General features: G+C 45.4%; 8 protein-coding genes and 1 long non-coding RNA gene across 16 annotated transcripts in view; 6 read left to right on the top strand and 3 right to left on the bottom strand.

The window, feature by feature from the left end:
* Positions 1–18,760: 18,760 nt before the first annotated feature.
* Positions 18,761–26,249, bottom strand: LOC114140597 (inhibin beta B chain). Its single transcript, XM_028010687.1, has 2 exons — positions 25,503–26,249; positions 18,761–22,009 (listed from the first exon to the last, which is right to left on the bottom strand). Exons 1-2 carry the CDS (start codon positions 25,900–25,902, stop codon positions 21,225–21,227), a joined length of 1,185 nt encoding a protein of 394 aa, XP_027866488.1. The 5' UTR covers positions 25,903–26,249; the 3' UTR covers positions 18,761–21,224.
* A 1,715-nt stretch (positions 26,250–27,964) lies between these two features.
* On the top strand, positions 27,965–31,252 carry LOC114140641 (ras-related protein ralB-B-like). Of its 2 annotated transcripts, none has more exons than XM_028010761.1 (5): positions 27,965–28,109; positions 28,971–29,191; positions 29,260–29,468; positions 30,621–30,795; positions 30,870–31,252. In XM_028010761.1, exons 2-5 carry the CDS (start codon positions 29,078–29,080, stop codon positions 30,972–30,974), a joined length of 603 nt encoding a protein of 200 aa, XP_027866562.1. In that variant the 5' UTR covers positions 27,965–28,109; positions 28,971–29,077; the 3' UTR covers positions 30,975–31,252. The 2 variants fall into 2 exon arrangements, with proteins under 2 accessions (XP_027866562.1, XP_027866563.1); XM_028010762.1 differs by lacking the exon at positions 27,965–28,109 and adding an exon at positions 28,148–28,721.
* A 375-nt stretch (positions 31,253–31,627) lies between these two features.
* On the top strand, positions 31,628–34,526 carry LOC114140647 (fas apoptotic inhibitory molecule 1-like). The gene is made up of 4 exons (XM_028010769.1): positions 31,628–32,088; positions 33,239–33,467; positions 33,537–33,586; positions 34,216–34,526. The coding sequence occupies exons 1-4, from the start codon at positions 31,972–31,974 to the stop codon at positions 34,363–34,365; spliced, it is 546 nt and encodes a 181-aa protein (XP_027866570.1). The 5' UTR covers positions 31,628–31,971; the 3' UTR covers positions 34,366–34,526.
* A 909-nt stretch (positions 34,527–35,435) lies between these two features.
* On the top strand, positions 35,436–99,023 carry agap1 (ArfGAP with GTPase domain, ankyrin repeat and PH domain 1). 6 transcript variants are annotated; one of them, XM_028010497.1, is made up of 19 exons: positions 35,436–36,462; positions 55,353–55,411; positions 55,499–55,586; positions 56,271–56,285; positions 57,543–57,628; positions 58,493–58,634; positions 59,487–59,621; positions 64,639–64,766; positions 64,855–65,016; positions 65,590–65,682; positions 73,896–74,000; positions 77,369–77,537; positions 78,974–79,138; positions 81,302–81,463; positions 85,463–85,617; positions 85,922–86,012; positions 86,566–86,788; positions 95,304–95,553; positions 95,633–99,023. In XM_028010497.1, the coding sequence occupies exons 1-19, from the start codon at positions 36,300–36,302 to the stop codon at positions 95,840–95,842; spliced, it is 2,601 nt and encodes an 866-aa protein (XP_027866298.1). In that variant the 5' UTR covers positions 35,436–36,299; the 3' UTR covers positions 95,843–99,023. The 6 variants fall into 6 exon arrangements, with proteins under 6 accessions (XP_027866298.1, XP_027866299.1, XP_027866296.1 ...); XM_028010495.1 differs by lacking the exon at positions 35,436–36,462 and adding an exon at positions 47,812–49,140 and having other exon boundaries at positions 81,302–81,451; XM_028010492.1 differs by lacking the exon at positions 35,436–36,462 and adding an exon at positions 47,816–49,140.
* Positions 99,024–100,365: 1,342 nt separating this feature from the next.
* Positions 100,366–103,412, bottom strand: gbx2 (gastrulation brain homeobox 2). The gene is made up of 2 exons (XM_028010697.1): positions 102,114–103,412; positions 100,366–101,247 (listed from the first exon to the last, which is right to left on the bottom strand). The coding sequence occupies exons 1-2, from the start codon at positions 102,595–102,597 to the stop codon at positions 100,700–100,702; spliced, it is 1,032 nt and encodes a 343-aa protein (XP_027866498.1). The 5' UTR covers positions 102,598–103,412; the 3' UTR covers positions 100,366–100,699.
* A 14,894-nt stretch (positions 103,413–118,306) lies between these two features.
* On the top strand, positions 118,307–120,122 carry LOC114140646 (pro-opiomelanocortin-like). Its single transcript, XM_028010767.1, has 3 exons — positions 118,307–118,428; positions 118,678–118,798; positions 119,565–120,122. Exons 2-3 carry the CDS (start codon positions 118,682–118,684, stop codon positions 120,000–120,002), a joined length of 555 nt encoding a protein of 184 aa, XP_027866568.1. The 5' UTR covers positions 118,307–118,428; positions 118,678–118,681; the 3' UTR covers positions 120,003–120,122.
* Positions 120,123–120,611: 489 nt separating this feature from the next.
* dph3 (diphthamide biosynthesis 3) lies at positions 120,612–122,786 on the bottom strand. Its single transcript, XM_028010790.1, has 3 exons — positions 122,237–122,786; positions 121,485–121,559; positions 120,612–121,259 (listed from the first exon to the last, which is right to left on the bottom strand). The coding sequence occupies exons 1-3, from the start codon at positions 122,342–122,344 to the stop codon at positions 121,191–121,193; spliced, it is 252 nt and encodes an 83-aa protein (XP_027866591.1). The 5' UTR covers positions 122,345–122,786; the 3' UTR covers positions 120,612–121,190.
* Positions 122,787–134,858: 12,072 nt separating this feature from the next.
* LOC114140644 (protein DEK-like) lies at positions 134,859–139,399 on the top strand. Of its 2 annotated transcripts, XM_028010764.1 has the most exons (9): positions 134,859–136,019; positions 136,130–136,197; positions 136,289–136,649; positions 136,895–136,976; positions 137,067–137,171; positions 137,252–137,361; positions 138,358–138,452; positions 138,561–138,690; positions 138,779–139,399. In XM_028010764.1, exons 3-9 carry the CDS (start codon positions 136,620–136,622, stop codon positions 138,806–138,808), a joined length of 582 nt encoding a protein of 193 aa, XP_027866565.1. In that variant the 5' UTR covers positions 134,859–136,019; positions 136,130–136,197; positions 136,289–136,619; the 3' UTR covers positions 138,809–139,399. The 2 variants fall into 2 exon arrangements, with proteins under 2 accessions (XP_027866565.1, XP_027866566.1); XM_028010765.1 differs by having other exon boundaries at positions 134,859–136,197.
* A 354-nt stretch (positions 139,400–139,753) lies between these two features.
* LOC114140686 (uncharacterized) overlaps positions 139,754–140,012 on the top strand; it is a 4,176-nt gene continuing 3,917 nt past the window's right edge. The window contains exon 1 of the long non-coding RNA XR_003594643.1: positions 139,754–139,890. This is a non-coding gene — a long non-coding RNA (uncharacterized LOC114140686). The remainder of the gene's footprint in view (positions 139,891–140,012) is intronic.

Consider the following 140,012-nt stretch of genomic DNA (forward strand, 5'->3'; position numbering starts at 1 on the left):
CCGGACCTATTATGAGGTTAGAGCAGCGCTGCGAACAAAGCTGCCTTTCAGCAGCAGAGCCTCCCTAACGACTGAAGAGCCGTCACTTTATTTCACTTCAAACGCTTTCATATTTCAAAGACAAACATCAATAATCCACAGGAGAACAGGCTGAGAACGGGCCGGGACCGGGCCGGACAGGTGTGTTCACACAGGACCGGAACCACAGAACCACAGAGTCCGGTTCAGCCCGACCGGATCTCGGCTCGGCTCAGACCAAAACTAAATCCTGTGGTTGCAACAAAGTGAAATTAATCAGATAATTTAGTTAGAAAAACATTTTTAATATTTGAAACTAAAAACAATAAAATAACAAATGGAAAGTAAATAACAAGTCAGTTTTTAAATTAATATTTTTGTTTGTTGGAGTGATTTATATTTGGTTTTATATTTTAATTTAAACTTTAAAAAGTACATTTAATTTAAATGAGTCAATAAATTCAATTATAAAAACAACATGGAAGGATTTTTAGACTTAAGATATAAAATATTGTTTTTTGAAGTGTTTTAAATTTGGTTTTAAATTAAAATTAGTTTCAGGTGGAAATTAATTAAAATTTAAATTAATCAATAAATTCAGTTATAAAATTCTTTGCAGTGTAAAAAACAAATTAAACACAATTAAAATATAAAATAAAAAGGAAAACAAATTACAAGAAGTCAGTTTTTAATTCATATTTTTGTTTCTTGGTGTTTTTAAATTAAAACCAGTTTCAGTTTTTATTTCCTATAAAATAAACGTTGGAATATAATTTGTTAGCTTTTTATTTTAAACTGGTCTGTTTCCTGAAACCTGTTTTTATCCAGAGGATTAACTGGTCTGGTTTTTACAGGCTTTTCATTTCACACCTGTATTTTTCTCTCCCGTCTCTCTGTGGGTCGGGTCCGGATCCTCGGCGGTACCAAACCCAGCAGACCTCTCGTCGCACCGAGTCGCCTTCCAGGCGCCGTCGGGCCTGAAACCTGAGGAACATCCGTCCGTCTGCCGAGGTCAGGCTGCGAGACGCAGCGCTAAAATATTTACTTTAATAAACTAATTTAGTTTTGCGTTGAGTTTCCAGGCAGCAGAGGAGCAGCTAAAGTTTATATTTATTAAATGAGACTCATAACTCTATTCTAATAATCATAAATCTGGCCATTGGCCCGTTTAATCTGCTTTAATTTAAAATGTTCTCACATTTTCCAGACTGAGTTGGTTTAATGGTCCTCAGAAGCTTTAGTGCAGGTCAGTATAATGTTTATTTCAATAAACATCAGAGATGAATCCTCAAAGGTTCAGGACCGAACACACAGCCTGGAGGTTCGCCTCAAATTCAGGTGAATCTAAACACAAATGAGACGTTTCCTGACCTGATTGTCAAACTGTCCTGCTCTGGTTTCTACTGACTTGAAGGAAAAACTTCTTATTATGCTGCCAGCAGATCTATTTACTCTACATCTATAACTGAGGACTACTGCTGCATCTACATGTTTGTCACCATTTCTCTCCAGGTTTTGCTGTAAAGCCACAGCTGTGCGTTAGGGTGGAAACATGCAGGTGAATTCCCATGAAGAGGTGGATGAACTGGACGTGTAACGGGCAGCGTGGAGTTTGAAATGCGTGTCAAAGGTCAAACCTGGTCAAAGCCAGTGGAGCCAGTCGATGTTTCCATTTTAAATGGATTCATCTGCAGATTGAGCAGATTTAAATATAACCAGGCCTGGATAAATATGCTGCAGTCTGTTGTTCTCCCTTCAGAGGTATTTAACTTTATTATTGTATTTTCCATTCTCATGTTGGTGAAAACAGTTTTTCCAGAAGTCTGAGTTTATATCTTAATTTGTTGAAGTATTTCCGTCTGTCCCTTTAAATCAGGCCCAGTAGTTATGGTTAAATGAAAACCAGACAACAACATGTTCTGACTGGGCCTCAACAACAACAACTCTGGAATAGCTGCAGCCGGTCGGTGTTAGCATCCGTGCTAATGATTGTTAGCGTTAGCCTAGCCTGCAGTGAGTCTGCTGATGAAAGCTACGAGGCGTTGCTGTGTTGACTTTAATTTTGTCCTCGTTAGCGCTCTGATTCAGGCGACTTCGGTTAAACCCCAACATGAATCATTTATTGCTCAGACGGTATAAGAACGTGAAGCCGTGGGAACGAGGCTTGGACTATTAATGGAGCATGAAAGTGCTGGGAGTGAAAGCTGAGCCTTAAAGTCTCACATCTGGTCTGTTTTTAGCCAGCGGTACGAAGCGCCTGGAAAACACCTGGAATCCTGCTGGTGGAGGTGTTGACTTGGATTAAGCTGAGATTATCCAGAACGTAGGACTTTACGTTTGTTTTCCTTCGTTACAGTGTGGGGCTAAAGGAGCCTCGTCCTTCTCAGGTTCACCAGGATCAGCAGAATGACAGAGTTATGTGGAGGTTCATGGAGTCGGCAGCAGCTCAGACCGGCGGACCGCTGGTACCACTGAGGTCTGGACCCTCCAGGCTGATGTTTCTCCACAGATTGGTCGTCACCTGCTAGCCGTCGTTGGACCTTAGCTCCATAACCTTTGGTGTTGTCTCCATCTCTGACTCGTCACAGACGTTCTCTCTGCTTCTACCTCATGTTTGTGCCATTCCAGGTCTGATGTAACTGCTGCCATCTTGTTATACAGAACGACTGGAGGCCATCTTGCCCCGGCTCCATGTTGTCCGTTAGAAGACCTTGGTCTCTGCTGATAGTGAGTCTTCTCCTTGGTTGGACTTGACTTGAGCCACGTCTTCAGTCCTTCTGTAGTTTGTCGGCTCTTTCTTCCCAGTTTGATCCTGGATGTTGGTTCTGATACTCACCAGTCCGCCCAGTCTACAGTCTAAGGGTTCAGCTCTCCTCCGTTGTTACTGTTCCTCTTGGTTGTGGATGATCTCTTTGCTCACTGAGAAGCACAGATCCTTATTTCTGTCTTCAACATCTCCAGAGAGATTGTCAACCCTTTGGTAGAAACCACCTTTGCCCTTTTCTCCAGTCTGAGTGTCATTCAGTGTCCTGGTGTCTCTCTCTCTTTCTGTTCGACCTGCCAATGTTTGGTCCACCTGATGACCTCCATCCAGCAGCAGTCCTCCTCTCCCTGCCTCCCGTCGGCTGAGTTTGATCCAGATTGACGTAATGTGGCCGGATCCCCCAACACCCCTCTGTTGCTCTAATTCAAGGCCCAGTGTTGGGGGGGTTAAGCTGCAGGCTGCGTGGAGGAGAAGGAGAAAAACCCCGAGGGGCTCTGCTCCCTCTCAGCTCCTCCCCTATTAATCCGCCTCCTTCCCTCCAACAACAAACCCCCTCCTGCATTTAGAGCAGGCTGAGGACAGCATCCTCCACACACATCGTTCCTCCTCCTAATTTATGAAAATCTCCTTTACACTGAAGTAATTCAGACATGCAGAACATCCGTCCTGCTGTGCGGGTCGTGGAGGCCGTATGAACGCAGCGCTGACCTCCGGTCGTAGAGAAGTTTGACCCTGGAGAAACCAGGCGATGTTGACAGAAGGACCAATAATCTGTTGCTTTGTCCAGAAACTGCAGATTTCAGGGAACAGCAGCTTTTCTTCCAAATTAAACACAAATATCTCCATCAACAAAAATGTAACCCCAAACCATGATGCAGCCTCCACCGTGCTTTAAAGGTGATAACTTTTACTGAAGATTAGCTCTAAAATGAACAATGTGGGGATTACCATCTGGTTCCACTGCCCAGGAGGATCCAATCCCACAGTCTGATGCCGGAACCAGTGAGGGAGAACCAGTGGTCCATCTCCTTGACTACATGACTGGATCACACCCAAACTGGTTTACAACTGGACCAGTCTGCCTCTGAGGCATGAACTTTAACTTACTGGTCAATGAACTTTGAATAAAGCTAACTCTGGTCCTCCAAACGTCGGACTGGGTCCGGTAGAAGTGAGCTCTGGTTTGGTTTGAATGCATATGTGAACACCAAGCGGACCGGAGACCGCTCCAAAAGCAGGAAGTGGACTACAGCGCAGGGCATTCTGGGTAAATATAACCAAAACAAACATGCTAGGCCAGAGCTAGCCACAGACAAGAGAAATCCTCCAACCGCTAAAATCTGACGCCTCCATCTTGTTTCCATCTGGTGAAGAAGGAAGTTGCTCTCAGTGTCTCCAGAGGTTTTTGTGTGGTTTCCTTCAGTGGTTGTTGGTGCAGCGCCCCCTACAGGCTCTGATCCCCAATCAGACCGAGTCTGCAGGAAGATTAGGTGTGAAAACTCACTAGTCCTCAAGTTTACTCTCAAGTTTACGTTTTCAGGAAAACAGGTGATGTTTTCCTGAAAGGTAAGAAGATTTGATGTGACAGACCAACAGGAAGTTGTTTGGTAGAAGGAAGTTTGAGTTGCATTTGTGTTTAGTCTCTTTTACTTTGAAGCCTCCAAATAAAACCAAAGCTGGTCAGAGTTGATGGGAAGATGGAGCTCAATCAGGGAACTGTTACAGATGTAGACTACATCCATTTCTGACCAAATTCAGTTTCAAAATGAAGCAACATTTACACCTCGGCTGGTTTAACTGTTTGCTAAATTCATGTTGTGAAGAAAAGCAGCTGATGATCCGGTAAAACCGTTCCCAGCAGAGATCCTCGTCTCCCATCCCAGAGCTCCGGCTCCCAGCCCGCAGAGCTGAATTGACTCGCTCCATCTGCCCCGGGTCGCCACCGTCATGGAAGAGCCCTCCTAGCGCGGGGGGCGGAGCTCCGGGGCGAGCGGCACTTCATTCATCTGGCTTCAGGCCTGCCTTTGTCTGGATGGCAGGTGCTTCTAATCCCGCTGTCAGAATGAGCCTGGACAAGATGTTTGGACAAGCCTGAGTGCAGAAGCCCCGATTCCACGTCATGCAACCCAACCCCCCAGGCTTAGACGTGAGATATAATCCATACGGCATGGTGGACGACACCAGGAAGCAGACGGATCACAACCACGAGTTTCACCCAGAAAACCCACACATGACTAGTAGAAATGGTAAAATCCCCAAACACAGTCTGAACTGGGTCAAAGTTCCTCCGTTTACAGCCAAAGGTAAAACGAGTCAGTGGGTTTTGTTCATCTGCTGCTGAAAACAGATTTCATCGTGTTTTTCTGTCTGTCATTTAGTCAGAACCGTAAAGGACTTTGTAACGTTGGGTTTGAAGGAGCAGTGATCCCTCCGTCCATCTTGACCTTCCCTCAGGCTCCACCGTCCCGTTGATGACTGGCGACAGCTGGAGCCAAAAGGCACTTTTACCTCCACTTTCTCTGAAATCTCCACTGATTGGATGTAATCTCGTTGTTCTTGGCCATGATAATGCCATTGATTTTGCCCCCGGGGGTCAGGCGCCGGCCTCTAAACCGTCCCCTTTGTTGGGCCGGTGCGGTCGGACGGCTCACCCCTTAATCTGCGGCCTGATGGGATCCCGGAGGTCGGGAGGAGACGGAGAGGACGCGCGCCACGAAAATCCTTGTGAAGTTTTTCCTCGGCATTAACCTGGTTTCCGCCTGCCGATGCTGATCTATTTTTGGTGGGGGCGGGAGAAGGAGATGGCTGCTTCAGTTTGGATTCCTGGTGGCCCGGCTGCGCCGCCCCAGGTCTGCCGTAACCCAATTTGAGTTGACTTTACCCGTTCAGGGAGAGCCGTGGCCCGGGGCTGTGCGCTGTCATAATTCAAGCAACATAATGAAGGCCAACCTTTCTGCTGTCGGTGCACGCACATATGCACCCCTCCACACATCATCACACTCCGTTAGCTCAGCTCGTCCTGCCACACACTCGGGTTCAAGCTTTTTAACACGTTTCCTCTTTATTCAGACGAATTTACAGGATAAAAACCAAACAGCAGAGAAACTGACAGAGATCATCTTTCATTTCATCGAAGCCCAAACGGTTTTATTCAGAGACTAAAGTGATGAGCTGCTGCCAAACGTAAAGTTTAGATGCTTAAACTGATGATTTATTAGAGTTAATATAAAATAAATCATCAGAATGTGGAAAACTTTTTTAAAAACTCAGAAACAAGAACAGAAATTAGATTATTTCTCTACCAGAGCCTTTATTATTATCTGAATCATAAGAAAATAGTTTCATTTTAATAATAATGAACCCTAAAAATGTTTATTAATGAGTAAATACAGTAAACTGTTGTTAAACATCAAACTGTGACCTGAATATTAATAACATTGTTGAAAACTGTTAGTATGGATTTTACCATTTATTAAAGTCAAACATCAAATCACAATAAATTTATTACACAACATATTAATGTACTAAAGTCGTTAATTTGTCATATTTTCCTTCAGAAATATGAAATTAATCCAGGAGGTTTTCAAAGGGTTTGTGTTCTGCTGTGGATTTTAGCCGCCATTTTAACTCCGTAGCCATGGAAACGATGACGAACTCGGCTCAGTTTTTGGCTTTTGGAAGAAAAGAACAGAAAAGTTAAAAAATAATTTTTCAAAATATTTTTGTATCTAATCATTTTTAAGTTTAAAAATCTTTAATATCAACAATTTTTTTAGTTAAATTTTTATTGTTTCAAAAATTTCTTTCTGGTAAAAAAATATTTGTCAGCTTTAAATCTTTTTTTACCTCAAATTTTTTTGTTTCAAAATATTGTTTAGGGCGTGCCGTGGTGGCGTAGCGGTTAGCGTGACCCGTATTTGGAGGCCTTGAGTCCTCGGCGCGGCCGTCGCTGGTTCGACTCCCGGACCCGGCGACATTTGCCGCATGTCTTCTCCGTTTCCTGTCAGCCTGCTGTCATATCAGGGGCACTAGAGCCACAAAATACCCCTGGAGGGGTAAAACAATATATATATATATATATATATATATATATATATATATATATATTGCTTTAGTTGCAAATATTTTTCTTAGTTTCAAAGTTATTTTTTATTATTGAAGCAATTTTCTGTTTAAATTTTTTTTGTTTCAAAATATTTTTTATTTTCAAATAAATTCTTTTTTCAGTTTATTTGATTATTTATTTTAGTTTCAAAGTCAAACACTGAAACTGAAATTATTTTTTCAGTTTCAAAGTAATTTTTTGGTTTCAAAAACATTTTGTGAACAAAGTTTATGGCTCTAATGTAGCTCCATAGTTTCTAACCATATTTGTGATTTCTAGAGGTTTGGTGAAACTGGAAACGTTTATTTATTTTTAAACTATTAAGCCCAAGACATTAGCGACTCTGTAGTAATGAGCCCATACTGCAGACGGCTGCTGGTGGATTCTGGGTAACGGCTGCAGCCATCGGTGTGTTTGTGAGACTAAAGTCAGAGCAGGATCTCAGCTGGTTTCATGGTGATCAGGTCCGTTCCGTTTCGCTGTCCATCAGCGCTGAAGCTGGCGCTGCCCGGGCCGGTCCATACTGTATGTGGGGTGTTTGGGATTCGGGACGCGGCGCTGCGCCGCCCGGGTCCCTCCATGCGATCTGCGGCCCAGTAAACCATTGTTTGACTTGGCTCGGCTCGGGGCTCCCCGGGGTCTGTGCCATGAAAAGCTTTCTGTTGGACGCCCGGTGCTTATTGTCGGAAAATTGTCCCCCCCAAAATTAGCATAGAAGCATCCAAAATGCATAATGTTGTGCAAATGACAGCTGCTTAGCTGAAACAAAGGGAGCAAAATGGCTTTTGGTTGCGCTGGCCTTGTTATGCTAATAGCCCCCTGCCTGCCATTACAGCCCGGTCCAAACAAATCAGGAATTCCTGCTTCATTTGGCATTGCCGCCCCACGTCCTCCATCAGAGCAGCAGTGTGGTCCGGTTCGCCCCCCGCCGAGGCGCGACGTGAGCGTTACCTGATATCTGAGCTTCTGACGGGTCCATGTTTCTTTACTGGAGCCTCCAGAGCAGGACGGGTTCCCAGTACTTAGTATGCTAATGTATTCTAGCGGCTAATTCAGCAGCAGAAACAAAACGCAGTGAAAGGGTTTGGGTTCCAGCGCAGACTAATGACCAGCAGATTAATCACTGGACACGTGGACGGGGACGGCGTCAACTTGAAGCTTTCTGCAGCACTGGAACCAGGATCAGAACCGGACTGGACCAGGAGTCACCCAGCAGAGGACAGAGCACTCCTGCTTCTGGGGCAGGTCATGAATAAAAGGCCAGAACACTGACATGGTCCTTCCTGACCCTCCAGAACCTCTGCAGATCCTCTGGGTCATGGATTCCTGGTGAACAGAGCTTGGGAGGTTCTGGTTGACGATGTTGGACCTACAGCTGAAGGAATGGTGCGGTACCGGTCAGTTTCACAGTGGAAACAGAGTGACCCGGTCCGGCATCAGTAGCTTAAATCAACAGTAATAAAGTGGATGGTTTGGTAAACTGACCAGTCTGACTGAACTGGGTTGAACTGGAGAACATTTGGTGTTAATCATGATGAGGTGAACCGGACCGGATCGGCCTCACGGATCGGGTCGTGTTGGTGAAAACGGAGGCGAGATCATTTCTCCTTGCTTCCTGCTCGTCATCGCGCGCCTCCAGCCGGTTGGAGCCAAGCGTTTCCTGGCTGGAGGTGAGACTCTGTCCTCTCTCAGGCCATCAGGCCCGTTGCTGAGCGCTGAAAGAGACGGACAGCGCTCGCCTCTCGCTCAGTGGAAATTAAGCTGCCGCGGCACGCCCGCTGCCCCATTGTTGGCCGCCCGGGGAACCGGCCGCTTGGTATTCCAGGCACAGATTGGCTCTGAACTTTGCTGTGTGCAGTAGGAACCCGGCCCACTGCCATTGCAATTCTCCCCTTTGCCTTTCCAACTCAATCTCGCACTGTGCCCTCATCACCCGCTCCCTTCCTTCATGTCTTTGCCTTTCCGCTGGCTCTCACCCCAGAGAACATCTTGTTCTTGTTACTCTGAGATACAGGAACGATCCGGTTTCATGAAACATGTCAACTACTGTGCATGTGAGCCAGAACAACCAGAAAATCTGTCATCTGGAGGCAGCGCTGCTGCTGACGCACGCTGCAGCCCCTGGTGGCAGCTCCTTCATGCCACTAGCGGACTGTATATTTGTTTAGTTCCTCTAATCATCAAAGGCAGCCCAGAGCCGTCTCACCTGTTTCCTCATGAAACGCTGCCTTTCATAGGAGCGCTGCAGCTGCTTTCTGTCCCGGCGCTCAGGCCTGATTATACGGCTGCAGAAAGGAGGCCCCGCTCCTGCCACGTGATTGGGAGAGTCACCTCTGATGGTGATTTATTCCCCCGACAGGACGTCCACGCTGCTGCGCGCAGGAAGGTCTTGGCCTTCTTTCCTCCTCCGCCAGGTGGAGAGACACGTCAGCTGTCAGGAGATAAACCAAACTCTGCCATAAAAACAGCGAGTTTTCAGTTAAATGAGAAATAGCATCATTAATGTTCGGACATAAACATGACTTACATCCCTTATCCATTCCATGACCTCAATCATCTTGGGAGAGATTGGAGACGATGCCTTGGTGCCAGCGGTGACCCAAAGTCAATATCTTGAAGAAATGATCCTTAATGGTTAAAATATGATCTGAAGCTTCTCGTGTTTCATTAGATGTCCTGATTTAAAGCATACATGAAGAAGAAAGGATCGCATTCAGGGACTCGGCCTCTTTGTACAGATGTTGGGACTCTAACAGGGTCACACGTATGTCTGAATCTACGGTTTTAGAAAAAAGAGACAGTTTAGTCTCCATGCGCTGTGAAGTTGAACAGAAAGTTCTTTGGGACCGATGTTCTCTTCTGTAGTGGTTCTCAAACCGTGGTACATGTTGTACCCCTGACTCCCTTCTGGGGCTCACAAGAAATATTGATGTCAGCTGTTAACAAGTTGCACACAAAGCCAAGTAACCATGGGCAGGGTGTGGAGAACAAACTGGACGAGGAACATGTGCAACACCGGCCGTCTCTCTGCAGAGCCGTGCTGGACGGCTGATTGCTGCTTTCATTTGTGTAGCATCAGGTTTACAATCATGACTTTGTGCTGCCAAACCAGTAAAACAACACTTAGAAACGCTAACGTCAGGTCGCAATAAACCAAGAAACCTTTGGTTCTTATAGGAAGAACCTGAGCAAAATCCCATTAAAGTCGTCCAGAAAGATTGGGCCCGACACCGCGGAGTCTCCACGGATTGGGCCGAGCCAGAACGGAGTTTATCCAGGACTGTAGAAAAATAAAAAGCTGCTCTAATTTCTGGAGCAGCAGCGGTAGCCAGTAAAAGTACCAGGTAGGAACAGGACCTACATGGCCCAGAGTCCTGGTGATCCTCCGGTCCAGTTTTCTCAGATCTGAAATGTTTGTGGGATCAGGTCCATTTACCGTCTGCTGAATCGTTTCAGTCCTCAGCCTGTTGAAAGACTTCCCACATACTCAGCTCTACGGGTTGGACTCAACGCCGCTGCCAGCAGGCGGACATTTCATCGTCAACATCTCGTTACAAACTCCTTCATTTCCCTCAGCCTGATGAGGAGCTAGCTGAGCGGCTAGCCCGTTTCTCCTGACAGCGGTAATCACGTCCTTACCACTGGTTGTCCTGATTCCCAACCGGATCGGCTCAGGGCGGCGTACAACATAGTTTGATGTGAACGCTGTTTCACCGAAAACAAAAAGCTTCACCTCCGGCAGACATCAGTCTTGAGTCTTCTCAGAGGGAAATATGTCGACCCGCTCTCGTTTTTCTGGAAGAAGACGCCTCGTTTTATTGAAACCTTCTGCAGTTTCTGAGCGGCCATGGTGGACAAACAAGCGAACCACGATGGAGGATCTTTATGTCTTTTTAACCTGATGCTACGTAAAGCAGCGACCAGCGAAACGGCGTTTAGGATGCTTTAGTGTAACTGCTGTTCTCTGCAGAGTTCTGGGTTTTTCCAATCATTTTGATCCCATTGAATCAAGAGAATCTTTCATCACGTCTGCAGGAGGCGAAGTGACCAAAGCGTCCTGGTTTTTGGTTGGACTCTGCTTCACGGCGGCGCTGCTGAACTCCAGGATGAATCCGCCTCTCTTCGCCTCCCGGCCGCCTCCCATTCATTCAGCCGGACTCGGATCGACGGCCTGAGTGATGGACGCGGCCCGAGGCGGAGACACTGCCCCAGTGTTCAGAGCACAGCCGCTCTGTTCAGGCCCCGCGGGGGGCCGCCGCGGCCCCCAGAGCCCCGCAACAAATCTCCCAATTGTGTTCCCAACGCTCTCCAGAAACATGCCACATGATCCTTATCAGGCTGCCTGTAAAGTAAATATACACCCCACCATATATTACCATAAATTACTGCTGCAGCGGCCTGATGGTGATTGCTGCTAAACGCTTTCTCTGGAGAAACACTCGCTCTGTGTGTGTGTGTGTGTGTGTGTGTGTGTGTGTGTGTGAGAGAGAGTGAGGAGCTAAAGGGCCGCTGCCAGTGTTTGTTCAACTTGCCTCCAATGAGATCTCAGGGTCCGGGTGGGATTTGTATGAACACAAGCTGTGAGTGATGTCATTCATTCAGCGCCGACTTGGACCTTTAATAGCTGCCGTCTTGAATCGCTGCCATCCCTCCTGGAGAATACTGTGACACTGTGTGTGTGTGTGTGTGTGTGTGTGTGTGTGTGTGTGTGTAAGGTCCTCTTTATTTTCACTGATGTTAGCACGTGCTATTACCAGGTCAGCTAGTAATTAAAAAATGCCCAGAAACAAGAGCGCTTCAATTAGTCTGCTGGGTTCTGGCTCAGCTGGTGTTGGCCGGGACTCGAGTAGAGAGCTGAGGCGGCGTCGCACTCGGCGGCGTCGCACTCGTTGGCGTGTTTAACGGCCGGCTTCATCAGCACGCCGTTTTACAAGCAGACAACATTCGCTCTGCTGGATGCGTCTCCAAATGGAAGATGGTGAAACGTTGAAAGCCAAATGTTGACACATTCAGTTACAGGAGGAAAAGTTTGACTGGCTTCAGTAACTGAATAATGCATATTTTAAAGTTTCACATCAGGAAACGTTGCTAGAAATAGTGAAAACTATTTTCTTTACTCAAGTTGGTTTTTGGCTTTTCAAAATGGGAGATCAAAACTCATTTACTGAATATGCTTTCAGTGAACTTTCCCATCCACTGGAGGGTCTGTGCCTTACCAGAGGCACAAAAAGACTAAATTTTCTTGAGATCCACTCTGGTGTGTAGTTTCTACTTCCATTTTATTACGGCGCTGCGTAGCGTCAACGTTATATGAAATTACGTTTTGTGAGACTTGGATCATTCACTCCAAAAAATCAGCATTTTCATTTCAAAAGGGAACATTTTACATTTTTGAGTCCAAATTTTCACAACAGATGGAAGGAAACAGGTGATGGAAACTTGCTGTCATGGAGGAAAACAGTGGATCATCTCTCCAGTGGCGTACCGCAGGGCTGAGTGTTCGGTCTCATTTATTTGTTTCTGTTGAATCGATGCTTCGTGTCTGCAGCGTTTTAAGGTTTATGTCTGCTAGAGATAAACCTGGAATAAAGTTCGTCCAGATTTATCTGGACCCGGGAGCAGAGGTCATGTACGGGAAGCAGGAAGGGTCATGGATTAGGAAACAGCAGGTCCTGTGTGTGACCTCCTCTGCACGCCACCCACAGCCACACATCACTTACTCACGTCAGGTGTGTGGTAGAAGAAACTGGAGTTGAGAAACACTGGTCTAGTCAAAGCCCAGGTCTCAAGTTGAGCAGCGATCTGGTAGCTAGTTGAACGTTTCCCTCATTTTCTACATTCTCAATGTTTGTGGATTGTTAAATCTCTTTATTTCCAGACTTTGATGTTCATTTCCCAGTAAATATTAAATGTTTTCCAGGTATTTAAACCCTCCAGCAGCAGCTCAGGTCCCGTCTGATGACCTCTGACCTGCGACCTCAGAGTGAAGCTCCTCTGCTGGAGTCAGGTCGGTGTTTTCAGTGACTGAACCTCCTGGTGAGTTTCTGATGATCATGACTGTGTTATTCCTGAGAAAACAGCCTCACTCATTCATCCTTCAACAGTTGGGAGCAGTGAGCCATGCGCCGCGCCTCCTCGCCGCTCTCAGCCCATAATGGGCCGAGTGTGCGGTTATAAGGAAATGATTCAGCTCCAAATCCCCGTTAAGACCATAATGAGGCTTTTTACTCCTGCACAAATTCAGCTAAGCCTCTTAATTATACCAGCGCCGCATTCTTGGGCCAACCGGCTTCTTTACCGATGAAATAACTCAAACCAGGAGATTACCACACCGGCGGGCCTTGACCTCCCGCAGGACGCTTCGCTGGTGACCTCCGGCTGCAGGCAGGACTGACGGCGGCGAGCACCGCGCTCCCCTGACGGCGGCGAGCACCGCGCTCTCTGACGGCGGCGAGCATCGCGCTCTCTGACGGCGGCGAGCATCGCGCTCTCTGACGGCGGCGGTGTAATGAGGAACCTGCGGCGCGTTGACAGGCTGACAGGAAGCCGTCGCTCTGCTGGGATCTCATCTCTGATTATTTAGCAATGGGTCAGAGCTTTTATTTTGGCAATCAACGCAGAATGGGCCTGACTTCCTCTGATGGTCCACAAAGCGAAGTCAAAGTCCAGTCCAGGTGTGAACACAAATCGACCTCTGACCTCCAAACCTCGGTCTCAGTTTGAAGTTTAAAAAAATATATGAGCATCAAGTGTCTTCAAAAGCAGGAAGTGGAATACAGCGCAGGGCATTCTGGGTAAATACAACCAAAGCTAACGTGTTAGCCTAGCGCTAGCAGCAGAAATGTTTCCTGGTCTTCAGCCAAAGACTAAAGAGAAATCCTCCCACACTAAAACCTGACGCCTCCATCTTGTTTCCATCTGGTGAAACAGGAAGTTGCTCTCAGTGTCTTCAGAGGTTTTGTGTCGTTTCCTTCAGTGGTTCTTGGTGCAGCGCCCCCACAGGCCAGGAGGGGAACAGGTTGCTCAAATTTACAACTTTATTCTGAGATTTTCATCCTGTTATTTTGGCTTTATTCTGGTAAATCTCTGTTTCTTCATGATGTCTTTACGTGACTCTGTTTTTGTTTACTCTCCATGAAGAAGGAAACTCCCTGAATGTGTTCCAGGATATTTTTGGCTCTTCTTGATGAGGGAAAGTTGTAGACAGTTTCAGTGGCTGATTTTGACGAGCCTGTGATGAGGAGCCCTTCGTCTCTCTGGGAGCCGACCCCCTGCCTCCTCTTCATCAGACCCGGCCCGACTCGGAGCAATCAGGGGCTCAATCGGCTCCCCGAGGGGCCAAGGAGAGAACCGGAGTCAGCACCTAAAGCAGGTGAAAAGCCACTCATGTAACAAAGCTATCAGCCTTTATTCAGAGAGCTTAGCCTGGAAACAAGACCCAACCTGCAGCCCTCGCTCACAGGCATGACGGCGCTGCGAACTCCTCATGTGAGCCTGAAGAGACACGTGGCCTGATTTAGATAATAGATCTGCTTCCCCCTTAAATTCTGCTCAATTATTCAAACATTTGGAGGGAGAACAATGCCTAATTGGGAGTTACCAAGAAAAGCAAACTGCGGCCCATTGTGCCTTTTGCAACTTACTCTGTCCTACTTTTCTGAGGCTCCACAGCGAACAAAAAGGCAGAGATAATGGAGCCATGAATGCAGGACAAACAGGTGTGAAAACCTGAGCGGCTGCAGGTCACGCTGCGTTTCTCCTCCAAACCTCCGACCCAGAAACACGGATCAGCACCAGAGTCGGCCGCCTGCTCTCTGGAAACCTGTGAAAACATGAATAATCATGAGGTGGGACCATCCTAATGAGGCTGCTGAATATTCATGAGTTCTGCCGGGTCGGCCGGACCCGCATCGGCTCGGCCAGCCGTCTGGAGCGTTCAGGGAGCGCCGCACCGCACCGCCGGCTGAGAAACGACCAGGAACAGGAAACGCCGCGATGCAAAACGACTACAAGACGTCTGCAAAACACGCGGCGATTTATCCTGTTTATATTTATAATTCTTATTTTCATTTTACCAGCATAAAACACCTTTTCAGAGGAATCAGGCCAAAAACAGAATTAAAAACACAGAAAAATAAACATTTAAAAGTAAAAAATCTAAACTAGATCCAGAAAACGTGTAGATATCAGAAAATCGCCTCAAGAACTTTTAGATTTAAAAAACCAAATGAATTAATTCAGTAAAAGTTTCTGGCAACAAACTCCAATAAGAGGAGGAATAAATAAGTTATATTTTACTGTACAGTTTTTATTTTATGAGTCTGTAGGCAGGAACTGTTTGTATTCTTTCTGTACTTTATGAACTAATCAGTGAAACGTTTTGTTTTCTTCATATTTAGTTTGAATCCAGACGAAGTAAACCTGCAGGTTGAATCTGTTTTCTGGTTTATTTATTCTGGGTCTTTATTCCTGGTTCTCCGACTGAACACTTTCAGAACCAGCTGCTGGTGCTGCAGGTGTTCGCCGCGCCGCCTCATCCTGACGGGAAACGTCCCAGTGAGTCACAAGCTGGCCTGTTATGAAACTTTGTTTGGATCGCCGCGGCTGTTTGGACTAATCCGGGAGGAGCTGTTGTGACTGCGGCTTCCTCTGGAAACATTCCCGCCGTGACTCACCTTCCAAACTTAGCTCGGCCGTGAACCGCCGGTCTGGAGGCGGGACGCCACCGCCGGCCCAGGAAGGGCTGAGGGATGAGTCAGGAGGCAGCAACGACCAATCAGGAGGCAGCAGGACACTGAGGCATCGACCAATCAGGAGGCAGCAGGACGCTGAGGCATCGACCAATCAGGAGGTTTGGACCTGACTCTTCAGTGCGTTACTTTCTGCTACAACCTCAGACGTCCGACGTCTTTACAGCCGTTCAGAATTCCCAGAATTCCAAGCTGCATGACCCGATTGAGACCCAGAAGCCTCTGGTTTCTACAGCATGGCCCAGTTCATCCCAGTTCCTCCCAGTTTAATCTGGTCCAGTTCAGTCCAATCATTCTGTCTCATTTCTTTGCTCTAATTTAATCCAGTTGATTTTGATAGGCATCGTTGATCTGATAGTTGCTGGTTAATCCCAACATTTCTTTATAATCCAGTTTAATCCAGTTCATCCAGTAGCAGAACACTCAAACCAGCCCAGTTTAATTCTCCAGTTTAATCTGATTTATATCAGATTGGTAAAAATGTTATTAAAATTAAAACGGTTTAATTCATTAGAGTTACAGTGAATTCATTTTAACGTTTCATTTCTGGGTTTTATGATTCCTTGACAAATTTAAATAAAACATGAAAATAAGTTTACAGCAAATAAAACGACTGAAGAGATTTTATGTGAATGTTTTGGAAAACTTCACAGAAAATGAAAAACATCTTGAGAAAAAAATGTTTAAATCTGCAAAACTTTAACTAGATTCAAACTTTTCAGTTATTTTCCTGATTTACTAGTTTGAATTTTAAACTCGCTAATAAACATTTATCTGGATTAAGGTCATAAAAATCTGATTTAATAACCAAACCTGATCAGTTTGCTCTGTAAAAACACTAAATCCTACCAAGTGTTTCTGTCGCTTTTACAGTGCAAATATATCAGCACTTAAATAAAGTTTTCATTTAGATATATCAGCTTATTTAAAGTCAATAATTGATGAAATAATCTGCCAGCAGGTTTTAATTAATCCATATTTTCATTAGAAACAAAAACGTGTTTAGTGTTTCTGCACTGATGGAGCGTTGAACTGTGGAGGTTTAATAAAAAACGTTTTTATTCTCCAGAAACTCATCCGTGGCCTCAAAATGTTTTGACTAGGCCAGAAATCTTTCTTCAGCCATAAAAACTCTCTACAATATTCCTGCTTGAACTGGAACCAGCTGGCAGAAATGAAACTGTTTGATTCTCTGAAAATGCAGAAATGTGGTTTTGTGAAATTTCCAGAAACTCTTCAGTTTGTTGTCCAACATGGCTGCAGTGAGCAGAGCAGCGCCACCGGCTGGTTCTGACACGAGGCGGCCCTTCAGGGCCACCGTAGGCACAAACATGGCGCCAATTACCACACAGAACGTTTTCTGTAGAAAACCTTGGGAACTTTTTGAAAAGTTGAAAATTGGGAAGGTTTGAGATTAATCTTTAACTTTTTCAAGAAAAAACTTAGAAATTTCTGAGATTGAAAAGTCAAAAATTAGCAGGAAAAACTCAAATTTTGAAATTAAACTCAGTAGTTGGACTTTTCTGAGTTTAAAAGTTTAGAATTTGAAAGGCAAATCAAAAAGTTTAAGATTAATCTGATGATTTATAAAAGGAAAAGAAATTTTCTGAGCTTTTAAAGTAAAAAGATTTTCTAGAAAAACTTTGAAATTTCTGATTTTGATAAGTTTAAAATTTGTGAGAAATGTTTAAAATAATCTCTGAATTTTTCTAAAACATGCTGGAAGTTTCTGTGCTTCAGAAATGAGCAAGAGCGTCTCAGAAGTTTCTAGAAAAAAACCTGAAGTTTTGTGAGTTTCAAAAGTGGAAGATTAATGTGAACATTTCTGATTTTTTTGCAGGATTTGGCTCTTTCTTTCCGCTCTGATCCTCCGTCAGATGGAGGGTTCCTCCGGTTCCCGCGCCTCCTGTGCAGCTTGTAGTTTTCCTCCTCCGTTTCTCCTGTCCAGGCGTCAGGTACCACCTCGTTAGACGCGCGGCTCGTGATTCACTGCCTCTCCCTGCAGCGCTGCGCCTGGGCTGCCGCCGGTCGTAAATCAGCAGAGAGCACATCGAGTCCCGCTCAGAGCGGCGCGCCAGGCCCCGCGGCGGCCATCATTAACATTCCTGCGCTCTGCCGTGTACCTGCCGCCGTCGAGCAGCAGGACCAAACAGCTCGCGTGTCGCCTGACGTCACCACACAGCTGCACTTCCAGCAGCAACCAGCAGGTGGTGCAACCAAGAAAACACACCAGGTCAAACGGAGCAGAAGAAACATGGAGGAAGGAGCAGATCATCGGTTCTTCTGCCTCGGCGTGGTTTTCATTTCTGATCTCATGTTCTGGTTGTGAATCGATGCAGCGTGTTAGCATGGCTAACGTTTAAATTAGCAGTGCTAACCACAGAACATTAGCATAAATAACTTCAGTTAAACAATTAAGACTTTAATGTCTTCTTCCTCGCTGAGCGGCCGTCCAGCTCATGTTCTCACACTGCCATCGTGTTTTTACTGAAGACTCGGTTTAAAAACACCTGCCTGAATGTTTATACCCGATTATATCTGAATAAAACAGATTATATCTGATTAAAACTGATTATATCTGAATAAAACAGATTATATCCGATTATATCTGATTATATCTGATTAAAACCGATTATATCTGATTATATCTGAATAAAACCGATTATATCTGATTAAAACCGATTATATCTGATTATATCTGAATAAAACCGATTATATCTGATTATATCTGATTAAAACCGATTATATCTGATTAAAACCGATTATATCTGATTAAAACCAATTAAAACTGATTATATCTGAATAAAACTGATTATATCTGATTAAAACCGATTATATCTGATTAAAACCGATTAAAACTGATTATATCTGAATAAAACCGATTATATCTGATTAAAACCGATTATATCTGATTAAAACCGATTATATCTGATTATATCTGAATAAAACCGATTATATCTGATTATATCTGAATAAAACCGATTATATCTGAATAAAACCGATTAAAACTGACTATATCTGACTCCACATAGTTTAAAAACACAAAACATTCTTTAATATTTGACCAGCAGCAATAATAATTATACTTCCAGTACAAAATGAGTTTCTGAAACACGACAACGCTTCGTTACAAGTAATAAGAAATTTATTTTCCAACAATTACAAAGAACCAGATATCTGAATGCTGATATGTTACATGATCTGTACAGAAGTCGATGGCGTGCGCTTCAGGCTAAACAGTTCAAGCTAACAAAAAGCAAACTAGGAATATTTAAGTACTCTGATGAAAAAATAGGACATATTTAATGTCTAAGTAAAAAATAGAAAAGAGTTTGATCTATGGACTGATTGAACCCTGAACAGTGTTTAGGCCTCTTAACAAAAACATGACAGCCTCTTTGGTTCCACAGTTACATCTGAACACTTTGCTCCTATAAAAATAGCTTTTTCATCGAACCCCGGCAGCGTCTGTCTGCTCAGTGCAAATACTAACAACAGGTGGCTCTGAGGGCGAGGCGGGCGAGGCCGGACGGCCGCACCGTGAGCAGGAAGTGGAGCTCAGGTGTTCGCGGCGCTCAAACTGTGTCGTAAAGTGTGTTAGTGTGCTGCGACGGCGCTCCGCCGGGACGCAGCTTTAAAAGCCTCTCCGTCACATCTGGGTCGACGTTAGCCCCAGGTTTCATCTTCAGATGCTGCCAGTAAAACCGTATTTATAGCTGGGTCAGTGTTTGAAACGCCTCCATGTGTCGCTGCTGTGATGGCGGTCCAGTAGAACCGAAACACGAGCTGGCAGGCCGGAGGACAACCTGGTTTCACCCCACAATAAACCCTGGAAATCCCTGTGGAGTTCCTCAGGGCCTGATTTTAACCCCCTTTTGATTTGATCATATCAGATCTTCTTCTACTAAAATAGCACAAAAATCCCAACGACAGCAAAATGTTATTTTAAGACTTCTCCAGTGACTGAATCACAACGTTTAATGTCAGAAAATAACTTTTTCACATGTTTTACGTCTTTTATTCTCTTCCTGAACTGGTTAGCTTCCAGTTTAGCAGAGTTTGAATAAACTGGTGAAACTTTATAAGCATAAACTCATTTGTACGTCGCAGATAAATTAATCTGCTGGTTAAAGGTTTGATTCGTGTCTGCTAGCTAGAAAGTTAGCGGCACTAACCATAAACAGTAGTTAAGCTAATGCTAAAGCGCTACAGCAACATGGTGTTGACCTGAAGCTAACACTGATGTGCTAACGTCCGTTATATCTGCCTTTAAAGGACGACAACCTTTCAGCACCAAGTTAATTTAATCAACATGTTGAATTTCTGCTCTAGATATAAATGTTTAATCTAGTTTTGAATTCAGTTATTGGAAGAAAGAGAAAGTGAGGACAGGAAATGTTGATTTCTGGGTAAACGGTAAATCAGAGCATCAATATAAACGTCTCAATCCTTGAAGAATGATCAAATATTAAATTATATATTTAAAATTTATCCAGAAATAATAACTTAGAGGAAGGTAAGTGCACTAAGGGTTTTCAAAGCTAGCAGAAGGCTAAGCTACCAGTTAGCTGCACCGTTAGCAGCCACCGCTGCGACCCGATGACCTCCGGCCTGAAGCGCCTGCGTTTCGAGTTCCAGTGGGACGTTTGGAGCTGTTGGGCTATCGGTACCTTCTACATCTTGCATAACTAATGTGGCACTTTCCAAGGGCTGGCCGGTGATGAAGCGCCACTCCGGGATCATTAAAGGCAAATCGATCTGCAGGAGTTTTGAAACGTGTACGTTGGGGCGTGCAGAGCTGCATTGAACTGAATATGGCAACGTCTAACGAGGCTCAGCGTTCCCTCGGCTCTAAGTGCTGGAGATGAAGCGTGAAACGGCAAAGTTTGGCCTCAGCCGTCTGCTCTGTGTTGCTAAGTGCAAAGAAAAGATGATTTTTACAGGTTCTGAGTGTCTTTAACTTCCACAGAGTCGGTTCCTCCAACAACACCTGACTCAAAGCCAGCAGGAAGGAACTGGAGCTGTTCAGTCACATATCAACGCCAACACGTCAGTTGACGCCAATGTTGATACGACTTCAAGGCTTCAGGCAACTTTTAGCTGCTTACAAGCCTCTGGATTGTCAAATATTAGCAAATAATGGTTGAAGCATAGGTTGGGTGTATCGTCGGACTCCTGTTGGTCTTTGGAGGATGATTCTGTGGGTCGGCGCCAGACGTCCAGTTCCTAGTGGAATAAGTTAAGGCCAGAAGTGCTGTCGGTTGGCAGTCGTACCTTCGGTGCTTTCGTGTAAAAATAAGGCTCAATAACTGGGTTATACTGCTGAAAGAGAGAAACGGGGGCATCCTCACAGTCTTGGACGTTTCTACTGAGGAGCTGATTGTTTGCCGAGTCGATCAGATTTGGAAGATTGGACAGAATATATAGCAACAGACATAAATATATGTACAAGGTTTTGTGCAGGCATACATGCGAGTTTGTGGATTTGTGTGGATGAGGACGTTCATAAATATTTTGCTTTATATTTATTTTTGCGGTAAAGTCGTCAGTCTGCCGCATTGTGGCGTTAAATAAACAGGAAGCAGAGTCAGGCGCAGCCGCATTCGTCCACGATCATGTTGGGAACGTCCCGCTTCACGATGTTGTACTCGTCGTCGAAGTAGAGCATGGACATGGTGCTGAGCTTGGTGGGGATGCAGCAGGAGTTCATGGAGCCGGGGCTCATGCCCCTCATGCGGTACTGGTTCACCACGGCCGTGTGGAAGGACGAGGCCGAGCCGGGGACGCCCGCCATGTAGGCGGGGCAGTTCCCCTCGCAGTAGTTCCCAAAGTACCCCGAGGGCGCGATGATCCAGTCGTTCCAGCCGATGAGCCGGAAGTCGATGTAGAACTGCTGGCGGCAGCACAGGCTGCTGCTGCCGTCGCACTCCAGGCCGCGCTTCCGGATGCGGTGTTTCCCGTCGGCCTGCCGCGCCCGCACCACCAGGAAGGGCCGGTGGGCCTCGTCCTTCGGGTTCATCAGCGCCGGCGCCACGCCCTCCGCCTCGCAGCCTTCGCAGCGGACGTCCAGGTTCTGCCGCCGGTCGCCGCTCCGCTCGAACACCAGCCGCACGGCGTCCGTCAGCGAGAAGGTGTGCCAGCCGCTGCGCCTCAGCTCCACCCGCTTCTCCACCAGGTCCCACCGGCTGCCCAGGCCCGGCTCCTGGTAGTACACCTTCACCGTCACCTTCCGCTTCCCGCGCAGCTCGGCGCCGGCGGCCGGCGGCAGCAGCTTGAAGTACAGCCAGAGGGTGGCCTGGGTCACATGGAGGTTCTGGTTCCCCTCGTTGGAGATCAGGAAGAACAGGCTGGACTTGGAGGTGACCAGGTCGTCTGGGGAGAGAAACAGGAACAATACGGATCAGAACCGAACCGAGGAGAGAAACAAGAACAACACGGATCAGAACCGAGGAGAGAAACAAGAACAACACGGATCAGAACCAAGGAGAGTAAGAAGAACATGGAACCGGTGACAGATTAAACATGGCGATTACTGACGGCTGCACTGATGCATGATGGGAAGCTAAAGGCTTTACTGGATCCCAGCAGCAGACAAATGATGGCTACAAAGCTAGCTGCACTGTGAAGCAGGAGTTAGAAATATTACGCTAAAGCGCTATAGCTATAGCAACATGTTATTTAGCTGAAGCTAAAGCGACATGTTATTTAGGTGAAGCTAAAGCGCTATAGGGCTGCACAGTGGCGCAGTTGGTAGCACTGTTGCCTTGCAGCAAGAAGGTCCTGGGTTCGATTCCCGGCCGGGGTCTTTCTGCATGGAGTTTGCATGTTCTCCCTGTGCATGCATGGGTTCTCTCCGGGTACTCCGGCTTCCTCCCACAGTCCAAAAACATGACTGTCAGGTCAATTGGTTTCTCTAAATTCTCCCTAGGTGTGAGTGTGTGTGTGAATGGTTGTTTGTCCTGTATGTCTCTGTGTTGCCCTGCGACAGACTGGCGACCTGTCCAGGGTGTACCCCGCCTCTCGCCCGGAATGTAGCTGGAGATGGGCACCAGCAACCCTCCCGACCCCATTAGGGACAAGGGTGAACAGAAAATGGATGGATGGATGGATGAAGCGCTATAGCAACATGTTATTTAGCTGAAGCTAAAGCGCTAACTACGATTCAGATTAAATCTGCCCCTAGCAGACAGCAGCCTGAGCAGCAGTTTAATATTTTATTTCTGTTTTATTTTGTTCCTTTATGTTTCTTGGATATAAAATACGATAAACGGCTTTAATACTAAAGTATTCAGTATTCAGTATACTTCAGTATACTTCAGTATACTTGAAGAATACTGAATGTCAAAAAGTAAAACTTCAAAAGTGAAGTTTACAAAACAGATTATTTGCTTTACAGATTATTTAGGGGAAGCTAAGTGCGCTAATTCTTTCAAAGTTAGCTAAACTGGTAAACGCTAAATTAAAACTAGACAACAGTTTAGTTTTCTCTGGTAAACTTCAGGTTTAGTTTGGATTCAACTGAGACAGCCTGAACAGGGTGGCACATGGTGGTGGCAGCATCATGCTGTGGGGACAGGGAACCTTCCAACAGAACAACCCTACAGATACAGAACCCCAGTAAGATCAACTGGTTTACACTGTAAAAACACTAAATCTGACCAAGTGTTGTCTAGTTTCTACTGCAACTTTTACAGCAAAATACAGAAACTTGATTTAACTCTAATGACTTAATAACTATAAAAAGTTTTATTTCCACTGGAAGATTATTTCACAAAATGTTAGGAAAAATATGTATAATAATAATAATAACCTGTCAGTGGAACTAAAACTTTAAATCCAGGATTAAGAAATTATTTATTTATCTTGCTGAAAAGTTCCTTATTTAAAGTGCACTGAGATATTTTCAGTAGAAATCAAAAGACTTAATATTTTGTTTTTACAGTGCATGTCTCTGCCTGAGGAGGTCAAAGGTCATGTAGGGTCGACGTTTCACAGTGAAACTTCATAAAGACTCAGAAAACTTCATCTGATCCTCCCTGCCAAACACTCATTCATTCATTATTTCATTCATTCATTCTTTCATTCACTCTTTCATTCACTCTTTCATTCATTCTTTCATTCTTTCATTCTTTCATTCACTCTTTCATTCACTCTTTCATTCATTCTTTCATTCTTTCATTCATTCACTCATTCATTCTTTCATTCTTTCATTCATTCACTCATTCATTCTTTCATTCACTCTTTCATTCATTCTTTCATTCATTCATTCTTTCATTCTTTCCCTAACTTTGACCAGAACCGCTCCATCTGCAGCAGAACCGGGCCGATCCTCCTCAGGTTGACAACCTGCCAGAAACGTTCCTCTGTCTCGGCAACGTGTTGCTGCAACCTGCCTTCGGCAACGTGTTGCTGCAACCTGCCTGCAGCAACAGCAGCACAGTTTGTCCAACAGGGGCCGCGGGGGCCCAAAGTGGCACGGTGAAGAGCCTCTGGGGCCACAACGTTGATATTTGTCTCTTTGATTATAAAAAACTTTTATTTTTACCTGATGAATAAATAACTCAACTAAAAACACAATAAAAAATAATTTTGTTTATAACTGCAACCCTGATTTTATTATTTTTATTGGCTGAGTAAACAAATAACCTCTGAGCTGAAAAACTGTTTTCTGCTCAAACTTTTATATTTTTTATAATTGTAAACTTTTATTCTTTCCAATCAGAAATGATTTACTCTCCACTAAAAACTATTTTTTTGAATTTTTCATTTTTATTGCAACAAAAACTTTTATTTTTACACAATTAACTCAAAACTCAATTATAAAGTATTTTTCTGTTTAAATAAATTGCAAAATAATTTTTTTACTTTTAAATAAAGAAATCAACTAAAAACATCTTTTTAGTATATAATTATTTTTCCTGCCAAATAAGCAACAAACTCAACTCAAAGTTTTAATTATATATTAATCAGGTTTCTGTAAATGTTTCAATTAGTTTAAATGAAGGATTTTACAGTTTTAGCTAAAACAAAAATCATATTGTACATTTTTCAGATTGTCTAGATTTTATTTTTCTCAGCTTGTGGCTGAATTTTAAAAAAGTGAGTTTTAGTAAAAACTTCTGGATGTTTTTGGTTTTTATTTCTATTAAATTACATTTAAATTTGTTTTGCATTTTCCATGTTCAGATTTTAATTTTATATTTTTAACAGGTTAGCATCAGTCAAAACCTCAAATTTAGTCTTTTCTTGTACTGTAATAATGGGCCGCTCCAAATCATTCTGAGGGTCACAAATGGCCCCTGAGCCTCAGTTTGGACCCCTGCAGGAAAATAGAGAAGTTTCCTCTGTTTCATTAACAGATTTATGACTTTTTAACAGCTTTATACTTTAAAATAATCAGGTTAAATCCAGTCATTAACATCTAAAACTGGCATTTAAAAGGTCAAAGGTCAGAAAATGATGTCCAGAAGTTCAGTGTGTCGTTTATTTTTGTTATAAAAATGTAATTTCTGTAACTTTCAAACCTGAATCTGCTGAATATGAAATGAGAGGAAATTTCTGACAAACCCAGAAGTTTCTCCAATTGACGGGTCTCCATGGCAACGGACTGGAAGTAATGTTTTCCCGCCAACGTCATTCAGTAAATCAGGAAGTTGATAAAAACTTATGGAAGCAGCGACCCCTCAGCATGACGCTGCCGCTCTGACCCTCAGCATGACGCTCTGACCCTCAGCATGACACTCTGACCCTCAGCATGACACTCTGTCCCTCAGCATGACACTCTGACCCTCAGCATGACACTCTGTCCCTCAGCATGACACTCTGACCCTCAGCATGATGCCGCCTCCGCCTCGGTCCTGCTGACCTTTCTCTGCGAAGCTGATGATCTCGGAGCTCTCCTCCAGCACCTCGTTGCTCATCGGGTGCCCGTCCAGACTCGGGATCTCCACCCGGCCGTCCTCGCGCAGCTTGCCCGCGTGCAGCTTGCGCAGCGCCGTCACCATGGCAGCCCGCGGCACCGGGTGCGTGATGTTGGGCCGCTCCCGCAGCTGCAGCCGGCTCAGGATGTGCCTCTTCACCGCCTCCAGGAAGTCCCCGTCCACGCGGCCGGGCTCCGGCTCCTCCAGCCGGGCGGAGGCGGCGCAGGACGCGCAGGACTCGGGGTGCGCCCCGGCCACCGCCTCGGCGTCGGGCGCGGCGGCTCCGCGGGCGGAGAGAAGGACGCACGCCGCGAGCAGAGCCAGTCGGAGGAGACAGCGCGTCATTTTGTGAGTGAGTGGAACCGGAAAGAGTCCTCAGCTTCAGTTACATCCTCTGCGATCCTCCGGAGCCGGACGGAAACTGGAGCCGCTCTGCGTCTGGTTCTGGACTCAGCCCGAACCCGCCTCCAGCTGGTTCCTGTCAGGGAGCGGAGCCGCGTCCCGCCGCAGCATCCTTCCAGTCCACAACCAGAACCAGAACCGGGGAGCCGCCTCTAGCGGGGGAGCTGCGGTCTGCCGCTGCGGAGAGGAGCACCAACGGGAGCAGCTGGAACAGCGGGGAGCAGCGCGCACAGGAGCGTTTCCATCCTGGCGTGCGTAAAACTGGAGAGTCCAGGAGCCGCCAAGTTTTATATAGAGGAGAGGAGGAGGAGGAGGAAGAGGAGGAGGGCCGGGGGGGGGGGCGGGGCCCATCAGGAGGAGAGAGAGAGAGAGAGAAAAAGCCCCGCTGGTTTCAAAGCGGCGGATCAAAGTTTTCAGGTTTGAACCACAAACTGCCCGGATGTTGGTGGTGGCAGCATCATGCTGGGAGTTACAGTAGAAACCACGTGGTTTAACAAATAATTACAGAAATACAATCTGAAAGTGCGGAGTGCATTTTTTCTTTTCTGCACCCCCTGGACTTTGACTAGGCCCCTCTAGGATGGGGTCCAGATGGTTAGTCTGAACCATCCCACTGCATGATGCTGCCACCACCGTGTCTCATGGTCGTTAACCTTCAGCTTCAGACTAAAGTGACTAAAATCATTCAAATGGTTTTAATTCTTTAATTCTCCGTTAAAATGAGACGGGTGCTCTGATTGGCTGCTGACCAGCAGAACCAGTCCAGGCCCGGTTCTACTGCTGGTTCTGCAGTAGAAGCAGAAACGCAGCCTGGTTCTGCTGGGCCCAAATATCCAAACGAGCCAGCAGCTTCAGCCAATGGGGGCGCAGGACTCAGCCTGATATTTGGTAGTAAAATCTGTCAACCAAATGAAGCCGCGTTGACCTCTGACCTCCCACATGCTGCTGTTACAACCCAGAGCCGCATGCAAACACCTCTGGGGTTGTCGGAGCCACTGGGCATGCGCAGCAGCCGCTGATCGAGGGGACCGCGGAGGAAAGTGAGTTCATTGAAGCTGCGCTCAGAATCCACAGGGAAGGAAATGGCGCCATCTTCGGTCCGTCACCCGGAACTGCAGACCGGAAGCTGGAAATATCAGCTTAATCTATTTCTAAGTTTTGGTTCAATAATAAGAAAAACCTTTTTAAAAACATCTGAATGTATTTTATTAGAGATTCCTAGTTTAATTGTGCTTACTAAAATCTAACAGTTACAGGGATTATTGTGTTAGATAACAGATTAATATTCCAGTTTACCTTAACATTAATATTTAGAAAATACAACAAAGAGTTTTAGGAATGTATGTATCTTAATATATCTCATTTCATTTCATTTGACCAAGTAATTCAATTTATTTTTTTCTGGAATTTTTTTTATTTTCCTCCAAATTTTGCATTACATTCTTTTTATTGTTCTTGTTTTTAAGATAGGTTTTTTAATTTTTTTTAACATAATCATATTAATTTAACTTGATTTTACATTCAAATTTATTTTATTTCACATGTGGGTTTTGTATTTCCTTTCTTTTTTCTTTGAAAATTCATTCATGCTTCTTAAAATAGAAACAGAATAAAATTTGAAGTTCATATTTGATTGATCTGAATTAATGCGGGTTTTTTATTAAATACGTTTTTGCTTTTATTGCATTTTAATTGACTTTTCGTAGATTTATTATATTTTATTAGGATTTTTTTCGTGGTTGTAAGTGGTTTAACTATTTTAGAAAAGGGAACTCTGTGACATCACTTCCTGTTAATGATATCTGTGCCTATCAGAGAAAGAACAGAAAGTAAGATGTCTCACTACACTTTTAATTCTGTTGTATTATAACTAAGCTGCCTTTGCGTTCTTTCGTGTCTCTGTGGTTTAAGCAACAATAAGAACAATATTTGCTTAACTAGGGTCTATTAGACTTGTTGTTTGTTCCTGTAGTAACCAGAGGCGGTCAGAATCCACGTCTCACACAGGTTCTTGGTCAGAGGACTCATCTTCACGTATATAAACGATCTGTATAGGTCCGGGTAAAGGTGGGGCGCTCAGTCTGATGATCAACTTGTAAAAGTTTTCTGAGACGGATTTCTGGGAGGACGGCAGGGAAACACGGCAGCGGGTGAGTCACCGGAGTTTCTCCAGGCTGTTTCGGTCACTGTCGGGCTCTCCATGCCGCAGAAAGAAGCTTTTATCGGTCTATTTTAACTCAAGTACCCTGAGCAGAGAAGCGTTATCTGTTGCTGCCTAACTGGCTAGCAAACACAGGGCTCACACTGACGGGGGAAGCAGCCAATAGGATCCTTCGGAGGGGAGTTCCGCTGGCAGCCTGAGCCAATCAGAGGCGCCGCTGCCCCTGAAGGCGGGAATGTGCAGCAGAATGTTTAGAAACTGGTTTCCAGCTGCTGGTTCAGAGGAAGCTGAGTGACGACGCCGACAGTTCCTGATTCTGATCACTGGACCGTTCCGGGTCACAGCTGAGCCGGTTCTAGCTGGACTGGTTCTGGTCTGGCTGCTCATGCTGGTTTGGGTCGCCCCTCACTGAGCCCCACTGACACCACTGATAAGGTCAAGTGGGTCATTCCACAGCAGCCCTGAGGCCCAGACTGAGACTGGATCAGAACCACGGCTCCAGAACCTCGACTGGGAAACACGTTTCTACTGCAGGAAGTCCAGCCAGGACCAGGCAACTGTTGACCAGGTTCTGTCAGGACCCGGTTCTGATGACACCAGGGTAAAGTAAAGTGGGATGATCCACTGTGGCTGTTTTCAGTGATTATTCAGAGTCAGTTTGGATCAGAACCACGGCTCCAGAACTAGTGGAATCGGTTCTGATGACATCAGAACAGAAACGTGTCGCCCGGTGAACTTTGACCTGGGAAGTTCTGACGGACCTCTTCCTGTTCCCTCTTCCAGGCTCCAGTAGAACCTCCTTGACCCGGCCCGGTGCTGTTGGTGTCTGACTGCTTGTGTTTCTGTGCAGGAAGTGTCGTTTGGTTTGAGCCAATCAGCTTCCAGAGGAGCTGAGTCCTGGTTTGGTGTCAGGACCGGTTCTGATTCCGTCCCAGCTGGACCGACCGGACCGGAACCATGTCCTCCGGTAAGAATAAGGGCCAGAACTCGCTGACCCTCCACAAGGTCATCATGGTGGGCAGCGGCGGCGTGGGGAAGTCGGCGCTGACGCTGCAGTTCATGTACGACGAGGTGAGCCTCCCACTACGTTTCCCATAATGCCCCTGGCTTCTGTGAGCTGTCTGTTCGCTCTGTCGCAGTTCGTGGAGGACTACGAGCCCACCAAGGCAGACAGCTACAGGAAGAAGGTGGTTCTGGACGGGGAGGAGGTCCAGATCGACATCCTGGACACGGCGGGGCAGGAGGACTACGCCGCCATCAGGGACAACTACTTCCGCTGCGGCGAGGGCTTCCTGCTCGTCTTCTCCATCACCGAGCAGGAGTCCTTCACCGCCATAACCGAGTTCAGGTCTGACCCGTCACCGTGGCAACGCAGGGGTCTGGGTCTGGTACCAGAACCAGAGCGGATAGGAGCGTCTCGCTCGGCTCCGTTTAACCCGACGGATCGATTCAAATCGTTTGTCTAAAAGTTTCTGGCTAAATGAAGTTTGAGGTGAATTTACTGTAAAACGACATTTTAATCATTTCAGCCTTAAACTGAACCTGAAAGTCCAGTTTTCATATCCAGGAAGGAACCGTGTGAACTCTGACACGTTGCCATGTCTGTCATCCCTCTACTGGTTCTACGGAACACTCACCCTGCCGAGATTCTCAGCTGATTTACTGTTAATGATTTAATCAGCTAACCGTTAAAAAGCGACAGTTGCTGTTCTCTGTTTGGTTCATAACTTCCTCGTTGTTGCGCATCGTCATCATGACTTTAAAAATTGATTTTAAATGTATAAACAGACAAATTTACACCACAGTTCTTCTTTTGATGAGAAAATATCTAATATTTCATATTAATCTTCTCTTTCTGATCAAACTTTTTCATTTACAGATTAACAAACAAATCAGATTCATAAACTTAACTGGCAGCCAATCAGAAACATGAATATGCAAAAAACATTTTCCTGAATTTCCCGACTGAACAATAAAGGATATTTTTATTTCCATCTTCAGGAAGTTATTATTATAAAATCTAAGTTAAAATGATTGAAAACCTTCAGTTGTGTCTTCGAGGGAAAAAGTCAATCTTCACCAAAAACGAAACATTTTTTACATTAATCTCAGAAATTTTCTACAAACATTTTAGAATTTCAAGACATTTTTTTTCTCAAAATTTGTGATTTTTTTTTCTATACATTTTTTGACTTGAAACTCTTAAATTGACTATTTTTTCTATCTAGTCTGGTCCTGTAAAAAAAGGTTACATTTAAAAAAAATTAAATCTATTAGTTAAAAATATCTTTAAAAAATTCTCTAATCTTCAAGTTAATCTGCCATGAAAATGGACGGCGGCCATGTTTTATGATGTTTTATGATGCTTTATGATGTTTTGGGGAGGAGCCATCAGGGGAGCTGAGTAGCCAATCAGAAGCAGCGCTGTGCTCTGATAGAAACCAGATTCTTCTCCCTGTTTGCGGGCTTTAACTAGGCCGTGTGTCCGCTCTGGCTGCAGGGAGCAGATCGTCCGGGTGAAGGAGGAGGAGGCGATCCCGCTGCTGGTGGTCGGGAACAAGTCGGACCTGGAGGACCGGCGCCAGGTGAACGTGGACGACGCCACCGCCAAGGCGTCCGGCTGGGGCGTCCCGTACGTCGAGACGTCGGCCAAGACCAGAGCCAACGTGGACAAGGTGAGCGCCGTGGCGGAGGACGACCTCTGACCTCTGCTCCTCCACATGCCTGACCTTTGCCCTCCCCTCTGTAGGTGTTCTTTGACCTCATGAGGGAAGTCCGTAAGAAGAAAATGGCGGAGAGCAAAGAGAACGGGCCGAGCGGCGGCAGGAAGAAGCGGCGCTGCTGCGTGCTGTAGGCGGAACTGAGCGCGCTCAGACCGCGGCGCTCGGCTCCCGTTTAGCTCTGCTCACATTCCGGAGGCTCTGAAACACTCGTCTGCACCCTGAGTGACCTCTGACCCCGTCTCCAATCAAGCTTCGTGTTAAACTAATCATGCCACAGAATCGGACTCTAAGGGAACTCGGCTTCAAGCTTCTCTGGGAAATAGGAATATTATTATTATTATTGTTATTATTCTGCACCAACACTCATTATTGTTTATATCTGATTAAATCAAGTTCTGTTAGAAAAACACTTTTCTCTTGAATTTAACTTCCAAACCAGTCCAAATATTTACTGTAAAATACTAACAATAAACTTTAATAATCAGCAAGAAGCAGGAATACAAAATATAAAAATAGATTTTATGTAGAAAGGATAAAAACAATTTCAAATATTTATATTAAATTATGTAAAATAAAAGACTAATTATTAAAAATTACTAACCTTAAAAACAGTTTAACGACTTTTTATAAATAATCAGAAATGTGAAAATAATTATAAAAGGTAAGAAATTGAAAAAGAAAATGTTTATTTTTGGTAGAAGAAAAATATTTAATAAATCCTTGATTATTTTCAAATGAGAAATTTATTAAACTTTTTTAAAATAGTCAGAATATTAATCCATGTTGAATTAATAAAATTTACAGTATTTAGTTTTAAATCTTTTCTAACTTTGTAGCAGGTTTCGCTCTGGCCACCAGGTGGCGCTGTGTCCTCGGTGTTGAGGGCTGAATGGGGCAGAAAAGCTCAGCTCCGGTTTGGCTGCTGGTTTCGGGTTCTGGTTCTGCTCCAGGCCGCCACTGAGGCTTTCAGCCGGCGGTTTGGAGCAGAACCGTCCGGTATTCGGTGACGCATCCCGGCTCGTCCTCTAAGCCTCTTACTGTAATCACGCTCCTGCTGAGGCGGTAGGACACGGTTCCTCCGCCTCACAGCTGCTCAGAACCGGTCCGGGCTCGGACCAGGAGTCCAGGATGCCGTGTGGAGACGCGGTGGCCGTGTGGGACGTGGCTCTGAGCGACGGCGTCTATCGGGTCGAGTTCGCTCATGGAACCACCACTGGAAAACGGGTCGTCTACGTCAACGGGACGGTGAGGTCTGAGAGCTGGTTCTGATTTCACTGGAAGGACGGTCAGCACCAGAACTAGGACCAGTTAGGGCTCAGTGTGATGTCAGGGTCAGGTCACTTCCTGGGTTTTAAACTGCCTAGTGGGGTCAACCAGTCCAAACTGAAGCCATCAGAACTGGGTTTCTGGGTGTTCAATGAGGTTCTGGTGACGGTTTAATGATGGAAACATCCAAACCCAACAGGACTGGGTTATTACCAACCACTGAGGTTCTGGTTTCTGAATCAGTTTGTGTTGGTTCAGACAAGAGAACGAAACCTTTCGGTCTTAGAGTAGGAAACCAGTAAACAGGTACTGGAGCGGTAGAAGTCCTAGAAAACTCGACAGGTGAAATGGGGAACATGAAGATCTGGTCTCAGGGTAATGCTGGATGGTTGAAGGAGCCTTTGAGGATCTGTTTCATCTAGTTCTATGTGGAGGAACCAGAGCTAAAGTAGCTGGAAAACCTAGCAGGCGGGACTGAGGTAGGACCCAAGGAGCTAAAGGTTCTGGACGTTGTTGGACTGTTCGGTTGGCGTGTCTCCTGAATGGAGGACTAGGGCTGGTCCTCTGGCAGGTCATGGTGGTCCGTGTCTTTGAGGGTCTATGGAGGATCCTCAGGTGAGTTCAGTCCAGGACGATCCTCAGGTGAGTTCAGTCCAGGACGTTGGAGTTTAGACTCCCTGGTGAACCTCCAGGTCAGAGGAGCAGTGTGGGACACTAACCCTTCCTGGTGTGGGACAGCGGACACTTCGGTTGTCTGGTCTGCGTTTGTCGTGGCTTGTGAGGTTTTTTACCCCTCCAGGGGGTATTTTGTGGGCTCTAGTGCCCCTTATATGACAGTGGGCTGACAGGAAGCGGGGAAGGAGAGAGGGGAAGACATGCGGCAAATGTCGCCGGGTCCGGGAGTCGAACCCGCGACGGCTGGGTCGAGGACTCAAGGCCTCCAAATACGGGTCACGCTAACCGCTACGCCACCACGGCACGCCCCAGAGGTTCTGTCCCTTTAACTGTACCTTTAACTGTACCGTCCCTTTAACCGTACCGTCCCTTTAAGCAGACTGCAGTCAGGTTGACTCCAGCGTTTCCTTGGTTGCGGTGAGTGAGTGGATGAATGAAGCGGTTTGCTGTGCAGGAGGTGATGAGGAAGGACTGGATGTTCAAGCTGGTTGGGAAGGAGTCGTTCTCGCTGGGCGGCGCCGACACCAAGGCCACCGTCAGCATCGAGGCTGTCGGCGGCTTCGCCTACCAATACTCGCTGACCGTCGGCGGCAAGAGCCTGCAGAAGTTCATCGACCACAGAGCCAAGACCACCAAGACCTGGGTGGTCCGGGTGGACGGGACGGACTGCAGGGTCGTCCTGGGTGAGTCAGAGAGGTCAGAGGTCAACCTGAACACTGACCGGTCCTGACTGACTGTGTTGTGTCCCACAGAGAAGGACACCATGGACGTCTGGTGCAACGGGCAGAAAGTGGAGACAAGGGTGAGAATCAACCAACCAGAACCAGAACCAGAACCAGAGCGCCACCAAGAGGCCACAGCAGAAACTACCACTTGTTTACTTTTGTTATTCATTTAACGAGGCTTTTTAAAATAATTTAATTAAAGTGTTTATTTAGTTATTTAATTAAAGTTGAGAAACATTTCAGAGGGAAATTAAATGTTGTGACTCATTAAATCTAAAGTTATTGTAGAGACTGTAAAGAGTCATATTAATATTTAATTTATTTATTTAATGTGGGTTTTGATTTTCTGAAGTTAAACTTATTTAACTCATTTATTTTAAGTTTCTCTATTTTTTATTATTTTGCTTTTTCATTTTTCTGTACATACATGTTTAATATTCCTATTTAATTTCACTTGTACTTTTTTATTTAGTTGTTTTAAATTTAATGTTATTTTAGTGGAATATTTTTCATATTATGATTTTTTTATTTGAGGGTTATTTATTTTATTAAAATGTTTTAATTTAAGCAATTTTCCTTTGGGGATCAATAAAGTATATTCTATTTTAGATGTCATTTTGTCCTATTAAATTATAAGGATTTGTCCTCCTGTCCTCTTGTCCTCCTGTCTTTCTGTCCTCCTGTCCACCTGTCCTCCTGTCCTCAGGGAGAGTTTGTGGACGACGGCACAGAGACCCACTTCACCCTGGCAGAACATTCCTGCTGCATCAAGGCCACAAGTGGAGGCAAGAAGAAGAACGGCATCGACCACAACCTGCTGCTGGACGGACTCAAGGTTTCTGCTTCCTCCCAGTAGAGCCGGACCAGAACCAGTAGAGCTGGACCAGAACCAATAGAGCCGGACCAGAGGTTCAGACAGACCCAGCAGGGGGCGCTGTGGGATGGCCTCACAGATGTGGGACTTCTTGTTTTTCTTTTCTGACTCTAACAAATAAAGCTGTATCTCCTGTGCTGGTATTTTATTCTGAAAGGTCGTTAATGGCTGGTTGTTATGGCAGAGGTCATCTTTGCGCAGTCTCCATCTGTCTGAATGCAGCTGTTCAGCAGAACGGCGGGAAAACCGGAACACGACTAGTCGGGCCTTCAAAATAAAAGCTCGATACCGATTTAGGTTTTTTTATTTATATATTTTTTATTTATTATTTATTTATTTATATTTATAAGTAAAAACAGATGTTGCTTCACTCTTTGTGTGTTGGGTGAAAATAATAACTCATCAATAAAGTAAGTAACATTAATTTTAGTTTATATGGAGTAAAGGTGGATTACAGAATATAAAGTTTGACTTCAATAAACCAAAATTAAACAAACTGAACAAATGAATGGAAGTCAAAGGAAACAAACGAGTCAGAACATTTTGGTTTGAAACTGACCCGAAATAAACTGAAAATAAAATGTGTTAAATGTTAAGGCAATGCAACACAAACTGGTTTAACTGGAACTAATTCAAACAAACTGAGTTGATTTCAGCTGAACAGAAAAATTAATAATTTAATCTGAGTTAAACTGAAGGGATTAAACAGTTTGTGTTGAGTTAAACTGTCTGGTCTGTTTGAAAGCCAGCTCAACTAAAAACTGAATTTAATGACCTAAAATGATTTTTTTTTTAAAATTTTTATTAAATACATAATTTCAGTTGGATTAAACTGAGATAAAGTTGATTAAATTTATTTGGCACAAAGTAAAGCTTGTAGCTGAAAGAATCTGTGTTGATTCAAGTTTAGTGGAACTGAAATGAAATTTAATTTCAATGTATTGATTTAATTAGAATAAACTAAATTAAGAAAACAGAAACAAACACAGTTGATTTTCGCTGAAATTACCAGAAATTAATTAAGGATAAACAAGTTAGTGAAGCTTTAAGTTAAATGAGCTGTTTTATTTTGAAAGGTTAAACCGGATGTCTGTATTTGTTGGCGTGTGGTTGACGGTCCTGGAGGAAATCCCGGCTGGGATCTTCGGTGTATCCAGGACTGAGCTCACCGCGCTGAAGGAGCGGGACAAGAGCGGTGTTTGGGTTCTGGTTGCGGGACATACCTGACGCTTTGACCCGGTTCGGTCGTCCTGGATCACCCGGTACCTCCTGTTGGCTCCTCCCGCTAAGTTTCCAGCCGAACCGGGAAGGTTATCCGGAGCTTTTTAACAGCAGGGAGACAAAACAAGGAGCAGGGATCCAAACTAGCCCCGCAGACTGATTTCCGAGCCCCGACCCGCGGCTCTTTTCCCGCATGCTGTCTGCGGTTAAACCCCGCTCTCTGGCCTGATGTGAGGCCGACTCTCACCCCTGGAATTCGGCGACTTTTCCCAGTTTTCCTCCCAGCTGCTGGGAGCTACAGCTAGTTAGCTTTAGCCAGCTAGCATCCAGCAGGCCGTTTGTCATCCTCCTCCGGTCAGTTATGACTCAAAGTTCCGCTGGAAGCTCCGTTTAATCCGGCTGCAGGACTCCCAGCGGCCCGGTAATCCAGCCCGGCCTGGAAGGATATGGGGCAGCGGAGCTCCGCCGCCTCCCGCACATCTGTCACCGCAGCGGAGCAGGGAAGCGGGGAGCCCCGGGGACAAGCAGCCTTCCCCGGACTGTAGCTGCCATCTGGCCGCCGCCGCCGCTGGAGGGATCCCGGATCTCCTCCCCGGGATGTAGAGCAGAGTCCGGGATTATTTCTCCGGGATTATTGTTACAGTTGTTCCCAGAAAGCCTGAAGCCGTTCCTGGAGCCGCGTCTCCCCCGTCAGGATGAACTACCAGCTGCATCTGGCCAACTCGGCCGCCATCCGATCCGAGATCCAGAGGTTCGAGTCTGTGCACCCGAACATCTACTCCATCTACGAGCTGCTGGAGCGGGTGGAGGAGCCGCTGCTGCAGAACCAGATCCGGGAGCACGTCATCGCCATCGAAGGTAGGACCGAGGGAGAGATGCAGGTTCTGCAGGCCCGCTGGGCTGCTGCACATCCTGCTGCTGAGAGCCGCGCAGGTGTGTGTGTGTGTGTGTGTGTGTGTGTGTGGGTGGGTGTGTTACTGCTCTGGGTTGGTTCTGAACATGCTTGACCCGGCCCAGGTCACTGAGGCTCTCCGTTCTGGTCTGAACAGTTTATCGCGATACATTTCGTGATTTATCGTTATTTTAAAACCTCCAGTATTGTTGGAATTGTTAGTTTTGTTATTGTTTTCCATTGATTTTTTACATTTTATTTTAATGTATTGATACAAATCAATAAGTTTGAAAATCTGACTGAATGCAGTTCTTAGACTTAGACTGACTTTATTGTCATTTTGCATGCACAGGGTGTATACAGAACAACATTTCGTTGCATACGGCTCAGGACAATGTTTTGAGGTTCCAATGTTGTGAGGTTACTCCAGAATAAAATAAAATACAGTATAAAATATAAATATAAATATAAAATATAAAGTGCAGGACTGACAGTAAAATAGAAGTTACTTAGCTCTGTACATGTGCAAGGTATAAAGTGGAGACCAGATTTTAAGTGCAGTGCAGTTAAGAGTTCAACAGTCTGATGGCAAGTGGGAAAAAGCTGTTTCAGAACCTGGTGGACCTGCACCGGATGCTGCAGAACCTCTTTCCAGAGGGCAGCAGGGAGAACAGTCCATGGTGGGGGTGTGAGGGGTCACTGACGATGTTTCGGCCTCGGCCTTCAGTTATGTAACTGCTGTCCTACATGATCAGGTTGTGTCGCCATGGTTACTGTGTCTTTCACCTGGAGAGAAATGATTCATGTTTTATCGTTATCACAATAGTTCCATAAAATATCGTGATATTTTGCTTTGACTCGCCGTCTGGCAGACTGTGATGCTGCGGGCCAGAACATAATGACCAGTTTAATTTGAGCTGAGGCCCGGTTGGTTCTGCAGGCCCGGTTGGTTCTGCAGGCCCGGTTGGTTCTGCAGGCCTGGTTGGTTCTGCAGGCCTGGTTGGTTCTGCAGGCCTGGTTGGTTCTGCAGGCCCGGTTGGTTCTGCAGGTCCAGGCAGAAGCCCGGCTGCAGCTGTGGTTTCCTCCAGAACCTCACAGGAGCCTTCATTGTTGTTTGCTGGTCCATCCATCCTGAAGCGGGCCCTTCCTGTTCAGTACCGGGTCCAGAGAGGACGCGGCAGCTGAGCGGACCTTTGTTCTGCCGGGCCGTGTGACCCAGTTGGCCCGGCTGCTGTTTGTTCACCGTCAGCCTTTGTTTCCTGTCAGCCTGGATCTCAGGTTTCTGTTTCTGAAGCAACATAAAGAACCAGAACCCGGCTGAGGTTCTGCTTAAACACACACTGCGGTGCTGCCTGGTTCTGCTGGAAACAACCAGAACCGGTTCCTTATGTAACCATGACGACTAAATTCAGTCCTAACATAAATGCAGCTTCAGGTTTAAACCCAGAATGTTGGTGTTAAACCAACAGTGCTTAGCATTAGCATAGCATGTATTATTAGCAGAACGTTTGACTTTAGCATTGTCAGAGTGTTTAGCATTAGCATTAGACGGACCTGAACCCATCAGATGAGCAGTTCTCTAGCAACTGGACCTGAAGGTTCTGTTCAGAACTCTCTCTGGACCCAGATAAATGTCTGTGAGTTTGACCTTCGGCCCCGGAAAAGGAGGGAATCACCATGGCAACCAGGGGCTCCAGAGCAAAGCTGCCTAAATCTTTGTGATGGTTTTAAGTTTTTTCATTTCATTTCCAGTTCTGCAGTCTGATCCAGTTCCGGTTCTGGTTCCGGTTCTGGTTCCGGTCCCGGTGCGGTCCGGTCCGGTTGTGTAACCTGAGCTGCTGTAAAGCTGCTTCAGGCTGTTATGTAACGTCAGAGCGTCTGTCCTCCAGAGGAAGATGATGATGATGATGATGAGTCACCGCCAGGCCGGAGCGTACTGAGCGCGCTCAGTGGATCCTGATGGGATTATGGCGGCAGATGTTGGATCCAGTAGAACATCTGGACTGGTGAGCAGGCAGCAGCCACAGCTGGATCCCAGTTCAACCAGTCAGAGCTGAACTGGGATTAGTTTGTGTTAATCTGCAGCAGCCCAGATTATCGGCCGTGTTGATGTTCCAGATGTTTCATCCTGGAAAGCATCAGAGCAGCACGGAGCCGCCTGATTGGTCGACTCAGGCGGCGCTTTGAGGCCGGTTGCCGTTGGAAACCTGATGAACCTGAGAGGAAACAGCTGCAGATGACTCATTATTTAATCCCACTTCAGGTTATTTAAACTGGCCCGTCTCCATGGCAACGGCAGTTTGATCTGAACAAAAGCTGCTGCTATGAGGCTGGAAAATCCCACCGTTTCTCCGGTCCTTAAACGCATCAGCCAGCAGGAAGTAGTTTGTGTCAGAGTTCTGGTTCTGGATGTTTGGATGTTAAAGGCTCACCGGACCGGTTCTTCAGCCCAAACAGAGGTCAGAGGTCACAGAGAATAAACTGCAGAAAGTCGTGTGAGAAGAGAAAGAAAACAACATAAAAATCAAACAATTTGGTGGAAAAAATTCATCCATATGAATAAAATCCAAGAAAAATAAAAAAATGATCAGAAAAAGAAATAGAGAAAAATTAAGAGGTAAAAAAACAAAGAAAAAAATTATAAGAAAATATTGAAATATGAAACAGAAGATGTAGAAAGATTTATAAAAAATATTCAAAAAGTTAAATGTTGAAAATATTAGTACATTTAAAATTAAGTAAAAATCCTAACTATGTAAAAGTAAGAAAGTTAATTATAGTAAAATTATTAGTATTAGTATTAAAAATAGAAAAAAATAATACAAAATTGAAATGTAAAAGGAGAAAAATAAATTAAAATGTTAAACTGCAGATTAACAATAATAATAATTGTAATAGTTGTAAAAATAAATTCTTTAGATGTAGAAAATTAAGGAAATAGATTAAAATAAATAAACTTAAAGTAAAACAAACTTGTACAGAAAATATTTTTGTATTAAAAATTAGATGAAAATATAAAGTATGATAAAACATTGGTAGATTTAAACTGTAAATAAAATGTTAAAATAAGCAGAAGTTTTTATAAAAGTGAAAATAAATAAAAGATTAAAGAAGTTTGAAGTGAAACCAGGAAGAATGAGAAGAGAAAATAGTACAGATAATATTACTACTATTAACGCTACTACTGATACTACTAACGCTACTACTGATACTACTAACGCTACTACTGGCACTATTAACGCTACTACTGGTACTATTAACGCTACTACTGGCACTATTAACGCTACTACTGGCACTATTAACGCTACTACTGGTACTATTAACGCTACTACTGGTACTATTAACACTACTACTGATACTACTAACGCTACTACTGATACTACTAACGCTACTACTGGCACTATTAACGCTACTACTGGTACTATTAACGCTACTACTGGTACTATTAACGCTACTACTGATACTACTAACGCTACTACTGGTACTATTAACGCTACTACTGGCACTATTGACGCTACTACTGGTACTATTAACGCTACTACTGGCACTATTAACGCTACTACTGGTACTATTAACGCTACTACTGGTACTATTAACGCTACTACTGGCACTATTGACGCTACTACTGGTACTATTAACGCTACTACTGGCACTATTAACGCTACTACTGGCACTATTAACGCTACTACTGGTACTATTAACGCTACTACTGATACTACTAACGCTACTACTGGCACTATTAACACTACTACTGGTACTATTAACGCTACTACTGGTACTATTAACACTACTACTGGTACTATTAACGCTACTACTGGTACTACTAACGCTACTACTGGTACTATTAGCGCTACTACTGGTACTATTAACGCTACTACTGATACTACTAACGCTACTACTGGCACTATTAACACTACTACTGGTACTATTAACGCTACTACTGGCACTATTAACGCTACTACTGATACTACTAACGCTACTACTGGCACTATTAACACTACTACTGGTACTATTAACGCTACTACTGGTACTATTAACACTACTACTGGTACTATTAACGCTACTACTGGTACTACTAACGCTACTACTGGTACTATTAGCGCTACTACTGGTACTATTAACGCTACTACTGATACTACTAACGCTACTACTGGCACTATTAACACTACTACTGGTACTATTAACGCTACTACTGGTACTATTAACACTACTACTGGTACTATTAACGCTACTACTGGTACTATTAACGCTACTACTGGTACTATTAACGCTACTACTGGTACTATTAACGCTACTACTGGTACTATTAACGCTACTACTGGTACTATTAACGCTACTACTGGCACTATTAACGCTACTACTGGTACTGTTAACGCTACTACTGGTACTGTTAACGCTACTACTGGTACTGTTAACGCTACTACTGGTACTGTTAACGCTACTACTGGTACTATTAACGCTACTACTGGTACTATTAACGCTACTACTGGTACTATTAACGCTACTACTGGTACTATTAACGCTACTACTGGTACTATTAACGCTACTACTGGCACTATTAACGCTACTACTGGTACTGTTAACGCTACTACTGGTACTATTAACACTACTACTGGTACTATTAACGCTACTACTGGTACTATTAACGCTACTACTGGTACTATTAACGCTACTACTGGTACTGTTAACGCTACTACTGGCACTATTAACGCTACTACTGGTACTGTTAACGCTACTACTGGTACTATTAACGCTACTACTGGTACTATTAACGCTACTACTGGTACTATTAACGCTACTACTGGCACTGTTAACGCTACTACTGGTACTATTAACACTACTACTGGTACTATTAACGCTACTACTGGTACTATTAACGCTACTACTGGTACTATTAACGCTACTACTGGTACTACTACTGATACTACTGGCACTATTAACGCTACTACTGGTACTATTAACACTACTACTGGTACTATTAACGCTACTACTGGTACTACTACTGATACTATTAACGCTACTACTGGTACTACTACTGATACTATTAACGCTACTACTGGTACTATTAACGCTACTACTGGTACTGTTAGCGCTACTACTCGTACTATTAACGCTACTACTGGTACTGTTAACGCTACTACTGGTACTATTAACGCTACTACTGGCACTATTAACGCTACTACTGGCACTGTTAGCGCTACTACTGGTACTATTAACGCTACTACTGGTACTATTAACGCTACTACTGGTACTATTAACGCTACTACTGGCACTATTAACGCTACTACTGGCACTATTAACGCTACTACTGGCACTATTAACGCTACTACTGGTACTATTAACGCTACTACTGGTACTATTAACGCTACTACTGGCACTATTAACGCTACTACTGGAACTATTAACACTACTACTGGTACTATTAACGCTACTACTGGTACTATTAACGCTACTACTGGTACTATTAACGCTACTACTGGCACTATTAACGCTACTACTGGTACTATTAACGCTACTACTGGTACTATTAACGCTACTACTGGTACTATTAACGCTACTACTGGCGCTATTAACACTACTACTGGTACTATTAGCGCTACTACTGGTACTATTAACGCTACTACTGGTACTGTTAACGCTACTACTGGCACTATTAACGCTACTACTGGCACTGTTAACGCTACTACTGGTACTATTAACGCTACTACTGGTACTATTAACGCTACTACTGGTACTACTACTGATACTATTAACGCTACTACTGGCACTATTAACGCTACTACTGGTACTATTAACGCTACTACTGGTACTACTACTGATACTATTAACGCTACTACTGGCACTATTAACGCTACTACTGGTACTGTTAACGCTACTACTGGTACTATTAACGCTACTACTGGCACTATTAACGCTACTACTGGTACTGTTAACGCTACTACTGGTACTATTAACGCTACTACTGGCACTATTAACGCTACTACTGGTACTGTTAACGCTACTACTGGTACTGTTAACGCTACTACTGGCGCTATTAACGCTACTACTGGTACTATTAGCGCTACTACTGGTACTATTAACGCTACTACTGGTACTGTTAGCGCTACTACTGGTACTGTTAACGCTACTACTGGCACTATTAACGCTACTACTGGCACTATTAACGCTACTACTGGTACTATTAACGCTACTACTGGTACTGTTAACGCTACTACTGGTACTATTAACGCTACTACTGGCACTATTAACGCTACTACTGGTACTATTAACGCTACTACTGGTACTATTAGCGCTACTACTGGCACTATTAACGCTACTACTGGTACTATTAACGCTACTACTGGCACTATTAACGCTACTACTGGTACTATTAACGCTACTACTGGTACTGTTAACGCTACTACTGGTACTATTAACGCTACTACTGGCACTATTAACGCTACTACTGGTACTATTAACGCTACTACTGGTACTATTAGCGCTACTACTGGCACTATTAACGCTACTACTGGTACTACTATTACTATTAATACTACTGCTGCTAATAATAATAATAATAATAACAACAGAGAAGAGTAAAACATGTCTGGTCTGCTGGTCCAGTCGGATCCCTAGTTCTGGTTCTGGTTTCTACCAGCCAGAGGAGGAAGTGTCACTTCTCTATCAGACGGTGAACTGCTGGCCCGTTACCATGGAAACTGGACCCGGGTCAGGCCTCCGTCTGGAAACCTGCAGTAAACGTTTCTGTTCCCGGTTCGGTTCTGCTCCTGAGCCCGGTGGGGACGGGCCGGCGCGTGGCAGGAAGTGACATCATCAGTCTCTCCTGGGAGCCGCTGTAAGCTAACGAGCCGCATTGTGTTAGCGGGACAGGAAGTTTATTTATACTGCTGGACGCAGCGGAGCTGTTGTTGATACTTCCTGTCGAGGAGACGCAGCCGAGACACGTCCAGGTGCTTGGTCCATCTACCTGTTGGGATACCTGGATGTGCGTTTGCGCCTCCTGCTGGCTGCTAACGCTGTTGCCGCTCCAGGTGTAAAAGCAGCTGCTGCTCCAGTTGGCAGCAGAGAAAACCTGAGGCTGCTGCAGAATACGGAGGACTGGTGCTGCCAAAACTTTATTCATAGTTGCTTTAAACCATGACTAACTATATTATTTAGTTTTCCATTTCATTTCATTTCCCATCAAATTTTTTTAATAATTACTTTTCTTTGCCTAATTATTTTTTTAAGATTCTGTATTTATTGAATATTTTTTTCAATTTCATTTTTAGACTTTTGAATGTAATATTTTAAACATTAATCATTTTATCAAGCCATTTACTTATTTCAGTATTTGCGGTTGTTTATTGGCAGTAGCAGTCCTCCATAGAACGAAGCAGCTACTGATTCATAGTAGAAACTACAAAGTCCATAAGCTTTAGTTTAAAAAAATATATAGTCATTTAAAAAAACGAAAATGTTTATTTGTAATTATTTTAAATTTTTGTCTTGTAGTTTTTATTTTTTTTAAATATTGTAATTCATATTTAAAATATTTTGCTGTTGATGTAAAATCTGGTCAGAGTTTCTTCCTGCTTGTATTAAAGCAGTTTTTCTGCATTAATTATCAAATAAATATGAATTAAAGATGAAAACTGGCTGAAGCTCAGAAGTGGATCTGGACGCTGTAGAAACAGGAAGTGATGTCGCATCATTTCCTGCAGGACTCAGAGTCATCTCCACAGGAAACCAGCCAGAAATAAACCTGGCTGGCTTTGTTTGAGGAAGTGATGCTCGTTACCGTGGCAACGTGTTCCACAGGCAGGCCTGCAGCCGCGTTGCCGTGGCAACCAGCGGAGCAGCGAGACAGCAGAGTGTCATGGTGGCTGTGGAGCGCAGCGCCTAGTGGTGAGCAGCAGGGGGCAGCAGAGAGCTAATGTTCATGAAGGTTCAGTCGGCCGCACTAAGGCTCTGATATGAACAGAGAGGTCAAAGGTCAGCAGTCAGACACCAAACAAACAGCCCTTCATGTTGCTACTGATCGCTGGTGGAGATTAAATCCACTTCCTGTTGGGATTCAGCTGAAACTGGCCAATCAGAGCTGATGTTGACTGAATGTATGGAAAGCAGGTTTATCCGATAATCAGATAGGAAAAGTTCATCTGAGCTGGACGAGTTTCTTCTTTCTTTCTGTTTATATTCTTTCTTTCGTTTTTTCCTCCTTGTTTCCTCTCTTTCTTGTTGTCTTTATGTCTTTAATTCTTTGCCTCTGGTCTCTTATTAAAACAGGCTGGTGCCTTGATGGCTGTTAATTTGAGGTAAATTGTCCCCAGCAGGCCTCCATCCTCATGTTTAGTGTTTGATCAAGTGAAGGTCGTTTGAAATGTTTGGAGGTGAAGTGGATGAGAGCTGCAGGTTGAATTCCCTGCTGGGTTTGTATTGTTAGTCTCTCCTGGGAGTTGAACCGTCGGCCTGTCCCTCCTCCTCTCCTCCAGGATTAAAGATTTGGATTATAACTTCATGAATGTGTGATGAGCTGCTCTCCATCTGTGCTGCAGCTGCCTCTCTTTGTCAGCTCCTGCTGCAGGTTTGGGCTTCAGACGGATCTACGGTGTCCCTGAAGGCCCAGAAAGTCAAAGCCCAGCCATCAGAGCAGACCTGACTAAAAGGTGGAGCAGGAGAACATCTCAGGTCTGGATCCTGGTTTGCACAGAGCGGCCCCTCCCCCGCCCTGTGGTCTCCATGGCAACAGAGCAGCGTCTGCTCAGTGGAGCGGGAGCTTGCTGTCCGGGTTCACATGGATCGGATCCTGACCCAACAGAACCTTCATGCTGTCTGCTGCCCCTGCTGGTCACTGCTGGTCACTGCTGGTCACTTCTGCCTGCTTCGCTTCGCTTTGCCATTTTTGAGAGTTTTTTGTGCTGGAAACTGAAACCTGTGTGTGCACAGTGATGATGCTGTCAGCAGGGGGCCTGCTGCTGCCCCTCCCCCACCCGCTGCTGGTTGACCCAGTTTCCAGGCTGCAGGGTGAGGCAGAGCGTGGGAGGAAGATGCTGCAGCTGCTCAGGTTGTTGGTTTGGTTCCACCTGCAGTCACACCTGGATTTACCGCCTGCATCTGAATAAATCCGACCTTTAGTTTCTGGATCAACGGGGATAAAATCGGCTGCCAACACCTGGTTCTGTTTGGGCCGGGTCAGCGCCGTTCTCCTCACAGTGAACACTCTGGCAGCCGCTGCAGCGCCGCATGCATATTTCATAGCATGGAGAGATACAGCAGCAACACGCAGCCGGTCCGGCGACCCGCAGCCGGTCCGGCGACCCGCAGCCGGTCCAGTCCCACGCCAGCAGTTTGCTTTACCGCTCTGAGGTCATGATGCTGATAACTTTGCTGACCCGGTTCAGGTTCTGCCAGCCGCTCTGACCTCAGCTGGTTTTACATCCTTCATGGTTCCGTCTGTCCTTCCATGGACCAGAATCAGGAGGTTCTGTGAATCAGAAGGAGACAAGAGTAGAGCCCAGAGGAACCCCAACCAGACTCACTGTTTTCATTTTCTCTAAATCAGCTGCAGACATCTTCATCTGTTTCCCAGTAATCCCACTTCAGTCTGTCTACTGGTTTCAAACAGCTGCTTCCTGGTTCGTCTGACGGTTCTGATCCGGTTCCACTGGGTTCCGTTCAAACTGCTGGAGGTTTTTATGTTTAATGAGGATGAATGAACCGTTACTGTCCAGTTAAAGCTGATTAATGATGACCATGAAACGTCAGAGCAAAGAAAACCCAAACTATTTTATATTAAATCAATTTAATATAAAATAATGAATTTTTTCTTCTGTTTCATTCTGTGTGAAAGATGCAGAACCAGTTGCCTCTCACCTTTAATGAACTACTAAGACTAAAGGTCAGTCCTGTGGAGGTCAGAGGTCAGCAGATAAACCTGAGGGGAGAATCTGCCGAGGTTCTGACCCGTTTTACCTCCAACAGATGGAAAGATGGAAGGAGGAATAGAAAGATGAAGGAGGGAATGTTTTCAGTGTGACGCATGAAAATCACAGAGGAAGAAGAGGACAGCCCCGCACAGGCCCCGCCCCCCAGGACCTGGGAGAAGGTCTGAGGTGAGGAAGAGGAGGATGAAGGATGAAGCAAACGCTCCACTAACTCCTGCTTAGCTCCTCTCACTTCTCCAGATGACCTCTGACCCCTACAACTGGTTCAAGGGATCCAGACCATAAAGGGTCAAAGTTCAGCTCCGTTTTTCTGCCAACAGTCTGGGATGATTTTGGTTTCTCTTTGTTTCGCATCACGAGTCACATGACCAGAGCCAGCAAGTTACTACTGCAGGAAACACAGAAGAAGAAAACAGGAAGTGGAACCAGAGCTCCCAGGTAGGCGGAGCTTATCGCTCCAAGGCCTGAATGAGACGCTGACGTCTGCTCTGATTGGCTGACAGCTGAGCGCTAGCGCCACCATGGCTGAGTTCTGAATAAACTGTTTCATCCGCCATCATTATTATCGACTCATGTGAACACATTAATTCACATTTGATGGAAACAAGTTTTTGTTACATCAGAATAAAAACAAACATCTGGGATGTGACCAGCTGGACAGGTTGGACGTCTGAGAACCGGGTCAGAACCCAGACTGGAGGGGAGACCCGGAGAGATGAGGGATTTTTCCACAGCTTCACTTGAACCACAGCATCGTCTGCAAACAGCTGGACCAACATGGCAGCTGCAGCAGCTCTGCTGGGCTCTATGGAGGGAACATGTTGGGTTCTGCTCTGGTTCTGGTTCTGGTCGGAGGAACCGGCCCAAACTGGGAGACGGGACCAGCTGGGACTGGGAGTCTGCTGTTGGAGCTGCAGATCTGCCTGAGCCTGCATGGCTGCAGGGAGGAAGAGGAGGAGGAAGAGCCAGCGCAGTGGGGAGAGAGCAGGCTGGAAAACCTGGACTGGAGTTCCTGTTTTCCTGCTGGAGACCAGAATAAACCCAGAGGAGAATGTTTAGCTGAGACCGCTCTGCTTTACTGGAACCTGATCCGTTTGGTTTATGAAACTTTTCAAAAGTTTCATAAACTTTTCAAAAGAAAAGTTTCAGTTTTAGTTTAGAGTAAAAATGATCCTGGTCTTCTCTAAACAAACCTTCAGTTCATCCACAGGGTGTCCAAACTTTTTACTCAAAATTCATTCATTATTTTAGCTTTACCTGTTTAATAATAAACCCGTTTTTATGAAATCTATGTATGAAAACATAAACATGTTTGGACCGTTGCCTTATTTAAAAAAAATTATTTCTACGTTTGTTGGTTATTAATTATTTTCTATTTCTATTTTTTCTTGACTTGTAGCCAAACAAACTCATTTGAAGGGCCACAAATGGCCCCGGGCCACGATTTGGACACCCAGGAGATTCAGTCATGTTATTATTTGGTTTATTAATCGTTACATTTCAACAAACTGCAGCTCAGAGTTCAGATTAGAGGCAGTTTTTCCCTCCGTCAAACTTTCTCAGGAATGTTGGTCAGATGGATCTGATGTGAGTGTTGCTCCACCCCAGTCCGCCTCTGGCGCTCCGCTCCAGGTTTCCTCCCCTCCCTGGCGCTCCGCTCCAGGTTTCCTCCCCTCCCCGGCGCTCCGCTCCAGGTTTCCTCCCCTCCCGGCTCTGTGTGGGTGTCAGTGAGCAGTGGAGCGGCTCAGACAGCAGCAGCACTCCGGAGCTCCTCGTTGCTCGGCGGCAGCTGGAAACATTGAGGCGGCGGCGCTCTGGTCCCAGGTGAAGCAGGGGGGAGGAGGAGCAGCAGCCCGGAGGGGGGGGGACGCCATGGCGGTTGGAGTGGAGCCGGGTCAGTGAGAAACATCTGGAACATCAGGATGCTGATGGAGAGGGGAGCGCCTCAGAGGAAGACCGTGTACCGGATCTCCCTGACTCTGGTGAAGAGGGAGGACCTGGGGGGGTCGGCGGCGGGGCGGGGGGGTGGCGTGCTGGAGGAGGAAGAGCCAGAGCCGGCGGCGGCTCAGGGCAGCATCATGAGGAGGGTCAGGACGTTCAGCATGGGTCAGCTGGAGCTGGGCCGGCTCAGGGCGTCCCGCAGGGCACAGCGCGATGAACCGCGGCCCGAAACCGCCGCCGCCAAGGTGAGGAGGCTCCTGAAGGCCCACAGCATGGAGGACCGGGGCCCCACCCACCCCAGGGCCCCCCCGAAGCCCGGCCTGCTGCAGCGCAGCTTCAGCTTCAGCGTCCGGACCCGGATGAGCGGAGAACTGCTGCGTCTCCGGCAAGCGTCCAGAGACGGGTCGCCACAGACCCCGCCCCCTGTACAGGCCACGCCCCCCGCACAGGCCCCGCCCCTCAGGACCCGGGAGAAGAGCCGCACCCTGGAGGTGGGGGCCGTCCTCAGCAGGGCCGACTCGCTGACCGAGCTGAGCCGCCAGAGGGCCGGCGCCGCCAAGAACCGCACGCTGGACAACAGTGACCTGCAGCGGCGGGACGCTCAGGGCGACGGCGCCACGCCGCGGGGGGGCGACCGGCGGCTGGGACGCTTCTTCAGCGGGTTCTTCTCCAGACCCGGCCCGGCCCGGAACCCCGGGGTCGGCAGGTCGCTGCGGCGCGGTGCGGCGCCGTCCAGCACGGAGAGCGTGGACGGGGGCGGAGCCAACGGTAACCATGGTAACCACACACCTGGCTACCTGCTGGAGGCAGCAGCACACCCGGTCCAAACGGTCCAGAACCGGCAGGTTCATCTGTGAAACACAGATTATCAGATAATCCTCAATTCAGATTATTTTAATCTAAACCGTCGAGATTTTGACACAAATACCAGAGAAGATGTAAACTATAATATATTACTATATATTACTATATAATATATTACTATATATTATATATTACTATATATTATATATTACTATTATTATATTATATATTACTGAGATAATATAGAGTTTATATTATCTAAATGTTTCATTAATTTAGCCAGAATCATAATCTAGAAAATGAATCTAGATTGACTTCTGTACCAAACGTTTCTTATCGTCTCCAGACAGAAGCTGGACCGACGGCTCAGAGGGAGGAAACATTTCTGGGATTCTTCACACACCTGAGTGTGTGTGTGTGTGTGAGTGTGTGTGTGTGTGTGTGTGTGTGACCTACATCCTCGGCCAAGCAGAAGTAATGTCCTCCTGAGAGGAGAACTGAGCGCGCTCAGTAGCAGCTTTAGTGACAGGAAATGAGGTCAGCAGGGCTGCTCTCTCGGCCCTCAGGGTTTATTGAACTGGTTCTGGTTCTGGTCCCGCAGCATCACACATCCTCCACTGTGCTCTGTGGTTCACTTCTTGAGGTTCAGCCAATCAGGCGGGTCGTCCTCACAGGCCCCGCCCCCAGCTGCTGACCCGCTGACCCGACCCGCTCTGGAACCCGCGTCTGACCCGGCCAGACTGGGACGCCGGGCTGATCCAGTTATCCTGAAGCTCAGCCAGCTGGAGGCTCCTTCACAATAAGAGCCCAGAACCAGGAAGTAAAACTTCTGACAAACATCTAAAAATAAAGAGTCTGAGGCTGAGTCAGGACCGGGCCAGACAGCCGGCCCGGTCCAGCAGGAGCCGGGTCTGAGGACTGGTTCTGGTTCTGGTTCTTATTGAGCTGAATCAGTTTAAAAAACCAAACACAGAATATAGAATTAAAATAAAAGATGTAACTCTGGTCACATTTCACACTGAATTAAATTAAAATAATTATTACCTAAAATAAAGTCATAATATTTAATATTTCACTAAATATTTTCAAAGTATTTGTTGTCTAAAATGATTTTTGCTGCAGCCTGCTGCAGCAGTTAGCTTTGCTGGCTGTGATTGGTTGCTTATCCAGTATTTATAAGGAGAGCTCTGATTGGACGAGAAAATCCCGGCCTGTGATTGGCTGCTGGTCCAGACGGTACTGAGCGTGTGCAGATCTGTTTGTTGCTCAAACAGCAGCAGCCAATCGTCTGACGTTTTGTGATGAAGCTGTTAGCATGACGGTAGAAACAGGACAATTAGCTAAAGCTAACGCTAACGCTAAAGGAGGAAAACTGAAACAAATAAAAATGTAACTAATGGAAAAAGTATAACTGAAACTATATTGTGCTTTTATCAAACTAAAACATTAAAACTATAAATAATATCTTTATTTATAGATATGATGCTGTTTTATTTATTAGCATTTCAGTTTGATGTGAAACAATCTGCTCAGATCAGCTGATGGAAAAATACGGAGCTACAAACATGTGAAAACTGAAAAAGTTTAGAAACTCCAGGCAGCTGGTTAATCAACAATAAATGAACATATTTTCTGTTGAGTATTTATTATGTAAACATGATCACCTACCCTAACCCCTAACCTCTGACCTTTTGACTGAAGCATCTAAACAGTGGTGGAGAAAGTACTCATACAATGTACTTAAGTAAAAGTACAAATACACAGACAAAAATTTACTCAAGTAAAAGTCAAAGTACCACATTATTATTTTACTTAAGTAAAAGTAAGAAAGTACAAGCTTTTAAAACTACTTAAGTATTAAAAGTAAAAGTACTTGCCGACCATAATACCTAACGGCTTATATAATGTCATTCAGTGTACCTATCGTATTTAGTTTTAATAAATCAGTAATGTACCATTTTAATGAGCAATGCTGCAGATAAAGCATGTTTTTATTGTGTTTACCCCCTGTGACAGTTTAGATTTAGATATTTTATTCTATGCATCAGAATTCCAGGGATGACCTGCAGGGTTACATGTAATTAGGCAAAATGAGAGAAATTATTATACCTTTGAAATGTTTTATTTAATTCAAAATAAACACGTTCAAAAGAAAATTGTTTCCCTGAAAAAAGGGACTTTAAACTGACCTAACAAACATCAAGCGATTTGGAAACATCTAGTCTTTCGTCCTAACAAAACATGAACTTAACTTTTCTGCCAGCTATTTTGAGAGAACTCTTAACAGAAAGGGGCTGACAATGAACACCTTCCAGGCAGGGGGGGTACGGCTGACTCTGTGGGCGGGCATGTCCGCCAATGTCGCCGGACTCTCATTGGAACCCATATTCTAATTTATTGAATATGACTGTAACTGTTACATGGAGATTATTTTAATGGCGCTAACATTTATTCAATAACCAGGACGTGAAGGAGTTTAGCGTCAACTTATATGTAACATTCATGGCGGGAGACGTGATCACGACCGCAGTAATCACTGTTACTTGCAAGTTCATGCTAGCTTATAACAATATACAGTAATCGTATTTATTTACTGCAGTCGAGTTCAACAAAAAGCTTGCTAAGATTACATAAAACTTCACTAACACAAATTAATTTAACATCGATAGCGTTTAGCAACTTAACTTACCTCAATATGTTTTTTCAAATGTGATGGTGAATTTTTGAAAGATAGAATTTCATGCAAAGGCGGCATTGGAATCTCCAGGAAGCGTTTTTTGACCCCGTTATTTCAAAGAAATGTTTTAAATAAGACCATGGGTGGGGCAGGTCTTCTGGAGGATGACTATCCTTGGACTCCATTCTGGGAGTTAATGATTCTGCAGGTCCTGCGTACTGTGCTGCTCTTCTTGAGGGAGGGCCTAATGGTTATTTCCCGCTTTGGATTGGTTCAGCGGACTGATTCTGCTCTCGCCATTGGATACTTTCAAACTAACGAACAAATCAAAAAACTGAAATGCGTCTTGGATGTAACGAGTAACGAAACGCTATATAGAAATGTAGTGAAGTAGAAAGTACAGATACTTACTGTTAAATGTAGTGGAGTAAAAGTAGAAAGTATCCATTATTAAATCTACTTAAGTAAAGTACAGATACACGAAAATTGTACTTAAGTACACTAACGAAGTACTTGTACTTCGTTACTTCCCACCACTGCATCTAAAAATATTAAAAAACTAAAACTAATGAAAACTAAAGTCATCAGATTGAAAGTCCAGGAGGAATAAAACTGAAGAGTAATGGACCAGAACCTCTCTGACCCGGCTCGGCCCCATCAGGACCCGTTGCTCCTGTTTCCTGGAGGAGTCGGAACCTGCTGGTACTGCTGCCTGCAGGTTGCTGGTCCAAAGTCCAACAGAACCGGACACGAGGCCGGCCGGCTGGCCCGGCTCATCTCAGCCGGACGCCCCCGGGCCGCCCTGAGAGGAGGGCCAGAACCGGGCTGGAGTGGAGCGTTTGATCAGGAGGAGGAAGAGGAGGAAGAGGAGTAGCCAGGCGGGGGAGGGGGGATGGTCGGCTGATTACAGGCTCAGATATAGGTCACAACGTGTGTGTGTGTGTGTGTGTGTGTGTGTGTGGGTGTGTGTGGGTGTTAGCCTATCAGTGTTTCCTGCTCTTCACACTGATCGTTTGTTCTGGTCTGAATCTGATGGGATCATGGCTCCACTGCTGGTTCTGTTTGGACCTGTTCTGGTTCTGCTGCTCAGACACCAGAGCGGGCTGGTCTGGTTCTGATACTCTGTTCTGGTTCTGGATCCCCAGTCCTCCAGTTTGGTGTCCAAACCTTTAAATCTTTGTTTGCGGCAGAACTTCATTCTCTGGGTTTTCCATGTAAATGATGGCGTTGCCATGGAGATCTGAGTTTAGGAAGTGAATCTGCTTCAGGGCCTCAGGGCCACGGTTCCTCAGCTGCAGTCAGGGGCCACACATGGCCCCCGGGCCGCATGTTGGACCCCCTACATGTAGTATCAGGAGGACGAATCGCAGACAGAGCAGCTGATGATGAAGAGCCGCTCCTCTTCCTCCAGGTGTGTTACCTGTCGGACAGGTTGACCTGCAAACAGACGGCCTTTGTTCTGCAGAAGCAACCGGGTCCAGAGGGGAACCCCAGCAGAACTCGTCTACCAGAACGGATCAGAACCAGTAAGAACCCGACATCAGGAGGTTCTGGTTCCGTTTGTCCCTCTGCTGCTGGGATGGGACAGGGGGCGTGGCCTACTGGACTGAAGGCGTGGCTTGTTGTCTAGTGGGCGTGGCCTGCTCCTTGTTTACTCTGCCAGCTGTTAGTGAGGCGTTCGGATTCCTGTCGTTCTTTAAGCTGCTGACTGACGTCATCCAGATATTCATCAGTTTCTCCAGGCAGATTTTAGTGATATTGTAGAAAACTAGCCAGTGTAGCGTTAGCATGCTAATCATGAACAACAACTGAAGACGGGCAGAAACTTTTCATCAAGGTGATAAAATGATAAATAACAAACATTTAATAAATAAGAATGTTAATAATACACTTATACAAAAATACACTTTTCATCAAAACAATAAACAGATTCAACAGAACTAATAAAAATGTAAAGAATGAAATCATAAATAGGTTAATTATTGTTAAAAGAAACAAAATAACCATAAAACATTTAAGAAAGTAAAGTAGCAATTTAAAAAATATGATGAAGGATTTGTAATAAAGCATATGTTTTAAAATGACATTATAAACGTTAAATATATGAATACATGATTAATATATTATAATGATATATGTTTAATATCTAAATTCAAATAAAATAAATAATTAGAAGAATTATTTCATGATTATTCATTTAGAAAGTAATGAAGCCTTTGGAATATCTTGTCCATGTTCAGTTGTTTTATTTATGAATTATTGGTAATAATCTGCTGAAGTTCAGACAGGTTCAGGTTCTGACGTGTTCTGGATGATCTTCATACCATGAATACCTGCAGCCTGATCAGCAGAACCGACCCGACCCGACCCCGCGGCTCAGATCTTATCTGATATGATCCGCCTGCCACTAGCCACGCCCTCTTCTGACTCCGCCCACCTTTTAGCCCAGAAACCAGCAATTTCCTTCCAGTTGAAGCTGCTGGTCCATCACCTGGTGCAGCAGAGGAAAACAGGAAGCAGCTGGATCAACATCCTGCCTGGCATTATGTGACGTATCAGCCTTCCATACATGCCAAACAATGCATGTCCCTCTGCTGCTGCTGGGATGCTCTGTGACACCGCCGGCCAATCAGGACGCTCCGCTCTGGATTCTTTCCATGCGGACGAAGTTTGGACCTCAGAACCGGGTCAGGATCATCCTGACCACATTCTGTGGACAAACCTCTGGAAAAGTCCAAACTAAAATAAACTTTGTCCCAAAGTCCAGGGCTGGTTTAAACCGGTTTAAACCAGTTTATCAAAATAAACAAAACATTGATCACTTTAAACCGGTTTAAATGATCAAAAGCAACAAAAAAAACCTACTGAGCTTAAACTACTGTAAACCGGTTTAAGCTGCTTTTCATGACTGCAGATGGAAACGGGTTGATTTGTGACCCGGTTCTGGTGTTTCATCCAAATAAAATACATTTTCCTCATTTAAGGATATTTTAGCTGGGATTTGTTTTTACAGTGTAAGCTATCAGATTTACAATAAAAAGTTGTTTGTTTTTTAAGAATTTGCCAATTTTTCCTGCTTCTATTGAATCATCTGAATAAATTCAGGGAAAAGATAATTTCATTTTGAACCTTTACTGTAAAAATATAATATATATATTTATCTATTCAGGATATCCGTTTTTGTCTCGTAATAAGTAAGAAAATATAAAAAATATTTTAATGTAAGAAGACTCTACAGATTTTGAATTTGTTAAATTACAGAATAAATGTTTTAATTGTTGAAATGAATCATTTCATTCTAACCAAATGTTTGGTTCCAGTTTTACAGTGAATGTTTTGATTTTAAGGATAAATTCTGACGTTTTCTGGTTTCCGGGCCTTTGCAGAATCAGAACCAACTTAGGGTCAAGTTTTGGGTTTTGTGGCGCTGAAGTATGAATAACTGTGAGTCATGGTTCTGGACCGACCCGGCCTGGCTCAACCCGACTAACTGCTGCTTTCTCCTCAGACGCCTTCGTCAACAGCCAGGAGTGGACCCTCAGCCGGACCGTACCAGAACTCAAAGTGGTGAGTCCCGGTATCGTGTCACAGTCGACCCGGTCCGGTCCAGTCTGGTCCAATCAGAACTAACCGCCCGGTTCTGTCTCCTCGCAGGGCATTGTGGGTAATCTGGCCAGCGGGAAGTCGGCGCTGGTCCACCGGTACCTGACAGGAACCTACGTCCAGGAAGAGTCTCCTGAAGGTGAGGGGTTCTGGTGTCGGTCCGACCTGATTCCTCTGAGTTCTGATCAGAAATTAACCAGAATAATGAGCAGAACCGGGTCAGAAGGTCTCCTCTAACCGGACCCGACCAGAACATCCACAGACCCAGCTTCACTGCAGGAAGGTTCTGCTGAACAGAACCGGACAGAACCGACTCTTATCCCATTATTTATACTTATTTTTTACTGATTTATTTCTATATTTTTATTTACATTAGTACATAAGTTGTTCTTCTTTTACTCCATGTTTGGGGTTTGGTTCTGGTCCGGTTCTGGTCCGGTTCAGCAGCAGCTGGAGGCTCCAGCAGGAAGCGCATTCCTCCGCTCTAAAAATACGCAAGGCCCGGGTTACCGTGGCAACGCAGCCGGACCACAGACCAGAACTATTCTGGTTCTGGAGCAGGCCGGCCCGGTGGGTCGTCCCGCTCTGCGGTGCGTTCAGGGCCGCTCAGACAGACCAGCGCAGCCGTTAGCGGCGGAAACCTGCCTGACCTCCGACCTCTGACCCACAAACCAGGAGGAAACGGATCCAGAACAGGAGCCAGATGACTTAGGCTGCTGTCCTCTGTGACCTCTCCGTGACCTCTGCATGTCCTTCAGCCTCTGACCTTGCTCTGCTTTGTGTTTCCTCTCTTGCTGCTTTCTGGGACGCTCTGATAATCTAGCTGACGTGGATGCAGGTAAATACTCACTCTGGTAGTCCGTCCGTCTGTCCATCCATCTCCCTGTCCGTCTGCCCATCTATCCATCCGTCCATCCATCTCCCTATCCCTCCATCCCTCCATGTCAGACCGCTGTAGGTTCTAGCAGCAGCTCTTGGCAGCAGCAACTCGGTTCTTGTCTCTTATTGACAAAACACAACAATAAAGTTTCTCTAAACCTTCAGCTGATCAGCCAGAAAAGGGTTTATTTATAATACCTTATATTTTATTCATTTTTTGTTTTTATATTTTTGCTTTATTTAAAATATGTTATTTATTTAGATTATATATATTAATTTATTTATGTAACAATAGGTCAGATTATTTTTATTAAGTAATGAAGTAAAACCAGATAAAAAGTCAGATTTCCTCCTAACTCCGTTTTGACGGCAGATGTTTCTGTTTAACTCAGAGGCAGAAATGATCCGGAATGTTTCCAGAACAACGACTTAAGGAACCCGATCGGTTCTGCAGAACCTAAAGCTGACTCCAGCCAGCTGCTGTTAGCCGACTGTTAGCCTAGCTAGCGGTTAGCTCCGCCTCTCCTTCGCTCTTTTTCGTTTTCCAGCTCTTCGTCGTCTTCATCCTCAGTAGCTAGAAAAAACTCAAGCCTCATTCTGATCCAGAAGAGAAAAGTTTCCAGTTCAGGTCTGACTGGAAGGCGGTTTGAGTCCAGTAGGATTTCGGATCGGGTCAGACTGAACATCAGGTTCACTGGGTCAGGAAACGGCAGCCGTTAATCCGGCTGAACAGCGCCCCTACAGGCCGGAGGTTTTAATAACGAAACAAATCCTAAACCTGTGAACTTTATGACTTAATAACTACCAGTAAAAGTTGCTAATGAACCATATAAATAGGTTCTTTAGCGAACCAACATTCGTTAAAGAATGTTGGAACCCTGAATCTAATAAATTTGGGGTTTAGCAGGTTTTTCAGACATTTTTTTTCTGCATAATCTTTGCATAATTATCCACAAAGAAATATTAATCTCTCATACAAAAAAAGTCCAAACTTTAAAAGTCCAGTTACCATTTTAAAGGTAAAATTTCCTTCTGAAAATATTTGTCTAAATTTCTAAGCCATCTTTTTCCATTCGTGGCTCCAGAGTTTGGTTAGCACCAAGCTAACAGAGACCCAGCTGATACAATAATGATCCTGTTCGCCAGGGGGCGCTAGTTTAAGCATGTGTGAGCGCAGCAGCTGAACCAATCAGCTGTGCTCTCCTCTCTGCCGCAGGAGGGCGCTTTAAGAAGGAGATCGTGGTGGACGGCCAGAGTCATCTGCTGCTCATCAGGGATGAAGGAGGCCCCCCAGAGGCGCAGGTGGGTACTGCAGCTGTTACCGGGGCAATAACTGGATTTTAAACCATTCATATGATTAGAAATCAGTTTTTAATTAAGTTTCAACTTAAAATTAATTACCTTTCACATCTCGGTGCTTATACTCTGCAATTTATTTGCAAAAAATATTTATTAAGAGACAGCTTTAAGATAAAAAGTATGAAAATAATAAAATATAATATTCTGTCAAGGTATAATGAAGAATTTGTGCTGTATCATTACAAACAATATATATTTTATATTTATATATATACTGCCTGTTTTGTGTTTAAATGTGTGTCTATATTAGGGATTATTTAACTATTGATTAATTCATTATTCTGACGATAAATTGGATAAAAACTGACATTCAGCAGATTTTATTTAAACTTTTTTAATATAATAGAAATACATTAAAAGTTGTAAACAAATAACTAAATTCCTTTTTTAAATAAAAACATAAACAGTTTAATCCATAAATTCAGTAACAAATTTTCATTTAAAACTTTTCTGTTGATAATTTTATAGATTAACTGATTAATAACTGATGGCAAAAGGTACTAATAGATTTTTATTGATTATGTTCTATTAAAAACAATAACAGAAAGTTTTTTATATTTTAAATGTTTATTTTTGCTTCATTTCTGTTCTGACTGTTGTTGTTTCAGCTCCAGTTAATGATTATTGATTATTAACCTGGTTGGTTTCAATAATCGACTCATCATGATTAGTCTATATGGATAGCTGATTGATTATTTGTTTCATTGAGTTTTTCAGTTTAAATCAGCCTGTGGTCCAGTCTGACCTGTGTGTGTGTGTGTGTGTGTGTGTGTGTGTGTGTGTGTGTGTGTGTGTGTGTGCGTTCAGTTCGCTCTGTGGGTGGACGCCGTGGTATTCGTGTTCAGCCTGGAGGATGAGATCAGCTTCCAGACGGTTTATCACTACTACAGCCGCCTGGCGTCCTACAGGAACACGGCCGACCTGCCGCTGGTGCTGGTGGGAACCCAAGGTGCTCACACACACACACACACACACACACACACACACACCAACATCCTGATCCACACACGCGTCCTGTCTGAGCCTCTGCTGCCATCTGGTGGCGGTAGGCGGCGTTACATCTGAGCGTCTCTCATTTCTCTCACACCACATCATGATGCAGCCACTGCTGTGCTTTACTCTCAGTGGTTCTGTTTAGAGGTCAAAGTTCACTTCTGGACGTCTTTTCCTGTTTCACCTGCTTCAGATCAAACTGGGCCCTCAGCATAATGCTGCCGGTCGGTTCTGATCCAACCAGAACCAGAACAGGCTGAGAGTCCATCAGAAACAAAACTGGCTTTCATCTCTGTCAGCTCATCTACCTGATTACCAAGTTATTTTAATTAATTTTATTTAATTATTCAATCATTTATTGATTTTTATTAATTTTATTTATGTCATGATTTATTTACTACTTTATTTATAATTAAGTTCATTTATTTACTTACCGTAATGGTTTATTAATTTGTTTCTTTCTAGAAAGAAAGATGTCTAGAAATCGATCAGCTGATCTTTTTATTTGAGATTTTCTTTTTGGTTTTATTTATTTTGTCATTCATTCATTTCATTTATTAATTTATTTATTACGTTGTATTTATTTCTTTAAATTATTTATTTTTATCCATTTAATTTGTTAATTTTATTATTTAATCATTCATTTATTTGTGATTATTTTATTTAAATTTTTGTCATTTCATATGTATTTATTAATTTAATCATTTATTTTTATGTATTATTATTGTGTCGCTGTGGAAGCCCTTCCACCAGCAGAGGGCGCCAGAGCCCCTCCTCCTGACCGTCTCTTCCGGTCGTTTCCCTCCAGACGCCATCAGCTCGTCCAACCCGCGGGTGATCGACGACAGCCGCGCCAGGAAACTTTCCAACGAGCTGAAGCGCTGCACCTACTATGAGACGTGCGCCACCTACGGGCTGAACGTGGAGCGCGTCTTCCAGGACGGTAAGCCGCTCCTGCGGGAAGGTGACTTTCCTCCATCGGCTCTTAATCGCTCCGCAATTAGGAGCGAAATGGCGCCGCTCGGCTATTCAGCTCCGACCAGCCGCAATTAACTTTTATAATGAGGAGGGGGGGAGATGAAGGGCCGGACATTACGGCTGAAAGTGACCGAGTGCCATCAGAGTCCTCACTGACCCGGCCGCCGGGTTCCGGTTCGGATCCGGTTTCACTTCACCTCAATAGTAGAACAACACCACATTTATCCGCACCAACTTTAAATGTCAAATTTACTACTTTAAATGAGTCCATGAAGGCAACATTAACGGCTGGTCCAGGGTTTCCAACCTGCTGTTGCTCCGCTGGTCCAGCAGGGGGCAGCCTGTCCTCTCTGAGCGGCGCTGCAGACCCGAGCCTCCGGAGGAAAGACTGCAGACTAAACGCTGCCTGATTATCCTCTTAATTATTCCACTGAGTGAGTGTGTGTGTGTGTGTGGGTGTGTGTGTGCGTGTGTGGGTGTGTGCGTGCGTGTGTGGGTGTGTGCGTGTGTGTGTGTGTTTGCCTCCTTGTATTTGTCTCATCATTATCTCAGATTAATCAGTTTTCTAATCATCCAGCAGAACCAAGAGTTTAATGTTTCTGTGGACAGCAGCAGCCTGCAGCGCTGTGTGTGTGTGTGTGTGTGTGTGTGTGTGTGTCACCACAGCAGTCTGCCTCTGTTTCCACACGTCCAGTGAATTTTCTGCATCTATGCTGCTTTTTCTAGGCTTTTGCAGCCATAATTTCTCGTGGATTAGAATGTTTAATCTAATTAATCAAACTTTATATCAATTAAATAATCAACATTTTAATTAAAAACATTTTGGATGCTAAAGTATTGGACAAACAGACGTATGAGCTCAAACTGAGATATTTATTTTTCTGTTCCCCGACTGTCAGATTGATCAAAGTGTTTTTATATCCAATCAGCTTCAGGAACATTTGAAAAAAAACATTTAATTGTGTTAAAATTCATGTAAATAATTCATCAAAATGAAGGCGTTAATGTCCCACCTCCAATAATTTAATGCAACTCATTATGTAGAAAACTGTTGAAAAAATTAAAACCTGGACATAATTAATGTCTCCCAACAGGAATTAGGTTAGCGATGACGCTAATGATACAAACAAGATGGCTGATTGGAAAAGATAACAGAAATTATTTTACACTGTAGTTACTCTTTTATGTCTCATCATGTCTGGTGATAATCGGATGTTATTTGGGTCTAAAGGTGAAAGTGAAGCATTTTTATCGCTTCGTTGTGTGTTGAAGAGTTCAGGTCTGTTTCTAGGGTCGGCTGTGTGACATTCAGGAAGTTGTGTTATTCCCCTGAGATAACCATGAGCTGCATCATGCAGGTATGGATGAATCTTCATCGGCGCAGACTGAGGGTTTGATGAAATTATTGCTACAGGGAGAGGTGATTATAGAGATTTATTACTAGATACTAGATACATTCTAGAGCATCAAAACACAAAGCTAACAGTTTGACAAGGTCAAGGTCACAGACAGCTGCTCCATGATGGACTAGCAAGGTAGCCAGCTAGCAAGCTAGTGAGAGGTAAGAAGTAATGTAGCATCAAGGCATAAAGCTAGCAAGTCATTACAGTAGGAAGCTAGTAAACTAGCGATCAAGCTAATAGGTTAGCAGCATGGAGGTTGACAGGTTATTTGATGTAAATCTGTCTGTGTTGTCATAAAGAGACGCTGCTCTGTGTGAAGATTGCAGACATTTAGCCTGAGGATGTGTCGGTGCAGTTCTGGTTTATGTTATTTCTATATTAGATGTGTTCCAGTGGTTCTGATGCTGCTGCTGCTCCTCCAGGTTCTCTCGTCTGTTTCTGATCAGACGTGGATTCCAGGTCATTTCTCCAGCTGGTTTTGTGTTTTGGTGATGAAACGACGAGTCGGATTGATTTTGTTTCTGTTTGAGTCGTGAGCGGCTGCAGGACGCTGCGGTTCTGGTTCTGATTGGTTTCCATTGATATTAATGATTAATGGAGGATTCATGCAGAGACAGGTTCGTCCTGAAGCGCCTGATTTAAACTGCATTTAGTAAATGTGAGTCGATGGGGAATGAAATCCCAATTTATGAGCGCGTATCGATGCTGTTTACATATTTCTGTGACCTTCAGCCATCGATCAGCCGGCTGAGGGGGCGGGGCTTCAGGCCCGGCTGGATAATGACGGCAGGAAGCAGAACTGCTGATTCTGTTACCTGGACAGGCTATGCCTTCACACCGCCAGGTCCAGAGTCCTGGTTACCACGGAAACCTTAATGAGAGCTCAATTATGTAACTCAGAGGCTGTTTAACATAAAGATTAAATCTGACCAGAGTTCTGGTAGAACGATGACTGCTGGGTTTTACTGTTAGCACCCGTCCTCAGAGTCTCTGTCTGTCCTCAGAGTCTCCTTCTGTCCTCCGTCTGTCCTCAGAGTCTCCTTCTGTCCTCCGTCTGTCCTCAGAGTCTCCTTCTGTCCTCCGTCTGTCCTCAGAGTCTCCTTCTGTCCTCAGAGACTTCGTCTGTCCTCAGAGACTCCGTCTGTCCTCAGAGTCTCTTTCTGTCCTCAGAGACTCCGTCTGTCCTCCGTCTCCTTCTGTCCTCCGTCTCCTTCTGTCCTCAGAGTCTCCTTCTGTCCTCCGTCTCCTTCTGTCCTCAGAGTCTCCTTCTGTCCTCCGTCTGTCCTCAGAGTCTCTGTCTGTCCTCAGAGTCTCCGTCTGTTCTCAGAGTCTCCTTCTGTCCTCAGAGTCTCCGTCTGTTCTCAGAGTCTCCTTCTGTCCTCAGAGTCTCCGTCTGTTCTCAGAGTCTCCTTCTGTCCTCAGAGTCTCCGTCTGTCCTCAGTCTGTCCTCAGAGTATCCGTCTGTCCTCAGAGTCTCCGTCTGTCCTCAGTCTGTCCTCAGAGTCTCTGTCTGTCCTCAGAGTCTCCGTCTGTCCTCAGTTTGTCCTCATTGTCTGTCCTCATTGTCTGTCTCTGTCTCTTTGTGTGTCTGATTTCCTGTAATGTAAAGTGAAGCCGGTCGGTTGGGGGAGGAGCGGAGCGTGACCTCCATGTGAGGGACTCAGGGGGTGACAACGACGTGCTTTCTCGTCCATCAGCGCACTAATTTAATTAGCTTAATTACACCGACATGAACCCCTTCTCACACACACACACACACACATGAACTGTGTGTGTGTGTGTGAGGAACTCTTCTTCTTTATAATCCGTGTCGGAGTGCAGACTCTGGACGCTTCGTTAGCGCTCATTAATGAGCTATAATGACCACACATGCATAAATACAGCCCAGAAATCACCAGGAGATCGAATCCAGTGTGTCAATTCACACACACACACACACACACACACACACAACTGACAATACAAATACAGCATGTATATTAGTCATATGGATGTAGAGACTAGGGGTGGATATGAGTCGGCTAGCTAGCAAGGCAGTGAGATGGCAAGGTGGAGGACTAATAAGGTGGAGGGCTAATAAGGTGGAGGGCTAATAAGGTGGAGGGCTAATAAGGTGGAGGGCTAATAAGGTGGAGGACTAACTATCTAGTAAGAAATCGGACAAGGTAACAAGCTAGTTAGCAAGCTAGCAATAAAGGTAACAAGCTAGTTAGCAAGCAGCAAGCTAGTACAGTAGAAAGCAAAATATGAAGTTTGCAACATATCAAGCTAGTAGCCAAACAAGCTAGCAAGCGAGCTACACATGGCATGAACATGAAACAGTAAGAAACCCTGAATTAGAACCAGCATAGTTTAATGTTTTTATTGCTTTTTTAATTAAACTCCTTTTCTTTTCCAAATCTGGATCCATTTTTAAAAGCTGTCAGCCATTTTCCTCCCACCCAGATGTTTGGGAGCCGACCAACTCATCCTGGTCAGTTTGATTCCTGAACTGTGAAATAAATCAGATCTGCTGAAGCAGCTCCTCAGTGTGAAGTGAAAAGAGTGAGACGCCGCAGTGTCCGCCTCACCCCTCCGCCCCACTCTGCCTCACCCGCCATAAATCTGATCAGAGGGGAGACGTGTCCATTAGGAGGAATGGCAGCTTCTCACCGCAGAGCTGAGATTGATGGATAGAGTTAAATTGTATTAACCATGTAGTTTAAATATTTAGCACAACCTTATCATAACTGTTAAGGCCCCTCAGAGTAAAATACAGCCTGCCAGCTGTGGCGACCCAGCAGCAGGAGCGGCGTCTGATCAGGGCTCGCCGCCGCGGCGCTCGCCCTGATCGCTCGCCTCCTTTCATTGCCTGTTTTTGTTCTGAACAGCCTCTCTGTGCCGCAGCGGCCACTTTAAAAACCGCCGAGGTCGCTCTCTCTTCTCGCTGCCCTTGGCTCGGCCCGAGTCACCTGGAGGTAAATGTTTACGAGCGGCTCCTCGTTAACGAAGCCCAGGGCTTTAACGAGCCCAATTAAAACAATGGCTTCATCTGGGGAGAACGAAGCTGGCCAGAGTTTATTGGAACGGAGATAATGGAGTCTCTAAAGTCTGAACTCTCTGCTGCCTCAGAATCACAGCCAGGGTTCAACCGCAGAAAATTAACGTTTCTTAGGGCCTGAAACGTCTGAACCTCCAGAGACACACAGAGACGTTACAAAGACGGTCTTCTGTCACCTGAGCAACATCTCAGGACTCAACCATGTTTTAGTGACATTGATTCCTCAGCTGATCCAGAATGCTGCTGCTGGAGTTCTGACTAAAACCAGGAAGATAGAGACACCACCCAGTTCTACAGACCTTCACTGAGAGAAGAGACTTTAAATACTGATGGTAGTTTAGAAATCACTGACCGGACTAAAGATCGCTATCTCTGCCTGGTGCTAACTTTCGCGGTTTGTTTCTGGTTGGTTGTTTGATTGATTGATTGATTGATTGATTGATTGATTGATTGATTGATTGATTGATTGATTGATTGGATCCAGGCCTGTGTCTCCTCCTGGTCTTTAACCTTGCCGTTGTGTTGCCGTTGCCCTCCAGTTGCCCAGAAGGTCGTTGCCGTCAGGAAGAAGCAGCAGCTCTCCATCGGACCCTGCAAGTCTCTCCCCAACTCTCCGAGTCACACGTCCGTCTGCGCCGCTCAGGTCTCAGCCGTCCACGTCAGCCAGGTCCGCCGCCGCTCGGCTTCCTTCCTGTGTCTTTATCCTGTTTTCACGTGGTGAGTGTTGACCCGGCCTCTCGTTGCTCCGGTTCTAGTTGCAGACCAGTAACGGCGGCGGCAGTCTGAGCGACTACTCTTCGTCGGTTCCGTCCACGCCGAGCACCAGCCAGAAGGAGCTGCGCATCGACGCGCCGCAGGCCGCCAACACGCCCACGCCCGTCAGGAAGCAGTCCAAACGTCGCTCCAACCTCTTCACCGTGAGTCTCCCATCTCAGCTTCGGGTCCGACAGAACCACAGGAACAGGTCGGGTTCTGTCAGTGGTTCTGGACCGGTACCAGAGGATCCGCCATGGCGGGTTTATTTTAAAACTGTTCAGTTTTCATAAAGGGCTCCAGAAAGTAGCTGGCTATACATCCGCTAATCTGCTAATAGCACAGCTACGTTTGATTAGCGCTAACATTTAGCTTCTTCTATGTACAAAACCCTGGATAAACCAGAGCTTTAGCATTAGCTTTAGCATTAGCTACAGCTGGTAAATCCCTTCAGGAAGAGCCATGGTAATGTCTCTGGTTGTTGTGATTTGGTCACTAGTGTTTTAGCATTAGCTCAGCTAGCGTTGCACTTAGCGGTAACCCATGGTAACCAGTCGGTTGAGCTAATTTAAACGTTTCATCTGAGCCTGATGCTCGGTGGAGCCGCTCTGACTCGGTTCTACAGGTCCATGTTGTGTTTGAACGTGTTAATGAATCTGTAGATGAATGAGGTTCTGCTGCAGTCGGACCCGGTCTGATGATGATGATGATGATGATGGTGTGTTGTGGCTCCACAGTCGAGGAAGGCCAGCGATCCGGACAAAGAGAAGAAAGGTCTGGAGAATCGGGCCGACAGCATCGGCAGCGGGCGCGCCATCCCCATCAAACAGGTGAGGCGCTTTGATTGGTCCGCCTTCATCACAATCACACACTTGACATGAATTAGAGCGCCGGCTCTCCCGGGTCCGGGTCCGGATCATTAGGAGGAGCCGCCGCCCCTCTGCGCCGTCTGAAGGAAGAAAGGAGCGTCTGCGCCACCGGCGGCGAGCTGGACCGGCGAATCAGGCAATTACGGCTCCGCGGCGGCGGCCTCTCGAGTCCGCACCGCGGCCTCGTTTGTAATCTGAGCGGGGGGTCATGTTCTGAAGAGGAGACGAGGTAATAACCGGCGAAAAGCTCCTTCAGCGCCCGGCGGCTTCAAACGAGCCCTCCTCCTCCTCCTCCTCTTCTTCTGTGGTGCTGCTGCTGGCGTGGAGAGCCTGAGAGACTCATTATGGAGTTAATCATTTCACATGAAACACGTCAGCTTTCATTTCCAACAACAGCACAGCGTCTTGTTTTCACTCCCTGTACCCTTATTTATTCAGTTCGGTCCTACGGAGCAACAACACGGCCAAAAAACAACGACATGATGAAGAATCAAACTTTTGGCTGTCTGATTCCCACCTTAAACATGTTTTATGTTTAATAAGCACATTTATTTACAGACCAATTCTACGGAGCAACAACATGGCCAAAACAGAAGTAGATCGTCTCTTCTAAAATAGATTCAACCTTATTTTCTTTTTTATTTCCAGTCTTTTTATGCTTTAAATAAACCAGTTTATTTCAGTAAGTTCTTTACCTGTAAATTATGCTATAATAATAAACATACTAATTGGATTGCAGCTGTAAATTATGCAGAAACTGTCATAAAATAAATCAAAACACTGATCTGGTGCCAAAACTTTCTGAACAGCTGAAATGTGTTTAGCTTGAAGCTGCAGCAGAAACATCGTCTCTGTCCTACTGATCCGCCATGTCCTGGACCAGAACCGGGCCACCGGTGCCAGCTGCTTCCACAGGAAGTGTGTGTTCATTGGTTGATGATCCTGACAGACACCACTCCATAATTACACTCAAGAGTGTTTTATTTACCCTGGCCGTAAATAAAAGGTGCAGAAATTAGCACTGCGCTGTCCTCCATTAGCAACTCCTTCACACGCCTGACCTGCTCCGCCTGACCTCCAGCTCACCTTGACCTCCAGGATCATCACTCTGACTCTTAGGATCTGTTGATATTCACATCAGAATATTTCTGTTTTAGAATAAAAACAATCAAAACACTTTCTGTCTGCTCTGAACCCACTAAATAACAGATCAGGAAAATGCAGAGCCACTGGTTGCTATGGTGATTCCCGCCTTTTCTGGGAAACGGAGGGAACCCGGCAGCAGCTCTCGGACCGACCAAACCAAATTATTTCACTTTACTAAAACATAAATATGGACTGAAATAATTGCAAGTACTTAGAAATGAATTTATTTGATAAAAATGGTTCTTTTTAGTGTTTAAAATGTTTATTGCATAATTTATTTAGCCCAACATGTTTATGAAACTTTGCTTTCCAAGCAGGAATGAAAGAACATGAAGTGAAGAACAAAATACAAAACAAAACTAATGAATCATTTAAATAAATGAACTGAAGGAACAAACCGTTTAGTCACTGATTTTAACTCACTCTCTCGCTCTTTGGTTGCCTAGCAACAGCAGTTTCAAGCTCCTCCAAACTTTGGTTGCCTAGCAACGACCTGTTGAGTAGAAGCTTAAAGTTTCACAGCTGGTTTAAGATAAAATTCAAGGTTTGGAGAGAAAAGTGGATGAAACAGACGATGATGATCAATAATTCAGATATTGAACTGATAAAATGTTTGTCAGCCATGTTTGGTTTTTTTGTTTGTTTTTTTTTTACCCCTCCAGGGTCTTTTGTGGCTCTAGTGCCCCTTATATGACAGCAGGCTGACAGGAAACAGGGGAAGACATGCGGCAAATATCGTCGGGTCCGGGAGTCAAACCTGCGACGGCCGCGCCGAGGACTCAAGGCCTCCAAATACGGGTCGCGCTAACCGCTACGCCACCACGACACGCCCGTTTGTCAGCCATGTTGTCTGGTTCAGGTTGGCCCAGTGACTGGAGATGGTTTAAGTTACTGGTTTAACTGGACTGGTTAACTGGTCCTGATTGGTTTAATTTGCTGCTGAGTGTGGGTGTAAACGCCGTCAGCTCTCCTCTCCTCCAGGCCGTGTGTGCGCCGCCGCCGCGGTCCGTGTGTCCGGCCGCTGGCTCATTAGCGCTGCTCTCCAACAACTCGAGGTGTCGGCGCCTGGCTTCGCCTTTTGTTACCGTGGGAACGCCCTCGTTAGGAGAGCGGCGCTCATTAAAAGCACTCACACACACTCTGGGCTGAGAGCGGCGCTCTGATCCTCCACTCTGACTCAATTAGAGCCGTAAATGAACACAAACACACCCGGCGCCGGCCGCACGCCGCCAGCACGACCTGCACACACTCCACTGATAAAACACCCAATTACAGCCCCACTCAGGGAGCCTCAGCTGGGCTTGGACTAGGACCTGGAGACCTGCGGCTCAGAGTTCAGATTCTGCTGAACTGTTGAGGAATCACCCAAAGTCTGATTCACTGGCTCAAACGAGTCGTTACCCAGAATTCAACCTGTCTGAAGGAAAACTTTGACATTCTGGATCCAGACCTGGACGCTTGGAGAGGCGTTTAGGTGAAGCCAAAACGCAGGAAAAATGTCCGTTTTCCTGCCTGGTTTTGATCTTTAGAGCCTCCCTGCAGCGCCGAGCCTCAGAGGAGCCGCCGGCTGCTCCGTCCTCCTCCTCCTCTTCATCCTCCTCTTCTTCTTCTCCTCCTGTGCTGCGTTTGTTTACGGCGCGGGGATCCTCCGACATCTGCTCTGCGCCGCTAATTAACCGATAATTACCGGAGAGAGGCTGACCAGGGAGCTTTGAACAGCAACAGTCTGACAAATTAATTTGCTGTAAAAACAGCAGCTGAACCGCCGGGTTGTTGGTTCTACTCCCTCCCTGAGCCGGACCCGGACCCTCCAAACGGGTCCCAGTGGACCCCTAATCCCCGTCCCTGAACGCATCGCTGGTTTGTGCTCTCGCCTTAAAGGCGACAAACTCACATCACGTTTCAGTTCTTCTGTTTGTCTCTCGGCTGCTTCTGGAAACAAACCGAAAAAATCAATGACTTTTTAAATAAGATCAAGTTTTTAGTGTCTGGAAAATGAGCCGTTTCAGAAACCTCCAGAATGTCACAGATCATAGTCCCAGCCCGTTACCTAGCAACCGCAGTGGAACTCAACGTGTTACCTAGCAACCGCAGTGGAACTCAACGTGTTGCCTAGCAAGCTGATCTCCAGCGTTCTGTCAGTTGGTTTTCTGGCTGTACAATGGCTGCTGGAAAAGACAGGAGTTTTGTTGTTGACTCTCCATCTAGAAACCTGTTGCTGCTTTCTGGTTGGTTGTGCAGGAGGCTCCACTTGGACTTTTCAGAGGTGTCTGTTTGCAGCCATTTTGTATGTAAACATTGAGTTGGGGGCGTGGCCAGCAGCAGCTTATCTGGATTTAAAGTGACAGAGACCCTGAAACATCAGGAAGAACCATCATACTGAAGTCTGATTATCTAAGAATAAAAGATGTGATGAGCAGGTTTTGTTTAGGCCACAGATCCTCATCTGCTCAAAGAAAAAAAATCACCTTGAACTGGTTGAACTGGTTCTTTTCGTGAAGTAAAGCTGGATATTTGTTATAGATTGGTGATTGTTTAACTGATCTGACTTTTCTAGTTGATTAGTTGAAAATCTGTCAGTTTGTTCAGCAAACTTCTGGACACACCTGGTCCAGGTGAGCCTTTCCCCTGGTTCTGATTGGTTCTGGTTGGTCCCGGTCCGCAGCCTGTATGGGCCGGACCCTCCTAACCCCCATCAGCCCCCACCGCCCCTCTCTTTTTAAATTGGGGGCTGATTTCGGGCGTTATTTACCCTGTAATTCATTAGCGGCGCCACTGGCAGCGGCAGGCTGTAATTTCACGCTTCGCAATAAAAGATGTCTCATAATCTGCTTCATTTAGCAGCCAAAGAATTTAATGAAATTAACTGCAGCCCTAATTAAGACGGTGAATATTAAAGACCTGCTATCAGGCTTTAACGAGGCCCACCGACCCGCCCTCCGCCGGATCCGAAGAATATCATTTCCCTGAGAAAGGCTGTCAGCGCTGGGAGCCATTTTGGCCCTGATGACATTTCTGTCATGCACACCAACCGGCAAATGAGCTTCCAGGAGCGGGGGGGCCGTTCTGGTCCGAGGAATAATTAAAACCAGGAACTCAGGCGTCAATCAGGCAGCAGCCAGCGCCTCCTGCTCGTTACCAGGCCAACATGACGGTGGCGCTCGGAGCGCAGCGGTCCGGCCGCCGCGACCGTCCAGGAAGAGGAGCTGCTACTTCCTCTAATGAAGGAAGGTTTGGATAATTGAGTTTCTAATTAATGACCCAGAACTCTGATCAGATAAATCAGCTCCTCTTCCTCTCTGCTGTTGTTTGATCCGTTCGCTCGGCGCCGCTCCCCTGGGCTCGCCCCGCGCCACCGTCCTCGCCTCATCAGCGCCGACCTTGGTGGAGACGAATGCTGCTCTGCGGTGCCGCCTGTTCGCTGCAGGTGAAGCAGCAGCTTTCGTCCGTTCATCATCAGGAAGGAGAGCGGATAAACCCGATCTGCTCTGAGCGGCAGGTTGGGGAGGAACCTGCACCTCTCTACGAACACAAACATCAGGAAGGTTCCACAGAACCAGAACCGGTCCTAACAGGTTCCTGTTTCAGCATCTCTGAAGGAAGGACAGCTTATCTCTCAGTACATGCAGGTACCGGGTCCAGGAGGTCACCTGGACACCTGGACTGATGTTGGTTAGGGCTGGTCAAAATGTAAACTGTCCAACCAATCAGAAGAGATCTCTGTCCAATCATCGTCCTCCATGTTGGCGGTTGGCCTCACCTTACAGCTTCCTGCCCTCTGATTGGTCAGCTGATTGGCTCTGATTGGACGAGTTCTTGGTCCGAACTCTGAATCATCATCAGTAGTTTGTTAGTTTGAGGTAAATTGATTATAGATTTCTCTGTTTCTGATCACATTTGGTGATTTTTATGATTTTGGTAAATTGATCTAAATAATCAGAATTTATTAACTTTTTGTCTGTTGTTGAAAGTCGGGTTCATGAATCACATCGACTCTCAGATTGGGTCTCTTTTCATTGGGTTAGGGTTTCATTGTATTTGGACCGGAACCTGAGGACGGTTTGGTTCAGAACCACTGGCCCGTTGTGTTGGTTCTGCTAGTTGAAGTACGTGTTTGCAGTGCAGAGAGGAACTTTGAAGAACTTCTCCTGAGGTCTCCTGCTGTTTCTGTGACTGGTTCCGTTGCTGTGACTGGTTCCGTTGGTGTGACTGGTTCCGTTGCTGTGACTGGTTCCGTTGCTGTGACTGGTTCCGTTGGTGTGACTGGTTCCGTTGGTGTGACTGGTTCTGTTGGTGTGACTGGTTACGTTTCTGTGACTGGTTACGTTGGTGTGACTGGTTCCGTTGATGGACCTCACCGTTTGGGTCGGTGTCTGCTCTGACCGGGTCGAACGGCGCCGCCTCCTGCCTCCGTCCTGCTCTTTGTCTGCTGGACGTCTGTAATCAGCGGCTCACACTCCAGGCCTGTCTGAGGGGATGATGGATGACCCGGGTCGGAGTCCGGCCCGGATCAGATGCAGGAAGGTTCTGATTGACCCTCCTGATCCGGGAGACAAAGGGCCGGGGTTTGTCCCGAGGTTCCTGGGATATCTGTGCTGTCAGGCCGGCGGCGGCGTCCATTGTGTGGGCAGAATGGGGCGATTGAGCGATTAGAGGCAGATTATTGGACGGTTCTTTATCTGGTTCTGCTCAGCAGGTTTAATGGGTTTGATGTTCCTCTGCTGCCAGGACAGAAACTGTCCCGCCGTCTTTGTGTCTCCGTCTTCTGGACGGATCGGACTCGTGACAGCGCGGCTCTTTAATCAGAGGCCCGGTCCGACTCCACCAGCGTTTCTCCTAACGAATGTCTCCGTCTCCCGGCTTCCCCCGAGCCGCCGACCTTTTCCTGTCATCCCTCACAGCGCCGCAGCGTTTTAGGGATCCGCCGCTCAACACGACCTGAACCACAAACGTCGGCGGCGCCCTCGGACGTTTTGAGATGCCTAACAAATGACTTCATCTGCCCCCCCGAGCCGGCGACCTTTTCCTAAGCACTGCCTCGCCATACTTCAGCGGGCGCAGAGAGTCCATCTCAGGAAGTATTTATCTTGCATCCATCCTCCCAGGAGGAACCTTGTGGGCCGTCATGGCCGCCGCGGCCCCGCCGCCTCCCGAAGGTAAAACAAGTGTGTCACCGAGGTGAATAATGGAGGATATTACCCATCAGGAGGGTTTCAATTAGCCTTCCTCTCATGCTAACTGATCGCTTGTCATCCTCAGGAGGGATGCTGGGAATTACTCTGCTGCTGGAGGAAGTGATGCGTTATTTCCTGTCCAAATAGGAACCTCAGTGAAATAAAGCCAAACATTTCTCTGGTCCTTTCTCCTGGAAAATCTGTTTACTCAGTTTGACGGGAAAGTTTCAGTTTTCAGTTGGTGACATAAATGAATAACTCGTCTTTAGCTTTAGGTCTAGAGTTCAAAGGTCAACACCTGACAGTCTATTTGACCTGTTAGGAAACCAACAGGGTCAGTATCCCTGAATATTTCTGATCCTCCAGTGGTTCTGGTCCTGCTGTGACTTGGTCTAGGCCGTTTTAGAGAATCTCCTCTGAGCTGAGATGATCGCAGGCGGCGGCGGCGCTGACCCGGCAAGCCGCTAGCTAGCAGGCGCTAACGGACGCTCAGCCGGCCTGACAGCTCTCGGCTGCCGGCGGCCTTCGCTTGGCCGCGGCGGGAAGCTCGTCACGTCGCGTTTAGCGCGCCGCGGGGAAGCCATGTTGTTCCCGCGGCGCGCCGAGACGCCGCCGCTTCCTGACAGCATCTGGGATGAGTTTGAACATGGCCGCCGCTGCCTGAGATCAGACCGTCTCCATCTCCGTCTCCGCGCCTCTCTGTCACTCTGAAGCGTTTCTTCGTGGCGTTTTGTCGCCACCAATTACTGCGAGCCGGCGGGGGTCATGCCAGCCGCCGCAGCGTCCCACCGCCACCCACCGCCTTAATGAGAGCTGAGCGGAGACCAGGCTTCTGTCCATCATCCGGCCTGTCCGTCCTCCTCCTCCTCCCGCTCTTCCTCCCTTCACGGCGGACTCTATTAATACTCTGTGTCGGAGTGTTAATGTTGTAGAGGTCCAGTGAAGTGACACGCGTGGCAGCGCGGCTGTAATTGCTAATCAGCGGACGGTTTTATCCCCCGCCGCCGCCTCCCTCTCGCCTCCTTTTTGACCTTCCTGCTCTCCCCTCGTACCTAATGAATGCTGCTCAAATGAAGTGTGGGCGGCGAAGGAGCGGAGAGCGAGCGGCGGCCTAAACGCTCACTCGGCCGCGGCTGATGTGCGTAGGAGAGAGAAATAAAGATCCAGACAATTAAATAAGTGCTGATTTCCCCACATTTTCTCCCATTGAGCTCCTCTGACTGGATGTTTGGATTCCTGACGTCTCCTGGCTGTGAGCTCGTTATCTCCGCTCCACAGACCCTGGTGGTCATTTAGCTTGAGCTGCGACCGATCGACATGTTGGCTAAATGCACAATTAGGACGCTGTGAGTCAGAGTGGAAGCTGACATCATGTCCTCATGTCGGCCAACGAGAACTCACAGCGATGTTTGGGTAGTTTGACCCGCTTCTGGTCCAAACCTCCTTACAGTCACCTTAAAGAACCCCATCAGAACCAGAGCAGGACTTCACTCGGTATCAGTCCATGGAGCCTCTTGATCAGCTGAATTTTGTTTTAGGCTCATTTTAATCCGTTAGCTACAGTTGGGACTCATTTTTAAATATTTTGACTGGTTTTGACCCTTGGTCTCCGGTCCAGTTCTGGTGGGTTCTTCACCTAAAGCATATAAAATTCCCAGGAGGTCAAACAGACCAAGGAAGGATTTTGTATGGAAGCAAGCAGAGCTTGAACTGATGTTTCTCAGAGTAACATTCTTCTTGTTTTCCTGTGTATGATAGATTTGATTTCCAGATCGTGTCGTCGCTGGGCGTTTCGCGTCGCTCTAGTTCTGTAACGACTGTTCCTGATGACTAACCCACTGCTGCTTCCTGCAGGGCATGCTGATGAAGAGGAGCGGCAAATCCCTCAACAAGGAGTGGAAGAAGAAGTACGTGACGCTGTGCGATAACGGACTGCTCACCTACCACCCCAGCCTCCATGTAAGCTGACGGCCAACATTCCCCTCCTGTTTGGCCATAACACGCTCTGTGTATCAATTAGGACTCGTCATCTGTTTGCCCACCATGATGAGGACATCAGCTCTAATGTGTCTGCTAATTACCCTGTTGGCTCAGAGAAGCTTTATGGCAGCAGGCGGCAGGCGAAGACCTGCTGCTTCCTCACAGAGAGCAGGAGGAACCGGGTCAGCAGAACCGACCGCTGCAGGTCCACCGGGCCGATCAGGCCGACGGGGAATCACTGCGGCTCGGCCTGTTGCTGCTTTGCTCTCATTCGCTGCGTTTATATCACAAACGTGTACAAAATGTTGTTGATATTCTGCTAACGACCCAAAAATGCAGTTTCCGTTACCTTGGAAACAGAATGAAAACACGTGAATAAATGATTAAAAACAGGCCGCGCGTCATCCTCCCACCACTTCCTGTCTATTCACCAGAGAACTAGACAAACTGACATTGAGCAGGTTTTAGTAGCGTTTACAATGTTTTTATATTTAGTTTTTATTGCCATTTAGCTCATTTTTATTAGCATTAGCTAGTTCTCTTTAACATTTGGCCAGTTTTTTTTTGGCATTTAGCTACTTTTTTTAGTATTTTGTTAGTTTTCTGTAGTATTTATAAATTTTTAGTATTTAGCTACTTTTTGTTACCTTTTAGCAAATTTTAGTATTTAGCCAACTGTCATTAGCATCTAGCTAGTTTGAATCATTTTGAGTTTATTCTTTGCTTTGCTTTTTATTGCTGAACTTGTTTTTTCAGCTGTTTAATTTACTTCCTGGGTTTTTAAAGTTTTTCTGAATTTTTCATGATGTCAGAAAAGTTTCTGTTTTCCAGATTAATTCATCTCTGACTGGTTGTTGATGCTTGGGACTGGCGGTCATTCATAGCCTAGTTTTATGTCTACATGGTGTTGCCGTCCAACTAAAAGTCAGAACTAAATTTGTCCCTTTCAGGCTCCCGTAGCCACAGTTCTGACATGAAACAACATTTTATGACCTAAAGTAGCTGATAATCACCTAAATATCAGCAAACTGTTTCCTGTCTTCAGCTTGAACCTTCCTGACCCAGAGTAGTGAAGTACAGTTTAGCAGCAGCGGGGAGTTGCTGGTTTGATTCCCTGCAGAGCCGTCGCCACACTTCGCCTCTCTGCACCCGTCAGTCAGCCGTTAGAGGAGCTGAAGCAGCAAATTAGAGTTAAACTCATCATTAACACATCAGCGCCGCATAAACAGCCCGACGCCTGCAGCGCCGCAGACCGACCGACCCGGATCAGCTGGATCAGTTAGCGACGCCGCGGCGCTGCTAACCCGCTGGATCCAATCAGAGGCCCCAACAACCCGACTGCTAAGGAACCACAGCAACGCCGCTAATTAGAGAACCAATCAGGGGCAGACTAGACTCACTGAGTGGTTCTGAGCCTGGTTCTGGTTCTGATCCGTCCGGGTCACTACGCACATTAGAACTGATGAAAACTGAATCATCTTCTACAAACCAGAACTGACCTGAGTCATGTGTGAACTGGTTCTGGTTCTGGTTCTGGACTGTTGCCTGCAGCAGGGTTTCCAAAGTAGGTTTTGAGGGCCCTGTGGGGGCCGCGAGGCTCCAAGTGTCGGATCCAAACCAGATTTTCAGTTTGATCCTGATGTGACTGTGAGGCGTACGGAGGGCAAGAAGAGGAAAAACTGAAGATAACTAAATGTGAACATATGAAGACATGAATAAATATATTTAAATATAACTTTAAAATGTCAACGTTAAATAATAAAATTAAATCTTTTAGAATAAATGTGTTAAATATTGGACTGGTTTTCTAAAGGTTCTGGACCCGTTGAGGCTTTCATTGGGTCTTATTTGGGAGGTTCTGGATCCAGTTCTAGTCCTGGTTCTGGGCCCATATTTAGGTTTTCATTGGGTTCTGCAGCCTCCATCAGAACCAGCTAGTAGTCAGGCCACCAGTAGATCTGCTGGTTCTGCTCCGTCGATCGGACCGGCGCCGAGCGAACCCGTCCTCTCTGTCTCTCCATGCTGCAGCTTTCCCTCCGTCCTCTCAGCTGTTGCCGTAGCGACCGGCGCTGATGAAAGCATCGGATGCAGATGGAGAGTCATTAGGGCGTCAATCTGTCGGAGCGTTTACCCAGCATCCCCGGCGAGGCCCTGGAGAGCACTAGGCTTTGAATAGGCCCTTTGTCAGGAGAGCTGCCAGCAGGAGGCGGGACGATCAGAGAGAGAGAGAGAGAGAGTGTGTGTGTGTGTGTGTGTGTGTTGTTAATAATCTAGTTTATGGTTATTATTTACGGCACGGCGGTGGCAGCAGTTACTGCGGGTCGTTATTCTCAGCCTCTTCATCAGACGCGTCCGGTCGCTTGGCGTCGGTCCAAACCCGTCAGAACCACACAGGATGTAAACAACCACAGGTCTGGTTCTGGACCTGTTGAATCCCTTCTGGGCCGGTTCTGACTGGTTCTGTTGACCAGGTCGGGTTTGGACCGGTTCTGGTTCTGGTTTCCTTCAGGTTATTGATTCAGAACCATTTTGGTTCTTTTTCTGGACGGGTTTGGGCTCCATCTGGTGCCGGGTCTGACTCGGTTCTGAATAGAACTTCTGGTCTGGTTTGGACCCATTTCAGCTGGTTCAGTTCAGTCTTAGTTTCTGGTCCAGTATAGGCCCAGTTTGGATCTGTTCTGGTTCTGTCCAGTCAGACGGTCGTCTGTCCTGGTGGTTCTGATCCGGCCCGCGGGTCGCTGCTGGGCCCCTCCCCTCTCAGGTTAGGCCCCGCCCTCTGAGGTTAGGCCCCGCCCCCAGAGCTGCTGCAGCCAATCAGCAGGATTACTTTATTTCCTCTGTGGTGTCAGGCTGCAGGTCCAAAAGAACAGAACCAGAACTGATCAACGGGCTGATAAAACAGAGAAAGTTTATCTTTCTGTTTGATAAGTTTAGTAAATAAAATGTTTGCTTCCAGCTGGAATCAGTTTCTGTTCCATTAAATTAATGAATCTTTTCTTTTCTTCCATCTGAGTTTCTGTCGCTTCAGCAAAGAACTAAAAAACATCCAGACCTTAAAATCTTTAGTGTCTGGAAAACAAAACCCATTAGCAGGCACTGTTACCTAGCAACCCAGGAGAGTTCAGCCCGTCACCTAGCAACCCCACAGAGTTCCAGAACATTTGGTCAGCTGAGTAAAGCATAACAGGTTATTTAAAAACTAGTTATTGTTTGGTTATTTCTGTCTTTATTAGATCATAAATATAATCCAGCAATATTCGCAAACAATAAAATAAAACTTTATTTAGACCAGTAATGTGCATTTATTGGCCTTATTGTTATCCTCTCTCCCTCTCTCTCTCTCTCAGGACTACATGCAGAACGTTCACGGTAAGGAGATCGATCTTCTGCGAACCACCGTTAAGGTTCCAGGGAAGAGGCCGCCGCGGGCCGTCTCAGCCTGCGGCGCCGGGCCCAACCAGAACGCCAACGGCCTGGTGAAGGACATGAGCAACGTCCAGCTGGGACCGACCTCAGGTCAGTGTCAGTAATCAGAGCAGCAATTCATCCAGAACTCTACAGAAACCTAAAGTTAGCACACTTTAGGAAACGCCGGCGTTCTGCCGCTTCCTGAATGTTTGATGATCTGAGCTGACTGCAGGCCAGCAGCTCCTGTTTATCATCTGGATCCTTCAGAACCGGGCCGGCCTTGGCAGAACAGGCGCCGCGCTTCACCTGAAGGAGGCGTCGTAAAACAAAAGCCGGGGGGCGCCACCGCGTGTCGCGCTCTGCTACATAAAAGCAGCTCTGAGGCTTAAATCAAGCAGGAGAACCGCTGAGAGCATGAATATTCAGGATCCATCACTAATTACTGCCATGAATATTAATGCAGTCAGAGAGCAGGCTGGGATGAGACTGGAGGGGGGAGAGGAAACACTGGAGGAGGAAACACTGGGACAGGAAAAGGAAATACTGGAGAAGGAAACACTGAAGAAGGAAACACTGGGACAGGAAGAGGAAACACTGGAGGAGGAAACACTGGGACAGGAAGAGGAAACACTGGAGGAGGAAACACTGGAGGAGGAAACACTGGGACAGGAAGAGGAAACACTGGAGGAGGAAACACTGGGACAGGAAGAGGAAATACTGGAGAAGGAAACACTGGAGGTGGAAACACTGGGACAGGAAGAGGAAATACTGGAGAAGGAAACACTGAAGAAGGAAACACTGGGACAGGAAGAGGAAACACTGGAGGAGGAAACACTGGGACAGGAAGAGGAAATACTGGAGAAGGAAACACTGGAGGTGGAAACACTGGGACAGGAAGAGGAAATACTGGAGAAGGAAACACTGAAGAAGGAAACACTGGGACAGGAAGAGGAAATACTGGAGAAGGAAACACTGGGACAGGAAGAGGAAATACTGGAGAAGGAAACACTGAAGAAGGAAACACTGGGACAGGAAGAGGAAACACTGGAGGAGGAAACACTGGGACAGGAAGAGGAAACACTGGGACAGGAAGAGGAAACACTGGGACAGGAAATGCAGGAGAAAATGGTCAAAACAAAGAGTTAAAGTGATGCTACCTCCCACCTGCAGGGGGCAGTGTTTCTCTGACTTCATGTCAGGTTAGAGTTCATTATTGATACGAATACAAACAAAAAGTCACATTTACCAAATTAAAAATCACTAATATTCTTATAAATCTTCTAAATCAGCTCCACAAAATCTTAGATTTCTATTGAAAAAGAAAAAAAGAATCATGAAACTAGCTGCTGCTCTGAATGTGTTGTTCTTCCAGCAACTAATCGATTACTAAATCAGTCGATCCATCACAATTAATCAGATTATTGGTTTCAGCCACGCTGTTTAGTCCTGTAGTTCTTTGTGCTGCCTGTAGAGGGCAGCCTGTGTGCTGTAGTTCTTTGTGCTGCCTGCAGAGGGCAGTCTGCTGACCTGCTGCCCCTCCTCAGGCTCAGTGTCCAGCAGCGTGTCGGCGTCCCAGATGGCGAGCGGTGTCAGCCTGGTGTCCTTCAACAGCCGCGGCCTGGAGGGCCTCCACCAGCGCTCCTACTCCGTCTCCAGCGCCGACCAGTGGGCCGACGCCACCGTCATCGCCAACTCTGGAATCAGCACAGGTAAGAGGCTGAGGAGGCCAGACGCGCAGCTGCACCAGGAGGCCCTGTGGGCCTCCTGGTGCAGCTGCAAGGTGGGGCTCTGTGGCTGCTGGGCTGTGTGCTTGACTTGAAGTGGCAGCATTACGTCCTCAGGACCAAACACACACACACTAAAACACACAGACTGACAGCTGTCGGGCCGCGTGTCGTCATGACGATAAGCCTGACTGGCAGCCCCCCCCCCGCCGGCTGTCCTTAAGCAGCGTTTAAAGCTGTGAAGCTGGTGGAGAGGAGAAGTGTTGCTGCTGGTACTCAACTCCTCCACACTGACGATCAACAAACACATGGAACTGGTTTCAAACCAGTTTAATAGAAACAGAAAAAACAAACCTCACAACATTAGACTAGACCATTTCCACACTACCAAGACCAAGACCTGACTTTCATCCAGTTTAAACCAGCAAAAACCAGTTAAAACCATTCAAGAACCGGTTTAAACCAGCAAAAACCAGTTAAAACCATTCAAGAACCAGTTCAAATCAGCCAAAAACCAGTTCAAATAATCCAGAAACCAGTTTAAACCAGTAAAAACCAGCCAAAAACCAGTTAAAACCGTCCAAGAACCAGTTCAAATAATCCAAAAACCAGTTCAAACCATCCAGTTCAAACCAGCAAAAACCAGTTCAAACCAGTTCGTAAAGCTTAATGAAGTTGAATCCTGATGAATTTCATCCAGTTTAAAACCTTTGAATTTGTTTCAGTTTATTTCTATAAAATATATTTTCTCCAGACATTTTACCAATAGATCAGAAAACTGCTACCGAACATAAATGATTAAATAAAAACACATTAGGAACACAAATGAGTTTTAAAATAGAAAGTAAGTTATTAAAATGGACCCAGAGGTCCGGTTGGTTCCAGGATCTATAATGTTCCTGAGAGGTTCTGATGAAAACAAACAAGTTTTATTTACTCTAGTTAAGTTTACCTGAAGTAAAGTTCATTTTTACAGTGTAACTGAAGCATTCAGTTATTAAATAAAAATAAAACCTTTCCCAGCTGCAGTTCTGCGGCGGCAGAGTGATGCTGCGGGGGGCGCTGCGGAGCGGAGCAGGTCTGCAGATGGCGGCCGTTAATTGCCGCTCGGGGACGGCGTCTTGTCAGCAGAGATAAGTTGTCACATTTTCCACTTGAGCTGAGACTAAACGATTGTAAAGTAAGTTATGGCCGTCCTTGGGGCGCCGCGCGGGTCGGGGTTCCGTTCAGACGCACGGAGCCGCTGTCAGCGCGCCGCCGCGCCGGCCGATTGATGGGAGCTGAATGTTATTTTATTCCGCCGCTGGTCACAGCTGCCAGCCTGCAGAGGGAGGCCAGAGAGGCGCGGCGGCGCAGCGGTGAGGCGGCGCGGCGGTGAGGCAGAGAGGCTCAGGCTCTACCGCTGCAGACTTCTGCATCAGATAACAGACAGAAACTGAAATCAAACTTTCCTCCAACTAGGTTTAGTGAAAATAATGATCCAAACTACGTCTGAACACCTGGTTCTGAACCAACACCAAGACATTTCAGAACCAGATTCACTGGTTAGTCTTTGTCCAGTGACAATAAAGTCTAAGAGACCAGATTAAAACCAGTCCAAGACTAATTCACCACCATCACTGAAACCAGTATAAAAACAGTCCTAAACCAGTTAGGAATGGTTCCAGTCTAAAACCAGTCCTGCTGGAGAACCCGTCTAAAATCAGAGCAACACTAAGTCCAGGACCAGTGTACCAATATGTAGAAGAACCAGTTCTAACCAGCTTAACCTGGTTAGTACCAGTCTAAAACCAGTTTAATCTGGTTTAGATTAAAGTTGTCCATAAACCCGAGGCCTTAACCACTGGATCAACCAAAACCAAACCCAGTCCAGTAGAAAGTCCAGTCTGCCTGGTGAACTGGAAGGTTGGTCAGTACCAGTATCAAACCCATATAGAACTGGTTTGAAACCAGTTTAACATTTAGATTAAACCCTCTAACCAGATTAGTGGAAAATCAACCCAATAAATAGTTTAGACTGGTCTGGTTCCAGTTTAAACTGGTCTGGTTCCAGTTTAGACTGGTCTGGACCCAATAAGCAGAACCCTGACCTGAACACAGGCTCATGTAAACTTGTGTCTTCTGTCTTATTGCTGCTCTACGTTGCAGACACTGCTTTGGGCGACTCGGTCTGCTCCAGTCCCAGTATCTCCAGTACCACCAGTCCAAAGATGGAGCCGCCCCCATCGCCGCACGCCAACCGCAAGAAGCACCGGCGGAAGAAGAGCACCAGCAACTTCAAGGCGGACGGCCTCTCTGGTACTGCAGAAGGTAACGCCATCCCCCCTCCCCTCGCCTCACTTTCCTCACCCGGGTCTGACCCCGGACCGGTTCTGGTCCGGCCCGCGGACACGCTAGCGTGAGCGGGTTCTGAGACCCGGGTTTGGAAACGCCGCCATGTGATTGTCTGAGACTCCTGACCTCTAGAGGGAGCGAGGGATCTCTCCATCCTCATTCCTCAGCCCTTCATCTTGTCCTCCATCTTTGATTTGCTTCAAAAGTTTAAACAAAATGTCTGTTTGCTACGATTCACCGAGTCCGACTGGAGAACGACTAGAGTTCGGTCAGGATCGGGTCAGAGTCCAGTCAGAGTCCGGTCAGGATCCGGTTAGAGTCCGGTCAGGATCCGGTCAGGGTCCGGTCAGAGTCCGGTCAGGATCCGGTTAGAGTCCAGTCAGAGTCCGGTCAGGGTCCGGTCAGGGTCCGGTCAGGATAAAGTCAGAGACTGATCAGGACCCGGTCAGGATCCGGTTAGAGTCCGGTCAGGATAAAGTCAGAGACTGATCAGGGTCCATTCAGAGTCCGGTCAGGATCCGGTCAGGATAAAGTCAGAGACTAATCAGGACCCGGTCAGGATCCGGTCAGGGTCAGGTCAGGATAAAGTCAGAGACTGATCAGGACCCGGTCAGGATCCGGTTAGAGTCCAGTCAGAGTCCGGTCAGGATCCGGTTAGAGTCCGGTCAGAGTCCGGTCAGGATCCGGTCAGGGTCCGGTCAGAGTCCGGTCAGGATCCGGTCAGGATAAAGTCAGAGACTGATCAGGATCCGGTCAGGATCCGGTTAGAGTCCGGTCAGAGTCAGGGTTTCGACTCGTCGGGTTGTTGCCAACCAATCAGGGCCTCCATCATCACTCACTGACTTCCTGGAACAAAGGTTCAGTTAGCAGCAGAAGCGTCCTGATTGGCTGGTGCCAGCGTAGCCCCGCCCCTCCTGGATCCCCGGCCAGCGGTTGGTTGTCTCCCTCTGACTCGGCGTTGCTAATGAAAGCAGTCTGTGTATGGCTGAACAGATGTGGCGGCTGCAGCAGATGTGTAATGTTGGTCTCTCCATCACCGCGGCAACAAGCACCAGACATGACGAGTGGCTGCCTGAGTGATGGATGGGCGCTGCATCCTGCGCTCTGAGTAAATGTGATTTCCTCTCTTTATTCTGTCTTTATTCCTTTAATCCTGCGCCGCCATCGCTCCTCTCATCGTCCTCGCCTCCTCCGCCCGTCAGCAGCAGACTCGCCCCCCGATTAGTCAGCTAAAGTGAAATATTATAAATAATCCAGCGTATTGAAATCTTTTATCAGCTGTGTCACTTTCATTATTCAATAAGCGATTAGTAACAGTCTTCCCAATTTAGCCATTAAGCACTGAGCGCGCTCAGTCGGCCGCCGGCCTGTCACGCCGGGCGGCTGGTGAAGTATCTAGGTGTCAGAGCGAGGCCCGGGTAATTTACGACGGGGGACCGCCCTCTGCGGCCGACCACACACACACACACACACACACACACACACAGGTGAGATCACCTGCGTAGTTCACAGCTTCACACATACATTACAATGAAGCTTTAAATTCAAACCGTCGCTTTAGCTGAAAAATACCAAAACAGACCCAGTTCCACAGGAAATGACATCAGAGCTTCAACCACAGGTTCTGGGTTTATTTCCATTCAATAAACACGTTTACGCTGTAAGGTGTTTTTACTAATTACACCTGTTAGTGAGAGACCCACACCTGGACCTGACCAAGAATAAAGCTGTTCAAAGCCAAAAACACATTCTGACAACGATCAGAACCGGTTTGAACCAGACAGAACCGGTTTGAACCAGAACTGGCTGTAAACCAAGGAAATGAACAGAAATAATCCAAAGCCAAAACTAGTTTAGTCAGAAGTGTAAACCAGTAGTAAACCAAGACAAACAACCAAACCAAACCAGTCATGAACCAGTGCCAGGACCAGCTGGGATCCCAGGCCCGGTCCAGATGGAAACCCTCCTGTGTCTCAAACCAGTTTGGAGCCAAAACCAGTATAAGTAAACCAGAGCTGCCTGGATAGGCCTCAGCATATCTGCTGTGTAGCTTTCAAAGCCGACCTCTGACCCCCAGAGTCTGAAGTTTCTTCTTTGACTGGTGACCCCGTGACCTCGGACCAGAGCTGATTGGGCGTTCCCCTGGCAGGTGTTCAGTGGGTCCGCCAGGTGAGCCGCAGAAGGAATTCCTTTAAAGTCGATTAATGAGGGGGGAAGCCGGCGGGTCGGACCGGGTTCTGTTTGGGTCAGAACCGGACCTCCTGAGGTGTATCTCTCCATTCTTCCCTCCTGTGAAGCCTCCGCCGCCTCTCAGATCGGGTTCAGACCAGTCTGGGCTCTGGTCGGGTTCTGTTTGGGTCGGACCGGGTTCTGACTGGGTTCTGTTTGGGTCAGAACCGGACCCCTGAGGTACATCCCTTCCTCCTGTGAAGCCTCTCAGAGGGAGAACAATCGTCTGCAATATTTTCCAGGTTATTAATGCTGTAAAATGCTGCGAATAATGGCGGAGTAATGACCTGTGTCGCAGAGCAATAGTGTGTGCGCTGACATTTAAGGCTTTTAATTTGTGTTTCCTGAGGCCGCTGCCTGTCGGCCGGCCGGCCCGCCTGACGGCTCGCCGCGCGTCCCGCTGGAAGCGTCGGCTGTTTGGGTTGTTCTGTTTGTGCTGCTAAAGGTTGCTGGTGTCAGAGTTCACAAATTGCCTCGGCGCCACCTCCCTCTGCGCGAATGTCAGCCACAGTAGCCGAGAGCGCTGGCGGTAATTACCAGCACCGCCGCGTGTGTGTTCTGGTGTGTGCATACGTTTAGTCGACCCGCAACGTTTAAACCCGCCGCTGACACAAACACTCTGGGAAAACAAGCAAGGCATCAAAAATAACCTTCGTGTCCTGCTGGAGGTGCGACGCCGCAGCTGCTGCTGCCATGGCAACGCCCATCCAGAACCAAAACCAGAATTAAACCAAAACCAGTCTATAGTTTAAGGCCAAAACCTTCACACTGGTTTTAAACCAAAGTCTGAATCTATATAAACTTTGAACAGTTTTAAGCTAAAACCAGTAAAACCAGAAGCCAAAACCAGTTTCAAACCAAAGCCGGAGTCAGACTCAACCTTAGGCCAAGACCAGCATAAAACCAAACTAAAACCAGTTCCAATTGTTGTTCAGAACCAGTTCAGAAGTTTAGCCTTGGAGCAGAAACTGGTTCTGAGGTGAATACCAGTCCTGAACTGGGTCAGATCAGCACCAGTCACAGGACAGGACCAGTGTGAACCAGAAAACTGGTTTAAACTGAAACCAGTGGAGAAATGGACCTGATTGGCTCAAAGACTGGAACCAGTTTAAATCAGTTTAGTGCTAGGCTTAGTGCAGTTACCTGTAGTGGCCACTTGGGGGCAGCAGTCTGCGTTGAACGAGCTGATCCACGTTTTCTGTCTTTTCTGGACAGAACCAGGAGTTCTGGACCCGGAGGCTCCAGGTGTTTGTTGATCTTTAGAGCTGTAAATGTCAGGCCGGTTCTGGTCCAGTCCGGAACCTCCTGGTTCTATTCATGAGCTGCTGCGGCCCGCTGGGTCGGCGTTTAATCTGTGGCTCTGGGGGCGCATGCTCTTTGTTGGTCCCCCTCCGTCTGGAAGCAGAGCATCATGGGAATTTAATTACGGCAGGTCCCTGCAGGGCGATCGATGGAAAAACAAGAAAGCAACAAATTCATCTCGGTCCAACAACCAAAATGAATTTCACAAAGTCTTGTGGGTTTGATGACTGGATGATGTAATTGTGGTGAAACGTCAATAAAACTCTGAATTTGTGTAGTTTAGAGTTTCTGGAACCAGGCTGGTGGTTCGGTTTGTTGAAAGGAATCAATCAGTTATTCAGTTGGACTTTTATGATGTTTCTGCTAATCTTGCCTGTTGGTCCTTTCAGAGTAAAAGCACAGAATGAAACCGGGCCGGTTCTTACCCGTTATGTCCTCCACCAGAACAAGAGGAGAACTTTGAGTTCACCATCGTGTCGCTGACGGGTCAGACGTGGAACTTCGAGGCCACGTCGTACGAAGAGCGGGACGCCTGGGTCCAGGTCATCGAGAGCCAGATCCTGGCCAGCCTGCAGTCCTGCGAGAGCAGCAAGAACAAGGTGACCCGCCTGGTTCTGTTGGTTCTGTTGGAGGTTTAAAGCGACTCCTCAGCCCCAGATCTCCTCTCAAACCCAATCTTTCCCGTTTCCACTCCCATAATTACAGAATAGCAATTACTGTCAGGTCGGCCCGGTTCTCCGTCTCGGCCGTGTTTACGCCTCAGGCGCTCAGCCTCTCAGAGGCCCCTCCCCCACCCGTTTCATTTGTTTGCCATGTTTTCCCTTCACGCCTGAAACGTGTGTCTGTGATGATGTGTGTTGATCTAACCGGGCCGCTCTCCGGACCCGACCTTCTCTCCTCCAGTCTCGCCTGACCAGCCAGTCGGAGGCGCTGGCGCTGCAGTCCATCCGGAGCATCCGGGGCAACGGGCGCTGCGCCGACTGCGACGTACCGAGTGAGTGAACCGTCTGCTCTAACGCTTTAGCACCACAGAAGAAGAAAGCAGGTCCTGGGGGGCTACAGGAACCGCTTCCTGGTTCTTCAGTTTCTACGACCCTGAAGGGAAACCTTTGAGTTTACAGATGATAGATGGCGCCATCGGTGGGGTTGGTACAGGAAGTACAGTAACGACAGGAAGTACAGTTACAACAGGAAGTACAGTAACGACAGGAAGTACGTTTCAAACAGGAAGTACGTGTCCATTGGAAGCCAAATTAATTAAATCAGTTACTTCAGGATCTTGAATATTTTTACAAACATATCAGAAACGACCAAACTCCTCTGGAGTTCTGTTCTGTGGTACAATGGCTGCTGGAAGTGGTTAAAAAAACAAACCAGATAAAGTTACCAACCCCTCTCTGTTGCCACAGCGCCCCCGGTGGCTGGATGAATGAACTGGTTGTAGGTAGTTACTGCGTTTGTTTGGACTAGGCCATTCAGGGGAAGATTCCCAGTTTGAATGTTTTGCCATCCTCTGACACCCAGCTGGTTCTGGTTCTGCCCCACAGACCCGGACTGGGCCAGCCTCAACCTGGGCGCTCTGATCTGCATCGAGTGCTCCGGGATCCACCGAAACCTGGGGACCCATCTGTCCCGGGTCCGGTCCCTGGACCTGGACGAGTGGCCGCTGGAGCTCATCAAGGTGATGTCGGCCATCGGCAACGAGTTGGCCAACAGCGTGTGGGAGGCCAACGCCCAGGGCCGCCTCAAACCGGGGGCGGACGCCAGCAGGTAGGAGACGCCTCCAGAACCGGGCTGTGGTCCGTTCACACCATCAGAACCAGGTTAACATGACTCAGTCTGCTGGATTTAGTTCCTGTGTCTCCATGTTGGGATCAGAATATGGAACGTGGTTTAACCGTCCGTCAGTCCGTCCGTCCATTTTCTTTATCAAAGTGGTTTAACCACCTTCCATATTCCAGGTGTTTCCAGTTATTTCCTGATGTTGCCCCCCATGTTGCCCCCATGTTGCTGTTTATTTGCTGATGTTGCCCCCATGTTGCCCCCATGTTGCTGTTTATTTCCTGATGTTGCCCCCATGTTGCTGTGTATTTCCTGATGTTGCCCCCATGTTGCTGTGTATTTCCTGATGTTGCCCCCATGTTGCTGTTTATTTTCTGTTGTTGCCCCCATGTTGCCGCTCATGTTGCCGCTCATGAACCTCCTGCTGCTCCCCTGGAGAGGCCGCAGCAGGAGGTCAATATTATCTCTATTAAGCTCCGCCCCCTCCGCCCCGCTCTGCGCGGCTCCGTCTCCTCCTCTCTGCTGTCGATAGTCTTTATCAGTCCATTCCTTCAGTGGCTCGCTGTTTGTCCTCCATAAATCCCTCGCTCTCCTTCTCATCCTTCTGTCGTTTCTCCTCTCGGACGGCAGATTCTGCTGATGCTTCGCTGCCGGCTTTAACGTCTCAAATTATAAGTTATTAGCATCAAACGCTGCTGTAATCTCTGCATTTCTCTTCCTCTGTCATCAAACTCACGGCCAGAGGATTCATTCCTCCCATCTAACTGGTGGAAACACTTCCTCCAGCCACCAGCAGGTGGCGCTGCATTGTATCTCACTCCATGTCTGCTAACTGAACCAAACTGAAATAAAACCAATTAAAGATGGCTTCCATCGTTTATAGAGGAGCCAGATTTATACTCAGCTAAGAGCAGCAACACGTTAGCATTTCATGAATCCAGTGAAAGCAGAAACAATAAAAATAGTTGCTGAGGTAAACATGTCTGGTTGTAAAGGTGAAGCCAACCAGAGTAAACTCAGAGCATCGTTGTTAGCAGGAGCAAAGGTCAATATGGAGATAAAATCATCCCAAAGGAGAAAACATCAACATACAGAAAACTAATCATTTAAGACGAGATCAGTTTTTGGAGCGTTTCTTAAAATGACTTCTGATCATTTAGAATCAATTTCTGATCGTTTTAAATAAATTTCTGATCATTTAGAATAAATTTCTGATCATTTAAAATAAATTTCTGATTATTTAGAAGAAATTTCTGATTATTTAGAAGAAATTTCTGATGGTTTAGAATAAATTTCTGATCGTTTCAATAAATTTCTGATCGTTTAAATAAATTTCTGATCACTATGAACAGATCCATGATCCCCAGGAGTTGCTGTTCTGCATGAATCGATTTATTCTGCGTGTTTAAATCCCGGCGTGTTAAAGAGGAGAGGAGCTGAAAGTGCAGGTGGAGGGTTGAGTGTGGATATGGGGGTAATGGATGGAGAACTGCCCCCCTGCTGCCCCTGCCCCCCCGTGGTCTGTGGAGTGAGTAATAGAGGCCGAAATTTCATTTTGCAAGTGGCTGATTTAATGATCCAAAGGGTAATTAATGGCCTGATTATCTTAATGTTAAATATGGCCAGCAGCAATTACGCTGACCTCCTGTCTGTCATTGCTGCCCCCCCTTACTGCCCCCCGCTGCCCCCCCGCCCCCCAATTAGGAGGAGGAGACGGATGGAGAGACCAACACCTTTATTTGTGAAGGAATCGTCTGGGCTGAGCTGGAGGGAAGCAAGCGGCTCGGTGTGGACCGACACCAGCCGCGCCAGCTCCGCCGCGCCGCGGGGGGCCGAGGGGGCGGGGCTTATGAGGGGTGGTTCCTGTTGGGCTCCAGCCTCCAAAGGACAGAGCCGTCCTCTAAACGCTGCCATTAACCCGCGGTCAGCCGTCATCGCCTCGGCTGGCGCACGCGCTGCCGCTGATGGCGACTGATGGCGGCGCTCTGGAGGCTGCTAAGTTTGGGCCCCGACCCGGTGGGGGGGCAGCGCCTCCCTCAGCCGCTGCTCATCGGTTTAATGAGGTGTCCAGCACCAGCTCCGCGGGCCGGACGGACGGTTGACACCGTGTTAGCGGGCCGAGCCGACCGGCAGCGACAGCGCCCCCTGGACACGCCCTCCTGCTGCGACCTCTGACCTGTGGAAAGGGTCGACAGCCTCTGGTTCAGGCTGGTCCGTTTCTTCAGCCGCTGGAGAAAAATCCAGTTATTTTTGGAAACTGGAAGATGAATGTTGAAACTTCCTGCAGGCCTGGTTCTGATGGTTCTGACCAGGTTCTGATGGTTCTGACCCGGTTCTACGGTCCTGGTATTTGCTCGCTTCTGGTCCGCCTCTACAGCTGAAGCTGAATCTGATGATTTGATGACATTAACGTTTTTAAGTTGATCCGTTTCTCACCATTTCTGATGGGCTAAAAGGAGTTTATGCTAGGCTACAATAGCATCTGAATGATAGCAGCTAATGCTAATGCTAATAAAGAAGCTCTGGAGAGATGAAGGTTGAGGATTAAAAACTGTAAATATCTAGAACATATTGATTTATTAGTTTCTCATTGAGTGGATTTATAGATTCTGATTAATTGTGATTAATTAATCTCAGACTCTGTCAGACATTTTCTTCCTCTGTGTCCTGATGACCCGGTCTGTGTCGGCGCGGTGGTTTGGACCGCTGGTTCTGGTCTCATTGATTATCGGCTGCTATTATCAGCGGGCAGCAGGTCCTGGACCCATCAATCATCGTATCTCTGGTTCCGATCTGAACCGTCAGCGGTCCGGCTCGGTTCCGCTCGCTCGGCCTCTCTGTTTCGGGTCAGCTGCGGGGCGTTCAGGTGCCGCTCCGACAGCAGAGAAACGAGCAGTCGGCTGAAGGATGGCGGCGCGGAGCGATGCTCCACCGTTTAACGGCGCGCGGCACATGACGAATGCCCGGCCAGTAATAATTCAGCAGCGGGTCTGCGGCGCCGGGCCCGGGGGGCCGGGGCCCGTTATGGGAGCAGATCCGTCTTGTTCGCTCCGCTCCGTCTGAAAAGGCTAACAGATTTAAAATTAGACCGGGGGCTTTTCATCTGAGCCGGGGGGCAGCTGCGGCCGACACGGCGGCACGATTGGGCCCAGGGGACCAGATGGGGCAGGGGGCCCCGCATCACTGAATAATTGCCCCCCAGGGTCAGGGGGAATGGTGTCTGGGGGCAGATCCGACTCAGATCCTCATAAAACCAACTCCGATCAGCTGGGAAGGACAAGATGGGACACGAGTCACATGACACGGAACCAGAACCCCCTGCAGGGTCCAGATGGACCAAAGACGCTGCTCAGGCAGATGGACTTCCTGTTCAGACGGATGGACTTCCTGCTACATAAAGCTGATTGTTAAATCCTCCTAAATGGACCCGTCCTGAGCGTCCTGAGCCCGGTCTGCAGGCGGTGGACCATCAGGATGTTTCCTGGAGGAAGTAGTTCTGAGTGACACGTCAGCATCAACGCCGTGCGGTATAAATAACTTTCCCCGCCATGCAGATCCAGACGGGGCTCCATGGCGCTCTGCGGCCCCCGTTGGTCGACCCCTCTGCGGCCCCCGTTGGTCCACCCCTCTGCGGCCCCCGTTAGCCGGTCGCTCTGCGGCCCCCGCTCCTCCTCCGCCCGGCTGCAGCGCTGAGGAATAATTGGCTCCTTGGTTCTAATTCATCTGTAAAGGAAGCTTGATTAGATTAGTCCTAATGGACGTTATTTTGTACATGGCTGCCCCGCCGCCCCCCACTGCCCCGCCGCCCCCCCACCCCGCTCGTCTAACAAGCCCTCCAATTTACTGTTGACATTAAGCCTCCGACTCGAGCCAATCAGCAGCTCATTCATCGCCTGTCATGGCGGCCAGGTTATGCTAATGCGGACTAAAAGCACAAACTAAAAGCGCGTTCTTTATGCCTGAGTCATCAGATTAACCCCCCCCCCCCGCCCCCCCAGCCTTCCTCTAATAATGAAGAAATAAATAACCCCCCCTCCGCTCCCCCCGGCCCACAGAGCAGCAGCAGGACGGCCGCCGTCCCGCCGTGGGCGCTGATGTGTTTGGACTGAATGGGTTCACGGCGAGCCGCTGGTGAACACTCAGCTGATCCCACCGCCACGGAAAAGATGGCCGACCGCAGGACGGAGGCCTGGAGGAGACAAACCCAGCAGCTGGCTGGGAGTCCAGATTATCCTGCAGTCAGACTAATGAAAAACTGAAAAGGTTCTGATGGTTTGATACCTGAAAAGGTGTGAAAATAATAATTATAATATCTACTGCAGTCCAGACATCTGGATCATTTTAATACAGTTTATTGTTATAATAATAATAAACTCTTTGTTTTTCTTCTGTAATCGTCTTTCATAAAACGTTTGATATTCAAACTAGACCTGACTTTATATATTAATTAAAATCTTCAGTTTCCTGATGAATAAAAATATTTATGAACTAGAAGACCTGAAGCTTCAGCGCGGTGTCAGCGGATCGTCTATAAACGTCTGTGGGGTCCGCTCTGAAGGAACCGTTCTGGGTTCCCCTGTGTTTCGGATCACTGAGGACCTGTTCCTGGGGTCCCCCGGTTCCTCCCGGTCCCTCAGAACGCTCTGGTCTCTCCGTGTCCCCCCGGTTCCTCCGGGGTCCTCCCGGTCCCTCAGGACGCTCTGGTCTCTCCGTGTCCCTCCGGGTTCCTCAGGACGCTCTGGTCTCTCCGTGTCCCCCCGGTTCCTCCGGGTTCCTCCCGGTCCCTCAGGACGCTCTGTGACATGTAGTTAATTACCAGAGGAGGTGTCTCCTACTTCCTGCCCCCCTGCTGCTCGGCTCCTCTTTAGTATCCGTGCAGCATCAGTGGAGCGTCTCGTTTCAGCCCAGGGATCGGCTTCCCGTCGCTCCGGCCCGTTCCTCCTCCTCCTCCTCCTCCTCTTCGCCTCATCTGCGCGGTGGCAGCTCCGTTAACCCCTTGTCTTCTGCGCTGGCCTCTTTTTAATTATCTGAGCCCATCCGAGGACGGCTAACGACCCGCTAATTGATTTCAGCCTCTCTCTCCCGGCTCCGGTGAAGGTGGAGCCGAGTCGGCGGCCCTCACCTCTTCTGGCAGGGATTCATCTCTAAAGCACATTAGGTCCGGCAGTTAGCTGATGCTCCATCTATCCGCCTATTAATCTATTAATTAGAGGGCTAATTAGGCCAGAAGAGCAGCCTGACACCGTGTCACTCTGGACCCGCCGCTCATTACCTCCCACAGCCTCGCCACGGAGCTAATGGAGGCTCATCCAGCTGCTGGGGAACCAGAACCAGAACCACAAGAACCAAAAACCAGCAGAGAGCTGAGCAGGAACGGGTTGCCAGGTTGGACTGTCGCTACCATCTGGACCCGTCTGGATTTAGAAAGAGTTGAGAGTTCAGAACATTTCCAAACAGCATCACTGTGAAGCAGAAAACTTTAATGAAATGATCAGTTAATTTACTGTAGAATCAATCGATCATCAATGATTAGTCATTGATTAGGTAACTTTAAAACAGGAATGATAGAAAATATCATGATTTACAATAAAACACAAACCCCCAGAAAACTCCTGGTTCCGGTCCTGGTACCGGTTCTGGTTCTGGTCCTTGTTCTGGTCCTGGTACCGGTCCTGGTTCTGGTTCTGGTCCATAACAATATAGATTTTGTTTTATAGTTTGTATTTTTGAATAGTTTGAGTTTTCTGTTCTGACTGTAAATGTCACATCTGCTTCAGGATTTTCTATTTTCTGACATTTTTCAGTTTTTATTCCTCAGATTTAATTTGCAGTTGATCTTTAATTAATTTCTAAATAATTATTTTTTAATTTCAGTCCAGATTTATATTGATCATTTCTGGTGAATCAGTTTCAGTTTGGATTCTTGTGTTTTTTCTTGTTGTTGCTCTGATGTTTTATTTATGGCCTGTTGTTGATTCTTCATCTCTAGTTTTAGTGGCTCTGTCTCTTCTGAATAATCTGGATTTAATCCATATGTCCTAGTCAAAGTATTTTCTCTGAAGCATCATTAGTGGATAAATGATTCTCTGGGTTTGTTTCTGTCGCTGCGACTCGGTGAGTTTGGCTCTGGTTGTTGGTTCAACGCCCTCAGGAAGCGCCGTGTGTCCAAACAGGCAGACAAAGCAGCCGCTGGGGGGGAACACACACACACACACACACACACACACACACACACACACACAGTGAGAACCGTTGGAACTCAAACAACAGGCAGGAAGTCAGAGATGCTCAGTGGGCCCAGCGCGGCGCCCTGAGGAACGCCAAACAGAACCAGAGCTGATGAAGCTGTCAGTCAGCAGGTCAAAGGTCAAAGGCTTCAGAGACTGGAGAATCCAGGACAGATCCCAGTTTAATCCCAGTTTAATCTGGGAGTTTCTTTTCTCTGTTGTTGTTTGTGGAAACCTTTTCAGGAACATTTAGTTTTTAGTTTTTAGTTTGAGTTCAGGGATTTTTACTGGTTTCTGTTAATTTTGATCATTTTATTGAAACGTTCAGATGAATCTGATCTGTAACAGGAACAGAACCAGCAGCAGCCGTCCTGCTACAGATCCACTGCAGCTCACACACACACACACACACCATCACCCCTCTGGGCTGCGCTTGACATATTTGCATTGTGTGTGTGTGTGTGTGTGTGTGTGTGTGTGTGTGGGTGTGTGTGTGTGTGTGTGTGTGCGTGTGTGTTTTCCTGTCACAAGCGATCTCACTGGGACTCGTGTTTAATTATCTACCCAGCATGCCTTGGTGCTGAAAACACAGCACTTCCTCTAATGGGATGTGAAAAGGGACACACACTCACACACACAGATTAACACACAACCTGAGAGTGTGTGCTGCAGACACGTTAACACACACACACACACTCGGCGTGGTTAATTAGTGCAATTAGCCTCTCCAGTGTCCAGAGCTGTGTTTTCAGGAGTCGTTAAGTCGAGGCGGAGACTCGCTGTTTACTAAATACACGCCTGGAAGTTCACACACACAGAGACACACACACACAGAGACACACACACACACACACACAGGCAGATTACATCACAGTGATGCTAATTTCAATTAAAATGTGTTAGAAATATTCAGTAACGGTTGTAAACACATCAGAACAAGACGAGGTTCAACTTCAAAATGGCTGAAAACCCATCATGATATTAACCAATCAGATTGTCAATATTGATGATTATTGATTAGATTTAGTGTTAAACATCTGAACCGCCGTCAGTCTGGTGATGTTTCCTGTTTTATCTTGTTTCTCTATTTTTAAAGTTTCCAAACCTGAAACTGCTGCTGTGCAACTGACCCAGAAGGCTGTTGCTAGGCAACCACAGAGCGAGTGAGTTAGTTGATCCACAGCTAGCTCTGTTAGCCCTGAGCTGTTGAGCGGCTGCAGTCTCTCCTCTGACTACATCCCCCAGAATGCCATGCGGTCCTGGATCTCTCAGTGTAATTATTGAACGTCGACTCAGACGGGTCGCCTATTGATCACGTTTCCATGGCGACCTGTAGGGTTATTGGTGTCCGGTGTTTCTGGACGCCTGCCGGCTCTTAGCAACTCCAGAGGAGGAAGGCATGCGTCTCCTGGTCCCACGGCTCACACTTCTTCCCAGAGTCCCGCTGGGCGCTCACACACACACACACACACACACACACACACAGTTACTGACTCTCTCTCTCCGGGACTCCTCCTTCAGGCTTTGTCTGCGGGCTTTGGGCCGTGGTCGGAGCCGGCCTCTCTGGTCTCTGGGTCGGGGCAGGAAGGAGGAACCTGGGGACATTCCGCCATGCTAGGCGCCTCCTTGCCCCCCCACATGCCCCTACTGCCCCTGTGTTGCCCCCCAGCAGGCGCTGGTATCCAGGAAGAGAGCTAATGAGATCCAGAGCCGTTCCCACACCGATCCATCGGGTCTCAGGAACGGTTCAGAGAGAAACCGGTTCAGGATGAGAAATTTGGTACCAAACGTTCCCATCCTTCAGTCTGCAGCAGGAAACAGCTCAGAACCGGACCGATCCGCCGGGCCGTCCAGACTGATCCCTCCTGGCTGAGTGAGAATCTGTTCACAGGAGGGATTAGAGGTCAGATTAGAGGTCAGATTAGAGGTCAGATTAGAGCCACTGCTGTGGATTAGACAGATGATGATCCTGGATCGGTCATTGATTCTTCCTCCTGCCTCTCAGATTGAGAAACGTTTCCTCACCGCCGTCTGTAACTGGACCTGTCGACCTGATACAGATTACAGAGGGGATGACCTTTGACCTGAACCTCAACATAGAGATGGCAGCATTCAGCTTCTATGCTCCACAGATCTGGAACAAACTTCCATAAAACTGTGAAAGCCTGACTTCCTGTTTGATGTTTTTATGAACACTTTGATCTGTTTCTGTTTTATTTCTCTCTCTGATGTCTGGTGGCGTTCTGATGACCTGTGATGTCATGTCCTGTCTCCAGGGAGGAGCGTGAGCGTTGGATCCGGGCCAAGTATGAGCAGCGTCTGTTTGTGGCGGCGCTGCCCGGCGCCGACCCGCCTCTGGGCCAGCAGCTGCTCCGCACGGCGGCCGAGGAGGACCTGCGCGGCGTGGTGCTGCTGCTGGCCCACGCCTCCCGCCAGCAGGTCAACGACACGTTCGGCGACGGCTGCTCGCCGCTGCACCTGGCCGCGCACAAGGGCAACGTGGTTCTGCTGCAGCTGCTGGTCTGGGTGAGCCTCCTCTGGGTCAGACGGGGCGGGCCGGGGCTCCGGCCGGACCCAGTCTGACCCGGTTCCGCTGTCTCCGCAGTACGGCGCAGACCTGACGGCGAGGGACGCCCACGGGAACAGCGCCATGGCGTACGCGCGGCAGTCCGGCAGCCAGGAGTGCGTGGAGGTTCTGGCCCAGTACGGCGGCGCTGACGAGCGCTACGCCCTGATGACCACGCCCAACCTGCCGCGCCGCAACGCCAACCGCAACAACAGCTGCAGCAGCCTGGGCAGCGCCGCACTCATCTGACCGCCGCCATGATGGGAAACGGGTCTCTTACCTCATCGGCCAATCAGAATCCAGGAACACATCCCACAACACCCATCTCCATGGCGACGAGAGGAGAACCGACCAGGTCCAGGCCTGGTGGGACGGGAGCTTAGACTCTGTTTTATTTAAGGAGTTTCCCCCGCTGTGAGTGTGAGAGTGTGTGTGTGTGTGTGTGTGTGTGTGTGTGTGTGTGTGTGTCAGAGTGTGTGTTGCTGGACCAATGGGAGAGCGTTCCTGGGCGTTCCTGGGAGCCTCCAGGCTCAGGACCGTCAATGTTTCTGATTGGTTCATTTTGTCCAAACGAACCAAGGGAACGTCGTCTGACGAAGGGCTGTTTCTTCTTCTTCTGTAAATACTGCGCCTCTGTCCTCAGTTCCTGTCACGGTCGCCGTGACAACGAGCACAAACAGGAAGTAGTTGAGTCTGTCGGTGTGGTTTGGTTTGGGACTCAAGCAGGAAGTTCTGGACGATCTGATTGGCCAAGTCAGCAAGAGGTCAAAGTGCAGCAGCGTATTGGAGCCATTAGAGATAAAGACATACGGAGTATATCTCTGCCAACAAACTGATTTAAAAACGAGTCTTCTCAGCTCCAAAAGTCAAAAATGTGCAGGGAAAAAAATCTGAAATGCTTCATTTTTTTTCAAGATTAATTTCAAACTTTGAGAGATTTTTGGCAGAAATGTACTCCGTATGAGAGCCCAGTGGTTGATCCAAACCGGAGTTGATCCGGACGGTTCTGGATCCTGAAGCTCATCTGAACACGGAGTCGGAACGCCGTTAGCTTCCTCTGCTGACGTTTATTTAGCTAGCAGAAGTTTAACTTCAAACATTTTTAAACCTGTTTGGTTCGTCAGCCATTTTGCTGGTATCCATGGTAACCTAAAGAGGCTGGCGTTTCTCCTATTAGCCTCAGGCCTAGTCAAATCACTCCTGGTGTTTGTAGAAAGTGTCGACTGAAAGCCAAGGGAGCCTCAGGAAGAACGCTCTGTCTAGAAATCCTAACCTAGATGTTGCTGCAGCAGGTGAGTCGTTCTCAGCTGGATTCTCTGATTTCACGGCTCTAAAATCAAACTTTCTCCTCTTGCCTTTTTTTATGATCCCAGAATCACACAAACTGCTTCTCCATGCATTCTGTGTGAACAATGTCTATGTTTTGACTTTCAGTCCAACCAGAACCAGAACTACAACAAAGTATTTGGGCCATTATAGATAAAAACAAAAAAAAGATATTGAGAGAAAAAACTTGTCAGATTAATATCAGAAATTTTCTGGAAGTCTAAATATTTTTGAGGAAAAATTCAGAAGTTTTGAGATAAATTTCACATATTTTTTTTTTAGAAAAAAGAAATATGTTCTGAGCTTGTAAAGGTGAACATTTTCAATTCTAGTTAAGATCAATCTCAAAGTTTTTTTCTCACTAATGTGACTTGAGCTCAGAAAATATTATTTTCTCCTAGAAATGTTCTAATCTCAAAATGTTTGAGTTTTTGGTGTAAATTGTGATGTTTTCCATCGGAGGGTTAGGATTCCCTGATCAGGAAGAGTTTAATTGAATTTATGTTTATTGAAACTCACAGCTTATATCCGTCATCACAGCACAGCTTGGTTTAAAGGGAAATTTCCAATAGCTTTATGAGTAAAAGTTGTTTATATTTTGACTTCATAAGTAATAAAGCAACTTATAGAAGAAAATATCATTCAGTAAAAATGTGTCCAGGAAGTTGGATATCATTATTTAGTTTACGTAATATAAGATAAATTTTGTGATTCAGCTTCAAAAATGGTGACAGTTGTGAAATACAATAATAAGAATTATTTTAGCAGAAAAAAGTTTACAGGCCAAGAAAGATGGCTAACATCAGTTTTACTGCGTTAAAAAGGGAAGCTAATGCTAACTGAGCTCTGAGTTACCTGGACAATAAACAGAAAAGCTGCTGAGTTATTATCCCTGTTAATAAGATTTATATTTTATTGTTTACACTCTGAATACAAAATGTTGTAAATTGGAGAATGAAGCACCGTGTGATGATGTAGCTACTGATTAGCCTGTTAGCTTAACATCGCTAACTGATCAAAGCTGCTGGCTAGCTTACTGTTTCGACATTAAATTAATTCCGTTGATCTCTAATTCATCTTTACATATTTTGTACATTTAAAGCCATATTGAACATTTGACTAAATTTATAGAATAAATCATAAACATCTGAATTTAGTTATTACTGTCAAAACAGCTGAGCCACCTGGCGGCTACTGCTTAGCTAGCAGTAAACTTAAATTATCAATGAAAGGAGCAGCAAGCAGTGGCTGAGTGAGACAAAGCTAACAGGAAAGAGCTGCGTTTGTAAAAACCACGTCGTCATTCTGGTGACTTTCTGTTTACAACATTATCAGGTCAGTTTGTTCACATTTAATAAGCCAAAAATCAGGTCGGCTCATTTTCATTGTTAGCGTCAAAACTGCCGAGTCATTTCCCAGCTAGCTCCGACTGAACTTCATTAGCAGACTAGACTTCCTTATCATTTTTTTATTCCACTAGAGTTTTTTCCTTAATGCTAAATATAAAAAGTTTTAACAGTTTGGGACTAAATGCCAGCATAAAGCAACAGCCAGTAATTTATTAGTATAATTATGCATGTTTGTTAGCAAATGCTGCTAACAGGCGCCGTCGGTAAAAGTGATTTCTTTTGGTTTCTGGGTCATACACTTTAAACAAAGCAAAATAATACACGAGTTTTTATTTTAATTTATCGTATTGGAGCCTCTTTCAGTTTCAGACGGTTCTGTTATAAAACCTGTAAAATGATTGTTTTGCTTCTGGAAAGCAGCGGCGGCGGTGTAGATAATAAAACCTGTTAAATGATGTAGAAATGTTTCTGTGCTAGATTTTAATTATGACTTTAATAACTTCCCTCCAACCTCCATCTTATTTAAACTCCCACAGAAAAACCTTTTTGTACATTTCCTCCTGAGGTCCATCCGCTTTTTATCCTGTTTTATCATCCAGACCGTTATTGTTCTTGTTGTCACTGTTATTCTAATTATTATTGTTATTATTATTATTAAATTTTGTTGTACAGTACCGATGTTGAAAAGTTCTACCTAATGCAGAATCTTCTACTGTAATTTGTCTCTTTTCAATAAAGACAGGAAAATGCTTCTTTTAACTGAATATGTGAGACTTTATTAATTAACTCGGGAATATTTCCTGTTTTTAGAAACATGAATATTAGACATAAATGTTAAAATCCTCCTGACATTCTTACAAACTTCACAGCATTTCTTAAATGTACATTTTGATTTTTTTAAAAAAATCATTATTAAATTGTGCAGATTTGCCAGTGAAATAAAATTTGACAGTAAGCGAGTTTTATTTCCTTTAACTCTGCGGAGTTTAAAATGTTTCAGCTGAAAAGCGAAGATTTAATTAATTTCATTTAGATTTTTAAAACCAAGTTTTATTTTCCTGCTCATCTGTTCAGAGATATGAGTTTTATATTTATTGTAGGGCATAAACACTTTAAAATTGTATATTGGTGAATTATCAATAGAAATTAAAATGAACTAAAAACCATATTTAGTTCTATTATTAAATATTTATCTAGAGTTAATGTTGAGACAGGAAATAATGTTTTGATTTTCCAGCTGCGGTTCATCAGCAGATGGTTGATGAAGATGATGAAGATGACGAAGGTCTCATTTATCGGCCTCCCGGGGCCGCCATGTTGGATTCCGCAGGCCGTGGTTCGGATCCAGGAGGCCGAACCTCGACCGGATCTTTGCTTCCATAAATACACAAAATCAAACTAATTTAGTCCAAAAATAATCAATAAATAGTTTAAATTTAGTGTCAATAAATCGTTTTCTTAATTTTTTTAAATGTTTAACTTTATTTAAAACGTTTGGGGCTTAATTATTAAATTTATTTGGAAAATTTATTTTCTTTTCATAAACTGTAGAATAATTAAAAATGAATATAAACTGAAGGATGTTAGTAAGTTTACATTTTTATAGATGAAGTTAATCGGGGGATTCTTTTGCACATGGCAACCCGCCTCATTACGCACAGGTGCGTCAGTCGTTCACCTGGAGCCGCCGCGCGGTTCACAGGAATGATTCCCATTTTATTGATGAACGGCAGGATGTTCCCTGTGGAGGAAGGGAAATTATTCTAAATTATTAGAAATCATTGTTTTTGGGTTAATTAGTTTCAGTTCAACTCGCCGCCATGTCGCTTCCGCGGTTCTTCATCTGGATCTTCAGTTTATTTCGATTCTTTTTCACTTTTTAAACCCAATTTTGTTTCATTTTTACGAAGTTTTTCTTCTTCGTTAAAGACTGGAGGCCTTAAAAATGAAACTAAACGTAAATAATCAGTGAAAGTTTGGATTTTAATAATCCAGATGGAGGTGTGTGTGTGTGTGTGTGTGTGTGTGTGTGTGTGTGTGTGTGTGTGTGTGTGTGTGTGTGTGTGTGTGTGAAGGAGTCAGACTGAACGCATCGGCTCACTTTGCGTCCTTTAATCGCAGGTTTTCACATCAGTGTATAAATAAGTTATCAGCTTCATTCAGTCCTGCGCGCGCAGCTTCCGGTCTGTATTTACATCATCAGCTGCTCCACGCGCACTTTGCGGTGAAAAACTGCGGCTCTTTCAGCAGGTTGAACGTTCTCGGGCTCAGACGTTAAAAAGAACCGAACAGAACCGCGGACGGTTCAGTGAGATCCGTCTCAGCAGAGTCACGGAGTGAAGAGGAAACATTTTAATTTAACGAGTCAAAAACAAATGATGTCACAGGAGTCTGGTTGTTCCGGTTCGGCTCAGAACCCGTCCGAACCGTCCTAGGGCCGGGCCTGCTCCATCTGCTGGTGCTGACTCCTGATGGCGAAGCGGCTGACGTGCACCGGGATCGGAACCACGATCTTGGGGTTCCGGCTCGGCTCCCCGGACTTGTTGTTGACGTTTCCGGCCTTGACCCGTTTCCACTTGGCGCGCCGGTTCTGGAACCAGATCTTCACCTGCACCTCGCTCAGCTTGAGCGCATGCGCGATCTGGGAGCGCTCGGTGAGCGACAGGTACTTCTTGCAGTGGAACTCCTTCTCCAGCTCCAGCAGCTGCTCACTGGTGAACGCGGTGCGCCGCCGCCGGTTCTTGCCGCTGCCGCCGCCCGCCGCGCCGCCGCCCGCCGCGCAGCCGCCGCCGCCGCCGCCCGCCGCGCCGTGCAGGTGCGGCGCGTCGTCCAGGCCGCCGCCGCCGTCCGCGTCCTCTTTGTGGCAGAGGGACGTGAGGTTGTCGTCGGAGCTGTAGTCCAGGTCGCTGTCCATGGAGAAGCTCTCGTCCTTCCGGCCGCCGTCCTCATCCTTGGACTCGTCCTTGGACAGAACTCTGGCTGCGGGATTAACAATAATCTGATTATCGGGAAATTACAGCTACGTATCAATCACAAGAGGAAAAACTTTCATCTTTAATGAATTTTATTTGGTTCATGTTCCACATAAAAAGATGAAAAACATTTCATCCCCATTTTAAACATAAACTGATGTTGGGTGAGGAAGAGGAGGAGGAGATGAAGGTGTCGGTATCCATCATGGGCCCGGATCGGAATCAGGACGCGCTGCGGGACGTTCCGCTTTCACGCGTAATTACGCACCGATGTCTCCACGCGGCCTTCTGTGTGTGTGTGTGTGTGTGTGTGTGTGTGTGTGTGTGTGATGACAAATAAAAAACAAATCTGTCACGAGCCAGTAAACCTGAAGCTCGCGCAGCTTTCAGGTTTTCAGCAGCGAAATTCCGGATTTTTTATTATTATTATTATTATTATTATTATTATTAATAATAAAAACTAAATAATAGATTCAACAGATAAATTAATATTGGATAAATGAGATAAATGTTTAAATTTGACACATTTGGGCCAATTTGACTTTAATGAGATTTTTCAGTTGATCGTTTGAACAGCGGAATAATTAATGACTCGTTACAAATATAATAATTATAATAATAATAATAAAACCTGCAGGATTTAATATAAACACCTTATTTATTTACCTTTATTAATAAAGTAGATTCAAGTGTTTTAGTCAGAATTTAGTTCATTTTTAGTTTTTAAATATTTTTTTAAATTAAAGTGAAACAAAAATGATGTAATTAAATTAAACTAATATTATTATAAACCAGATGAAACTAATCAAAGTGTTTTAGATGATTTGATCTCCCTCAACTTGAGCTCCGCGTTTGACCCACGCGTGGACCAACCTGTGGAAGTCTGCAGCGGCGCGTCCGCGTCGTGGAAGGCCGGCAGCGCGGACTCCTTCCCGGGCAGGAAGCTCTTCCCGTCCTCCGCCTCCAGCCGCAGCGCCTGCGAGCCGAACTTCCTGGCGGCCTCCTGGTGCTGCTGGGACGGGGAGAAGCCGCCGGGCAGCGAGGCCATGAGGGTGGAGGTGAGCGCCATGCCCTGCGTCAAACCCTGCGTCAAACCCTGCGCCAGGCTGGAGCAGAAGCCGCTCTGCAGCCCGGGGATCTGCGGGTGGTGTCCGCCGGGCAGCGCCGGCGGCGGCGGCGGCGGCGGCGGCTGCAGCACCACGGAGCGGTAGGGCATGAACATCGGGTACCCGGTGTAGACGAAGTGTCCCGGGCTGGGCTGCGGGGGCCCGCCGATCAGGGAGTCGATGCTGAAGGCGGTGGTGCTTCCGAGTGGCCGCTGCATCACCATGAAGGACGGACCGAACGCCGCGCTCATAAGACCGGCCGCTGGAGCCGAGAGAGGCCGGGGGAGAGCCGCGGAGGGCGGCCGGGGGAGAGCCGCGGAGGGCGGCCGCGGAGGGCGCGGAGCCCCGCCGGGAGTCACCGGGAGCTGAAGACGGCGGCGATCCGCTCACAGATCAGCATTCTTCCCTCAAGTCCGCAGGAGATGCGCCGCTTCCAGGAAAAAAGCGCAAACTGGGAGGACGCGGCTCCGCTCCGAGATGACCCGGACCTGAGGTTCCGGACCCGAGGTTCCGGACTGCGCTCCTCTCTGACCCGCTACGGCAGCCGGAGTGTGTCGGTGTGTGTTTCCTGCCGCTGCGCGCCTCCGCAACTGTTTTGGATTTGAATTGCGCTCCCCTCTGGTTAATTGCGCTGCCTTTAGCGCCAGGACGCCGCCTCCCTCGGCCTCTGATTGGCGGATGTCAGGTGACGAGCCGAAGCTCGTGAACGATCCGGATCCACTCAGCGTGGGGCCAACCGGAGTGAAAGTGAAACACTCCGAGTTTCATCCTGGGTTCCTGAACTTCTGGTTCCGATGGACGGAAACTGCAGTACGGAGGAAGATTAGGGCCAAAACTAAAATAATTCAGGCTTTTTTCTCAGAACTTTATCGTGTTCATTTTTTTCTGTGACTTAATAAACATTAAAGTAAAAACGACACAACTCTGTTTGTTTCAGAATCTTTGAAACTGAGAAAACTTTATTTTCTCTGATCGTCATCCTGTTAATCTGATAAATCACAAATCAAATGAAAGTTTTACAGTACACTTTCATATCTGCAGTGTTTCACTGATAAATACTTTCTGTGTTTTCAGCAGAAACACAAAGAAAACATTTGGACCCATTTAGAAGATCATCGGCGTAAAGACGAATCGGTTCTGAGGTACCGGCTCACGTTTAATGAGTTTGTTCTGATTTTAAAAATGAAAACCGTTAAAAACATAATAATGAATATTTGATTCCATAACCTCCAAAATAAAACCAGTTTTAGATCCAAACTTCAGCTGTTGGTTTTCACAGCAGATAAATTACAACTGAAATATTTTTGCAGTGTTTTTAGTTTGATGATTTTAATTGATTGAATGAAATTTTGGGATTCCATATTTCATAATCTTCTCATGAAAAACCAGGTAAGACGTTTGGTAGCCTGGGCAGGTTTTCTAGGAGTTTGATTTTAAAAGCTGTAGAAACAGAAATGTTTAATTTTTATTTTTATTTTGGACCCATAAACATGATGAATGTTCTTAAAGGGCCAGTTGTCCCAGAATCCATGAACAAACTGTGGAAATATTAATAAATATCTGAACATTTTGATGAGTTTGTCCAGGATTTCATGATTTTTGGTAATAAAATCACTGATTTTGTAGAAATAATTTAGAAACATTTGCAGTGAATTTTGCAATATTTGTGCTCATGTGACAGTAAATGTAACTTTTTAATCATGAACTGTAATTTGTGAAACTGAGGCAGCTGAAGAGACACTGCCCCCTGGAGGTGGGAGGCAGCATCACTTAAACTGGAAAACATCTTTGATTTGATGAAATAATATTTAAAATAAAACAGTTATTTATCTCTCCGGAGATGTGAAGATTGATTCTGAAATATTAATTCTTCTAATACCTGATCAATATAATCAGTTCTCTGATCAAATATTGATACTTCAGTTATTTAGATCATTTCTAGCAGGAACAGAAAGAAACTGCCCCGCTGTGCCTCCAGGTTCTGCTCCCTGCTGGGTTTGTGTTTGCAGATGGACTCGGATCGGACCGCTGATGGACTCGGCGATCATCTGGCGATCCGTCTCCCGTTGCCGTGGCGCCGTACATCCCAATGTTTGCTCGCCTCAGACTGCGTGCTGATGGACGGAGGAACGACCTCCTCATCAATTCAGCAGCAGCTCATCAATGCCAGCGGCGTCGAAACGCATCAGAGGGGACACGTGTGACCTCTGACCCCGAGCAGCCCCCCCTCTGAGTCAAGGACACGCACGAGCGGCCCGCCCCCCCGGGGTCACCGGGACGCCGTGTCATTACGGAGCCTGATCAGTGCAGACATTAAATAGCAGTATTTTTCAATTAGCGCCGACAAATTCAATCAAAATTCCATAGATTAGGATGAAACGAGGCGCGGGTCATTTACAAGGCCTTTAATTGCACCGCCATTAGACAAATAGTGCCGCGCTCTCCGGCTCATTATCAATCACGCCGAGGCATCAATAGTAAAAGGTTGGAGGCAGCGGCTGTGTGCGTGGGGCCGCCGTGCACGAGGCGCGCGCACGGCGCCGCGCTGCCACCAGCAGCTAATAAATACCCTCTTTTGTACTTATAAATTATCCAGTTTAATTAACAACATGGATTATGATTGGACTGTGATTTAATTAAACCTTTCCTCATGCAAGGCGAGCGGCGCTGCCATCCATTATGGTGATGAAGGCGATGGTGAGGATGAAGGCTCCGACAGGAGCTGCTTACCTGGGAGATCAGCAGGCGGCCATGTTGGGGAAGATTCAGGTTAATCTGCTGAGGAAATCCAGGTTTTAATCTGGATTTTAATTTTGATCCTTTTCATGTTTTTGAGTTTAGATCAAAATAAAGCAGCAGATTTAAAATGTAACAAGTTAATTTTGATTAACTGATTTAATTTGAACATAATCAGTTTTCAGGGTGGAACCTTTGTGTTCACATGTTTCTGGTAGGACCATAAATCTGATGCACAGCTACATGTGCTAGCAGCAGCGAAGAAGCGGCTTCGCTTCGTTCATTTCTGCTTCTTAAAACGATCAAGTTGAGCTAAAAGTAGTTAGCATATCAGAGAAGCTATGCTAAGCTAAAATAGGATCTAAATGCTAACATGTAGCAGCTAACGCTAACGTTACGCAGCATTCGCTCCAGTCTGACGTCTTTAATAACAGATTAAAAACTGTAAATAATTTTCTGTTAGAAATTGGGCAGAAAAAAACTTTTTTTTGTTTTTTTTACCCCTCCAGGGGTATTTTGTGGCTCTAGTGCCCCTTATATGACAGCAGGCTGACAGGAAACGGGGAAGACATGCGGCAAATGTCGCCGGGTCCGGGAGTCGAACCCACGACGGCCACGTCGAGGACTCAAGGCCTCCAAATACGGGTCACGCTAACCGCTACGCCACCGTGGCACGCCCTGAAAAAACCTTTTTGAACTGAAACTGTTTCAGTTTTTATTTTTATGGTTTTTAATTCTAATTTTTTACAGCAATTAACTTCATTAAATTTTAATTCAATCCAACATTTCAGCCCAAAGCTTCTCAGAACCAGAACCGGGCCGATCGGGTCGGCATGGAGCTAACCAAGCTAACTAGCGCTTCGTCTGTTAGCTTAACTAAAAACATTAAATCCTACCGAGTTTTTCTGTTTTACAGTGTAAACGTGTCGATTCACCTGAAGTAAAATAAAACTAAAATTTCATCAAAATATAGAAAAATACAGAATCTTGTTTAAATCAATCTGATGATGGAGTTCTGAGGTTTTTATCAATATTGATGAATTATTGGCTATTAGCTGATATTGATCTATAGGATGGTTTTGTTTCATTTCAGGTGTATTAATATATTTCCCCTCCAAACTAAACAAACTGATTTGTTAGATTTGGTGTTTTGCAGTGACCTGAGTTATGGTCTGTGATCTGAACCAGAGAGAATAATCCAGATTATCTGAACCACTGGGTGGATTTGGGATCTTCTGATCAACCAGCAGTTTATTTTGACAGAAACGTTTTAAATTCTGTGTATTTTAAATCAAAACGCTTCTGAAAATCATATTTTACAGTCGATGTTTTCACGGAAACAGCAGGTTATCATCTGCAAACAACTTCATCCAGAGCTGGAAGTGAAACAGTTCATTCCTGAACTGTTCAGGTTCAAACTGCAGTTCCCCCGTTCGGCCTGTAGGGGGCAGCACTGAGGCGGTTTCAATTAGCCGATATGAAAATGTCTCGATTTTCATAAAGAGACATAAAGACATAAAGACAGACTTTTAGGGACCAGTTCAGTCAGATTATCTAGTAAAACGTTGATTTGGGATTAGTGACACTAAAACAGGAAGAATCACTGTAAAAACAGTAAATAAATTAAAGACACATTTTGTATCATTTGTTCTTGAGTTTCCTGAGAAAAGTCAGAATAATTTTTTCCAGTGCCTCTGGTCTGTGAGCGTCAGGCTGATGTTAAACCTGAGACGTGTGTGAATAACAGCCAGAGGTTTGTGACTTTGTGAGGACGCGGCTTTACAGGCCCAGATAAACTTTTGATCTGAGCCCTTCAGAATAAAAGCTGGTAATGAGCGGCTGGACTTACAGCCTCGTTAAAGTCATCAGACGGGAGCAGATCCCGTCATAAACCGCAGCAGCACTAACTCACGCTGCTGCAGCAGGACGTCATGCTGCTGCAGCGCCCCTGCAGGCCGCGGCGCGAACTGCAGCTTTAAACCAAACTGAAAACATTTAGTTTACGTGTTCAAAGAAATAAATGAAAGTTTAAACTTATTAATATTCCTTACATATACAAACTCAGGCTGTGTTTAGTAGTTAGCTCTTCAATATAGCATTTAAATTTAATTATCTTGTTGATAAATAATCTTTATTTCCTTCAATTTTACAAAAACAAAAGCAGCATCAACATAAAAACCAACAATAATTCAGTAATAAAATTATACATTAGATCCATCAATAATCAGATGTGTACATGATCATTTGAATTATTTTAATGTAATATTTAACAGGACTTCCTGTTTGGCCCCAGCAGCAGCTCAACGCCTCGTTTCCACTCGTCAGCAGAACCGACCTGGAGGAGAGAAGGAGTCCTGAGGGAACCGGAGCAGGAATCAGGTCAGAGTTCATTTGTGAGAAAAACCTGCCATGGTCAGAGGAGACAGCGAGGCAACGTTCCCACGGCGACGCAGGAAAGCGTTTCCACCCAAACCTCTGAAATGTTGTGATTAATGTCAGACATTTCTGAGCTACAGACGAGGGAAACGTCCAGAGAGACAAACTCAGGTGTTTTCAGGTTTCCTGTTCTTCGGGACCAATCGTCTCCTCAAAGAACTGGATCTGCTGTGAATCAGGTGGCTCTACCCCGTGACCTCTGACCTCGGCCTGCAGTAGCAGTGAGAACGGACGGTTTCTGCTGCGTTCACAGATGAGGAAGATGAGGAAGATGAGGCGCTAATTAGATCAGGCCGTTTTTACCTCAAAGCCTCCAGAATGCAGTGATTGAATTATTGCAGCTTCAGTCTGGACGAGACGAGAAGGCGGCTAAATTTGGTTTCCTCTGATTGGACTGAGTGGCCTCCTATTGCAGGACGAGGCCCGTCTGACCCCGACGTGTTTCCATCCGACACCAGCAGCATGAACGACGGCCGCGTTCTCACAGGAAACGCTGCGCCGCCGTAACCTCGTTAGCACCTGGTGCTTCCTGTCCGCCGCCTCCTTCTCACAACACGGCGACCAGACCAGGCTGATGGGGCGTCGCTGACCTTCACTGACCTTCACTGGTGATTCCAGGAGATTCCAGGTGATTCCAGGTGATTCTCCTGACTCTTGGCAGCCATTGCTGCTCTGATTGGAGCCATTTGGAAAAGATTTGGGTTTTTAGCCTGGAAAACATGGGATCAGTTTTATCATGTTAGTCATTTATAAAAGTCACAATATTCTAAAATAAACATTTAACTCCTACTTAAATATGTAGCTAGCTAGCATGCTAAGCACTTAATTTCAAGCTAAAACTTTAGCTAGCAAGCTATTTATTTTGATCTCCAAATTTCCTTCCTTAATATTTAGCAAGCAAGCTAATAATTTATCTCCAAACCAAATATTTACCTCTGAATTAAATAAAAACTGGATTTACAAATGAAATGTTTAGCTAATTAAATGTAATAAGAGGAAGTGGACTATCAAAATAAAAGCTGGGTTCAGACTGACTCCTAAGTCTGAATTATTAGGGTAATATTTATATTGCCTAAATATCTAGTTTCAAACTAAATATTAAGTTTGTAAACTATATAAGCCATGCGTAATATTTGTAGTAAATATTTAGTTTGTTAAATGTGGCATTAATAAATGACTAACATGAAGAGAATATGACTGGAAACTGAGCCTCTATTTTGTCTCTGTCAGTCTAAACAGATTAAAGAGATGAATTAGTTTATTTAGTTGTTTTAAATGGTGACAGTATTTAGTAGATATCCGTGTTTGGAGCAGCGCTCGGGTTTCTGCTCTGAGCCAATGAAAGAGCTGTGACAGATCGCTGGCTGAGCATCAGCGGCGGTTAGTTCTGCTTCAGAGGCCTAATGAGAGCTGAGAGACGGACAGGAACTGAGGAGACTCACTTCCTGTCCAGCCGCAGATTAAAGGGACAATCTGTCATTTTACTCAAATGTTTTGGTCATAGCTGCCAGGTTGAGCAGAGGAAGACAAACGAGGCTCCGGTTCCCTAAAAACCTGAAACATTTGCTCCATGAAGAGTTAAACTTTAAAATGAATCTCCGCTTGTTTTAAATCTATAAAGTTAAGCTACATAAAAGTGAACAGCTGCTGGAAAAGGAGGAAAACTCTGGACTAAATTCAGCTGGTTTAAAATCATTGAGATGTTTCCTTTGGGAAAGAGGAGACAGAAACGGATCAGCTGAAGGCCTTACCAGAGGCACCACAGCTAAACATGCTACTTAGCAACCGCTACTTCCTGTTGAAGGATCCCTGACAGAACCGACTCCTCTTCCTGCTGTCCAACGATAAAATCATATTTTTACAAACATTACAAATAAGACATAATAAAATACTTTAAAACAGGCAAACACAACACAACATTTCAGCAGTTTAAAAGATTAAAATAAACAATAAAAATCTTCACTTTCAGTATAAATTCACCAATATTATTTTATCTATAATTAAAGCCAGGCATGACCTCATCATCCGACACTAAACTGTTAAGAGCTGAAAAACCTGTTCCCCTCCTGGCCTGTGGGGGCGCTGCACCACCAACCACTGTAGGAAACGACACAAAAACCTCTGAAGACACTGAGAACAACTTCCTTCTTCACCAGATGGAAACAAGATGGAGGCGTCAGATTTTAGTGGTTATTTTTCTTTGGCTAAAGAAAACTAACCATTTCTCCTGCTAGCGCTAGGCTAGCACACTAGCGTTAGTCGTATTTACCCAGAATGCTCTGCGCTGTAGCCACTTCCTGCTTTTGGAGCGGGCATTATGGGAAAATGGAGTTGGATTAAATTTTTTCTCATAATATAATGTTTTTATTTCTGTATTTTTCAGCTTTTATTTCTTCTTAGCATAACAATAAGATAATAATTAATCAATTACATCATCCTCAGATTTAAACGGCTCCATGTTTCGTTTCTCTGTCAGTTAATTGAATGTAAAACATGTTGAGTCAAACAGTTGCATGTTTACTGAGTGAACTCATTACACTGGTTCTGATCCAGACTCCTACGGGCTTCCGTAGTCTGCAGCGGCGGGCTGAGTGATGTCTGCCCGGCTGGTAATGAGTCTGCGGCGGGTTGGGCTCCGGAGTCAACAGCCGCGTTAACCCGCCGATGAAACGCCGCGGATCCGGAGAGAGACGCTCTGCTGCGGCCGTAACGAGCCGCGGCCTCCATCGCTCACTCCTTAATTAGCAGCGGGATCCTCTACCCGCTAATGGAGCCAACATGGCGGAACATCACGGCCCAGTTGGAGCGCTGCCGGGACGGAGCAGCTTCATCAGCTGACGAGCGCAGCGGCAGGGGTCAAAGGTCAGCGTTATGGCGTCTGAAGGCTCGGGGTGCCGTGACGGGGCGTGGCCAGGTGTCATCTGGGTTTGATGTGTGACGTGAGGCCGCACACTATAAGGTCAGAGGTCAAGGTGGATGAAGAGGCAGAATCATCCTCATCAGGTCAGGAGTGTGTGTGTGTGTGTGTGTGTGTGTGTGTGTGTGTGTGTGTGTTAGAGTTGGAGGAAAACTGGTGGCTGAGTGATGATCTGAAATAAACAGTAATACATTAGATTATTCTATTTATTATATTTATCTACCATTTTTATCATCTACAGTGTAAATAAGGATTTCTGTATTTATTTCTCAGTTATGAACCATAAAAACTCACTAAATGACAGCATTCATTTTAGTTTCTGTTTATACGGAAGAGGATTAGTGCCAAAATGAGAATTTAGATTTTTAATGTCAGACTTTTTTCCTAATCTTCTTCCATGTTTCATATAATCTTAATGTTATTAGTTGTGTTTACTGTTTTTATTTAGAAAGTTTAGGACAAACAGTTGGTAACGTCTAGTTTGAACAGACGACGTCATGACTCTGCCACCACCGTGCTTCACGGCCGTTAGCTCCGTTAGCTCCGTTAGCTCAGTTAGCAGAGTGGTGCTGGTCCGTGTTGTGATCCCGGGTCTGGAGTCAGAATCTCTCCCAGCATCCAGCCTGATGCTCAGTGATTTCCCGGCTGAAAGCAGCCGAGCGTGTTTTCACCACAACGAGCCTTCAGGCGGCGGCACAGACGCCGTCAGAGTCTGAACCAATTACAGGACAATTAGCCAGCTGGCTGTTATGAAACACAGCAATTAATGTTTCCTTAATAAGTCAGATTCACAGCGATTCCACATCATCGGCTAATCACCGGGTAATTACCGCCGCGGCGTGTCGGCGCCGGTTTGATCCGACAAATCTGGGTCTCAACAAACTCCTGGGCATCAACATCTGGAGCTGACGGCGCCACCATCAGGCCGGCTGACTTAACGCTGCTGTCGGCAGCAGTTACTGTAAAACTGAAAAAGTTTTCCTCTCAGCATTGAAATTCAGATGAATTAATCCTCCTGCAGGGAAATTAATCTGATTTAAACAGATTATGATGCAGAAACCAACAAACTGCTGCTGGGCTTGAATAAAATATTCAGAAAATTAAATATTAAACCTAGACTAACGGAGGAACTGAATATTTCAAAAGAAAATCTAAAATGGTTGTTTTTTTCTCAATGAAATGTTATAAAATGTAACACCTAATGCAACATAAAATAATAAATACTCCATAAGAAAAACAAGGAACTAAAACCAATAACTAAGTTTACTAGAAATAAAAACTGGACATATTTATAACATTTCTGTGGAAATTTTCTCAATAAATCCTTCACAGCAGAAAATATAAAAATGCAGATGAGCAGCCAGAAGATGAATGTGGAAAAGTACGGTGGCCTGGAGGCACAAGCATGTAGGAGAGACAGAAAAGATCCAGATATAAAGAAACACAAGAAAACAAAGTGCAGAAAATGGAAGTTAAAAGTTAATCCTCTTCTGTCCTCCAGGCCACCAGGGGGAGCCGAGCAACGACTCAAACCTCACAGGAGACGGGATTTAATAGGAAGTTCTGTTTCAAACCCGAATCTCTAACAATGTCACAGAGCAGCAGCGTGAAAACGTAGATACTTCCTGCTCCAGACTCCCCCTGGTGGCCTGGAGGACTTCTGCTTTAGTGCAGATTCTCTGCAGCGTTTAAAAACAATCTGACGTCCGTGTCAAACTCGAGGTCTGGGGGCCAAATCTGGCCCACCCTAAGTCTTCCTGTGGCCGTCTGGACCAAATTAATAAAACCTTTATCATAACAGTTATCAAATTAATACAGTTTTTATTTTATATAAAAATATTTGTTATAGTATTTAATTTAAATAAATTCTCACTGGATGCAAAGGAAGGTATTTATTCATTTTTTATTAATTGTTAGTTTTATCAAAACGTTCTGGAACAGAGAAACCTGTTGCTGCTTTCTGGTTGGCTGTACAGGAGGCTCCACTTCTGCTTTTCAAAGGTGTTTGGCCTGCGCTTCTGTTTGCAGCCATTTTGTGTAAATGTAGCATTTAAAGTGACAGAGCTCCTAAAACGGGTCAGAACTGAAATCTGATCGCCTCAGGACGATTTAGTGATGAAATGTGATCAAGGTTTTGTTTAGGCCACAGTCCGGTCCTGTCCGGTCCAGTTTAAGGAAGCAGAACGGGTCGGCGGCGTTACAGGAAGTAGACGTTTCCATGCGGCTGCCGCAGCGTTCAGTGAGGTCAGCAGCAGCAGCGTCTCGGCTCAGTTTGAGCAGAAACAGGAATTATCCACAGAACCGAACAGAACCTGGGTCATCATCTGGAGCCGCCGGGCCGTCGGCCCCACTGGGACCACGACTGGAGCCAACGCAGCGTGGCGCCGTCTTGATGCTGGCGGCCATCTTTGCTCGTCTCAGGAAGCGGCGTTCACACTGTGGATAATCGGATTAAGGTGGCGCCGTTTGTTCCGCTCCGTGAGCCCAGCTGGACCGAGACGCCGAGAGACAGACAGAACATCAGAGGTAATGGGTATACTGGTTCTGATGGGTGTACTGGTTCTGATGGGTGTACTGGTTCTACTGGTTCTGATGGTTCTATTTGTTCTACTGGTTCTACTGGTTCTGATGGGTGTACTGGTTCTAATGGTTCTACTGGTTCTATCAATCAATCAATCAATCAAATGTTATTTGTATAGCACATTTCAGCAGCATTTCAAAGTGCTTTACATCATTACAAACACAGAAACACAAAGCAACATAGAATCAATAATCAAAACATGACATTAATTCAGGTTCCATCAATAAATTTATAATTGATTACATTTCAAATAACCAGGTGGGTTTTTAGTGGAGTTTCATCCATAAAGGTTTACCTGTTACACTCCTACTGTGTTATATGGAACAACATACCTGCTGCTATTTTTATTCCCACTCACAGTCACACAGTTTAAAAAGATGTAAACAGAATTTTAATGGCTTCTGGTACCAGGTTCTGTTCACCTCTTACACTGAGCTGGGCCGCCGCCGGCCCTCACAGAGTTTTGTACAATTCTATGGTTCCTGTTAGTGTCTAGAATGTACAGGGTTTGTGTTACGTGCAATGACCCTCGGTCACTTCACCGTTCAAACTGGTTCTACTGGTTTCAATGGTTCTACTGGTTCAAGTTGAAACTATTCCGGCGTCTCCAGTATTTTTCTTTTTCATTAAAGTTACAGAATCTATTTATTTCTTCATTTATCTATCAATAAACTAAACTAATTAAACTTTAGCTTCATTTGATTAAGTTTATTAAAATTTGTTTTGTTTTTTATTACTAATAAATTACATTAAATTTTAATTTTCTTTTGCATCTTACTTGTAAGATTTTGTTTCCTGAAGAAACTTAAAGTTTAGGTTAATTTTGAATTGTGACTGAGGGCCACAAACGGCCCCTGAACCACACTTTGAACCCCGTTACCTAAACTCGTTAAATGTTCTCTGGTCTGAAAGCTGCAGATCATTAATGAAACTTTTTGTTCAGCATTAAAAGTGAAATAATATTAAAAATGTTCAGTTGATTTAATATGAATTTATTTCAACAATAAATTCAACTTAAATTAAAAATATTTTATTAATTCCTAAAGAAAATGAAATAAATGATGTTTCTGGTTCAGCACAATTAATAAAAAACATTTTCTGCTGTTTGCAAACTGATTAGACAAACAATAATAATAATAATAATAATAATAATAATAATAAAACCTGATTCTAATTTAATTCCACAGATCGTCACATCTGGTCTAATCAAAGTCCTGATCCGGGTCATGTGACCTCCTGAGGCTCCGCCCACTGACAGGCAGATCCTCAGGGACTTCAGTCAGGAAATGGGTCAACGGCTCAGTGAGGTGGAAACACACACACACACACACACACACACACACACACCTTGGCTTTCATTTCTTTTCCTTCTTGATCCCTTGAATATAAATAAATGACTATAAGTTCTGCCATTACAGGCCTGGGATGTAATAATAATAATAATAATAATAATAATAATAATATTAATAATTATTACTCCGCTCGGGGTATGAATAATTATGGTCTGGGATCAATCTGGAGCAGAAACTGCAGGAAATTGTCATATTAATTATTATTATTTATTTCCTCATTTTAGCTGAGTTGGAATTTTTTTAATTTATTTTCTATATTAATTTTATTTATGTGTAAAATGATTTAATAATATTTATTATCCAGCTGATAAAATAATATTTTAGTAAAAGTTTTGGTCCTCTCAACATTACATCATTAATTAATAATTCATATCTACATGTGAAGTTTCTCTGAAAAACTTTATTTACTTCAAAAACATGAAATGTTTGAAATAATTAATTTCATTTTATTCCGTTTGTTCATGTCTGTGGTCAGAGCGCCCTCTGGCGGCCACACGGGGGATTACATCATTTGTTTCTGTTTAAACCCTAAATATGGAAATCTGAATTAAAATGTTTATTCTGCAGCACAGTGACGTCATCCACAACATGAAGGTTTTATTGGTCCGCTTCCTGCAGGGAAACAACGCCACCTGCTGGTGACGGTGAGGAACTGCAGGTATGTAATTGATCAGAAAGGGTTTTTCTAATGTTTGGAGTTTCTTTGGTTTAATGAAACTTGACAGGAAGCTGAGCGCTCGGTGCGCTGCTGCCACCTTCTGGAGTCCTGCGGTACTGCACCGTCAATCCTTTATTTTATTTTATTAAAACATAAAAATATGAGAAACTTCACGGCAGCATTTAGAGTTTATGACCTGAACTCTGTTGGTTTGAAGCATTTGAAGATTAATTATATCTAATATTTATTTCTATTGTTGGAAATAAAATCAGAAAATGTTTTTAAATTCTCAGAAAAACCAAAAATCTAACAGCTGTTGATGTTCAGCAATTACTGAAGATCTGGAAACAATTTCTATTAAATATGATTTAAACAAAAATAATAACTGCTTCAGCCTCACATCCAAATCTAATAACTGATGTTTTTCAGATGTTTTAGTTCAATCATCAACATTAATGACATAATTAATTTAAAATCCTTTAAAATGAAGAGTAAAGTGAAAAATGAGTTAAAGTTGAATTTTACCTTCAACACTTAATAAAACTCAGAGTTTTCCTCAGAATCAGGAAATGAAAAATATTTCATATTTGAATAAAAAGGTTAAAAAAAATAAAGTTAAAAACAGAAAAAGTTTTTCTGCTCTGACTTCATCGCTTCCTGTTTTGTTTTTTTCTTTCCAGGACATCAGAGTGTGTGTGTGTGTGTGTGTGTGTGTGTGTCTCTAATGGACTGAATGTTCAAGGCTGAGGGCCTAATGGGTTCTGCGTCCAGTCAGTCCATTAAGAAGAAAATGATTCTCTATCTGAACGACTTTAAGTAGCCAAACTTCAAACGTTCAGAAAATCAAAAACTGAATTTCTGCTTCATAAAAACAAATAAAGATCAGAGATCTGCGTCAGGAAAACGTTTCTGCAGCTGGAGGAAATTCAGATCTGATAATAAATAAATCAGATTAACTCCAGATGTTTAGTCTGAACTGGGATTTTAATGGGAAATTCTGAATATTTGAGATTTTTGCTCTGAAATCTGATTTTAACGCTTCAGACTCCAAAAATCTCCTGAGGTCTGTTAACGAGAGCAGCTAACGCTAATGCTAACTAGTTTTGTTTAAACGAATATTTTAGTAATCGAGTAATCTATCAATTATTCTTACAATCAATCCAGTAATCGGATAACAAAACTATAAAATAAAATATTGATAAATCTGGTATAACAGCAGTGTTACTATCAGATATCAATATCAGTCCAATTTTTCATATTTAGCTTCTCTGACAATAACTTTTCTGTAGTTTATAAAACTAACCTGTAACAATAACAGCTCACTTTCTAAATTAACCTGAAGAAAAGTTATACAAAGATCTGAAATTATATTCAATTTAATAATAAAGAGTCAGGCTCACAGATACGCTCATAAAAATGTCTATGATTCATCTTTATGTTTATGTTTAATAGATGAACTCTGACCTTGCCCCATACCTGTTGAGCTTTGGGTTTGAGAAAACAGGAGACAGGAGTTTGGGGCGGTGGGGGTCAGGCGAACGAACGAAGTAAGACATGAGGAAATGGACCAGGTTCCAGACGAACTAAAGTCGGGGAACCGGTAGACCAGGGGACGAACGTAAGAACCGGGGGAGAAATACAGGATTTTTACGGCACCTTCGTTCGTCACACTCAGAAACTCGTCTACAGCCACGACGCTCCGCCAGCCGTTTGTTCAGACCGGGATGATATGAGATTTATTGTGCGGTTCGTCCGTAAAGCTACACTTACACTGTAACCATCAGCTACTCAGCCGCCCGCCGTGTTCATCAGCTCACCTGTATTAATACCTGCAGCTCTGAACCAGCAGCTCCTGGAGGAGAAAGGCTGCCGTACTGCAGGCATGGCGCCAGTCATTTTAAAGATGCTAACTGGTCCCCAAAAACCATGAAAACCTGAACGTTATTATGGATCAATAAAATCCCCACGGGCCGAACTTGAAAACTGGACGTTATGCCGCTAACACTTAGCTTTGGTCAGCAACTCAGAGGAGGAAGTCAGAGCTCAGCGCAACGTAAATAATGTCCCGGCTGAAACACGGTGCACTAAATTATAAAACATAAATTAAAGAAGCTTCGAGGCAGGTACATTTTCCTGGAGAAATTTTAATAATAGGTCCTGGAACCATTGGAGGAATCGTTTCAGCCTTAATGCTAATGCTAACGCTAACGGCCTTCCTCATGTTCCCTGTTTGGGGATCAGCCAATCAGCAGCAAGGTATTGCCTGCTAACACCTAGCCGCTAGCGGGTCAAGCTTTCAGCTTCTGAATATTTATTTTACATCCACAGAAAAGTGCTGATTGGATTTAAATGATTCTGTAAATAGATTTAAAATATTATTTAGATTCAAACTGGAGGAAAATAAATAAATGAAGTGAGAAGTTCTTTAAAATGTTTCCTTCATCTTGTAGAGAAACTTCTTCTTCTCTCCTCATGGTGGCGCCGTTCAGCTGTTTCAGCTCCTGTTTAAGGTGAGTTATTCCCTCCCACTGTCGCCACATGCTAACTTTGATGCTAATTCAGTGCAGCCAACTGGTTAGCCAGTAGCAGTAAAATATCAGCTAAATGTTGGGTTTAAGGCATTAAAAGGTGAAAGTTCAGATCAGATTTCTGAGTCTGTAGAGTCCAGGTAACGATTGATGGATTACTAAATTAGTTGATGATTATTTTAGTAACTGATCAATCTGATTAGTTGTTGAATCTTAACTGTTGATAAGCAAACCAGCCAAGTAATTACAGGAAGCTAAAAGTTGCTGCAGTGCTAAGCTAACAGTTAGCGGGTTAGCCGAGCGTTTCCTCGGCCGATGAACTGTGAACGTTAAGATGAGACTCCTGGTGTTTTTACTAAAGTCTGTGATGGAAAACCTGCTGAGTAAAGAGCAGCTGAACTTCCTGGAAAATAAGCTAATCGGTGATTAGCGCCGCTGAGGCTGAACAAAAGCAGCAGCTGCAGGTTTGAATCCCAGCCTGCCGCGGTTACCGCATCACACCTGGGCGCTAATCCAACAAAGCGGCCTCTGACCTTTCACTCAGGACACACATGACACGCTTAGATTATTATTATTAAGCCCTGAAAATGGAGAAAACATCATAAAATATACAAGAATAAAGAAATAAAAACTGGGAGGAAAAAATGTTTCTGTGACGGGAGGAAGAGGAGGGAGGAAGATGCTCCATTGATTGGTAGTGTGTGTGTTTGACCAACATGAATGACGCTACGCTCCGTGTGTGTGTGTGTCAGTGTGTGTGTGTATGTATGTGTGTGTGTCCTTGACAGGCAGGATATAAACGAGCCGCTCCAAGCTTCAGAGGACAGGAGCGACCAAGAAGTAGAAGAAGAAGAAGAAGAAACATCAAACTGTGGTGAGTTTTAATTTTTCACTCTGTTCATCAGAAATTAAAATGTTTTGATTCAAGTTAGTTTTTAGTTAAAACCTTAAAATAAACTGTAATGTTTTGGAATCTCACCTTAAATGTTTTATTTTACTCATGATGGCAGTTTGATTATTTATTACAGTCATAAAAATGTTCAGTATTTAATATTCATCTCGTTTTGTAACAAAAGGTGGATAATAATGAGATAAAATGTTCTGGTTTCTGATTGGTGGACAGGATCATGTGTCCTGCGTGGCTATTGGTGGCCGTGGTGGTTGTGGGCGGAGCCAGAGGAGCGGCCAGCCAATGCTGGGAGAGTCTGAGCTGCCAGGAGGTGAACAGCGAGAGCAGCATGATGGTAAAAATGATCCGTAAATATTAAACCATGCAGGAACATATTTACTACCTTATTTCATCTAAACTCACAGCACAATCTGTTAAATATGAATAAATATCTGTTTTCAATAAGGTCCTGTTAAAATTAAATAATAATCTGATCCGTTTCACCAGGAGTTTTATTTAGATCAAAATTACATTTTCTGGAGATAAATTAGAAATATTTGCAGTGAATTTTGTGATATTTCTTAGTTATGATGGTAATTGAGGCAGCAGAGGAGAAAAATAAATACTGCCACCTGCTGGTGGGAGGCAGCATCACCATGACCTGATCAACAATGAACTCAAAATGTGTGAAAAAATGGGGCTTATTTTTGATTTTATGTGATTTTGTTCAGAAAAAAACAGAACAAAAAAAACATTTTTATTGAAAAATGACTTCTATTGATAATTAATCTAGATTGTTGAGAGCAATGTAGCTCCATAAAGTTTAACTGAAAAGCATCGTTCTTTATAAAATCCCGGTGAAGTTTGATTTCATTTTTCTAAATCTGTTTTGTAGATTATTTGGTTAAAAACTTTTTAAATGAACATTTCCTCTGCCTACATCCCCCAGAATGCTGTGCGGTAGCCGTATTATTGATTGCTATTGACAACAGTCAATATTTCAGATGTGGTCCAGTTAAATGTTTCTTCTTCTTATTAAAAGTTTCATATTATCATAGTTTCTGTAATATAACTTTAAACAATATGAAGGTTCAGTTGGATCTGATCCTCTGGGTCGGTAGGACTGTATCCACGCCTGTCGCTCCGACCTGACGGCCGAGACGCCCCTGGTCCCAGGCCACGCCCACCTGTCGCCGCCCCCCGACCCCGCCGCCCCGCAGGCCAAGCGCTCCTACTCCATGGAGCATTTCCGCTGGGGGAAGCCGGTCGGCCGCAAACGCCGCCCCGTCAAGGTCTACACGTCCAACGGCGTGCAGGAGGAGTCGGCCGAGGCGTTCCCCGCTGAGATGAGGAGGCGCAGCGATGAAGAGGAGGAGGAGGAGGAAGAGCAGCTGCTGCAGGAGAAGAAGGACGGATCCTACAAGATGAAGCACTTCCGCTGGAGCGGGCCGCCGGCGGGGAAACGCTACGGAGGATTCATGAAGAGCTGGGAGGAAGGGCGGCAGAAACCGCTGGTCACGCTGCTGAAGAACATCATCAACAAGGAGGAGCAGATGTAGCCAATGAGACGCTCCGACACGCCGGGGGTTAGCCAATGAGACGCTCCGAGGGATTTCATATCCATGGCTCCATGTAAATAACTGTATTTATTATATGAGTTATTTGCAAGCAAAAGGAAAGACGTGTTTGTCTTTTGTTCTGTTTCTTTAAAAGCAGGTCAGTGGCCTATTCAAAGTACGGTCATTAAATTCAACTTTAAAACTAAATAATCTGATCTGGGAACGAACACAAACATTTACTGGTTTTAACTCCATTTGAACCAGAAATGAACCAAATGAACTGTTCAGTTGTGAACTGTTCAGTTCTGAACTCGTTTCCACCTGCAGACGAGACAAAAGCTGTCAGGATGTTTGAACGTTTGAAGGTTCTAATCATCCTGACAGAACGATTTTTAAAGCTCCGTCACTTTAAACTATAATATTAATTCTGATTTTTACAAAAATTCATTTGGTTCAAAGCTAGAAGAAAAGTAAAGGTTCTGCAGAGGAACCAGAACTTTAAAACTAAACAAAGATCTGATTATTAAGAACAGAAACCAGATAAATGATTTTATTCCTTAAATATTTATCTCCATAAATTCAGTTCAGCAGCAAATTAAAGCTACTTAGTCATTAAAAATGAATGTTTATTATAATTTAGTCTCACTTCCTCCTTTGATATATTTTGATGCTAACGTTGTTGCAGGAAAGTTGCTTTCCTCTGATAAATTCATGTTGCCATCCTGCAAGCTGACGGGTCGGTTCTGGTCCACATGAAGCTTTTATACTCTGATTTTTATCTTGATTTTGTTTCCAGTTTTTTTCTCATTTCATTTTCAAACTGGGACAGATCAATCTTCATTTCTGTAAGTGATCCTGTTGCTGTAAATTCGACACGATTCGCTTTTAAATGTGAGGAAATTTTATCTAGAAAGTGGAAGAAATTCTGAATTGAAGCTGAAAAACTGCCAACAAGTTTAGAAATATTGACCCAGTGGATCAGAACCACATGAATCAGATTGATTTAAAACAGTTTTATATCTGGCTGGTGTCAACATGACACAGTTCTGCTCTGAATAAACGGGTTCAGGGAATCCTGGAGAAGTCTGGCGTTTCCCAGTGGAACATGAACGCACCACCAGCAGACATGCAGGGTGAGGTTTCCACTTGGAGCGTGTCGGCTGCTTCGAGTCGAGTCCAGGTTCTGGTTCAGGTCTGAACTTGCTGCAGTTTAGGTTCTGATGGAGCTTCTACAGTTTCTCCAGACATGAAAAGTTCCTGAAGAACAAAAAAACCTTTCAGAACAGAAACCAGGTTCAACAAACTGAGTTTCTTCAGGACGTCTGGGTTCAGTTATCTGCTCCAGATTTCACCGCTGACCTCAGCTCAGAGTATCTGAGCCCAGAGTTAAGGTCAGCGTATGAAACTCTGGGTCAACATACTCAGAGTTGTCATAACCTGCCCCTGGAAAGGTCAAAGGTCGAGTTTGTTCCAGTCAGCTACCTTATCATAGATGACTTTAACGATGAGCGAGCAGCTGGGACATGTGGCCGCCTCCTCCCCGTTCTCCAGGTCCTCCTTTAAAAACACCAACAGGGACTCAACATCAACCAGTGTTTTGGTCATACAGGTTTAAACAGTAACTTATTTAAAATGGGGAAACATCCATCAGGTAATTGTGATCTTTGTCTTCAAGAAGAGACAGTAGAACATGTTTTATTGTTATGTCCAAAGTACTCCGAGGAGAGAAGGAAATTAGAATATAGGCTTCTAAAGAATAAGTTACAGTTAAAAATATCAGATATTTTGGGATATTCTTCTTCCTCTGAATATTTATGTTATTTCATAAAATTTCTTAAGAAAACTAAACTGATAGAAAGGATCTAGTGTTTTTTTTTTTTTTTTAAGTTGCGTAAATGCCACAAGATAGATATATCCAGCATGATTTATAGAGGAGGATTTGAGTTTAGTGGGATGTAAAGAACAGAAATACTTAATGTGCAAAATGAAGTGAAATAAGAGCATTCATTTAAAATTCGGCTAAAAAGATAACTTACAAAGCAAAAATAACATAACTTCCAAATAAGTTGAGAAATGTCTCAGTAGTTGAAGCCGAATCAAGCCGAACACTTTACTTAACAATAATATGATATTTCTGTGAGCAGGTCAGTGTGAGTGTGTCCTACAGGTGAATTAATGTTAAAATCAACAGATTTTCTATGGACTTTGGCGAGGGGCGCTGAGGCTACGCTCACCTTGGTTATACAGAAGCGGTCTCCACAGGGACAAGGGAAGTAGTAGGCCTCCGTCTCCTCGTCAAACTCAAAGTCCTCAATCTCCACCTCATCATGAAACACCGACATATTTCACCGGAAACACCATCAGCCGTTTATTTACGGCGACACGCTGAGTCCAGCCGGGCTGCGGCGCAGAGTGATGACGTTTCTGTCTCACGCCGTGACGAAGGCGGCGGTGACTTAAGAATGACGCTGCGAATCATATTTGATTTGTTTAGATCAGTGGTGCCCAAAGTCGCACCTGAACCTCGAGAACAGGTGTGTGGTACCGTAGGAAAATCTGACGGGCAGCATTGATTGTCAGAACACCGAGAATCAGCAGCGCTGCTAGCAGCTGTTTCTCTGAAGATCCGAAAGAAATAAAGACAAAAGCTAGCTAAGCTAAGCTAAGCTAAGCTAAGCTAAGCTGCTGTTCTGCCCCGGCAGCATAAAACACCACAACTACATAATATTAGCTTGGTGTGATGTGAATTTTATCTTTCGTTTGTATTAAAAAAAAGTTAATTATCTGAGTCTTTATGTTATATTTAGGCCAGGAAAATTTTATATAAGACAAAAAGAAAAAAGGTTCATTTAGTCCATCACAACCAGAACCTCGAGGTTCTCTGTTGCCGAGTGTCGCTGCAAATCAGCGGAGAAAAAACCGCAGCTGCTGCGCTCCAGACCGTAATACAGAGAATCTCCCCACTGGACCAGAACCGAACCGAATCCCACATTAACCTGTTATAGAGAGCAACTTACCACTGGAAAGTGTCTGCCCTTTCGGAGCTCAGTGACCGTTGTGCTGTTCGTGGCTGTACTTTAATAATCAGACCAGGTTTAATCAGTGGCAGCAACAGGTGAGTCTTTAACAAGCTCCTAAAACAAAAGCGGTAGTTTTCATCGTCCACCGACAGATAAGGAAACAAAAAGAATTCGGCTAAAAATGGTCAACTTGAACAGAGAACCCAAAATGCTTTATGTGATCATTTCAATCTGTGGACAGAAAACCAAGGGAAGAAAACCCGCATCTGCATCCGAAGCAACTGAGTCAGTGAAGGAGCTAACTATGCTAGTGCGGGTAGCTAACTATGCTAGTAGCTAACTATGTTAGTGCGGGTAGCTAACTATGCTAGTGCGGGTAGCTAACTATGCTAGTAGCTAACTATGTTAGTGCGGGTAGCTAACTATGCTAGTGCGGGTAGCTAACTATGCTAGTAGCTAACTATGTTAGTGCGGGTAGCTAACTATGCTAGTAGCTAACTATGCTAGTGCTGGTAACTAACTATGCTAGTGGCTAACTATGCTAGTGGCTAACTATGCTAGTGCGGGTAGCTAACTATGCTAGTGCGGGTAGCTAACTATGCTAGTGGCTAACTATGCTAGTGCGGGTAGCTAACTATGCTAGTAGCTAACTATGCTAGTGCTGGTAGCTAACTATGCTAGTAGCTAACTATGCTAGTGCTGGTAGCTAACTATGCTAGTGCTGGTAGCTAACTATGCTAGTGCGGGTAGCTAACTATGCTAGTAGCTAACTATGCTAGTGCTGGTAGCTAACTATGCTAGTAGCTAACTATGCTAGTGCTGGTAACTAACTATGCTAGTGGCTAACTATGCTAGTGGCTAACTATGCTAGTGCGGGTAGCTAACTATGCTAGTGCGGGTAGCTAACTATGCTAGTGGCTAACTATGCTAGTGCGGGTAGCTAACTATGCTAGTAGCTAACTATGTTAGTGCGGGTAGCTAACTATGCTAGTGCGGGTAGCTTTAAATACTTAGGAAATGTTATAACCAAAAACCAAGAATCAACCTGAACTATTGAAAACAAGATCAAAGAATGTAAATCCAAACTTAACTCATGGCTCCAAAGAGACCTCTCTATTTTAGGACGCATTTATTTAACAAAAATGGAAAGTTTATCAAGATTAATTTACTCAACTTGTAGCACTGCTATCCCAAATAGTTTAACTAAAACTATTAACCAAATGAACATGAACTTTATTTGGAGGAACAGGCCACACTACCTACGGAAAAGTCATGTGGTGAAACAATTCAAAGATGGCGGTCTGAAAGTAATTGACTTTGAATGTCTTAACGGAACCCTTAAGATTAATTGGTTGAAATCCTGGGTTAAAAATTCTCAGCTATTTTGGTATTGTGTCCCTAATTATGTATTTAACAAAATAGGTGGTTTAAAACTTGATTTCAATATAAATAAATTGCCCATTAAACTAGCAGAGTTCCATAAACAAGTATTACTATACTGGAAAATGCTCTATGTACATAACTACTCGCCTCACTCCTCTATCATATGGAATAACAGATTCATATTACATCGTAATAAATCCTTATTTTACAAAGATTGGATGGAGAAGAATATTTGGTCTATTATACACTTAATGGATGCTAATGGTTGCCTGTTAAACTACGAACAATTATGTGCACAATATCAATTCTTTCCCCCAAGAGCTGAATTTACCAAATTATTTAATGCCTTTCTGAAACAATTTATTAATCAGGTAAAAAACTTGATAATAAATAATCCGATGACCCCACAATTACCAAATTTATTAATTAATGGAATTTCATTGACCGATCAAAAATTCAATAACCACACAATTAGAAACTGTCTTAATGAAACTCTGTTCCCTGGAAAAATTAATAGAAATAACATTCTTTCCAAGTTTGATAATAAATCAATTGAAACTTTAAGAACTCTTTATTTTAAACTCCCCATACAACCAAAAGCTAAAGAAACACACTTTAAATTTTAAATTTACCCTTCAAAAGAACTATTAAGAAATGGCTTTAATATCGATGACAATAAGTGCTCATTTTGTGAACGTGATATTGAAACGATAGACCATATCTTCTATGAATGCAACCAAACCAAAACATTCTGGAATTGCTTAGAAAGGTGGATCAGTTTAAAAATCACACTTCCTGAATCTATTTCCAGAGATTTGGTAACTTTTGGAGTGTTATTAATAAACAAAACTACAGAACTCTGTTGTAACTTAATATTTTGTTTGGCAAAATTCTTTATTAATAAACAAAGAGTGCTGAGATCATCCCCAGTTTTTAACATCTTCTTATCTGAATTCCAGTTATATTTGAAATCCTTGAAATGTATTGAATCGTATGAATCCCTGGCTGAAATATTAATGGAATTGCCCACTGATGTATATTAATCCTAATACATGAACCCCCCTTTGCCTTTTTTTTTTCTTTTTTCTTTTCTTACTATTACTTATTGTAATACTAATTTTCTATTATCAATATTACTCTGTATTCCATTTTAAATATGCCTCTTCTATATGTGCCTTATACAGAATTCCACTACTGTAATTGCCTTGTTTATGATTAATTTGTTTTAAAAAAAAAAAAAAATGTGTTCATGTAACGTCATGGTGATGTACCGTATGTGTCGGTGACACCTGGCAGACATTTCTGTGTTTGTACTGTTATGTATTTTGTATCTCAATAAAGATCCATTAAAAAAAAATAATAAATTGTGCTGGTAGCTAACTATGCTAGTTCGGGTAGCTAACTATGCTGGTAGCTAACTATGCTAGTTCGGGTAGCTAACTATGCTAGTAGCTAACTATGCTAGTTCGGTTATTTGCGGCCATGTCTTCAAGTCGCCATTAGCTGTAGGTAGCGGTAAAACAATATTACCATTATATTATATGATATTATATTATATTATATTATATTACTGCATACATTGACGTTTTCCTTTAAGAAAGAAAAGAATAACTTCAGGAGTTTTTGTTATCCAACCTTCTTTACTATTAGCAAAATTGTGGAAAGAACAAAAACTTGTTAAAACATCTTGTACTAGCAAGTCTGTGGGGTCAAAGGGCACGTTACGTTTATTTGTCGGCTTGGCTCTTTTTCTGTAAGCTAGGAATGATGAGGCGTTTGATCCTCGTCCACTAGTAGTTCTAACAGCCCGTTTGGATCCTGGCTGAGTTTTCTGCGGGTCGCCGGAGCGTCTCAGACTGCGGGTTAAACTGATCTAGTTAAATGTTCCCCAGAAGAGCAGAAATGAAGCCAACATTGTTGGAAATCTGACCCCACCTGAACCTGGGAACCAACATCCTCCTCTGTCTGTGGGTCTCACAGGTTTATAGGTTTCGCTTCATGACTTTATTATTTAGTATCGTTAGTAAAACTATGGATTTTCTGCTGCTTTGTGGTTTAGGGTTGTGGTGCAGTGATAGTTTTGAGCAACTCTCCGATCTGTCTGACTTTTTTTTCCAGCATCTGCTGGTGTCAGCCAACAGGTGACCCGTCAGCCGGTCAGTTCACGAAACCACAAAAAGGCCAATAAACCGGCGACCCGCCAGAACCGCTCAGAACTACGGGAGGAGCTCATTCAGCTTTAGCTCACAGAACAAGCCACCAAATGAACAAAAGTAAACTGATTAATAAGATTTAGCCTTTTGACCTTTGACCCCCACAGACTCACACCGATGTGTGCTACGTACAAGATGTGTTGACACAAAACTTCTTTTCAGTCACTTGAACTTAGAATCACAGAAAATCTCCAAAAGGGAATCAAACTAAAAACTCTGTGAACTGAGAACTTATGATAGCAATGAATCATATCTGCATGGTGAATCATTATTACTGATAACTATAGTCACTAATATGATCAGGCTGCATGTAATCATATGTATATATATTATTGTTATAAAGGCTGAACCAAGAAAATGTATGTCTGTATCAAACAAGTAGCCCTTCGTGTTGCTCTGGACCCTTGACCTCAGTCTCCCAGTCTCTAAAAGGTGACCCCTTGGTGACCCCGATGTAAACAAATGGCAGTTCCGGTTAGCAGCGGAAGTCCCGCCCATAAATCACTCAAAGCCTCATGGAGCTTGGAATAAGCTGGATAGATTATATAAAATAGATTTATTGACCCTAAACTACATTTTTTTTTATTTTTTTTTTTTTATTGCTCAACAGCACTGATAGAAATCCTTTATTTTGGTTCAAAACATTAAAACAGGCAGCACCAAACGAAAATAAATACATGCTTTAATCCAGAGGTTGTGTGTTTACTGACATCTGCATCAATTCTGTGACGTTTCCATAGAGACAGGCTGTAATGTGGTACAAGCAGACCTTAAAGAGTGATGTTTTGGACTGGAGGGAAAAAAAGTATCAATGATCTATACATGTGACAGATCTGTTAGATTTGCAGAAGCGTCTTCAGCTCCTAAGCTTGACTTTGTAACTCAGAGGCCGCTTGAGATGTTGAACTTCTTTTTTTTTTTTATTTATTATTTTTATTAATTTTAGATACGTTACAATATAAAGAACAAAGAAGAAACCTGTGCCGCCACACACATACAAACAAACAAACGAACACACACACACAAAAAAAAAAAACAATCTACAACAAAATACCCCACAAGCACGAGAAACAGGGTGTCCATCCTCTCCTCCAGTCCACGTCATCCCTCAGCCATCAAGAGCGGGGAAACAGAAGCAGGCAAGAATAAATAGAGCTATAAAACAAAATAATAATAATAAAAAATAAAATAAAATCCTAGGGACCAAGCAGAAAAGACTCAAGGGGACCCCAAAGTGTCAAAAATGTATCTGATTTGTGATTGAGATCATGGTCAGCTTTTCCAAAGGAAGGATAACAGATTTCTGTGTGAGCCACATATTTACTGTGGGGGCAGAAGGAGAAGTTCGTTGTAACAAAATACATTTCTTGGCAAGAAATGGAAGAATTGTAAACAAGGATTTAGAATGTGCATCCAAATGATTGGGGGAAACATTTAGAAGATAGAACACAGGAGACAAAGAAAAGCGAACACCCAAAACCTTTTCAATCACCAAATGTACGTCCCTCCAAAAGGTCCTTAATAAATCACATGACCAGAATAGATGGAGAAAAGTACCTCTGTGCCTCAAACATTTGCAGCACAGATTGGAACGGTTGGGGAACATTCTCTGAAGACGAACAGGGGTATAGTAGGATCTATAGAAAAGTTTGAAATTCTGTTCTTGTATAGAAATAGAAGTGCATTGAGGAAAGGTTCCATTGCAAATCTAAAGGGCTGAATTTCATCTCCAGATCACGCTCCCACAACCGCTTGACAGAGTCAAAGCTTGATGGTACAGAGCAGAGTAAGAAAGCATAGAATCTGAAAATCAGACCTTTAGGAGAATTGGTGGAAACCAGAACATTTTCTAAGTCTGTCAGTTCCCTACGGAATGCATTGGACCGAAATAATGAATCCATAAAATGTTGAATCTGAAGATATTTATAAAAATCTTTCTGAGGAATGTTGCTCTTGTCCCTGATTTGATTAAATGATTTGATAGCACCGGAAATCAGCAAATCAGAGAAATCATTCAGACCAGAACAAGACCAGTTCAATAGGCCAATACTTCTAATAGAAGTTGGTAGGTCTGGGTTTAAAATCAGGGGGGATCTAATTGAGATAAAGGAGGGAATATTCAAGTATTTCCTTATGTCTTGCCAAGCTAACAAAGTACTATAAACTACCATGTTTTCCTTCAATGAATCCAATTGATCTAAGTTATTGATAAAAGGGAGAGAACTTAACCTTCTAGGACAGCATGATAAAGATTCAAGGCCCCGCCATAAGCAGGTGTCTCTACTAGAAAACCAGTCAGACATCATTTTAAGCTGAGCAGACCAGTAGTAGAGCTGCAAATTGGGTAAAGATAAACCTCCCAACTGCTTGGGTTTAGTAAGAGTGGAGAACCTAATTCGTTGATGCTTATTGTTCCAAATAAAACGAGAAATATGAGAATTAAGGGATTTAAAGAATGTAAGGGACAAATAGCAAGGAAGGTTTTGAAACAGGTAGTTTAAGCGAGGGAGAGTATTCATTTTTATTGTATTAACCCTACTGAGAAGTGATATAGGTAAAGTAGACCATTTCGACAGATCATTCTTAATGTTCTGAACTAAGGGGGAGTAGTTTGATGAGAATAAGTCTTTCAGATCAGGGGTAATAAAGATGCCCAAGTACTTGAAACCTCTTTTAGATGTATGAAAAATAGGTTGTAGCGCCATATCTTGGGGGATATTGAAAGGAGAAGCGACAGACTTGCCTAAATTAATTTTATAACCCGAAAGAGCACCAAATTTATCCATGGAACTAAGTACAGCCGGGACCGATTTATTTGGGTTTTTCAGGTATAAAAGGACATCATCCGCAAAAAGAGAGATCACATGGTGATCTTCACCTATCCTAATTCCAGATATGTCTGGGTTAGATCTGATAGCCACAGCTAAAGGTTCAATCAACAACGTAAACAACAAAGGAGACAAGGGGCACCCCTGTCTACAACCCCTCTGAACAGAAAAGCCGTCTGACAGCAAACCGTTAGTATTTACAATGGCTACTGGACTGGAATAGAAGGCTTTAATCATGTTAATAAAATTAGGGCCCATGCCAAATTTCTGTAAAACTAGGAATAAAAAGGGCCATTCTACCCGATCAAAGGCCTTTTCTGCATCAAGAGAGATAAACAAAGCAGGGTCTTTATGTTGATTAAGGTAATGAATGATGTTTAGAGCACGACGCACATTGTCTGTTCCATATCTAGATTTTACAAAACCTGTCTGGTCGGGGTTTATTATCTTTGGAAGAATTTTTCACGCCAACACCTTAACAACAATTTTGTAATCAACATTAAGGAGACTGATAGCTCTATAGGATGAGCAATCTAGGGGATTTTTATCTTTCTTCAACAATAAGCTAATAGAAGCAAAACTCCAAGACGGAGGCACACCTCCTGCTAAGATATCGTTTATAGCAGGTAAAAAGATGGGATGGATCTCGGGCCAGAACTTCTTAAAAAATTCCAGTGGAAATCCATCAGGACCAGGACATTTTCCATTTGGCATCGATTGGATCGCCACCCAAACCTCCTCAGGTGTAAAAGCAGCATCAAGGGCAGAGCGAGCCGCCTCTGAAATTGAGGGTAAGAGAAAACCATCTAAATAGGAACTAATATCTGATTCTATTTTACCAGCCGTGTAAAGGGATTTATAAAAGTCTTTGAAAGTGTTATTAATAACAGACGGATCACAGGTAACATCCCTGTTGCAGGTTCTTATCATATTGATAGAGCGATCGTTGATTTGGTTCTTTAATTGATAGGCAAGCAGACGGCTTGACTTGTTACCAAACTCGTAATATTTCTGTTTAGTATAGAGTAACAGCTTCTGGGCATGGCGAGTATAGTCCATATTCAGCTTGGTCCTAGCAGCAACTAATGCCTTGAGATTCCCTGATGTAGGAAAATGTTTATGTATTTGCTCCAACCTAGACACCTCATTCTCTAGTTTTTTCTGTTTTCCTCCAAAACTCTTTTCTGAAAAGAGCTATAGGAAATGAGCTGCCCTCTTAAGGTGGCCTTGGCCGCATCTTAAGGTGGCCTTGGCCACATCCCAAATTATGGCAGAAGAAACTGGAGAAGACTCATTATCAGACCAGTACTGTAAAAGATTATTCCTAACAAGGGTACAAAAAGAGCTGCTGTTCAAGAACGAGGTATTAAATCTCCAAATGGGAGTCCTCACATTATTAAATGAAGATTCAAGTTGTAAATAAATAGGGGCATGGTCTGAAAGGGCAATTGAACCCATAAAGCAAGACAGAACAGAATGTAGGTAGGATTTTGGGATAAAAAAATAATCAAGTCTAGAATATGAGTTATGAGGATGTGAATAAAAAGAGTAGTCCTTTACTTTGGGGTTCAGCTGACGCCACACATCGATCAACCCAATGTCTGAACACAATTCTTTAAGAGCAGATGAAACTTTGGGGTTGGACACATGTGCCACGGAGGATTTGTCTAAACCGGCATCCATTATACAATTGAAATTGTCAAAACCGTCACAACACTGACTAAACAATAAAATTACTTGCAAAATGAAGTTAGATAAATTATTATTAGGGGCATAGACATTGAGTATGGTTATAGATTGACCAGCAATTGAACCTTTAATCAGAATAAATCTACCTTCCGAATCGCTTTCCTCATGTAAGATGGTAAAGGGGAGATTCTTATTAATAAGGATGGCTGTGCCCTTTTTGTTCTGTGGATGAGAAGAAGAATAAACATTGCCCACCCAGTCTCTTCTGAGTTTCAGATGCTCTACCCTAGATAGCCTAGTCTCCTGAAGAAGAGCAATATCAGCTCCCTGCTTCCTCAAAAAAGTCAAAATTTTCTTCCTCTTGATTACATGGCCTAAACCCTGGACATTCCAGGAAATGAGATTAAGTGGCCGAGGCATACTGGCGTAAGGTATTATGAATGATGTTAGAAGAAGATGAATGAAATACTGAAATCAAAAAGAGACATGAGGAGGAGAAAACCAAGATTGTTGTGGGGTAACAAAACAAAAAAGAACAAAACAAAACCCCTTGACAAGCAGCACATACCCTCCCAAATCCTGCCCCAAATTGGCAGGAAAGAAACATCCCAAAAGAAGTCACCAAAAAATCTAAATATAACTTCACAATACTGTATCTAAACAGTGTGATCACAGAAACAAACAGGACAACAAGAAACCGCATCAGTGACCCTGGACGAAAATTGAACACCACCTACAATCCTCCCTCCATAGAAAATTGGAAAATATAACATGTAATAATATTGGTAAAAAAGTGAAATAATATTGATGCATGAATAAGTGAATTACAGACCAATATTGGAATGCATTGCCTTGCTTATATTCGTTTCCGTTCTCTCTAATAGAAAAGAGAATGAATATTTAGATACAATACAATAGTTCAAGACACCTTAAGTATACAAAATGAAATTGTTCTTAGTGTAGTCACGCTTTCATAGTCCAAGACTTGGCGTGGGAGGAACGAAACGGTCAGAAACGACTCGGAGAACAAAAACAACAGCAATGGAGAGCGAGAGAGATGCCTCACTTTATAGAGTCCAAAAACACAGCAGCTGACTCCGGAGTGTCAAAAAGGAGAATCCGACCCTCATGCAGACAACGGAGGCGAGCCGGGTAAGCAAATCCACGGTACTTGTTGAGCCGAGCCAGCGCTCTCCCCACACCATCAAACTCTCGTCACTTACGCAGGACCTCAGAGGACAAATCGGGGTAGAAGCGCAGCTGGGAGCCGCCATGTCGAATATCACGTTTCTTCAAAGCAGCCCTGAGCACAGCCTCCCGTTGAGAGAATCTTAAGAACCGAACCAGAACGCTCCTCGGAGGTTTGCCCGGATCGGGAGCGGGGGCCAAGGCTCGGTGAGCCCGCTCGATCTCCAGCGAAGGAAAATCGGCAGGAAGATCAACCAGAGCTGGAAGAGCGGACTGGAGAAAATCCACCAAAGAGGTAGAGCCCTCCGCCCCCTCGGGGAGATTAATGATTTTCAGATTGTTGCAGCGGCTGCGGTTCTCCAAGTCGTCAACTTTCAGTAGAAGACGCTCCACTGTTTTTTCCATGGCGGCTAAGCGAGAGCTGTGGTCCTCCGCAGCGGAAATCCTTTCCTCGGCCTCCTCCGCTCGCTTCTCCAGCTGTGATGTTCGGTTGGACAGAGACGATAAGGATTCCTCCACAGAGGTAATGGATATCTTTATCTCACTCAAAGTGCCATCGATGCCATCGAGACGGGCACCGACAGATTCATCCATTCCATTTACCCGGGAGGCTACGGATTTGACCTCGGCCAAAATCTGCTCCATAGTAGCTTGGTTAGCTGCCGCTGGCTCCGAAGGGCCAGCAACAGTTAGCTCTGCCTCGCTAGCCGCACGTGTGTGCTGTTGAGTGGGTCTTTTTTTGCCCGTCGATGAAAAAATAGGGAATTCCTCGTCACGCTGCGACTTCGGCATCTCCAATGGACCGTTTAACAGGCAGAATGCAGATGTCAAAAGTAGAAAGTTATAAAATTCATAAGGTCCTGGGGCAGAGCAAGCTCCTAAGCGTCCATACTGGTCCGGATCACGTGACCCAGATCCTAAACTACATCTTTAACGTTTAACAGTTTTGTTTGATTAGGAGCGCTCACTGCCCTCTGGTGGTGAACTGTCGGAACTGCAGATGTTCTGATCGCTGCTGATGTTGGACTTTCTCATCCTGGAAGATACTTCTTATAAAAGGTCCATCAGAACCAGTTGATATTGTTGGCCCACAGTTTAATTTGGAAACCATGGTAACGGAGACGCGTGGCGTTAAAGATTAGATTTGATCAAAGTTATTTTTATGGATGTAATATTTTCTGATAAGTGACTTTAAAAAAAGCTTAAAATTTGCTTGGAAAGACGCGATGGAACTACAAAGACCAGAATCCAACGCGGCAAACTTGTGACCGGAAGCGGAGAATGATCGAGTGAGTCAGAAAGAGGCGGGAAATGTCAACTATAAGATAGGAATACTTTCCAGCAGTAGTAATAATAATAATAATAATAATAATACATAGTAGATGAATTACTGAACTTTGTTTCTCCCTGCAGTAAAAACTAAAAGTTGTTTTGTGGCATTAAAAGATGTTTGAACCGCTGTAAGTTTTGATCAACTGCTCTTTATTCATCTACTTTAAAATCAGTTTAGACTCCGGTTTCATCATTTAATGTCGATGTTTATGGATTAACATTATAGTATCTGCTGTAAGAACAGAACCTTACTGGACGGAACCGAACACAATGTAGAACAATATCAACACGAAGCTGTAAAACAGGTAGATTTGATGTTTGTTCTGTTTCCCTCAGTGAACTACAAACATTGTGGCTGCCAGGCTAAACTTGCCCTGCCCCAGCTAGGCGACGCTAGCTGCCCCCCAGCTAGGCGATGCTAGCTGCCCCAGCTAGGCGACGCTAGCTGCACCAGCTAGGCGACGCTAGCTGCCCCAGCTGGGCGATGCTAGCTACCCCAGCTAATCGATGCTAGCTGCCCCAGCTAGGCGACGCTAGCTGCCCCAGCTAGGCGATGCTAGCTGCCCCAGCTAGGCGATGCTAGCTACCCCAGCTAATCGATGCTAGCTGCCCCAGCTAGGCGATGCTAGCTGCCCCCCAGCTAATCGATGCTAGCTGCCCCCCAGCTAGGCGATGCTAGCTGCCCCAGCTAGGCGACGCTAGCTGCCCCCCAGCTAGGCGACGCTAGCTGCCCCAGCTAATCGATGCTAGCTGCCCCAGCTAATCGATGCTAGCTGCCCCAGCTAGGCGATGCTAGCTGCCCCAGCTAATCGATGCTAGCTGCCCCCCAGCTAGGCAACGCTAGCTGCCCCAGCTAATCGATGCTAGCTGCTCCAGCTAGGCGAAGCTAGCTGCCCCAGCTAGGCGATGCTAGCTGCCCCAGCTAATCGATGCTAGCTGCCCCAGCTAATCGATGCTAGCTGCCCCAGCTAATCGATGCTAGCTGCCCCCCAGCTAGGCGATGCTAGCTGCCCCAGCTAGGCGACGCTAGCTGCCCCCCAGCTAGGCGATGCTAGCTGCCCCAGCTAGGCGACGCTAGCTGCCCCAGCTAGGCGATGCTAGCTGCCCCAGCTAATCGATGCTAGCTGCCCCAGCTAATCGATGCTAGCTGCCCCAGCTAGGCGATGCTAGCTGCCCCAGCTAATCGATGCTAGCTGCCCCCCAGCTAGGCGATGCTAGCTGCCCCAGCTAATCGATGCTAGCTGCCCCAGCTAGGCGAAGCTAGCTGCCCCAGCTAGGCGATGCTAGCTACCCCAGCTGGGCAGCTAGCATCGCCTAGCTAGTATGTTTCTTTTAACATTTGTTTCGTATGTATTTTTTCGTCTCGCCTGCCTATCAAACCTGCTAACGATCCTCTTTTCTATTTTTGTGTGTAGCCTATAAAAATGTAATATTTCAATCTCAGTGTTTAACGATGATATTGGAGTAAAAACTGTCTAGAAAACAACATGAACCGTTTGTAGCATTGTAAATCAGGGCTTTGGCCAGCAGGGGGCGCACCGGTTCATTCTGGTTACAAACTAAGCAGTTTGGATGGAACGGTGAATGAAGGCGTGTTGTGGCTCCATAGATGGCCGTCTGACTGGTCAGGAGATGGACGTCCAGCGGCTCCAGAACGTGGCCTACCTCTACCTGTGCAGGCTGGAGGAGGCTAAGAGGTCAGTGAGCAGAACCAGAACTGGACCTGGTGCTGCCATGTGGATGTGTTAACCTGGTGCATTCTGGGAGTTGAGACGGATCAGATGGTAAACCCAGATTAAATCCGGCTCTGTTGGCTTTTCTGATTGGTGGTTTCCTGCTCAGGTGGATGGAGGCGGTTCTGGGGGCGGAGCTTCCTGGCCCGGTGGAGCTGGAGAGGACTCTGAGGAACGGAGTCACTCTGGCCAAGCTGGGCCACCACTTCGCTCCCGCCCACATCCCGCTGGAGCGGATCTACGACCCGGACCAGCACCGGTACCAGGTCGGGTTCTGACCCCGGCTGTCTGCAGCCACATGTTTCTACCAACATCTGGTTCCAGGAATATCTGATCATTTCATTCAGATTCTTTAATCAATCACTGATCAATAACATTCATCTGTTCAGGATGTTGGTCTGCAGTACAGACACACAGAGAACATCAACCTGTGGAGGAGCGCCATGATGTCAGCGGGCCTGCCGTCGGTCAGTGAACTCTCACCTGAATGGTCACTGATTGGTCACTGATTGGTCACTGATCAGCTTCTGTACTAACTGATTGGTTGTTTCTAGGTGTTTTATCCTGAGACCATCGATGTCTACAACGGGAAGAACATTCCCAAACTTATTCACTGCATCCACGCTCTCAGGTACGCCGTCCATCTGTCCGTCCGTCCCTCTGTCCCTCCGTCCGTCCCTCTGTCCCTCCGTCCGTCCCTCTGTCCGTCTCTGGCCTCTGCCATCTCGTGTGTCTCTGCAGCCACTTCCTGTCCCAACAAGGCTTGGCTCCGCCCATTGTTGGTCTAAAAGGGAAAGTGAGCTTCACTGGTAAGTGCTGACCCAGGTGTGTTCCCAGGTGGATGTAGTGGTCTTTGAACCAATCAGAGAGCAGTGTTGGTGACATGTGACTCTGTCCCAGACGAGGAGATCAACCACATGGAGCTGGAGCTGAGCCAGCATTACGACCCCATGGAGTCCTTTGAGGACATCGGGGACATCCTGGCTGAGGAGCTGTCTGTGGACGCAGCTGCAGGTAGGAGCGCTCTGATTGGCTGGGAGCTCCCAGGTGGACCCCTGGAGCTGACCGTGGTCGTCTTCCAGTCCAGACGGCCGTGGATGCGGTGAATGCGGCGGTGGCCCGGGGCCAGCTGGGGGCCACGGCCCAGGCCCTCAGGAACCCTGCAGCTCTCCTCACCGGCCTGCAGGAGGCGCACATGAGCAGCTACTAGGAGACGCTGGAGCAGGCCCGGATGAGGAAGGCGGAGCTTGCAGCAGACCAGGTTAGATCTGATTGGTCAGAGAAAGAACCCTTTCATCCAATCAGCTGTTGATTCCTGCGTGTGTGTGTGTGGGTGTGTGGGTGTGTGTGTGTGTGGGTGTGTGTGTGTGTGTGTGTGTGTGGGTGTGTGGGTGTGTGTGTGTGTGGGTGTGTGTGTGTGTGGGTGTGTGTGTGTGTGTGCGCGTGTGCGTGTGTGTGTGTGTGTGTGTGTGTGTGTGTGTGTGTGTGGGTGTGGGTGTGTGTCAGGCTGGTTCCTCCAGGGACTCAGGACTCGTCCAGGGGAATCTGAGCCAAAACGAGATCCAGAAACTTGTCCGGACCGTCAACGGTGAGAACAGGGGTGAAGTGTGAGGACTGGACTGATGATCCATTTGGGCTCAGAGTTCTGCAGCGGTCCTGACTAACGCTGTGAATCCAGCTGCCGGGTTGGGAGAAATCCTGGTCGGGAAGCGGACCAGGAGGCCAGTCGACCGGTTCACCATCGAGGCTCCGAGGTCGAGGGCGGAGGTCAACGTGGCAGACGGTAAAACCTGAAGAAGCTTGGTTCTGCAGCCTGGTTCTGATCCAGGACTGAAGCCTGACTGTTGGTTCTGATACTTCCAGGCGGTGGAGAGAGGCTGGCTGAGATTCCCTGGACCAGGTACCAGCTCTGCAGGAGGAACCCGGCGGAGCTGAGGCCCCTCCACTACGTCCTCTTCAACCTGCCTGGGAAGGTACACGACCTCTGGAGCCGGTAGAACCTCTGCAGTCCACTGGAACGACCCAGTTCCTGATGGTTCCATGTTCTCACATCTGATGGGAAGCATAAAAATCCAGGAGTCTGGAAACCTCAGACCTGCTGGTTCTGATCCGAGCCGCTTCCCGTTTCCCTCCACAAACCGTCAGAAGGCGCCGACGCCTTCCGGTCCAATCAGAACCAGAGCAGAGTAGAAATAAACGGGCAGGTTCTGGAGCGGCTTGTAATGTGCTGACTCCCTGCCAGCGGGGGGCGTTGTGGGACTCCTCCTTGCCAGCGGGGGGCGTTGTGGGACTCCGTGCCAGCGGGGGGCGCTGTGGGACTCCCTGCCAGCGGGGGGCGTTGTGGGACTCCTCCCTGCCAGCGGGGGGCGCTGTGGGACTCCCTGCCAGCAGGGGGCGTTGTGGGACTCCTCCCTGCCAGCGGGGGGCGCTGTGGGACTCCTCCCTGCCAGCGGGGGGCGCTGTGGGACTCCGTGCCAGCAGGGGGCGTTGTGTGGGACACCTCCTTGCCAGCGGGGGGCGCTGTGGGACTCCCTGCCAGCAGGGGGCGTTGTGGGACTCCTCCCTGCCAGCGGGGGGCGCTGTGGGACTCCCTGCCAGCGGGGGGCGCTGTGGGACTCCTCCCTGCCAGCGGGGGGCGCTGTGGGACTCCTCCCTGCCAGCGGGGGGCGCTGTGGGACTCCCTGCCAGCAGGGGGGCGCTGTGGGACTCCCTGCCAGCAGGGGGGCGTTGTGGGACTCCCTGCCAGCGGGGGGCGCTGTGGGACTCTGTCCTCTAAAACCTGACTCATGAAAACACAGACAGCTTTAAAAAAACAATAAAGAGTAAAAGCTGATGAAGGGACAGGAAGAGAAACGGTTTGAAGGTCAGAGTTCAGGAGACGCGGCGCTCTGGGAGTAACGGGTCTTTAATCTGAGTGGCTCCATCGGGACTCAGAACCCGCTCAGTTACAGTTCTGTGTTTTCCCTCAGGCGAGATCCATCAAGCAGAACCTCCGGCGGTTCAACGGCTTCCTGTTCGCCGCCGACAGTCAGGAGTTCATCCTGAAACGGGCCAAGCTGCTCATGTAGGTTCCCTTCAGGTGCCTCTGGTTTTCTGAGCGTTTCCTGTTCTGATGGCGATCAGAGAAGAAGAAACCTGTTTCCTCCTCAGATCTGGTCATGTCTCCCTCCAGGAGCTCTGTCCTCCCCAGCGCCACCCTGAGGGACATCTGCTCCATCCTGGCGCTGAGGAGAGGAGGAACCAAGGAGCAGCTTGTCCAGCGGATCCTCCGCTTCCTGACTGAGCCCAGAGACAGCGGGAAGGTGATCCGTCTCTTCTGAAGACGTCCGTCTCCTCCAGGAGCAGGTTGTGTTCCTTCACTAACGCTTCTGCGTGTTCGTTCCTTCACAGCGCCCTCCAGTGGCCAATAGGAGGCGGTAGCCTACAGCAGGTGGAGGAGTTTAAGGTAAAATCAGTCAGGAGGATCCAAAATGTTCTGCTCAGGACGGTTTCAACCCAAACTAGTGTTCATGACATGAAGTCATTAAGTGGGAAAACATGGACATGGAGCAGCATAAAATCCTAATAGATCAACAATAATTCAACCCTACAGAGGTGGGAAATAATGGAGATACTAATGGACACAGAATAAACCTCTAGAATGAAAAATCTGGTAAGATTTTGATCAGAAATCCTCCTGCATGCTGGAGAAAATGTACAAACCATTATCATGTCGTCTGGGACTGACCAGTTATGAAAGATTAGTGGAAAGAGATAAATAATGTCTTACAGGGTATTTTCAAGCTGAATGTTCCTTTGGAGATCAAGATGATGTTTTTTTTCATAATTCCTCAAGAAGCTTCAAAAAGAAACAAATATTTAATAACTATTTTATTAACAGCAAGTAAGAAAAACATTACAAGACAATAGTTATTACAAGATTTTAGACGACTGGGTCAACAAAACATTTAACATTTATAAAATGGGAACAATAACAGCCTCTAATCACAAGGCAGATTATGGTAGATTATGTAAAACGTCAAAGATCTCATTTCATTTTTAGAGACCAAACTTGATTAAACTCCTATGACAGCCAGACTTCATCATTATTTTATACTATGTTTTTGGTTTTTGGTGGTTTGCTTTTTACATTTCTAAATAAATGTTTTCTTTTCTTTGGTTTCTTCTTTCACTCTCTTTACTCTTTACTTTCTAATCTTTTTCAGGGAAGTGAAGCTACATCTTTGTTCTGACCGTTATAATGAAGAAGAAGAAGAATGACTTTATTCATCCCAGCAGGGAAATTATTTCGCAGTTACAGCAACAATTTTTTATACACAGATTAACAGCTGAGCCGGCGCCATTTTTTGAAGGAGGACATGCGGTAAAGGTCGTCGGGACCGGGAGTCGAACCCGCAACGTCCGCGGGTCTAAGGCCTCCAAATGTGGGGCGTGCTAACCCCCTGCGCCACCACAGCACGCCCCTTAATGTAATGCTCTACTTGTCCACCTTATTTCAAAAGGTGAGGCCAAAGGTCATGGAAATGATACTTTCTTGAGAATCAATAAAGATAAAATAATAAGAAAGAAAGAAAATGGGAGCAGCAGAGGAAGTGGATAGATTGAAACTTGGTTTCCATGGTGA

This window comes from Xiphophorus couchianus, chromosome 24 (assembly GCF_001444195.1).
Source record: "Xiphophorus couchianus chromosome 24, X_couchianus-1.0, whole genome shotgun sequence".
NCBI lineage: Eukaryota > Metazoa > Chordata > Actinopteri > Cyprinodontiformes > Poeciliidae > Xiphophorus > Xiphophorus couchianus.

What these genes read in the sequence shown, in the direction of transcription:
- LOC114140597 (XM_028010687.1), bottom strand. Translation starts at nt 25,902, where the DNA reads ATGACGCGCTGTCTCCTCCGACTGGCTCTGCTCGCGGCGTGCGTCCTT. An exon ending in CATCAGCTTCGCAGAGAAAG is followed by an intron (nt 22,010 to 25,502) that starts GTCAGCAGGACC and finishes TTCTCTCCCCAG; the next exon opens with ACGACCTGGTCACCTCCAAG.
- LOC114140641 (XM_028010761.1), top strand. Translation starts at nt 29,078, where the DNA reads ATGTCCTCCGGTAAGAATAAGGGCCAGAACTCGCTGACCCTCCACAAG. An exon ending in TGCAGTTCATGTACGACGAG is followed by an intron (nt 29,192 to 29,259) that starts GTGAGCCTCCCA and finishes GCTCTGTCGCAG; the next exon opens with TTCGTGGAGGACTACGAGCC. An exon ending in ACCGCCATAACCGAGTTCAG is followed by an intron (nt 29,469 to 30,620) that starts GTCTGACCCGTC and finishes CTCTGGCTGCAG; the next exon opens with GGAGCAGATCGTCCGGGTGA.
- LOC114140647 (XM_028010769.1), top strand. Translation starts at nt 31,972, where the DNA reads ATGCCGTGTGGAGACGCGGTGGCCGTGTGGGACGTGGCTCTGAGCGAC. An exon ending in GGACTGCAGGGTCGTCCTGG is followed by an intron (nt 33,468 to 33,536) that starts GTGAGTCAGAGA and finishes TGTGTCCCACAG; the next exon opens with AGAAGGACACCATGGACGTC. An exon ending in GGCAGAAAGTGGAGACAAGG is followed by an intron (nt 33,587 to 34,215) that starts GTGAGAATCAAC and finishes TCCTGTCCTCAG; the next exon opens with GGAGAGTTTGTGGACGACGG.
- agap1 (XM_028010492.1), top strand. Translation starts at nt 48,345, where the DNA reads ATGCTGATGGAGAGGGGAGCGCCTCAGAGGAAGACCGTGTACCGGATC. An exon ending in CAGCCGTCCACGTCAGCCAG is followed by an intron (nt 64,767 to 64,854) that starts GTCCGCCGCCGC and finishes CTCCGGTTCTAG; the next exon opens with TTGCAGACCAGTAACGGCGG. An exon ending in GCGCCATCCCCATCAAACAG is followed by an intron (nt 65,683 to 73,895) that starts GTGAGGCGCTTT and finishes TGCTTCCTGCAG; the next exon opens with GGCATGCTGATGAAGAGGAG.
- gbx2 (XM_028010697.1), bottom strand. Translation starts at nt 102,597, where the DNA reads ATGAGCGCGGCGTTCGGTCCGTCCTTCATGGTGATGCAGCGGCCACTC. An exon ending in GCCGCTGCAGACTTCCACAG is followed by an intron (nt 101,248 to 102,113) that starts GTTGGTCCACGC and finishes TTAATCCCGCAG; the next exon opens with CCAGAGTTCTGTCCAAGGAC.
- LOC114140646 (XM_028010767.1), top strand. Translation starts at nt 118,682, where the DNA reads ATGTGTCCTGCGTGGCTATTGGTGGCCGTGGTGGTTGTGGGCGGAGCC. An exon ending in ACAGCGAGAGCAGCATGATG is followed by an intron (nt 118,799 to 119,564) that starts GTAAAAATGATC and finishes CTGGGTCGGTAG; the next exon opens with GACTGTATCCACGCCTGTCG.
- dph3 (XM_028010790.1), bottom strand. Translation starts at nt 122,344, where the DNA reads ATGTCGGTGTTTCATGATGAGGTGGAGATTGAGGACTTTGAGTTTGAC. An exon ending in ACCGCTTCTGTATAACCAAG is followed by an intron (nt 121,560 to 122,236) that starts GTGAGCGTAGCC and finishes GTGTTTTTAAAG; the next exon opens with GAGGACCTGGAGAACGGGGA. An exon ending in TTAAAGTCATCTATGATAAG is followed by an intron (nt 121,260 to 121,484) that starts GTAGCTGACTGG and finishes TTTGTTCTTCAG; the next exon opens with GAACTTTTCATGTCTGGAGA.
- LOC114140644 (XM_028010765.1), top strand. Translation starts at nt 136,620, where the DNA reads ATGAGGAAGGCGGAGCTTGCAGCAGACCAG. An exon ending in GGAGGTCAACGTGGCAGACG is followed by an intron (nt 137,172 to 137,251) that starts GTAAAACCTGAA and finishes TGATACTTCCAG; the next exon opens with GCGGTGGAGAGAGGCTGGCT. An exon ending in TCTTCAACCTGCCTGGGAAG is followed by an intron (nt 137,362 to 138,357) that starts GTACACGACCTC and finishes GTTTTCCCTCAG; the next exon opens with GCGAGATCCATCAAGCAGAA.